Raw genomic sequence first — 144,179 nt, forward strand, 5'->3', positions numbered from 1 at the left:
CAGTACTCAGATTGTAAATTTTGTAGCGTGTTTACTCTCCAACACACAAGCGGCTAGTGCTGTACTAGTAACGCACTAATTGTGATTGTACTCAGTACTCAGATTGTAAATATTGTAATGGGTTTACTCTCCAACACAAGCGGTTAGTGCTGTACTAGTAACGCACTGATTGTGATTGTACTCAGATTGTAAATGTTGTAGTGGGTTTACTCTCCAACACACAAGCGGTTAGTGCTGTACTAGTAACGCACTGATTGTGATTGTACTCAGCACTCAGATTGTAAATGTTGTAGCGGGTTTACTCTCCAACACACAAGCAGTTAGTGCTGTACTAGTAACGCACTGATTGTGATTGTACTCAGTACTCAGATTGTAAATGTTGTAGTGGGTTTACTCTCCAACACACAAGCGGTTAGTGCTGTAATAGTAATGCACTGATTGTGATTGTACTCACTACTCAGATTGTAAATATTGTAGTTGGTTTACTCTCCAACACACAAGCGGTTAGTGCTGTACTAGTAACGCACTGATTGTGATTGTACTCAGTACTCAGATTGTAAATATTGTAGTGGGTTTACTCTCCAACACACAAGCGGTTAGTGCTGTACTAGTAACGCACTGATTGTGATTGTACTCAATACTCAGATTGTAAATGTTGTAGTGGGTTTACTCTCCAACACACAAGCGGTTAGTGCTGTACTAGTAACGCACTGATTGTGATTGTACTCAGTACTCAGATTGTAAATGTTGTAGCGGGTTTACTCTCCAACACACAAGCGGTTAGTGCTGTACTAGTAACGCACTGAATGTGATTGTACTCAGTACTCAGATTGTAAATGTTGTAGTGAGTTTACTCTCCAACACACAAGCGGCTAGTGCTGTACTAGTAACACACTGATTGTGATTGTACTCAGTACTCAGATTGTAAATGTTGTAGTGGGTTTACTCTCCAACACACAGGCGGTTAGTGCTGTACTAGTAACGCACTGATTGTGTTTGTACTCAGCACTCAGATTGTAAATGTTGTAGTGGGTTTACTCTCCAACACACAAGCGGTTAGTGCTGTACTAGTAACACACTGATTGTGATTGTACTCAGTACTCAGAGTAAATGTTGTAGTGGGTTTACTCTCCAACACACAAGCGGTTAGTGCTGTACTAGTAACGCACTGATTGTGATTGTACTGAGCACTCAGATTGTAAATGTTGTAGTGGGTTTACTCTCCAACACACAAGCAGTTAGTGCTGTACTAGTAACGCACTGATTGTGATTGTACTCAGTACTCGGATTGTAAATGTTGTAGTGGGTTTACTCTCCAACACACAAGCGGTTAGTGCTGTACTAGTAATGCACTGATTGTGATTGTACTCACTACTCAGATTGTAAATATTGTAGTTGGTTTACTCTCCAACACACAAGCGGTTAGTGCTGTACTAGTAACGCACTGATTGTGATTGTACTCAGTGCTCAGATTGTAAATATTGTAGTGGGTTTACTCTCCAACACACAAGCGGTTAGTGCTGTACTAGTAACGCACTGAATGTGATTGTACTCAGTACTCAGATTGTAAATGTTGTAGTGGGTTTACTCTCCAACACACAAGCGGCTAGTGCTGTACTAGTAACACACTGATTGTGATTGTACTCAGTACTCAGATTGTAAATGTTGTAGTGGGTTTACTCTCCAACACACAGGCGGTTAGTGCTGTACTAGTAACGCACTGATTGTGTTTGTACTCAGCACTCAGATTGTAAATGTTGTAGTGGGTTTACTCTCCAACACACAAGCGGTTAGTGCTGTACTAGTAACACACTGATTGTGATTGTACTCAGTACTCAGAGTAAATGTTGTAGTGGGTTTACTCTCCAACACACAAGCGGTTAGTGCTGTAGTAGTAACGCACCGATTGTGATTCTATTCAGTACTCAGATTGTAAATGTTGTAGTGGGTTTACTCTCCAACACAAGCGGTTAGTGCTGTACTAGTGACGCACTGATTGTGATTATACTCAGTATTCAGATTGTAAATGTTGTAGTGGGTTTACTCTCCAACACAAGCGGTTAGTGCTGTACTAGTGACGCACTGATTGTGATTGTACTCAGTACTCAGATTGTAAATGTTGTAGCGGGTTTACTCTCCAACACACAAGCGGCTAGTGCTGTACTAGTAACGCACTAATTGTGATTGTACTCAGTACTCAGATTGTAAATATTGTAATGGGTTTACTCTCCAACACAAGCGGTTAGTGCTGTACTAGTAACGCACTGATTGCGATTGTACTCAGTACTCAGATTGTAAATGTTGTAGTGGGTTTACTCTCCAACACACAAGCGGTTAGTGCTGTACTAGTAACTCACTGATTGTGATTGTACTCAGTACTCAGATTGTAAATGTTGTAGTGGGTTTACTCTCCAACACACAAGCGGTTAGTGCTGTAGTAGTAACGCACCGATTGTGATTCTATTGAGTACTCAGATTGTAAATGTTGTAGTGGGTTTACTCTCCAACACAAGCGGTTAGTGCTGTACTAGTGACGCACTGATTGTGATTATACTCAGTACTCAGATTGTAAATGTTGTAGTGGGTTTACTCTCCAACACAAGCGGTTAGTGCTGTACTAGTGACGCACTGATTGTGATTGTACTCAGTACTCAGATTGTAAATGTTGTAGCGGGTTTACTCTCCAACACACAAGCGGCTAGTGCTGTACTAGTAACGCACTAATTGTGATTGTACTCAGTACTCAGATTGTAAATATTGTAATGGGTTTACTCTCCAACACACAAGCGGTTAGTGCTGTACTAGTAACGCACTGATTGTGATTGTACTCAGTACTCAGATTTTAAATGTTGTAGTGGGTTTACTCTCCAACACACAAGCGGTTAGTGCTGTACTAGTAACGCACTGATTGTGATTGTACTCAGTACTCAGATTGTAAATGTTGTAGTGGGTTTACTCTCCAACACACAAGCGGTTAGTGCTGTACTAGTAACGCACTGATTGTGATTGTACTCAGCACTCAGATTGTAAATGTTGTAGTGGGTTTACTCTCCAACACACAAGCAGTTAGTGCTGTACTAGTAACGCACTGATTGTGATTGTACTCAGTACTCAGATTGTAAATGTTGTAGTGGGTTTACTCTCCAACACACAAGCGGTTAGTGCTGTACTAGTAACGCACTGATTGTGATTGTACTCAATATTCAGATTGTAAATGTTGTAGTGGGTTTACTCTCCAACACACAAGCGGTTAGTGCTGTACTAGTAACGCACTGATTGTGATTGTACTCAGTACTCAGATTGTAAATGTTGTAGCGGGTTTACTCTCCAACACACAAGCGGTTAGTGCTGTACTAGTAACGCACTGAATGTGATTGTACTCAGTACTCAGATTGTAAATGTTGTAGTGGGTTTACTCTCCAACACACAAGCGGCTAGTGCTGTACTAGTAACACACTGATTGTGATTGTACTCAGTACTCAGATTGTAAATGTTGTAGTGGGTTTACTCTCCAACACACAGGCGGTTAGTGCTGTACTAGTAATGCACTGATTGTGTTTGTACTCAGCACTCAGATTGTAAATGTTGTAGTGGGTTTACTCTCCAACACACAAGCGGTTAGTGCTGTACTAGTAACACACTGATTGTGATTGTACTCAGTACTCAGATTGTAAATGTTGTAGTGGGTTTACTCTCCAACACAAGTGGTTAGTGCTGTACTAGTGACGCACTGATTGTGATTATACTCAGTACTCAGATTGTAAATGTTGTAGTGGGTTTACTCTCCAACACAAGCGGTTAGTGCTGTACTAGTGACGCACTGATTGTGATTGTACTCAGTACTCAGATTGTAAATGTTGTAGCGGGTTTACTCTCCAACACACAAGCGGCTAGTGCTGTACTAGTAACGCACTAATTGTGATTGTACTCAGTACTCAGATTGTAAATATTGTAATGGGTTTACTCTCCAACACAAGCGGTTAGTGCTGTACTAGTAACGCACTGATTGTGATTGTACTCAGTACTCAGATTGTAAATGTTGTAGTGGGTTTACTCTCCAACACACAAGCGGTTAGTGCTGTACTAGTAACGCACTGATTGTGATTGTACTCAGTACTCAGATTGTAAATGTTGTAGTGGGTTTACTCTCCAACACACAAGCGGTTAGTGCTGTACTAGTAACGCACTGATTGTGATTGTACTCAGTACTCAGATTGTAAATGTTGTAGTGGGTTTACTCTCCAACACACAAGCGGTTAGTGCTGTACTAGTAACGCACTGATTGTGTTTGTACTCAGCACTCAGATTGTAAATGTTGTAGTGGGTTTACTCTCCAACACACAAGCGGTTAGTGCTGTACTAGTAACGCACTGATTGTGATTGTACTCAGTACTCAGATTGTAAATGTTGTAGTGCGTTTACTCTCCAACACACAAGCGGTTAGTGCTGTACTAGTAACGCACTGATTGTGATTGTACTCAGTACTCAGATTGTAAATGTTGTAGTGGGTTTACTCTCCAACACAAGTGGTTAGTGCTGTACTAGTGACGCACTGATTGTGATTATACTCAGTACTCAGATTGTAAATGTTGTAGTGGGTTTACTCTCCAACACAAGCGGTTAGTGCTGTACTAGTGACGCACTGATTGTGATTGTACTCAGTACTCAGATTGTAAATGTTGTAGCGGGTTTACTCTCCAACACACAAGCGGCTAGTGCTGTACTAGTAACGCACTAATTGTGATTGTACTCAGTACTCAGATTGTAAATATTGTAATGGGTTTACTCTCCAACACAAGCGGTTAGTGCTGTACTAGTAACGCACTGATTGTGATTGTACTCAGTACTCAGATTGTAAATGTTGTAGTGGGTTTACTCTCCAACACACAAGCGGTTAGTGCTGTACTAGTAACGCACTGATTGTGATTGTACTCAGTACTCAGATTGTAAATGTTGTAGTGGGTTTACTCTCCAACACACAAGCGGTTAGTGCTGTACTAGTAACGCACTGATTGTGATTGTACTCAGTACTCAGATTGTAAATGTTGTAGTGGGTTTACTCTCCAACACACAAGCGGTTAGTGCTGTACTAGTAACGCACTGATTGTGTTTGTACTCAGCACTCAGATTGTAAATGTTGTAGTGGGTTTACTCTCCAACACACAAGCGGTTAGTGCTGTACTAGTAACGCACTGATTGTGATTGTACTCAGTACTCAGATTGTAAATGTTGTAGTGCGTTTACTCTCCAACACACAAGCGGTTAGTGCTGTACTAGTAACGCACTGATTGTGATTGTACTCAGTACTCAGATTGTAAATGTTGTAGTGGATTTACTCTCCAACACACAAGCGGTTAGTGCTGTCCAACACACCACACCATCGCCCTGCTGCCACTGAAACGTCGGCCACGCGCTGTGACCCCGAGTGGCGGCAGGGGGACGCCACGGAGAGACTTGGAGACTTGGACGAGGCGGCTGGCGGTTCGCGTCAATCGCAAGATGGGTCGACTCTCTCGAAGTGAATGTCTTTAGTTTTATCTTTAAAAAGATTACACAGAAGCCGACTTCTCATTGAACTCTGTTCAACCCTTTAAATCAACAACATTATTTTCCAATTAAAAAAAACGTCATCCGAAAAGCAAACGAGTAGCCTAAAACTGAGACAAGTGAAATGCTTTAAATGCCGGTGTCAAGATAACTTCTTAAATGAACCCTGCGTGTAGTGGTGTATGTGTGTGTTGTCTGTGTGTGTGGGTGTCTGTGTGTGCGTGTCTGTGTGTGTTGTATGTGTGTGTGTGCGTCTGTGTGCGTGTGTGTGCGTGTCTGTCTGTGCGTGTGTGTGCGTGTCTGTGCGTGTGTGTGCGTGTCTGTCTGTGCGTGTGTGTGCGTGTCTGTCTGTGTGTGCGTGTTGTCTGTGTGTGTGCGTTGTCTGTGTGTGTGTTGTCTGTGTGTGTGTTGTCTGTGTTTGTGTGTGTGTCTGTCTGTGTGTGTTGTCTGTGTGTGTCTGTGTTGTGCCGGAGGCCCCGGGGGGCCAGGCGTCTATGACGTCTCCTGGCCAAACCCCAATTGGCGGAGCCAGGAGATTGAATATCCACCCTCGGGGCTTCTCCAGAAACAACGAAAAGCCACTACGGGTGGTCACGTGGAATGTTCGAACGCTCACTGCGGAGGAGAGGCTGCCACTCCTCTGTCGGGAGCTGGACCGGTACCGCCTGGATCTATGCGGCATTCAGGAGGTCCGGTGGATCGGCTCTGGCTCCTGCCACCATGAGGGGTGGACAGTCCTCTACTCGGGGCAGCAGACTGCCAAACAACAGGGTGTGGCTCTTCTCTTGAACAAAAGAATGAAGGGGGCGTGGGAGCGTGGCGGTGAGGTGTGGGAAGCTGTAAGCCCCAGGCTACTTTGGGCTCGCCTTCCCATCAACCGGAGGCGAGGAATGGTGGTCGTGGTTACTTATGCCCCCACCGAAGATGAACATCCGTGGAGGGATGCAGGCAAAGCCGATGAGTCAGATGCCTTCTATGACCTCCTCTCACAGGTGCTGGCTAAAGTGGCCCCTCGGGATAGAGTCATCATGTTGGGTGACTTTAACGCCCGAGTTGGTCATGATACTGGCACCTGGTCTGGAGTGATTGGAGGGCATGGGCCAGATCAGCTCAATAACAACGGTAGGAGGCTGCTAGATTTTTTGTGCAGCCCATGGGCTTGTAATTACCAACACGCTGTTCCGGCATCGGCGCATCCACACAACATCATGGATGCATGCCGGGTCCAAGCAAGAACATCTGCTGGACTACATAGTGACGGACCAGCGGATGCGAGCCCATGTGCTTGACACCAGGACCTACCGTGGAGCTGATCTGCCCACTGACCATCGACTAGTCATCTGTAAGATGCGCCTGCCATTCTTCCACTCCGGTGGTGGGTGTACACCCAGGACCCCATTCCGACCTAAAGTGGCCTGGTCTCAGTTATCTGATGAAAGTTGCAAGCGAGAATTTCATCATCGCTTGCGGCTGGGATTGGCATCGTCCCCGACTCCTCCTGATGTCGAGGGTAAATGGGCGAGGTTTAGGACTGTGACTCATGCAGCTGCAATGGCTGCTCTGGGTACGCGGTCCAGACCTCCCCAGACACCCTGGCTGACAGAGGTGTTCAGGATGGTTGAGAAAAAGCGACAGGCCCACTGTCATCGGCTACAGAATCCCACGTCAGAGAATTAGGAGGCTTACCGCAGCCGTCGCTCGGAGGTTCGGAGAGCCGTGAGGCGCTGCAAGGATGGGTGGTGGTCGCGGGTTGCTGAGAAGATGGAGTCTGCCTCAGTGGCCCGTGATCACAAATCTCTATTTAACTCCATCAAAAAAGTAACCTGCAGCGCCACACCTATTACCATCATTAGGGGAAAAAACGGTGATCCAATCTCCGACCCCCAGGAACAGGTTTGCAGATTTGCTGAGCATTTCTGTGAGGTCCTGGGGGAGGGAAAATCCATCGGCCAGGAAAACATCGTGGCACAAAGTGAGGATGACCCTGCTGAGGCTGCGGTGCCTCAAATATTGGAAGAAGTCACCCCCTGTGAGTGGCTGGCTGAGGTGCCATCTGTTGAGGAAGTACTGAAGGTGATCCGGAGTCTGAGACCAGGAAAGGCAGCGGGCAGAGATGATCTCCCAAGCGAAATGCTGAGGGAGGGTGGCGTTTGTGCACAGACTGCCCTATATGACATCATAACAACGGTCTGGGCCACTGGACGGGTTCCGCAGGATTGGAAGGATGCCCTGGTGGTCCCCCTCTTTAAGAAGGGGGACCGCACAGACTGTAACAACTACAGGGGCATCTCACTCCTCAGTGTGCCGGGAAAGGTCCTGGCAAGGATTATTCAGCATCGCCTTGCCCGGCACGCCGAGGAGAGGCTTGCGGAGCCCCAATGCGGTTTCAGGAAAGGGCGGTCCTGCAGAGATGCCATATTTTCTGTCCGTCTGCTACAGCAGAGGTGTAGGGAATTCCAACAAGACCTACATCTCTGCTTTATTGACCTGGTCAAGGCCTATGATACCATCAGTAGGCCTGGGCTCTGGGTCGTTCTTCGTGCTTTTGGAGTACCTGACCCTCTGCTCACGATCATTAAGGACCTTCATGATGGTGAGCGGGCCCAGGTAAAACTACGTGGCCGGGAGTCAGAGCCATTCCCTGTACACCTTGGGGTGCGACAGGGATGTCCTCTGGCTCCCACATTATTTAACATCTATTTTGACCACGTAGTTCGTGAAGCCTTCAATAGCTGTACCGGGGGAATCTCCATATGGTACAGATATAATGGGAGGCTGATCGATGCCCGGGTGCGGTCAAGGGATGGCTCCCTATTGGTCAACCACGTTATGTATGCTGATGATTTGGTAATAGCTGCTCAGTCAGAGGAGGAGACGCTGCTGCTGAGACTGGAGCGTGCCACTAAGAGGTGGGGCCTTACCATCAGCCCCACCAAAACTAAGCACCTGCCTGGGTATTTTGTACCATCAGACACTCCACCCCCACAACTCCCAATCGGTGATGGGGCAGTTGTGGAGAGAGTGGAGAGTTTCCCATACCTGGGCAGTGTGCTTATGACTGGCTCCAGTTTAACAGCAGAGGTCTCACTCCGAATCAGTTGAGCAGCAATATCTTTTCATCGGTTGAGTAACGCTGTGTGGAAGCTACCTGGTCTGTCGCTCCGCACTAAGCTTCAGGTCTTCTCGGCCACGGTCATTCCCTCCCTTCTCTACGCTTGCGAAACGTGGACCCCCCTAATGGAACATCTTCGCCGGTTAGAAACATTTAGGCTGGCCTGCCTCCGATCCATCCTGGGTTTAACCAGACTGGATTGTGTGAGGAGCTCACAAATCCTTGAAAGATCTGGGCAAGGTCCCATCGGTGAGCTCCTCCGGCGGGCAAGGCTGCGATGGCTGGGTCATGTAGCCCGCATGCCCAGCCAACGCATGCCGAAACAGCTTTTGTTCGGCCGGATTGAGGGGGCTAAGCGGGCGCGGCACGGGCTAGAGAAGAGATGCAGTGATGTGGTACAGGAGGACGTGGAGCTGAGTGGACTTGCCGATGACTGGTACCAGCGGTGTCAAGATCGGCCTCTGTGGAGGAGGCTCTTGAAGGATGCTACTGGGCAGTTGGAGGTAGTCGCCCTCCAACAACAACGGAGGGCGGAGGAGCGACGCTCACAACAACGAGCGGAGCGCCGGGTGGCTAAAGCACAGCAGGTTGGCACAGTAGGGGGCACAGGTGGTGCATCAGCCAGTCATCTCAGTCAGTCGACCCGTGGCACCTGGGTCTGCCCCGTGACCTCCTGCCAGCGGGCGTTCGACACTTCACGTGGCCTCAGGGTGCACATAGCCTGGCACAAGCGTCGAGGTGACGTCACCGCCACTTAGTGGCGAATGGCGGTTGTTGTTGTTGTCTGTGTGTGTGTCTGTGTGTTGTCTGTGTGTGCGTGTTGTGTGTGTGCGTGTCTGTGTGTGTTGTGTGTGTGTGTTGTCTGTGTGTGTGTGCGTGTCTGTGTGTGTGTTGTCTGTGGTGTCTGTGTGTTTGTGTGTGCGTGTCTGTGTGTTTGTGAGTGTGTGCGTGTCTGTGTGTGTGTTGTCTGTGGTGTCTGTGTGTTTGTGTGTGCGTGTCTGTGTGACCCCCCCAGTGTCGGAATGACCCCCCCAGTGTCTGAGTGACCCCCCAGTGTCTGAGTGACCCCCCAGTGTCTGAGTGACCCCTCAGTGTCTGAGTGACCCCCCAGTGTCTGAGTGACCCCCCAGTGTCTGAGTGACCCCCCCAGTGTCTGAGTGACCCCCCCCCAGTGTCTGAGTGACCCCTCAGTGTCTGAGTGACCCCCCAGTGTCTGAGTGACCCCCCCCCCAGTGTCTGAGTGACCCCCCAGTGTCTGAGTGACCCCCCCAGTGTCTGAGTGACCCCCCCCAGTGTCTGAGTGACCCCCCCAGTGTCTGAGTGACCCCCCAGTGTCTGAGTGACCCCCCAGTGTCTGAGTGACCCCCCCAGTGTCTGAGTGACCCCCCCCCCAGTGTCTGAGTGACCCCCCCCCCAGTGTCTGAGTGACCCCCCCAGTGTCTGAGTGACCCCCCCAGTGTCTGAGTGACCCCCCCCCAGTGTCTGATTGACCCCTCAATGTCTGAGAGACCCCCCCAGTGTCTGAGTGACCCCTCAGTGTCTGAGAGACCCCCCCAGTGTCTGAGTGACCCCCCCAGTGTCTGAGAGACCCCCCCAGTGTCTGAGTGACCCCCCCAGTGTCTGAGTGACCCCCCCAGTGTCTGAGTGACCCCCCCAGTGTCTGAGTGACCCCCCCGTGTCTGAGTGACCCCCCCCAGTGTCTGAGTGACCCCCCCAGTGTCTGAGTGACCCCCCCCCAGTGTCTGAGTGACCCCCCCCCAGTGTCTGAGTGACCCCCCCCCCAGTGTCTGAGTGACCCCCCCCCCCCAGTGTCTGAGTGACCCCCCCAGTGTCTGAGTGACCCCTCAGTGTCTGAGTGACCCCCCAGTGTCTGAGTGACCCCCCCAGTGTCTGAGTGACCCCCCCCCAGTGTCTGAGTGACCCCCCCCAGTGTCTGAGTGACCCCCCCAGTGTCTGAGTGACCCCCCCCCAGTGTCTGAGAGACCCCCCCCAGTGTCTGAGTGACCCCCCAGTGTCTGAGTGACCCCCCCCCCAGTGTCTGAGTGACCCCCCCAGTGTCTGAGTGACCCCCCCCCAGTGTCTGAGTGACCCCCCCAGTGTCTGAGTGACCCCCCCCAGTGTCTGAGTGACCCCTCAGTGTCTGAATGACCCCCCCAGTGTCTGAGTGACCCCCCCAGTGTCTGAGTGACCCCCCCCCCAGTGTCTGAGTGACCCCCCAGTGTCTGAGTGACCCCCCCAGTGTCTGAGTGACCCCCCCCCCAGTGTCTGAGTGACCCCCCAGTGTCTGAGTGACCCCCCAGTGTCTGAGTGACCCCCCCCAGTGTCTGAGTGACCCCTCAGTGTCTGAGTGACCCCCCCAGTGTCTGAGTGACCCCCCCCCCAGTGTCTGAGTGACCCCCCCAGTGTCTGAGTGACCCCCCCCCGTGTCTGAGTGACCCCCCCAGTGTCTGAGTGACCCCCCCAGTGTCTGAGTGACCCCCCCAGTGTCTGAGTGACCCCCCTCCCCCAGTGTCTGAGTGACCCCCCAGTGTCTGAGTGACCCCCCCAGTGTCTGAGTGACCCCCCCAGTGTCTGAGTGACCCCCCCCCCCCCAGTGTCTGAGTGACCCCCCCAGTGTCTGAGTGACCCCCCCCCCGTGTCTGAGTGACCCCCCCAGTGTCTGAGTGACCCCCCCAGTGTCTGAGTGACCCCCCCAGTGTCTGAGACCCCCCAGTGTCTGAGTGACCCCCCCAGTGTCTGAGTGACCCCCCCCCCCAGTGTCTGAGTGACCCCCCCCCCCCAGTGTCTGAGTGACCCCCCCAGTGTCTGAGTGACCCCTCAGTGTCTGAGTGACCCCTCAGTGTCTGAGAGACCCCCCCAGTGTCTGAGTGACCCCCCCCCAGTGTCTGAGTGACCCCCCCCCAGTGTCTGAGTGACCCCCCCAGTGTCTGAGTGACCCCCCCCCCCCAGTGTCTGAGTGACCCCCCCAGTGTCTGAGTGACCCCCCCCCCCCAGTGTCTGAGTGACCCCCCCCCGTGTCTGAGTGACCCCCCCAGTGTCTGAGTGACCCCCCCAGTGTCTGAGTGACCCCCCCAGTGTCTGAGTGACCCCCCCCAGTGTCTGAGTGACCCCCCCCCCCAGTGTCTGAGTGACCCCCCCAGTGTCTGAGTGACCTCTCAGTAACGCTCCCCCTCGTCCCCCTCGTCCCCCTCGTCAGCGTCATCGTCAGCGTGGTCTCGCTGCGTGCGTGGGTGGTGCTGAGCCAGCGATGCCCAGCGAGGCCGTGGGGAGCTCTTGGCCAGCGTCACCTCCACCTTGGACGCCGCCATCGCCACCGAGCTGCCCGCAGGGTCGATCACCTGCGCGACCCGCCAACCCCCACACACACACACACACTACGTACACAGTACACACACACACTACACACACACTACATACACACTACACACACTACACACACACACTACACACACTACACAGACACACTACACACACACACTACATACACACACACTACATACACACACACTACATACTAAATACACTACACACATACACTACATACACATTACACACTACATACACACACTACACACACTACATACACTACACCTACACACACTACACACTACATACACTACACACACTACACACACACCACATACACACTACACATGCTACACACTACATACACACTACACGCACACTACACACACTACAACAACAACAAACGCCATTCACCACTAAGTGGCGGTGACGTCACCACGATGCTTGTGCCAGGCTATGTGCACCCTGAGGCCACGGGAAGTGTCGAACGATCGCTGGCAGGAGGTCACGGGGCAGACCCAGGTGCCACGGGTCGACTGAGATGACTGGCTGATGCACCACCTGTGCCCCCTACTGTGCCAACCTGCTGTGCTTTAGCCACCCGGCGCTCCGCTCGTTGTTGTGAGCGTCGCTCCTCCGCCCTCCGTTGTTGTTGGAGGGCGACTACCTCCAACTGCCCTGTAGCGTCCTTCACGAGCCTCCTCCACAGAGGCCGATCTTGACACCGCTGGTACCAGTCATCGGCAAGTCCACTCAGCTCCACGTCCTCCTGTACCACATCACTCCATCTCTTCTCTAGCCCATGCCGCGCCCGTTTAGCCCCCTCAATCCGGCCGAACAAAAGCTGTTTCGGCATGCGGTGGCTGGGCATGCGGGCTACATGACCCAGCCATCGCAGCCTTGCCCGCCGGAGGAGCTCACCGATGGGACCTTGCCCAGATATTTCAAAGATTTGTGAGCTCCTCACACAATCCAGTCTGGTTAAACCCAGGATGGATCGTAGGCAGGCCAGCCTAAATGTTTCTAACCGGCGAAGATGTTCCATTAGGGGAGTCCACGTTTCGCAAGCGTAGAGAAGGGAGGGAATGACCGTGGCCGAGAAGACGTGAAGCGTAGTGCGGAGCGACAGACCAGGTAGCTTCCACACAGCGTTACGCAACCGATGAAAAGATATTGCCGCTCGACTGGTTCGGAGTTAGACCTCTGCTGTTAAACTGGAGCCGGTCATAAGCACACTGCCCAGGTATGGGAAACTCTCCACTCGTTCCACAACTGCCCCATTACCGATTGGGAGTTGTGGGGGTGGAGTGTCCGATGGTACAAAATACCCAGGCAGGTGCTTAGTTTTGGTGGGGCTGATGGTAAGGCCCCACCTCTTAGTGGCACGCTCCAGTCTCAGCAGCAGCGTCTCCAACTCCTCCTCTGAATGAGCAGCTATTACCAAATCATCAGCATACATAACGTGGTTGAGCAATAGGGAGCCATCCCTTGACCGCACCTGGGCATCGATCAGCCTCCCATTATATCTGTACCATATGGAGATTCCCCCGGTACAGCTATTGAAGGCTTCACGAACTACGTGGTCAAAATAGATGTTAAATAATGTGGGAGCCAGAGGACATCCCTGTCGCACCCCAAGGTATACAGGGAATGGCTCTGACTCCCGGCCACGTAGTTTTACCCGGGCCCGCTCACCATCATGAAGGTCCTTAATGATCGTGAGCAGAGGGTCAGGTACTCCAAAAGCAGAAGAACAACCCAGAGCCCAAGCCTACTGATGGTATCATAGGCCTTGACCAGGTCAATAAAGCAGAGATGTAGGTCTTGTTGGAATTCCCTACACCTCTGCTGTAGCAGACGGACAGAAAATATGGCATCTGTGCAGGACGGCCCTTTCCTGAAACCGCATTGGGGCTCCGCAAGCCTCTCCTCAGCATGCCTGGCAAGGTGATGTTGAATAATCCTTGCCAGGACCTTTCCCGGCACACTGAGGAGTGAGATGCCCCTGTAGTTGTTACAGTCTGTGCGGTCCCCCTTCTTAAAAAGGGGGACCACCAGGGCATCCTTCCAATCCTGCAGAACCCGTCCAGTGGTCCAGACTGTTGTTATGATGTCATATAGGGCAGTCTGTGCACAAACGCCACCCTCCCTCAGCATTTCGCTTGGGAGATCATCTCTGCCCGCTGCCTTTCCTGGTCTCAGACTCCAGATCGCCTTCAGTACTTCCTCAACAGATGGCACCTCAGCCAGCCACTCACAGGGGGTGACTTCTTCCAATATTTGAGGCACCGCAGCCTCAGCAGGGTCATCCTCACTTTGTGCCACGATGTTTTCCTGGCCGATGGATTTTCCCTCCCCCAGGACCTCACAGAAATGCTCAGCAAATCTGCAAACCTGTTCCTGGGGGTCGGAGATTGAATCACCGTTTTTTCCCCTAATGATGGTAATAGGTGTGGCGCTGCAGGTTACTTTTTTGATGGAGTTAAATAGAGATTTGTGATCGCGGGCCACTGAGGCAGACTCCATCTCCTCAGCAACCCGCGGCCACCACCCATCCTTGCAGTGCCACACGGCTCTCCGAACCTCCGAGCGAAGGCTGCGGTAAGCCTCCTCATTCTCTGACGTGGGATTCTGTAGCCGATGACAGTGGGCCTGTCGCTTTTTCTCAACCATCCTGAACACCTCCTCTGTCAGCCAGGGTCTCTGGGGAGGTCTGGACCGCGTACCCAAAGCAGCCATTGCAGCTGCATGAGTCACAATCCTAAACCTCGCCCATTTACCCTCGACATCAGGAGGAGTCGGCGACGATGCCAATCCCAGCCGCAAGCGATGATGAAATTCTCGCTTGCAACTTTCATCAGATAACTGAGACCAGGCCACTTTAGGTTGGAATGGGGTCCTGGGTGTACACCCACCACCGGAGTGGAAGAATGGCAGGCGCATCTTACAGATGACTAGTCGATGGTCAGAGGGCAGATCAGCTCCACGGTAGGTCCTGGTGTCAAGGACATGGGCTCGCATCCGCTGGTCCGTCACTATGTAGTCCAGCAGATGTTCTTGCTTGGACCCGGCATGCATCCATGATGTTGTGTGGATGCGCCGATGCCGGAACAGCGTGTTGGTAATTACAAGCCCATGGGCTGCACAAAAATCTAGCAGTCTCCTACCGTTGTTATTGAGCTTATCTGGCCCATGCCCTCCAATCACTCCAGACCAGGTGCCAGCATCATGACCAACTCGGGCATTGAAGTCGCCCAACATGATGACTATCCCGAGGGGCCACTTTAGCCAGCACCTGTGACAGGAGGTCATAGAAGGCATCTGACTCATCGGCTTTGCCTGCATCCCTCCACGGATGTTCATCTTCGGTGGGGGCATAAGTAACCACGACCACCATTCCTCGCCTCCGGTTGATGGGAAGGCGAGCCCAAAGTAGCCTGGGGCTTACAGCTTCCCACACCTCACCGCCACGCTCCCACGCCCCCTTCATTCTTTTGTTCAAAAGAAGAGCCACACCCTGTTGTTTGGCAGTCTGCTGCCCCGAGTAGAAGACTGTCCACCCCTCATGGTGGCAGGAACCAGAACCGGTCCACCGGACCTCCTGAATGCCACATAGATCCAGGCGGTACCGGTCCAGCTCCCGACAGAGGAGTGGCAGCCTCTCCTCCGCAGTGAGCGTTCGAACATTCCACGTGGCCACCCGTAGTGGTTTTTCGTTGTTTCTGGAGGAGCCCCGAGGGTAGATATTCAATCTCCTGGCTCCGCCAATTGGGGTTTGGCCAGGAGACGTCATATACGCCTGTCCCCTCGGGGCCTCCGGCACAAGCTTATTAGTTAAATATTGTATTCATAGTTTAGTGGTAATTAATTGAAGGAGGAGGGGTTACCAGCCCCTCGTACCCGTCCAGAGCCGCCGTTTAGCCACTGTCGTGGACACAGACGCCATGAGGGGAGGAGCCAATCGGAATTGGACCTCCCCCCACAGTAATGTCCACGACAGTGTTGCCCATCCGGCACCGCGAGGAGGTAGGGGGTTGTTTTGCCACACTACATATACACACACACACACTACACACACACTACACACACTACATACACTACACACACACTACACACACTACATACACTACATACACACACTACACACACTACATACACTACATACACACACTACATACACTACATACACACTACACACACACTACACTCACTGTACACACTACACACACTATACCACACACACACTGTACACACTACACACACTACACCACACACACACACTACACTAAACACACTACACACACTACAGTACACGCACACTACACACACTGTACACACACTGTACACACTTCGCTAGGAGCGAGCGTCGTCACACGGTGGTGGGTACAACCTGCTACCTCTGGGAGCTGTGACCTCCTGTGACCTCTGGGAGCTGTGACCTCTGGGAGCTGTGACCTCCTGTGAACTCTGGGAGCTGTGACCTCTATGAATCCTCTGTGACCTGCGGCCTCTGTGAGCTACAATCTCTCCGTGACCTCTGCGACCTCTCTGTGACCTCTCACCCCAAAAAGGTCGACGTCCAGGTTGAACTCCTTGTCTCCCTCAAACTCCACTCTCACGATCAGCTGTGAGACAAACACAGTGAGTACACACACAGTGAGTACACACACAGTGAGTACACACACACAGTGAGTACACACACAGAGTGAGTACACACACACAGTGAGTACACACAGAGAGTGAGTACACACACACAGTGAGTACACACACCCACAGTGAGTGCACACACCCACAGTGAGTACACACAGTGAGTACACACACACAGTGAGTACACACACAGTGAGTACACAGTGAGTACACACACACAGTGAGTACACACACACAGTGAGTACACACACACACAGTGAGTACACACACACACAGTGAGTACACACACACACACAGTGAGTACACACACCCACAGTGAGTACACACAGTGAGTACACACACTGAGCACACACACAGTGAGTACACACACACAGTGAGTACACACACACAGTGAGTACACACACCCACAGTGAGTACACACACCCACAGTGAGTATACACACCCACAGTGAGTACACACAGTGAGTACACACACAGTGAGTACACACACACACACAGTGAGTACACACAGTGAGTACACACACACACACAGTGAGTACACACAGTGAGTACACACACACAGTGAGTACACACACACAGTGAGTACACACACACAGTGAGTGGTGAGCGTGGGGTGAGCTTGTGGTGAGCTTGTGGTGAGTGTGTGGTGAGTGTGTGGTGAGCGTGCGGTGTGTGGTGAGTGTGTGGTGAGCGTGCGGTGTGTGGTGAGCGTGGGGTGAGCTTGTGGTGAGCTTGTGGTGAGTGTATGGTGAGTGTGCGGTGAGCGTGCGGTGAGTGTATGGTGAGCATGCGGTGAGCGTGTGGTGAGCGTGCGGTGAGTGTATTGTGAGCGTGCGGTGAGCGTGCGGTGAGCGTGCGGTGAGCGTGTGGTGAGCTTATGGTGAGTGTGTGGTGAGCGTGTGGGGTGTGGTGAGTGTATGGTGAGTGTGTGGTGAGCGTGTGGTGAGCGTGTGGTGAGCGTGCGGTGAGTGTGCGGTGAGCGTGTGGTGAGCGTGTGGTGAGCGTGTGGTGAGTGTGTGGTCAGTGTGTGGTGACAATGTGGTGAGTGTGCGGTGAGCGTGTGGTGAGCGTGCGGAGAGTGTATGGTGAGTGTGTGGTGAGTGTGTGGTGAGCGTGTGGTGAGTGTGTGGTGAGTGTGTGGTGAGTGTGTGGTGAGCGTGTGGTCAGCGTGTGGTGAGCGTGTGGTGAGCGTATGGTGAGTGTGTGGTGAGTGTGTGGTGAGTGTGTGGTGAGCGTGTGGTGAGCATGTGGTGAGCGTGCCCGTACGTGGGTGCGGTTGGCGAGGACGTGCGTGGCATGGGGGTTGCCGTGCCGTGCGTAGACCGTCACCACCACCTGCGTCGCCGTCTGGTGCCAGTCGTAGCGGCACGGCACGGCCTTGCGGCACTGGGACACACACAGACACACACACAGATACACACACAGACACACACACAGATACACACACACAGACACACACAGACACACACAGACACACACGCACACACAGACACACACACAGACACACACAGACACACACAGACACACACACACACAGACACACACACACAGACACACACACATACACAGACACACACGCACACACACAGACACACACAGACACAGAGACTTAACCGCAGCACCATCACCACTACTACAGACTCCTCTACTCACGAACGAGTTAGGTTCCAGAGGTTCTGTGTTCGTAAGTCCAACTTTACTCCTCTTGTACGACGTGTACACGAATAACGGCGCATGTTTTTAAAAGTTGGATAATCTCCTGCAGATGTAGATGCCACTGGTTCTTCACGTTCTGCAGATGTAGATGCCGCTGGTTCTTCACATTCTGCAGATGTAGATGCCACTGGTTCTTCACGTTCTGCAGATGTAGATACCGCTGGTTCTTCACATTCTGCAGATAAAGATGCCACTGGTTCTTCACGTTCTGCAGATGTAGATGCCACTGGTTCTTCACGTTCTGCAGATGTAGATGCCACTGGTTCTTCACGTTCTGCAGATGTAGATGCCACTGGTTCTTCACGTTCTGCAGATGCCACTGGTTCTTCACATTCTGCAGATGTAGATGCCACTGGTTCTTCACGTTCTGTAGATGTAGATGCCACTGGTTCTTTACGTTCTGCAGATGTAGATGCCGCTGGTTCTTCACGTTCTGTAGATGTAGATGCCACTGGTTCTTCACGTTCTACAGATGTAGATGCCGCTGGTTCTTCATGGTCAGCAGATTTAGATGCCACTGGTTCTTCACGATCTGCAGATGTAGATGCCACTGGTTCTTCACGTTCTACAGATGTAGATGCCACTGGCTCTTCACCTTCTGCAGATTTAGATGTCACTGGTTCTTCACGTTCTGCAGATGTATATGCCGCTGGTTCTTTTAAGTTCTGTAGATGTAGATGCCACTGGTTCTTCACGTTCTGCAGATGTAGATGCCACTGGTTCTTCACGTTCTAAAGACGTAGATGCCACTGGTTCTTCACATTCTACAGATGTAGATGCCACTGATTATTCACATTCTGTAGATGTAGATGCCACTGGTTCTTCACGTTCTGCAGATGTAGATGCCACTGGTTCTTCACGTTCTACAGATGTAGATGCCACTGGTTCTTCACGTTCTACAGATGTAGATGCCACTGGTTCTTCACCTTTTGCAGATTTAGATGCCACTGGCTCCTCACGTTCTGCAGATGTAGATGCCACTGGTTTTTCAGTTCTGCAGATGTAGATGCCACTGGTTCTACACGTTCTGCAGATGTAGATGCCGCTGGTTCTTCACATTCTGCAGATGTAGATGCCACTGGTTCTTCACGTTCTGCAGATGTAGATGCCACTGGTTCTTCACGTTCTGCAGATGTAGATGCCGCTGGTTCTTCATGTTCTGCAGATGTAGACGCCACTGGTTCTACACGTTCTAAAGATGTAGATGCCACTCGTTCTTCACGTTCTGCAGATGTAGATGCCACTAGTTCTTCATGTTCTGCAGATTTATATGCCACTGGTTCTTTTAAGTTCTGCAGATGTAGATGCCACTGGTTATTCACATTCTGCAGATGTAGATGCCACTGGTTCTTCACGTTCTACAGATGTAGATGCCACTGGTTCTTCACGTTCGGCAGATGTAGATGCCACTGGTTCTTCACGTTCTGTAGATGTAGATGCCACTGGTTCGTCGCGTTCTGTAGATGTAGATGCCGCTGGTTCTTCAAGTTCTGTAGATGAAGATGCCACTGGTTCTTCACGTCCTGTAGATGTAGATGCCACCACCACCATCTATTGCGCTGCGGATGAACTTACGACTCGACATACGGACTGGCTTTTATCGTATCGCAAAGTTCGTGAGTCGAACGTTCGTAAGTCGAGGAGTGTCTGTGCTCACTTTGCTCACACACTCCCATGCACTCAACAACAACAACAGCCAGCAAGGCCACCAGCGAGAACGGAACTCGGGTCGACAATTGTGCAGGGCGCGTGGCGCTGGTGCCACCGCTCCTTCCCGCGTGCTCACACAACAACAACAACCGCTACATACCTCCGCCTTGACCCAGACGTGAGTGGCGCGGTGGCAGCCGGGCTGCGACAGGAAGGTGTTGAAGTCACTCGTTTTGCGACGGCAGCACGACCAGAACTTCACCCTGCAAAGGACAGAAAGAGTCTGAACCACCCTCAACCCCCCCTCACCTCTTCCTGTCCTCTTCTTCTTCTTCTTCGTATTTGGTATGGCCAGGAGATGTTAACTACCTCGCCTGGTGTGCAGGAGGTCGTGGGTTCGATCCCAACCCTGACGATGCCTGCTGCTGTATATTTGGAGTCTGCGTCTCTCTCACTCATCATCATCACGGTGGCTAGGAGATGTTAACTACCTCGCCTGGTGTACAGGAGGTCGTGGGTTCGATCCCGACCCTGACGATGCCTGCTGCTGTAGATTTGGAGTCTGTGTCTCTCTCTCACTCTCCCCGAGGTCGCGTGGATTTTTCTCCAGGTCCTCCGGTTTTCCCCTCCACATTTAGAACCAACGTGCTGCGTTTAAAGAATTTGGCGACTGCTGTACATTAAAACCTGATGATGTTGATGATGAAAAGCCACTTTGTTGAGCTATCATTTGTGCAGAGGCGCCTAGCAGCTCAGTGGGGCCTTACACCTGGCAACGTAGTTTAGCTTGACACGTAACAGGCTTTCGCAAACAATATTATTCATATTTTGATTTAAAGCTTTCGTGACTGCAGGGATTCATATTCTTGGTTCTTTCGGTAAAGTCACCACGTAGAAGGGAAATAATAAAATAAAAATATAAACCAATAAAATTCTCACGACGTTTCGACTGCAACACAAGCAATCATCATTAGCTGTGAAAACCACAGCAAGAAGATTTAAAAAAGTGGCGTTTTTTTCTTAATGGTAGCACCATGGACAGCGGACTAAGTGGTTGTTCAGACGGACGAGTCCATCTATGCTCGGAACGGAGGAGGGGGGAGAGGAAGAGAATGGAATGCGGTTTGAAAGTCACCGTAAGCGTGAACAAAATAAATCAAGACCCGAAATGCTTTATCAAATCTTTCCAATTATTGCTAAGCCAGAATCCATCTTCATTCATGAGGCTATCCACAAATACGGAGACAATTTCAACCGAGAAGATGGATTCTGGCTTAGCAATCATTGGAAGGATTGCATAAACCATTTTGTATCTTGATTGTGTTCACGCTTACGGTGACTTTCAGACCGCATTACATTCTCTTCCTCTCCCCCCTTCTCCGTTCCGAGCATAGATGGACTCGTCCGTCTGAACAACCGCCAGTCGCTGTCCGTGGTGCTAACGTTAAGAAAAAAACGCCACTTTTTAAAAATCTTCTTGCTGTGGTTTTCACAGCTGATGACGATTGCTCATGTTGCAGTCGAAACGTCGTGATAATTTTATTGCTTTATATTTTTATTATTTTATTATTTCCCTTCTACGTGGTGACTTTACCGAAAGAACCAAGACTAATATTCCATTGGAAACCTCATTTGCCAGTAACAAAATATGATAATTGGTTTTTTACCTGTTTAAATGGCAACAAAACTGACACCTTTTTTACAAGAAGTCATGTTTACATTGACCACAATACTTGCGGTCGGAACGCAAACAAAAAACAACAACTCTGATAATGTATGCACTGTCCTTGAAATTGATTGGTCCACACCCGAGACAGCTTTCTTTAGAGCCTCGTCTCACATGGTGTTGGACCAGAAGACGCCAAAAGGCGCACAACTCAAAGGCAATGCACCATCAGAGTATGAGAGCTCGGGGTAAGCATTTACACCATTGGAAACCTCATTTTCCAGTAACAAAATATGATAATTGTTTTTTTACTCTTATCTGGCAACAAAACTGACACCTTTTTTACAAGGAGTCATGTTTACATTGACCACAATACCTGCGGTCGGAACGCAAACAAAAAACAACTCTGATAATTTTCGATTTAAAGCTTTCGTGACTGCAGTAATTCATATTCTTAGCGCTTTCGGTAAAGTCACGTTGAAGGGAAACAATAAAATAATAAAATATATAAAACAATAAAAATTTCTCATGACGTTTCGACCATAACACAACGGTCGTCATCAGGTGTGTCGGTTTGCATTAATTTACTTATTTTTAAAGGTGCATCTGGCGATTTATTTATTTATTTTAAAATACGTCAGCGCCACGCGCAGCGATTTGGCAGTTCATTTAGAAGATCCTTCAACAAACTCCGGGATAAGAAGGCTCAGCTGATCGAGTCTCTCACCTTTCTGAAGAGATGCCGCGACTCTGGGGTAATACCAATCGCATTTACACTGACCTCTGCTGCTGTAACTTCTTCTAATGCGAAACGAATTCTTTTCAAAACTAGCTTAGCTCTTTCTCAGAAAAAATCAGACTTATACGCACCGAACTAGATCAGTTAGACAAGACACTCTACAAATCACACTTATCATTGACGGCAACAATGTCCACATCGGATTGGGAACATGTAGACAATATGACTGCCTCTTCAGCTGCTACTATGTCGACCAAATGTAAGGACAACCTGATTTCCAAATTTAACCTCCCCTTCAACAAAAGACCGGACCCACACACCAAAAAGTTAGATGCTAACAAAGTCGTAATTAATCGCAGTAACAGTTCTATTTCTGATGGTCTGAAATCCGTTTTAGCTAAAGGTCTAAACTTTGCAGTCACAACTAAACACATGCCAGTTAATGATATAATTGCCCAAGTAGACGTTGCTCTCAGGGGCCTGGGTCACATCGCTGCAGACGTAGCAAGATCTGATATCGCTGCAACCCTCAAAAATGCTAAGATGCCAGCTAGCAACCTCAGCAAAGATGAGTGTTTTGAATTATATAAATTAAAAAAGAGGGATGACATTGTAGTTCTCTCAGCTGACAAGGGCAATGCTACTGTCATCATGGATAAAATAGAATACAACAACAAAATTAAAGAATTACTCGACGTCACACAAACCAACAAAATAATTTCTGATTCAACCGCATTAATTGATCAATCTAAACAGTTTTCATTGAAACCTGCTGCCAGGCCACCAAGATTATACGGCTTACCAAAAATACATGAAGTAGATACACCCCTTCGTCCCATCGTCTCTACTATCAACTCCCCCACCTACAAACTGGCTCGTTTTTTGTCTGAAATCCTGCATCCTTTCACTGGAAAAACCACCTCTGCGGTACAAAATTCTACTCACCTGGTATCGACAATCAAGGGTATTTCCCTGTCCCCAGACGACCTGCTTGTCAGTTTTGATGTAGTTTCCTTATTCACCAAGGTTCCTGTACCTGACACCATCGCAATCATTCAAGACTTGGTTCATCAAGGACTAAACACTGAGGTACCTCTCCTGGTGAGACACTGTTTAACCAATACATACTTCACTTGGAATGGAACTTTCTACAAACTGAGGGCACCCGAATGGGCTCCCCCCTATCTCCGGTTATAGCTAACATTTTCATGGAGAAATTTGAGACTGACGCCATCCAGACTGCCACTCTGCGCCCAACCTTATGGAAGAGGTACGTGGATGACACTTTTGTCATCTGGCCACATGGCCGGCCTGCTCTAGACCAATTCTTCGACCACATCAATTCCATACACCCAGCCATCAGATTTACCATGGAAGTCGAAAAAGACGGCAAGCTACCTTTTTTGGATGTCCTAGTTAAAAAGAGACCTGATGGTTCAATGAGCCACTCTGTCTACAGGAAAGCTACCCATACGGATGCTTATCTGAAACCGGATTCCCACCACCATCCATCACAGAAGAACTCTCTCATCAAGACTCTGTATCATAGAGCCCAATGCATATCCGACCAGGAACACATAGGCAGTGAACTCAAGCACGTACACCAAGCTCTTAAGGCTAATGGTTACTCCGACTATACAATCCGCAAAGCTATCACTCAAACCATGAAGAAGGACCCTCTTGAGGAGCCTTTCAAAACCATCACTTTACCCTACATTGCGGGGATCACAAAAAAGATCTCCAAAATCTTGAATAAACACAAGATCCAGGTCCGTTTCAACACATTACATAAAATCCGTGATCTGGTTCCGTCTGTAAAAGATGTGATTCCGGACATACAGTAAGTTGCCTCTGGAGTAGTAGTTACATCGGAGAAACCAAACGCCATGTCTTGGACCGCATCCGTGAACACAAAGCAGACCTTAAAACATGGTAGGACCAACACCTCGGCCGTGGCAGATCATTGTTATAATTCAGTAGGCTTACATGACATTGACTTTTCCAAGACAGAGGTTCTTTGTAAGCCATCTGGCTACCATGAGAGATTCGTTCATGAGGCTATCCACATATACAAGCACAGAGACAATTTCAACCGAGAAGATGGATTCTGGCTTAGCAATCATTGGAAAGATTTGATAAACCATTTCAGGTCTTAATTAATTGTTCACGCTTATAGTGGCTTTCAGACAGCATACATTAATTTTTCGTCTCCCCCCTCCTCTTTTCAGAACATAGATGGACTAGTCCTTCTAAATAAATTGCTAAATCGCTGCGCGTGGCGCTGACGTTTTTTTTTTATAAATACACTGTTTAAAAATAAATAAATTTATGCAAACCGACACACCTGATGACGACCGTTTGTGTTATGGTCGAAACGTCGTGAGAATTTTTATTGTTTTATATATATTTTATTATTTTATTGTTTCCCTTCAACGTGACTTTACCGAAAGAGCTAAGAACATAGTGCATACATTATCAGAGTTGTTTTTTGTTTACGTTCCCACCGCAGGTATTGTGGTCAATGTAAACATGACTCCTTGTAAAAAAGGTGTCAGTTTTGTTGCCAGATAAAAGGGTAAAAAAACAATTATCATATTTTGTTACTGGCAAATGAGGTTTCCAATGGTGTAAATGCTTACCCCGAGCTCTCATACTCTGATGGTGCATTGCCTTTGAGTTGTGCGCCTTTTGGCGTCTTCTGGTCCAACACCATGTGAGACGAGGCTCTAAAGAAAGCTGTCTCGGGTGTGGACCAATCAATTTCAAGGACAGTGCGTACATTATCAGAGTTGTTGTTTTTTGTATGCGTTCCGACCGCAGGTATTGTGGTCAATGTAAACATGACTCCTTGTAAAAAAGGTGTCAGTTTTGTGCCAGATAAAAGGGTAAAAAACCAATAATCAAGACTAATATTATTCATAATCAAGGCTTTTTGGGTTAGATCGTTCTAAGTGTCAATGTTGCGTCGTACCACTCCACCACCCGTCACAGCCAGTAAGGTTTGTCACATAAACGAAGCGCCAATTAGTTCACCGTATAATGCTGCATCAGCACTTCTCCCGCTGTGATTGTCTCACCTGATGACGTTTGCTTGTGTTGCGATCAAAGCGTCGTCATCTACTAATAACTTTCTACCTCCGTGACGACTTTAAACGAAGGAACCAAATAGTTTGGTCTAGCGTAGTGAGAAGACGTTTCCCCTTTTTACCTGGCAAAAAAACCACGTGCGTGTACATGTGCACGTGCGTGTGTGTGCGCGTACGTGTGTGTGTGTGCGCGTACGTGTGTGTGTGCGTGTACGCGTATGTGTGCACGTGTATGTGTGTGCACGTGTGTGTGCAAGTGCGTGTGTGTGTGCACGTGTGTGTGTGCGCGTGTGGACGTGTGTGTGTGTGTACATGTGTGTGTGTGCACAAGTCCGGCAAAACAACCCCCTACCTCCTCGCGGTGCCGGACGGGCAACTCTGTCGTGGACAGTGCTGTGGGGGGAGGGCTAATTCCTGGCTCCTCCCCTCATGGCGTCTGTGACCACCACAGGGGCTAAACGGGGGCTCTGGACGGGTGCGAGGGGCTGGTAACCCCTCCACCTTCAAAAATTTACCACTAAACTACGACTAAAATATGTAACTAATAAGCTTGTGCCGGAGTCCCCGGGGGGACAGGCGTCTATGACGTCTTCTGCCCAAACCCCAATTGGCGGACCCAGGAGATTGAATCTATACCCTTGGGGCTCCTCCAGAAACAACAAAAAGCCACTTCGGGTGGCCACGTGGAATGTTCGAACGCTCACTGCGGAGGAGAGGCTGCCACTCCTCTGTCGGGAGCTGGACCGGTACCGCCTGGATCTCTGTGGCATTCAGGAGGTCCGGTGGACCGGTTCTGGCTCCTGCCACCATGACGGGTGGACAGTCCTCTACTCGGGGCAGCAGACTGCCAAACAACAGGGTGTGGCTCTTCTTTTGAACAAAAGAATGAAGGGGGCGTGGGAGCGTGGCGGTGAGGTGTGGGAAGCTGTAAGCCCCAGGCTACTTTGGGCTCGCCTTCCCATCAACCGGAGGCGAGGAGTGGTGGTCGTGGTTACTTAGGCCCCCACCGAAGACGAACATCCGTGGAGGGACGCAGGCAAAGCCAATGAGTCAGATGCCTTCTATGACCTCCTGTCACAGGTGCTGGCTAAAGTGGCCCCTCGGGATAGAGTCATCATGTTGAGTTGGTCATGATGCTGGCACCTAGTCTGGAGTGATTGGAGGGCATGGGCCAGATCAGCTCAATAACAACGGTAGGAGGCTGCTAGATTTTTGTGCAGCCCATGGGCTTGTAATTACTAACACGCTGTTCCGGCATCAGCGCATCCACACAACATCATGGATGCATGCCGGGTCCAAGCAAGAACATCTGCTGGACTACATAGTGACGGACCAGCGGATGCGAGCCCATGTCCTTGACACCAGGACCTATCGTGGAGCTAATCTGCCCACTGATCATCAACTTGTCATCTGTAAGATGCGCCTGCCTTTCTTCCACTCCGGTGGTGGGTGTACACCGAGGACCCCATTCCAACCTAAAGTGGCCTGGTCTCAGTTATCTGATGAAAGTTGCAAGCGAGAATTTCATCATCGCTTGCGCCTGGGGTTGGCATCGTCCCCCACTCCTCCTGATGTCAAGGGTAAATGGGCGAGGTTTAGGACTGTGACTGATGCAGCTGCAATGGCTGCTTTGGGTACGCGGTCCAGACCTCCCCAGAAGCCCTGGCTGACAAAGGAGGTGTTCAGGATGGTTGAAAAAAAGCGACAGGCCCACTGTCATCGGCTACAGAATCCCACGTCAGAGAATGAGGAGGCTTACCGCAGCCTTCGCTCGGAGGTTCGGAGAGCTGAGGCACTGCAAGGATGGGTGGTGGTCGCGGGTTGCTCAGGAGATGGAGTCTGCCTCAGTGGCCCGCGATCACAAATCTCTATTTAACTCCATCAAAAAGGTAACCTGCAGCGCCACACCTATTACCATCATTACAGGAAAAAACGGTGATCCAATCTCCGACCCCCAGGAACAGGTTTGCAGATTTGCTGAGCATTTCTGTGAGGTCCTGGGGGAGGGGAAATCTCTCAGCCAGGAAAACATCGTGGCACAAAGTGGGGATGACCCTGCTGAGGCTGCAGTGCCTCAAATATTGGAAGAAGTCACCCCTTGTGAGTGGCTGGCTGAGGTGCCATCTGTTGAGGAAGTACTGAAGGCGATCCGGAGTCTGAGATCAGGAAAGGCAGCGGGCAGAGATGATCTCCCAAGCGAAATGCTGAGGGTAGCGTTTGTGCACAGTTTGCCCATATATAACATCATAACAACAATCTGGACTACTGGACGGGTTCCGCAGGATTGGAAGGATGTCCTGGTGGTCCCCCTCTTTAAGAAGGGGGACCGCACAGACTGTAACAACTACAGGGGCATCTCACTCCTCAGTGTGCCGGGAAAGGTCCTGGCAAGGATTATTCAACATCGCCTTGCCAGGCACGCTGAGGAGAGGCTTGCGGAGCCCCAATGCGGTTTCAGGAAAGGGCGGTCCTGCACAGATGCCATATTTTCTGTCCGTCTGCTACAGCAGAGGTGTAGGGAATTCCAGCAAGACCTACATCTCTGCTTTATTGACCTGGTCAAGGCCTATGATACCATCAGTAGGCCTGGGCTCTGGGTTGTTCTTCGTGCTTTTGGAGTCCCTGACCCTCTGCTCACGATCATTAAGGACCTTCATGATGGTGAACGGGCCCGGGTAAAACTATGTGGCCGGGAGTCAGAGGCATTCCCTGTACACCTTGGGGTGCGACAGGGATGTCCTCTGGCTCCCACATTATTTAACATCTATTTTGACCACGTAGTTCGTGAAGCCTTCAATAGCTATATTCATATTCTTAGCTCTTTCGGTAAAGTCACGTTGAAGGGAAACAATAAAATAATAAAATACATATAAAACAATAAAAATGCTCACGACGTTTCTGTACCTGACACCATCGCAATCATTCAAGACTTCATCAAGGACTAAACACTGAGGTACCCCCCTGGTGAGACTATGCTTAACCAATACATACTTCACTTGGAATGGAACTTTCTACAAACAAACTGAGGGCACCCCAATGAGCTCCCCCCTATATCCGGTTATAGCTAACATTTTCATGGAGAAATTTGAGACTGACGCCATCCAGACTGCCACTCTGCGCCCAACCTTATGGAAGAGGTACGTGGATGACACTTTTGTCATCTGGCCACATGGCCGGCCTGCTCTAGACCAATTCTTCGACCACATCAATTCCATACACCCAGCCATCAGATTTACCATGGAAGTCGAAAAAGATGGCAAGCTACCTTTTTTGGATGTCCTAATTAAAAAGAGACCTGATGGTTCAATGAGCCACTCTGTCTACAGCAAAGCTACCCATACGGATGCTTATCTGAAACCGGATTCCCACCACCATCCATCACAGAAGAACTCTCTCATCAAGACTCTGTATCATAGAGCCCAATGCATATCCGACTAGGAACACATAGGCAGTGAACTCAAGCATGTACACCAAGCTCTTAAGGCTAATGGTTACTCCGACTATACAATCCGCAAAGCTATCACTCAAACTATGAAGAAGGACCCTCTTGAGGAGCCTTTCAAAACCATCCGTTACCCTACATTGCGGGGATCACAAAAAAGATCTCCAAAATCTTGAATAAACACAAGATCCAGGTCCGTTTCAACACATTACATAAAATCCGTCATCTGGTTCCGTCTGTAAAAGATGTGATTCCGGACATACAGTACCCTGGTGTCTACAAACTAAGTTGCCTCTGTGGTAGTAGTTACATTGGAGAAACCAAACGCCATGTCTCGGACCGCATTCGTGAACACAAAGCAGACCTTAAACACGGTAGGACCAACACCTCGGCCGTGGCAGATCATTGTTATAATTCAGTAGGCTCACATGACATTGACTTTTCCAAGACAGAGGTTCTTTGTAAGCCATCTGGCTACCATGAGAGATTCGTTCATGAGGCTATCCACATATACAAGCACAGAGACAATTTCAACCGAGTAGATGGATTCTGGCTTAGCAATCATTGGAAAGATTTGATTAACCATTTCTGGTCTTAATTGATTGTTCACGCTTACAGTGTTCAGACAACATACATTCATTTTTCGTCTCCCCCCTCCTCTTTTCAGAACAGAGATGGACTTGTCCTTCTAAACAAACTGCCAAATCGCTGCTCGTGGTGCTAACGATTTTTTTTAAATAAATAAAAACACCGTTTAAAAATAAATAAATGCAAACCGCCACTTCTTTCAAATGTTTCTTGCCGTTGCTTTTCACACCTGATGATGACCGTTTATGTTATGGTCGAAACGTCGTGAGAATTTTTATTGTTTTATATATATTTCATTATTTTATTGTTTCCCTTCAATGTGACTTGACCGAAAGAGCTAATAATATGAATTACTGCAGTCACGAAAGCTTTAAATCAAAACCTTCAATAGCCGTACTGGGGGAATCTCCATTTGGTACAGATATAATGGGAGGCTGATCGATGCCCGGGTGCGGTCAAGGGATGGCTCCCTATTGCTCAACCACGTTATGTATGCCGATGATTTGGTAATAGCTACTCATTCAGAGGAGGCGTTGGAGACGCTGCTGCTGAGACTGGAGCGTGCCACTAAGAGATGGGGCCTTACCATCAGCCCCACCAAAACTAAGCACCTGCCTGGGTATTTTGTAGCATCGGACACTCCACCCCCACAACTTCCAATCGGTGATGGGGCAGTTGTGGAGAGAGTGTAGAGTTTTCCATACCTGGGCAGTGTGTTTATGACCGGCTCCAGTTTAGCAGCAGAGGTCTCACTCCGAATCAGTCGAGCGGCAATATCTTTTTATCGGTTGCATAACGCTGTGTGGAAGCTACCTTGTCTGTTGTTCCGCACTAAGCTTCAGGTCTTCTCGGCCACGGTCATTCCCTCCCTTCTCTACGCTTGCAAAACGTGGACCCCCCAAATGGAACATCTTCGCCGGTTAGAAACACTTAGGCTAGCCTGCCTACGATCCATCCTGGGTTTAACCAGGCTGGATTGTGTGAGGAGCTCACAAATCTTTGAAAGATCTGGGCAAGGTCCCATTGGTGAGCTCCTCCGGCAGGCAAGGCTGCGTTGGCGGGGTCATGTAGCCCGCACGCCCAGCCACCGCATGCCGAAACAGCTTTTGTTCGGCCGGATTGAGGGGGCTAAACGGGCGCGGCACGGGCTGGAGAAGAGATGGAGTGATGTGGTACAGGAGGACGTGAAGCTGAGTGGACTTGCCGATGACTGGTACCAGCGGTGTCAAGATTGGCCTCTGAAGGAGGCTCGTGAAGGACGCTACTGGGCAGTTGGAGGCAGTCGCCCTCCAACAACAACGGAGGGCGGAGGAGCGATGCTCACAACAACGAGCGGAGCGCCGGGTGGCTAAAGCACAGCAGGTTGGCACAGTAGGGGGCACAGCTGGTGCATCAGCCAGTCACCTGTCAGTCGACCCGTGGCAACTGGGTCTGCCCCGTGACCTCCTGCCAGCGGGCGTTCGACACTTCACATGGCCTCAAGGTGCACATGGCCTGGTGACGTCACCGCCACTTAGTGGCGAATGGCGGTTGTTGTTGTTGTCTGTGTGTGTCTGTGTGTGTGTCTGTGTGTGTCTGTGTGTGTCTCTGTGTGTGTGTCTGTGTGTGTGTCTGACTGTGTGTGTGTGTCTGTGTGTGTGTCTGTGTGACTGTGTGTGTGTCTGTCTGTGTGTGTGTCTGTCTGTGTGTGTGTCTGTGTGTGTGTAGTCTGTGTGTGTGTCTGTGTGTGTCTGTGTGTGTGTGAAGTCTCTCACCCTTCGTGGAAGACCGGGCCGCCCGTGTGGTAGACGCAATCCTCCCTGTCGCTCTCCGGGCCCTGATATGACTACACAAAGACAAAGGTCCCCCGTGTAGCCTGAATAGAATGTTGGGGCAAGTGCTGTTAGTAGCGAGTAGCAGCCCCAATGATCACACAAAGACAAAGATACCCCCAGTGTAGCCTCAACAGACTGTTGGGGCAAGTGCTCTACGATACAAAGACCACCTTTGTAGCTTTAAGTGACTGTTGGGGCAAGTTCTGTTCGTAGCGAGTAGCACCTACAAAGACAAAGATCCCCCGTGTAGCCTGTGCCAGACTGTTGGGGCAAGTGCTGTTAGTAGCGAATAGCAGCTCCAATGATCACACAAAGACAAAGATCTCCCGTGTAGCCTGAATAGACTGTTGGGGCAAGTGCTGTTCGATACGAAGACAAAGATCCCCCATGTAGCCTGTAAGAGACTGTTGGGGCAAGTACTGTTAGTAGCGAGTAGCAGCACCTATGAAGGCCGGCACGGCACACAAGGGGGTGGGTGGCCAGCACCACGCCCGACCGCCTTTGTCTCCCAATGCAGACGGTGAGAGCCAGGCCCTCGGTTCTGACATTCCCAAGTTAGACACGGCCAGCAATTGAACTTGGGATGCCGGGTTAAAAACAGACGTCTATGTGTCTACGTGTCTATCTGCGTGTCTATCTGTGTGTCTGTGTGCCTATCTGCGTCTGTGTCTTTGTCTACGTGTGCCTATCTGTGTGTCTGTGTGTCTGTGTCTTTGTCTATGTGTGTCTACGTGTGTCTATCTGTGTGTCTGTGTGTCTATCTGTGTGTCTGTGTGTCTATCTGTGTGTCTGTGTGTCTATCTGTGTGTCTGTGTGTCTATCTGTCTATCCAAGTGTCTGTTTCTATGCATCTGTGTGTATCTGTATATATCTGTGTGTCTATATCTGTGTATCTGTGTGTATGTATATGTGTGTCTATATCTGTGTATCTGTATGTATCTCTGTATCTGTGTATCTGTGTATGTATCTGTGTGTCTGTATCTGTGTATCTATATGTATCTGTGCATCTGTGTGTATGTATCTGTGTATCTGTGTATGTATCTGTGTCTGTATCTGTGTATGTATCTGTGCGTCTGTATCTGTGTATCTGTATGTATCTGTGTATCTGTGTGCATGTATCTGTGTGTATGTATCTGTATGTATCTGTGTGTATGTATCTGTGTGTATGTATCTGTGTGTATGTATCTGTGTGTATCTGTGTGTATGTATTTGTGTGTATGTATCTGTGTCTGTATCTGTGTGTATGTATCTGTGTGTATGTATCTGTGTCTGTATCTGTGTGTCTGTATCTGTGTGTATGTATCTGTGTATCTGTGTGTATGTATCTGTGTGTATGTATCTGTGTATCTGTGTGTATCTGTGTGTATCTGTGTGTATGTATCTGTGTGTCTGTATCTATGTGTCTGTATCTGTGTGCATGTATCTGTGTATCTGCATCTGTGTATCTGTGTGTATCTGTGTGTATATGTATGTATCTGTGTGTATGTATCTGTGTGTATGTATCTGTGTGTATGTATCTGTGTGTATGTATCTGTGTGTATGTATCTGTGTGTATGTATCTGAGTGTATCTGTATCTGTGTGTATCTGTGTATCTGTGTTTATGTATCTGTGTGTATGTATGTGTGTATCTGTGTGTATCTGTGTATCTGTGTGTATCTGTGTATCTGTGTGTATCTGTGTGTGTGTATGCATGTGTGTATCGTCCGGCAAAACAACCCCCTACCTCCTTGCGGTGCCGGATGGGCAACTCTGTCGAGGACAGTGCTGTGGGGGGAGGTCCAATTTCGATTGGCTCCTCCCCTCATGGCATCTGTGTCCACCACAGGGGCTAAATGGGGGCTCTGGACGGACGCGAGGGGCTGGTAACCCCTCCACCTTCAATTAATTACCACTAAACCGCGAATTAAGTATATAACTAATACGCTTGTGCCGGAGGCCCCGGGGGGCCAGGTGTCTATGACATCTCCTGGCCAAACCCCAATTGGCGGAGCCAGGAGATTGAATATCTACCCTCAGGGCTCCTCCAGAAACAACGAAAAACCACTACGGGTGGCCACGTGGAATGTTCGAACGCTCACTGCGGAGGAGAGGCTGCCACTCCTCTGTCGGGAGCTGGACCGGTACCGCCTGGATCTATGTGGCATTCAGGAGGTCCGGTGGACCGGTTCTGGCTCCTGCCACCATGAGGAGTGGACAGTCCTCTACTCGGGGCAGCAGACTGCCAAACAACAGGGTGTGGCTCTTCTTTTGAACAAAAGAATGAAGGGGGTGTGGAAGCGTTGCGGTGAGGTGTGGGAAGCTGTGAGCCCCAGGCTACTTTGGGCTCGCCTTCCCATCAACCGGAGGCAAGGAATGGTGGTCGTGGTTACTTATGCCCCCACCGAAGATGAACATCCGTGGAGGGATGCAGGCAAAGCCGATGAGTCAGATGCCTTCTATGACCTCCTGTCACAGGTACTGGCTAAAGTGGCCCTCGGGACAGAGTCATCATGTTGGGTGACTTCAATGCCCGAGTTGGTCATGAAGCCGGCACCTGGTCTGGAGTGATTGGAGGGCATGGGCCAGATCAGCTCAATAACAACGGTAGGAGGCTGCTAGATTTTTGTGCAGCCCATGGGCTTGTAATTACCAACACGCTGTTCCGGCATCGGCGCATCCACACAACATCATGGATGCATGCCGGGTCCAAGCAAGAACATCTGCTGGACTGCATAGTGACGGACCAGTGGATGCGGGCCCATGTCCTTGACACCAGGACCTACCGTGGAGCTGATCTGCCCTCTGACCATCGACTGGTCATCTGTAAGATGCGCCTGCCTTTCTTCCACTCCGGTGGTGGGTGTACACCCAGGACCCCATTCCAACCTAAAGTGGCCTGGTCTCAGTTATCTGATGAAAGTTGCAAGCGAGAATTTCATCATCGCTTGCAGCTGGGATTGGCATCGTCCCCGACTCCTCCTGATGTCGAGGGTAAATGGGCGAGGTTTAGAACTGTGACTCATGCAGCTGCAATGGCTGCTTTGGGTACGCGGTCCAGACCTCCCCAGAGACCCTGGCTGACAGAGGAGGTGTTCAGGATGGTTGAGAAAAAGCGATAGGCCCACTGTTATCGGCTACAGAATGCCACGTCAGAGAATGAGGAGGCTTACCGCAGCCTTCGCTCGGAGGTTCGGAGAGCCGTGAGGCGCTGCAAGGATGGGTGGTGGTCGCGGATTGCTAAGGAGATGGAGTCTGCCTTAGTGGCCCGTGATCACAAATCTCTATTTAACTCCATCAAAAAAGTAACCTGCAGCGCCACACCTATTACCATCATTAGGGGAAAAAACGGTGATCCAATCTCCGACCCCCTGGAACAGGTTTGCAGATTTGCTGAGCATTTCTGTGAGGTCCTGGGGGAGGGAAAATCCCTCAGCCAGGAAAACATTGTGGCACAAAGTGAGGATGACCCTGCTGAGGCTGCGGTGCCTCAAATATTGGAAGAAGTCACCCCCTGTGAGTGGCTGGCTGAGGTGCCATCGGTTGAGGAAGTACTGAAGGCGATCCGGAGTCTGAGACCAGGAAAGGCAGCGGGCAGAGATGATCTCCCAAGCGAAATAATGAGGGAGGGTGGCGTTTGTGCACAGACTGTCCTATATGACATCATAACAACAGTCTGGACCACTGGACGGGTTCCGCAGGATTGGAAGGATGCCCTGGTGGTCCCCTTTTTTAAGAAGGGGGACCGCACAGACTGTAACAACTACAGGGGCATCTCACTCCTCAGTGTGCCGGGAAAGGTCCTGGCAAGGATTATTCAACATCGCCTTGCCAGGCACGCTGAGGAGAGGCTTGCAAGAGCCCCAATGCGGTTTCAGGAAAGGTCGGTCCTGCACAGATGCCATATTTTCTGTCCGTCTGCTACAGCAGAGGTGTAGGGAATTCCAACAAGACCTACATCTCTGCTTTATTGACCTGGTCAAGGCCTATGATACCATCAGTAGGCCTGGGCTCTGGGTTGTTCTTCGTGCTTTTGGAGTACCTGACCAGCTGCTCACGATCATTAAGGACCTTCATGATGGTGAGCGGGCCCGGGTAAAACTACGTGGCCGGGAGTCAGAGCCATTCCCTGTACACCTTGGGGTGCGACAGGGATGTCCTCTGGCTCCCACATTATTTAAGATCTATTTTGACCACGTAGTTCGTGAAGCCTTCAATAGCTGTACCGGGGGAATCTCCATATGGTACAGATATAATGGGAGGCTGATCGACGCCCAGGTGCGGTCAAGGGATGGCTCCCTATTGCTCAACCACGTTTTGTATGGTGATGATTTGGTAATAGCTGCTCATTCAGAGGAGGAGTTGGAGACGCTGCTGCTGAGACTGGAGCGTGCCACTAAGAGGTGGGGCCTTACCATCAGCCCCACCAAAACGAAGCACCTGCCTGGGTATTTTGTACCATCGGACACTCCACCCCCACAACTCCCAATCGGTGATGGGGCAGTTGTGGAGAGAGTGGAGAGTTTCCCATACCTGGGCAGTGTGCTTATGACCGGCTCCAGTTTAACAGCAGAGGTCTCACTCTGAATCAGTCGAGCGGCAATATCTTTTCATCGGTTGCGTAACGCTGTGTGGAAGCTACCTGGTCTGTCGCTCCGCACTAAGCTTCAGGTCTTCTCGGCCATGGTCATTCCCTCCCTTCTCTACGCTTGCGAAACGTGGACCCCCCTAATGGAACATCTTCGCCGGTTAGAAACATTTAGGCTGGCTTGCCTACGATCCATCCTGGGTTTAACCAGACTGGATTGTGTGAGGAGCTCACAAATCCTTGAAAGATCTGGGCAAGGTCCCATCGGTGAGCTCCTCCGGCGGGCAAGGCTGTGATGGCTGGGTCATGTAGCCCGCATGCCCAGCCACCGCATGCCGAAACAGCTTTTGTTCGGCCGGATTGAGGGGGCTAAACGGGCGTGGCACGGGCTAGAGAAGAGATGGAGTGATGTGGTACAGGAGGACGTGGAGCTGAGTGGACTTGCCGATGACTGGTACCAGTGGTGTCAAGATCGGCCTCTGTGGAGGATGCTCGTGAAGGACGCTACTGGGCAGTTGGAGGTAGTCGCCCTCCAACAACAACGGAGGGCGGAGGAGCGACGCTCACAACAACGAGGGGAGCGCCGGGTGGCTGAAGCACAAAGGGTTGGCACAGTAGGGGGCACAGGTGGTGCATCAGCCAGTCATCTCAGTCAGTCGACCCGTGGCACCTGGGTCTGCCCCGTGACCTCCTGCCAGCGGGCGTTCGACACTTCACGTGGCCTCAGGGTGCACATAGCCTGGCACAAGCGTCGTGGTGACGTCACTGCCACTTAGTGGTGAATGGCGGTTGTTGTTGTTGTGTATCTGTGTGTATCTGTGTATCTGTGTGTATCTGTATGCATCTGTGTGTCTGTGTGTATCTGTGTGTATCTGTATGTATCTGTGTGTACGTGTGTATGTGGGGAGCGGTAGTGTAGCGGTTAGCGCGCTGCGCTATGAACCCGGCAACCCGGGTTCGATTCCCGCTCACGGCTAACACCATTGACGATTATCTTAACCGGTCCCGGGCCTCCCCTAGGTCGACTCAGCCTCAAATGAGTACCTGGTGCGGTGTGTAAACATTAACACTAGGGAGACAAAGGCTGTCGGGCGTGGTGCTGGCCACCCACCCCCTCGTGTATCGTTACCGGCCTTCATAGGTGCTTGCTAACAGCACTTGCCCCTACAGTCTGTTAAGGCTATATGGGGGATCTTTGTCTTTGTGTATGTATCTGTGTGTATGTGTAGTGACATAGAATCGGTCACTAAGCAGCACAGTGCTGGCTGCTGGCAGGGAAGGGGATCTGCAGCTTGCAGCAGCCCCGACCGACATCGAGCCACGTGACGGACCGAGGGGTAAAGGTCACGGAAGGGGCACGTCCAGAGTCCTGCTCGTAGGTTCCAGAAGGGGGTGTGGCCAGGGACGGAGCCAGGCCACGCTGACGGGGTAAGAGGGGACCCAGAGTGGGGGATCGGGGCCGTCGTCTGGAGTGGGATCCCCTCCTCCTCCTCGTCGTCATCGCTGTCGTCGTCCACTTGTCTTAGTTCAGCACCGTCAGCGCCCGACGGCCAGCGTCGTGGTGCAGGCTAGCGACCAGCGTAGAGTCGCGTTGACGTTAGACGCTAGTTGGTTGTCTTAGTTCAGCGACGTCAGTGTCAGATGGCCAGCGTTGTGTTGTAGGCTAGAGACCAGCGTAGTCGCGTTGACGCTAGACGCTAGTTGGCTGTCTTAGTTCAGCGACGTCAGTGTCAGATGGCCAAGCGTCGTGGTGTAGGCTAGCGACCAGCGTAGAGTCGCGTTGACGCTAGACGCTAGTTGGCTGTCTTAGTTCAGCACCGTCAGTGTCAGACGGACAGCGTCGTGGTGCAGGCTAGCGACCACGTAGAGTCGCGTTGACGCTGGACGCTAGTTGGCTGTCTTAGTTCAGCACCGTCAGTGTCAGACGGCCAGCGTCGTGGTGTAGGCTAGCGACCAGCGTAGAGTCGCGTTGACGCTAGACGCTAGTTGGCTGTCTTAGTTCAGCGACGTCAGCGTCAGATGGCCAGAGTTGTGTTGTAGGCTAGCGACCAGCGTAGAGTCGCGTTTAAGCGAGAGACAGAGCGTTGTGTGACAGCAGAGAGTGTGTGACAAGTTTGCTCGGTGTTTCATTAAAGAATTGCCTACAAGAAGTTACGTCTTGCCTCCAAGTCAGTCACTACATATATATCCGTGTGTATGTATCCGTGTGTATGGGTCTGTGTATGGGTCGGTGTATGTATCTGTGTGAGTATCTGTGTGTATCTGTGCATGTATCTGTGTGTATGTGTGTATGTATCTGTGTGTGTATCTGTGTCTATGTATGTAAGTACGTGTCGTCATGTATCTATGTGTCTGTGTGTATATATGTGTATGTATCTGTGTGTATCTGTGTATCTGTGTGAATATCTGTGTCTATGTGTGTATACATGTGTGTGTATCTGTGTGTATGTATATGTGTATATGTGTGTGTGTATGTTTGTGTCTGTGTGTGTGTATCTGTGTGTATGTGTGTGCATATGTATGTGTATCTGTGTGTATGTGTGAATGTGTGCATATGTATGTGTGTATGTGTGCGTATGTATGTGTATCTGTGTGTATGTATCTGTGTGTATGTATCTGTGTGTATGTGTGTATGTATCTGTGTGTATGTGTGTCTGTGTGTATGTGTGGCACAAGCGTCGTGGTGACGTCACCGCCACTTAGTGGCGAATGGCGGTTGTTGTTGTATGTGTGTATGTATCTGTGTGTATGTATGTGTCTGTGTGTATGTGTGTATGTTTGTATGTGTCTGTGTGTGTATCTGTGTATATGTGTGTGTGTCTATGTGTATGTGTGTATGTGTATCTGTGTGTATGTGTGTGTGTGTGTCCGTGTTACCTTTGAGCAGCCGCTGTTTTTGCACAGCGTGCCAAGCTGCACCATGCCATCCAGAACTTCTGCAGAAGCAAAAACACAAACACCACAACCGCTCACCACCACCACAACCACTCACCACCACCACCACAACCGCTCATCACCATCACCACCGCTCACCACCACCACCACTCACCACCACCACAACCGCTCACCACCACAACCGCTCACCACCACCACAACCGCTCACCACCACCACCACAACCGCTCACCACAACCGCTCACCACCTGCCTGATGGTGAGCAGTTGGCTGAGTCACTTAGCCCGCATGCCCAGCCACCGCATGCCCAGCCACCGCATGCCCAGCCACCGCATGCCCAAGCGGCTTCTGTTTGGCCGCATAGAGGGGGCTAAACGGGGCACGGCATGGGCTAGAGAAGAGATAGAGTGATGTGGTACAGGAGGACGTGGAGCTGAGTGGACTTGCCGATGAATGGTACCAGCGGTGTCAAGATCGCCCTCTGTGGAGGAGGCTCGTGAAGGACGCTACTGGGCAGTTGGAGGCAGTCGCCCTCCAACAACAACGGAGGGCGGAGGAGCGACGCTCACAACAACGAGCGGAGCGCCGGGTGGCTAAAGCACAGCAGGTTGGCACAGTAGGGGGCACAGGTGGTGCATCAGCCAGTCGTCTCAGTCAGTCGACCCGTGGCACCTGGGTCTGCCCCGTGACCTCCTGCCACTGGGCGTTCGACACTTCACGTGGCCTCAAGGTGCACATGGCCTGGCACAAGCGTCGTGGTGACGTCACCGCCACTTAGTGGCTAATGGCGGTTGTTGTTGTTATGTGTTATTTGTGTGCGCGTCATACCCTCCGCCTTCTGCGTCTCCTTGGCTCCGATCGTCACCTTCTCCAGCGCCTGTCTCAGCGACGTCGCCACGGTAATCGGCAGCTCCACCATCGGCTCGTCCGGGCTGCGTGTCCACGCACAAAGACAAAGGTCCCCCGTGTAGCCTTCGGCTCCTTTCCCATGCCTGTACGTGCGTGTGCATCATCGGAACGGATGTAAATTCATTATCTGCGCACCGAGGCTCCCGCAAGGCTGTACGGGAGGGGGCGTTGCAGCACCGGCTACCGTAGCAGCACCGGCTATCGGCAGCGGTCGTGCCACCACCCACGCGCAACCCACGCGCCAGCCTGTGGCTTTCACAAGATGTATCGGAACAAGTTGCTGTGACCAGCACTGTGGCACACGAGGGGGTGAGTGGCCAGCACCACGCCCGGCCGCCTTTGTGTCTCTCCGGTGGCGATGTTCACAAGCAAACGTACAGCAGGCGTCAGGGTCGGGATGGAACCCACGACCTCCTGCACACCAGACGAGGTAGTGAACATCTCATAGCCACCGTGCCTCTCTTGCTGTCTCTCTCCCCCCCTCTCTCTCCCTTCTCCCCCCCCCCTCTCTCTTTTTTCCTTTTTTTTACGATCAGAGGAAACAAGAAGATGCTCGGTGTAGTCGGCACTTCGCTCTGTTCATCACTTAGTTTTTTTATGTTTTGCTTCATGTAACCCCCCCCCCCCTTTTAAATGAAAGACGAACACAATATTTTTTATTTTTTCTGCTCTCCTTACCCCTTCCCTCTCTCTCTACCCCCCTCTTTGCCCCTCCTCTCTCTCTACCCCCCTCTCTGCCCCCCCTCTCTCTCTGCCCCCTCTCTTCCTATTCCATTTCGCTCTCTCTCGGTCTCCTTTTTTATAACTACGACAAGTGCTGCATCTGCACGCAGCCCTTCCCACAGTCAAACGGCCTCCGACGGGTAGCTGTATCTGCATGCAGAGCTCTCCGTCATCTGCCACCGAGCACACGGCCTCCTCCAGTGCCCACTGCTCCTTGAAGGCCGGCACGGCGTGGGTCAGCCGTGCATGGCGGAACTCCAGCCACACCCTGACTCCGACCAAAGCGCGGAAGATGCCCAGGCTGCTGGCCGGACGTTGCCCCTCCAGGGCTACCTTCCTTGCCCTGTATATGGCGAGTTTGGCGTAGCCGAAAAGCACGTTGACCAGCCCTTGAAGATGTTGGGGTCCGTCGCCCTTCAGGTATCCAAAGATGAGGACCGTCGGGGAGAAGTGGAGGCTGAACCTTAGGAGGATGTTTCTTAGGACCTTGAACAGCGAGACCAGGCTCTTGCGCTCCACGTATCGGTGCGCCACCGTCTCCACTTTACCGCAAAACCGACACTCCGGGGACATGTCGGTGAAGCGCGCCAGGGAGGCATTGGTGGTGACGGTGCCGTGGGCGATGCTCCAGCTGAGGTCGCCGATGGGGTTTTACGTCGGGCTGGAGTAGAGTTGCCTCCAGTGAGGCGTCTCCGGAGAGATGCAGGGCAGGGCTTTCCTCCAGGCATGGTCCTAGTGGCTCCTCAGGGTGTCCTGTTGGTGAAACCGGACCATGTAGGAGTAGAGCACCTTCCTCTTTACATTTGCGAACGCCACCTCCGGCAGGTCTTCCAGCCGGCACAGGTTGTGATCCGCCTTCGTTTGTCGGCATTGGCGATGCAGTGGCACGACTGAAAGCTCCGGTGGAGGGGGACCAAGAGGGGCCTCGTCATCCCCAACGCCGATGGGGGGCGTTCTCCCCGCTGCCGCTGAGAAGGCCCCCATGGCTTCGGCCAGGATCCGGGCAGCCACCCGGAGCGACTGCAGCCCTGTCTTTGCGGCCATGTCTGCTGGTCCGAGCCACCGGCCCCGTGTTTCAGGCTCCACCAGATCTTCCATCCTGGTGAGCCGCGCGTTGGCGAGGCGCCTCTCCATGCCTGGGGTGGCGGTGGTGGATGGCAGCTTTGTCTGTGGGTTCCTGAGGATCGGTTCGAAGACCAGATCCTCGGCTGATCGCGGTTGGTTCAGCCTCCTAATGGCGAGGGAGCTCAATGTCTGCAGGACGCTTCTGTAGAAGGGTGGCAACTGTCCCAGTGGGAGGCCCTGCAGGTCCATGTAGAATAGTTGTTTGGAGCACTGCAGACCCCCCAGCTGTTTCAGGAGGAAGGAGGCCGTGACGCACCAGGCCGGTGCCGGGGCAGCGTGCAGGAACTTTTGCGCGGCCTGCAGTCGGAAGGTGGCCAGCTGACTCCGCACGCACACCGGCCCGTGACCGCCCTCGTCCAGTGGCAGGGCCAGGACCCCAGCTGCGACCCGGTGTCCTCCACCCGACCAGAAGAAGTCGAGGACTCGCTTCTGAAGTGCGTTGAGGAGGCTCATGGGGGGGTGCAGGGAGAAAAGCTGGTGCCACAGCATGGACGTCACCAGCTGGTTCACCGCCAACGCCTTTGTCCTGAAGGTGAGGAACTTGGACAGGCGACTCCAGGTGCCCAGCCGCTCCTTCACCTTCTCCTCCAGCTCGACCCGGTTCCTCTGCGGTGGTTCCTCCTCTGGTCCGAGGAACACCCCCAGGTGGTGCAGCGATGTTGTGCTCCAATTGATGGTTTTTGCCTTCTCGGGACACTCGGTCATGTCCCACGCTCCAACCAGCAGGCCGCTGCACTTTTGCCAGTTCATTTTTGATGAGGAGGCTTTCGAAAATACCTCTTGGTACTCGTGCAGCAGGGCGACATCATACAGGGAGCGCAGGATGAGGAGGAGGACGTCGTCGGCGTATGCCGTCAGGACCAACTTGACGCTTGGTTCCCTGCGCACCAGGCCGCTGAGTCTCCGCCTTATGAGACTCAGGAAAGGCTCTAATCTCAGGGCATAAAGTTGGCCCAACAATGGGCATCCCTGTCTCACTCCTCGCTCGAATTTGACCGGGGCAGTGAGGGCGCCGTTGATCTTGATCATGCACTCCGCCTTGGTGTAGAGTAGGCGGATTGTTCGGACAAAGGCATCCCCAAAACCAAAGGTCTTGAGGGTTCCCAGCAGGTACTTGTGGTCCACTCTGTCAAAAGCCTTTTCCTGGTCAAGAGCCAGAAACGCGATTGGGATGCCCAACCTCTGGGACACCGCGATGAGGTCCCTGACCAAGAAGATGCCGTCGTGGATGGTTCGTCTGGGGATGGTGTAGGACTGGTCCCCGTTTACGACTTGTGCAATCACCCCTTTCAGTTGCAGAGAGAGCGCCTTCGTCAATATTTTGTAGTCGGTGTTCAGGAGGGACACCGGACGCCAGTTTTGTAGGTGCCTCAGGTCTCCGTTCTTGGGAAGCAGTGAGCACCGCCCTCCTCCAAGACTGAGGCATCACCCCGGTGACTGAGGCTTCCTCCAGCACCTCTCTGTAGTCCTCCCGCAGGGATGGCCAAAAAGCGGCGTAAAACTCCCCTGTTAGCCCGTCTAACACTGGGGATTTATTTGGGGCCAGTCCTCTTACAGCTGCGTCAAGGTCAGTCCTGGTGAGCTTTTGCTCTAGCAGCTTTTTCCCGTCTTCCCCCAGGGTGGGTAGACCACTCAATGCCTCCGCCTGGGCCAGTTCCGATGTTTCTTCAGGGGAGAACAGGCTGCCGTAGAAGTCTCTGATGATGTTGGACTTCTGCTGGAGTTCATGCACCAGGACACCGTCACCATCAAAGAGGTACTCCATGGATTTGCGTCTCCCATTCTGCCTCCCGAGGGAGTAGAAAAGCGGGGATCCCGTGTCAAGGTCCGTGATGAGCTTCACCCGGGATCGCACAAACGCTCCCCTTGTCTGCTCCTCCTGTAGCCCTTTGAGATGCTCCCTATTCTCGGAGAAGAGCAGGGTCGCTGTCCTTGGCGAGGCGACCCTCCAAATCGAGGACTCGGGCTTCCATGTCGGTGATGTCTGCGTTCTTCAGTCTGGTGCTCCCCCAGGTGTATTGTTGGCACAACAGCCTGGTGTGCACTTTGCCCATATCCCACCACTGGGCCAGAGAGTCGAACTGCATTTTGGTTTTTCGCCACTCTTCCTAGAAGTCCTCGAACATTTCTAAGAAGGCGCCATCCTCCAGCAGCGAGTTGTTAAAATGCCAGCGGGACGCGCCCTCACGGGCCCTCTCCAGCCTGACATGGAGCACGATGAGGTTGTGGTCCGTGAAGGGTGCCGCCCTGATGCCAGACGTTATGGCGCACGTCACAAAGCTCTTAGAGATGTAAAATCTGTCAAGCCTGGACTGCGTCACCGAGCCATCGCGCCTCGTCCTCGTGTATGTGAACTGGCGTTGGCCCGGGTGATGTCTGCGCCACACATCCACCAAGGCGGCTTCCTCCAGGAGTCCCTGCATTTCCCTCTTCGGCCCAACTCCCCCCGGCTGCCTGCCCCCCCGAACGATTCAGGGCGCCGAGTGTGCAGTTGTGGTCGCCACCCACAATCATGCACTCGTCGTCCGGGATCCCGGCTAGGTGCCTCCTCAGGAGGTGCAGAAACGGGATCTTCTCCTTGTTGGTCACCGGCGCGTACACGTTCAGTAGGTGGGTGGTGACATCGCCCACCCTGACCGTTACCGCGAGCAGCCTTCCCTTCACCACTTCGGTCTGGGTGATGAGCTCGGGATGAAACCCTTTAGCAAACAGGGTCGTGACTCCACAGGAGGTGTTGTCAAGGTGGCTGTAGAAGGAGTCCCCTCCCCACTCCTTCCTCCAGTCATCCTCGTCCTCGACCGTGAGATGCGTCTCCTGAATGAAGAAGACAGAGGCAGCATGTTTCCTCGCAAGAGATATTGCGGAAAACCTCCGCACTGCCTCCCTGCACCCGTTCACATTCAGGGAGCCGATGTACATTGGCGTTGCTTGGTCCTTGCCTCCATGGCCTCCCACCTTGTAATTTGTTTGCGGAAATATCTCAGCTTTTCCCTCTCCGTGCCCCGGGACTCGAGTCCCTGCTTGGCGAGGAGTCTCTCTGCTTGAGTCACAGAGGCCTTTATTGCCTTGCTGTCCTTCCATCGAGCCAAGGCAATGTCCGCTCTGTCCTTCCTCACGTTGGTCTCGTCGAGGAAGTGCCAGAGCTCTTCCGGGGAGACCAGGGGAGTCTGAGGGTCAAGGAGTGTAGACCCCTGGCTGCTCTCGCTCCCCACGCTGAAGCAGTCGTCCCGATCTGAGTCGATTTCCTCGGCGTCCAACTCCGCTGGAAGAGCTGCAGCGGCTGGGCTGGCGCATGGCCCAGCGGCGTCCTCTCCCCCAGTGTCAGGAATGGCCTGGGATGGCTCCTGCTCAGGCTCTTCGGGTGGATGGCCCGGTGTCTCTTCCGCTGGTTTTGGGTCAGCAGTGGGACGGCGACCTTCCTCCTCATTCCCATCCATTTCGTCCTCGCCCTTGGTGAGTGTGCTCGACGTCTCTCCGCCGACTTCTTCCTCTCGGTCAAGGGCGGAGCAAATAGTATTTGTCCTCGCTTCATGTATAGCTGGTGGGGAGTGAGTCTCTATGACCACAGTAGACGGGTCGATTTCCGTGGCGATGTCGCCTTCATCGTCCACGGTCTCCTGCTGTGGAAACCCTTCTCCAGACGCACGCTGCTTCTTCTTCTTCTTGGTGGGTTTCTTCCTCGCCGCCCGTGCGTCACTTGGAGTGGCGTCCGGGAAGGCGGAAACCACGTCTTCGGCGTCTGGCAGCTGTTCTGCTTCCTCCCCTGGTGTGGGGGGTTTCACCACTTCTTCTGTTCGAGGTCTGGGAGGGGTTCCTCCTCTGAATTTGACCCTTGAGATCCTGGTCCTTCTGTATTCTTCCTCTTGCGATTTGTCGCTTGAGGCAGGGAAGTTGGGCCACGACCTCAGGTGTAGGAGGCTGCATAGCTGGCAGGTCCGGTGTGGGCTGTTGGGGGCCTTGATGCAATGGGGGCTCTTGCTGCTTTGCCCCCTTTGCTCTGCCTCCCTCCTCCCCGCTCTTTTCTCCGACCCTCACCGTCGTCGGTTTAGGGCAATCCCTTCGGAAGTGCCTCTCTTCTTTGCAAAGATTGCATCTGATGCAATCCTTGGCATAAAACAGTCTATGGGCAATGCCTGCATAGACAATGGCAAAAGAGCCCTCTTCCTGCTGTCCGGGAGTCAGCAGGACGTGCACCTGCCTCTTGAAAGATAAAATGTGTTTCAGAGCAGGGTTTTTGCACCCCAGTGACAGGGCCCGTACTGGCGCCAAGATGGTACCCAGCTTGGACACGTGCTCCAACACGACCTTGTCGGGGATGTAGGGCGGCACGTTCGAAACGACTATTCGCGCCGCCACTGAAGCGACGGGTTCCAGCTGGACGTGGAGTCCCCCCCACGGTCATCTCCTTCTCGACGGCCGCATCGGCCACCTTTTTCGTCGTCAGGAAGAAGACGGCTTTCCCGCTGGTCTTTGAGGCGTGGGTGATGGTGGCTGGTAGGACGATGGCGGCCAGGGCCTCAAGGGAGCAAAGGATACTACGACCAAAAACCCAGCCACGAAGAATACCAGCTAGGAGACCAGGTGTTGTACCTCAATTATGAGAAAAGAAAGCAGAAGTGCAGGAAATTCCTCCCTTCCTGGACAGGACCACATGAGATTGTTGACAAAATGTCCCCAGTCGTATAACAGCTAAAAATCCTCTCTCTCTCCTCTCTCCCCCCTTCTCCCCTCTCCCTCCCGCTCACCTGGGCCTCTCGACTCTCTCGATGGGTTTGGGAGGGGCCGTGTGAACCATGGTGAACTCGGCTCCTCCCCGCTCCGTCCCAGCGTCGCCAGCCTCTCGCTCCTTGTCGCTGCGAACTTCTGGCTTCACGGCCTCGGGCGGCTTCACGTTGCTGTGACGCCCGCTGGTGCAGCCCTGGGCGCAACGGGAAAGCGGCAACGTGGACAAAGATCCCCCGCGTAGCCTCCGATAGACTGGTGAAGCAAGTGCCGTGTTAGTAGCAGCGGTGGCGGCAGCGCCTGTGCAGGCTGCCGGAACTGTGGCACCACTCAGGGACACACACACACACATACACGTACACACACACACGTACACACACACATACGTACACACACACACACGTACACACACATACACACGTACACACGTACACACACACACATGTACACACACACGTCCACACACGTACACACAAACGTACACACACACACACGTACACAAACACGTACACACACACGTGCACACACATGTACACACAAACATACACGCACACACACACGTACACACACACATGCACACACAAACGTACACGCACACACAAACGTACACACACACACACGTACACGCATACACACGTACACACACGTACACGCACACACACATACACGCACACACACGTACACACACACACGTACACACACACACCACACACACACACACACCACACACACACTCACTTGTACACGTACACACACACACGTACACACGTAAACACACACTCACTTGTACACAGGTCTAAGCCAACCGTGCTCAGAGGACGTGAGGGGAAAGGGACAACACTCTTAGAGGAGCAGCCAGAAGTGTCCAAATGTGAGACGCCAATTCTAACTGCGGAGAAAAAAACCCGGAGACAAATCCACGCGGCCACGGAGGGAGAGAGACGCAGACTCCAAATCTACAGCAGCAGCAGCAGCAAGCGTCGTCAGGGTCGGGATGGAACCCACGACCTCCTGCACACCAGGCGAGGTAGTTAACATCTCCTAGCCACCGTGATGATGATGAGAGAGAGACGCAGACTCCAAATCTACAGCAGCAGCAGCAGGCGTCGTCAGGGTCGGGATGGAACCCACGACCTCCTGCGCACCAGGCGACGTAGTTAACATCTCCTAGCCACCGTGGTGCCCCTCACGCTGGCTGTGGGGGCGCTGCTCACCGGGATGCCGAGGAAGTCGGAGAAGTCGGTCGTTCTCCGCTTACAGCAAGACCAACCCTGTGGAGAGATCGCAGGCGGCATCAGTGCCACACACCATGACGACAACACCACCACCAACACAACCATCAACAACACCATCCACCACTACTACTACACAACCATCACTACCATCAACACCACCACCACTACACAACCATCAACACCACCACCACCACCAACACAACCATCAACAACACCACCAACACAACCACCACTACCATCAACACCACCACCACTACACAACCATCAACACCAACAACACAACCACCACTACCATCAACACCACCACCACCACTACGCAACCATCAACAACACCACCATCACAACCACGACTACCATCAACACCACCACCAACACAACCACCACTACCATCAACACCACCATCACCACTACCATCAACACCACCACCACGACACAACCATTAACAACACCACGAACACAACCACCACTACCATCAACACCACCACCACTACACAACCATCACCACCATCAAGACCACCACCACTACACAACCATCCGCAACACCACCAACACAACCACCACAACCATCAACAACACCACCAACACAACCACCACTAACATCAACACCACCACTACACAACCATCACTACCATCAACACCACCACTGCACAACCATCAACAACACAACCAACACAACCACCACTACCATAAACACCACCACCACTACCATCAACACCACTACCATCAACACCACCACCACTACACAACCATCAACAACACCACCAACACAACCACCACTACCAACAACACTACCACAACTACCATCAACACCACCGCTACCACCACTGCCACCACCACCACCACTGCCACCGCCATCACCACCACCACTACCACCACTACCGAAACCAAAACCACACCTTGCACTGCCAAAGCTCTCCATGGTTGAGCTACGTGAAAAATCCCCAAGATCTGCCCATCCTGACCCACAGACTCGCACAGAGACCCACAGACTCGCACAGAGATCCACAGACTCACAGAGAGACCCAGAGACTCACATAGAGACCCATAGACTCACATAGAGACCCACAGACTCGCACAGAGACCCACAGACTCGCACAGAGACCCACAAACTCGCACAGAGATCCACAGACTCGCACAGAGATCCACAGACTCACAGAGAGACCCAGAGACTCACATAGAGACCCATAGACTCACATAGAGACCCACAGACTCGCACAGAGATCCACAGACTCGCACAGAGATCCACAAACTCGCACAGAGACCCACAAACTCGCACAGAGATCCACAGACTCGCACAGAGACCCACAAACTCGCACAGAGACCCACAGACTCGCACAGAGATCCACAGACTCGCACAGAGACCCAGACTCGCACAGAGATCCACAGACTCGCACAGAGATCCACAGACTCGCACAGAGACCCACAGACTCGCACAGAGACCCACAGACTTGCACAGAGACCCACAGACTCGCACAAAGACCCACAGACTCGCACAGAGACCCACAGACTCGCACAGAGACCCACAGACTCGCACAGAGACCCACAGACTCGCACAGAGATCCACAGACGCACACACGATGATGATGATATTGACGACGACGACGCCGCTACCGCGGCTCACCTTGAGAGCGTCGTGGAACACCGGGACCCCCGGGTGGTGGATGCAGCAACCTGGGGGGGGGGGGCAGAGAGAGGGAGGAGGGGGTGCAGGAGGGCCACAGACACGGTGAGCGCCGCGACAACGCCGTGGATTCACGCCGCTCAACCGGGGCCGTGCCGGGCCCACGGGGCGCCACGGTGCCAGGGAGATGTTAACTACCTCGCCTGGTACGCAGGAGGTCGTGGGTTCAATCCTGACGCTGACGACGCCTGTTGCTGCTGTAGATTTGGAGTCTGCGTCTCTCTCTCTCATCATCATCACGGTGGCTAGGAGATGTTAACTACCTCGCCTGGTACGCAGGAGGTCGTGGGTTCAATCCTGACGCTAACGATGCCTGCTGCTGTAGATTTGGAGTTTGCGTCTCTCTCTCTCATCATCATCACGGTGGCTAGGAGATGTTGACTACCACGCCTGGTACGCAGGAGGTCGTGGGTTCCATCCCGACCCTGACGATGCCTGCTGCTGCTGTAGATTTGGAGTCTGCGTCTATCTCTCATCATCATCACGGTGGCTAGGAGATGTTAACTACCTCGCCTGGTACGCAGGAGGTGTGGGTTCAATCCTGACCCTTACGATGCCTGCTGCTGCTGTAGATTTGTAGTCTACGTCTCTCTTCCTGTGGTCACGTGGATTTGTGTCCGGGTGCTCCGGTTTTTCCCTACAACATTTAGAATCAACGTCACCACGCGCTTAGGAGTATTTGGTTGCTGCTAAACATTTCCACACAATAATGATGATAAGCTACTTGGTTGAGCTATCATTTGTGATAGCCAAGTCGCTTCTGTAAAAGAGCTACACAGCTCAGTGGTACCTTACACTTGGGTGATTGATTGGGTGAGTGGGTGGGTGAGTGGGTGGGTGACTGGGTGAGTGAGTGGGTGAGTGGGTGAATGGGTGAGTGAGTGGGTGGGTGACTGGGTGAGTGAGTGGGTGATTGATTGGGTGATTGATTGGGTGAGTGAGTGGGTGACTGGGTGAGTGAGTGGGTGAGTGAATGGGTGAATGGGTGAGTGAGTGGGTGATTGATTGGGTGAGTGGGTGGTTTAGTGAGTGGTTGAGTGAGTGGGTGAGTGGGTGGGTGAGTGGGTGAGTGGGTGATTGATTAGGTGGGTGGGTGGGTGAGTGGGTGGGCGAGTGGGTAAGTGAGTGGGTGAGTCATTGGGTGATTCATTGGGTGATTGGGTGAGTGGGTGGGTGAGTGGGTGGGTGACTGGGTGAGTGAGTGGGTGAGTGGGTGAGTGGGTGAATGGGTGAGTGAATGGGTGATTGATTGGGTGAGTGGGTGAGTGGGCGAGTAGGTGGGTGATTGAGTGGGTGAGTGAGTGGGTGATTGATTGGGTGAGTGGGTGATTGAGTGGGTGGGTGCGTGAGTGGGTGGGTGAGTGGGTGGGTGAGTGAGTGGGTGGGTGGGTGAGTGGGTGGGTGGGTGAGTGGGTGGGTGGGTGAGTGAGTGGGTGAGTGGGTGGGTGAGTGGGTGAGTGGGTGGGTGGGTGAGTGGGTGGGTGAGTGGGTGATTGATTGAGTGGGTGATTGATTGAGTGGGTGATTGATTGAGTGGGTGATTGATTGAGTGGGTGAGTGAGTGGGTGGGTGAGTGGATGGGTGAGTGAGTGGGTGAGTGGGTGGGTGAGTGGGTGATCTAGTGGGTGGGTGAGTGGGTGATCGAGTGGGTGAGTGGGTGGGTGAGTGAGTGGGTTGGTGGGTGAGTGGGTGGGTGGGTGAGTGAGTGGGTGGGTGAGTGGGTGAGTGAGTGAGTGGGTGATCGAGTGGGTGGGCGGGTGATCGAGTGGGTGGGCGGGTGATCGAGTGGGTGGACGAGTGAGCATTTGGATGGTAGAAATGTCCCCGTGATGATCGGCCACTTGCTTGAGCTGTCATTCGTGCGAGCCAGGGTCTCATCTGTAGCTTAGTGGGCCTTACCTGGTATCAAAATAATATTTAGTTTTAGTCCACGCAAATACGATAATAGAGTCTTTCTTAACCATCCCATCAGCCCCACAGCAATTCTGGGGCTGCGTACTTGAAGCAGCTTTGATTCGGTACAAAGCAAAAACTCTGGATCGGTTTCAACATTCAGAGTCTCACCAGCAGTGCCAGAATCGCTTGAACCAACGCACACGTCATACAGTACACGCGGTACAGTACATATTGTACAGTACACGCCACACAGTACAAACTGTACAGTACACGCCATACAGTACACGCGGCACAGTACATAGTGTACAGTACATGACATACAGTACAAACTGTACAGTACATGTCATACAGTGCATGCGGTGCAGTACCTATTGTACAGTACACGTCGTGCAGCACACGCCGTACAGTACATGTTGTGCAGTACACGCCATACAGTACATGCGATACAGTACATATTGTGCAGTACACGCGATACAGTACGTAGCGTGCAGTACACGTCGTACAGTACATGTCATGCAGTACGCGCGATACAGTACACGCGGTACAGTATAGATTGTACAGTTCACTCGGTACAGTACATCGTGTGCAGTACATTGCGTACAGTACACGTCGTACAGTACACGTCATACAGTACACTCACCATCGTCGTTTGAGTCCGCATCAAATCGTTGCCCGCAGCCTCGATTGTAGCACAGCAGAGACATGGCGAACCAGACTCACCTAGACCCTGACTCACCCTAACCCTGACTCACCCTGACCCAGACTCACCCTGACCCTGCCTCACCTAGACCCAGACTCACCCTGACTCACCTAGACCCAGACTCACCTAGACCCAGACTCACCCAGACTCACCGAGACTCACCTAGACCCAGACTCACCCTGACCCAGACTTACCTAGACCCACTCACCCAGACTCACCTAGACCCAGACTCACCTAGACCCAGACTCACCCTGCCTCACCTAGACTCACCTAGACCCAGACTCACCCTGACCCTGCCTCACCCTGACTCACCCTGCCTCACCTAGACCCAGACTCACCCAGACTCACCTAAACCCAGACTCACCCTGACCCTGCCTCACCTAGACTCACCTAGACCCAGACTCACCCTGACCCAGACTCACCCTGACTCACCCTTTATTCACCTAGACTCACCCAGACTCACCCTCTACTCACCCTTTATTCACCTAGACTCACCCTTTATTCACCTAGACTCACCCTGACTCACCCTTATTCACCTAGACCCACCCCGACTCACCCTGCCTCACCCTCTACTCACACAGACGCCGACCCACCCACTGACCCAGACTAGACCCAGACTAGACCAGACTCCCAGACGAGGTGGATCTTGAGGAAGTGGATCTTGAGGAGGTGGAGGATCTAAATCAGGTGGAGGATCTAGACGAGAAAGAGGTGGGACGAGACGAGGAGGAGGTTGTGGGTCCAGAGGAGGTGGAGGGGGATCTAGAGGAGGAGGTGGAGGGGGGTCTAGAGGAGGAGGTGGTCTAGAGGAGGTGGTGGAGGGGGTCTAGAGGAGGTGGTGGAGGGGGTCTCGAGGAGGAGGTGCAGGGGGGTCTAGAGGAGGTGGTGGAGGGGGGTCTAGAGGAGGAGGTGGATCTAGAGGTGGCTCTCGAAGAGGGGGGTCTAGAGGAGGTGGAGGGGGTCTAGAGGAGGAGGTGGTCTAGAGGAGGAGGGGGGTCTAGAGGAGGTGGAGGGGGTCTAGAGGAGGTGGAGGAGGGGGATCTAGAGGAGGAGGGGGGTCTAGAGGAGGAGGGGGGTCTAGAGGAGGTGGAGGGGGATCTTGAGGAGGTGGATCTCGAGGAGGTGGAGGGGTGTCTAGAGGAGGTGGATCTTGAGAAGGAGGTGGAGGAGGGGGGTCTAGAGGACGAGGTGGAGGTGAGCGGGATCTCGAGGAGGAGGAGGTGGATCTCGAGGAGGAGGTGGAGGGTCTAGAGGAGGAGGAGGTGGATTTCGAGGACGAGGTGGAGGGTCTAGAGGAGGAGGAGGAGGTGGATCTCGAGGACGAGGTGGAGGGTCTAGAGGAGGAGGAGGGGGATCGCGAGGACGAGGTGGAGGGTCTCGCGGCGTCTGGATCAGAACTTTCCAGTCAAGGGGGCGGTCCCGCAACGTGAATGGGCGGCCGGCGAGCCGCGCGGGAGCGGCTAGATGCGAGGCGCGTGTCACTGTACGCAATGCCGGGCAACGCTACTCACTTGACACGACGAGTGGGGTGAGGAGGGCCGTTATGAGCACCCCGGAACATGCATCGGAGGCCCAATCGTTAAGCGGCTAGACGCAACGGTTGAAAATCACAAGCCTGGTCACTCGTGTCGCCTTTGACGGAGGTAATATTATGGACAGAAGGAATTGTTATACTGGGTGGCCCAGAAGTCAGGACACATAGGGGCATTGTTATACAGAGTGGCCCAGAAGTCAGGACACATAGGGGTATTGTTATACAGGGTGGCCCAGAAGTCAGGACAAATAGGGGCATTGTTATACAAGGTGGCCCAGAAGTCAGGACACATAGGGGTATTGTTATACAGGGTGGCCCAGAAGTCAGGACACATAGGGGCATTGTTATACAGAGTGGCCCAGAAGTCAGGACACATAGGGGCATTGTTATACAGAGTGGCCCAGAAGTCAGGACACATGGGGGCATTGTCATACAGGGTGGCCCAGAAGTCAGGACACATAGGGGTTTAATTATACAGGGTGGCCCAGAAGTCAGGACACATAGGGGCATTGTTATACAGGGTGGCCCAGAAGTCAGGACACATAGGGTCATTGTTATACTTGGTGGCCCAGAAGTCAGGACACATGGGGGTATTGTTATACAGGGTGGCCCAGAAGTCAGGACACATAGGGGTATTGTTATACAGGGTGGACCAGAAGTCAGGACACATAGGGGCATTGTTATAGAGGGTGGCCCAGAAGTCAGAAGTCAGGACACATAGGGGTATTGTTATAAACTTCATGACAAATGCTACAGGCCCCGCACGAGCTGCATCTGGCACCGCCGTCTCCCCGCGAGTCCTTGAATCTCCCAGCCGATCAAGCAACTCCGCAAATGGCAAAGCGTGGGGGTTGAAGAAACACGGTCAGAGAGTTCCCATTCATCCAGCAGTGGATTGGCGCCGCCTCGCAGCGAATGCCTTGAACACCACCGACTCCCACGCTGCCCCCAGGGGTGAATTGTAGCCCGCGCGATAAGGGCCGTCCATAAATGACGTCACGCAGCTAGGGGGGGGAGGGGGGTCAGATATTTGTGACGATCATGTGACGAGGGGGGGGGGGGTGAGAAATGTGACGTCACATCAACATGCGCAACTTTAAATAAATACAGACAACACGTTCTACTTAATTAAATAGACTTTTAAATAAATGTTTTCTCCTACAACATCAGAGTGCAGCGCCACATTAAATACGCACTACATCGACAATAGTTTAAAGCGATTTGAAGCGTGTTATATTTTGGGGGGGGGGGGCGGAGCTTTGTGACGTCATATTTGAGGGGGGGTCTGACTTTTTGTGACGCCATGTGACGAGGGGGGAGGTCAAAAATCGTCCAAAATCGCGTGACGTCATTTATGGACGGCCCCATAGCCCCCACGGCAGAAGCCCCATCGCGAAAAAAGGGGCACGTGCAGCACGTGCAGCGGTCACGAGGCGCACGTGCCACGGTCACGTGATTACCAATTCGTAACAATGGCCGGCTGGCGACCAATCAATGATCAGACACCACTTTCACTCCTCCCGTGGCGTGAAATTGTGTTGGTATTGTTTGAGCCTTAACGGTTGGTTAATTTTCACCAACATATTGCATAGAACTCTGACGTTTTTTTAACTGTTGGCTATATATATTACATTATTGGCATAATACAAGTATTACGTGTGTATTAAGTTAATTATGTATTTGTATTGTGTTTAGTTTGTGGTGCCAAAGGAAGTTCAACAAACACGCAGAGACCCACAGGCACCCAGACCCATAGACACCCACAGAGACCCACAGAGACACAGACTCATAGACACACACATAGACCCACAGAGACCCACAGACACTCACAGAGACCCACAGAGACCCACAGAGACACACAAACACTCATAGAGACACACAGAGACCCACAGGCACCCAGACCCATAGACACACACAGAGACCCACAGAGACAGACCAATAGACACCCACAGAGACCCGTAGAGACCCACAGACACTCACAGAGACCCACAGAGACCCACGGAGACACACAAACACTCATAGAAACACACAGAGACCCACAGGCACCCAGACCCATAGACACACACAGATACCCACAGAGACACAGACTCATAGAGACACGCAGAGATCCACAGGCACCCAGACCCATAGACAGCCACAGAGACCCACAGAGACCCACAGACTCATAGACACACACAGAGACCCACAGAGACACAGACTCATAGAGACACGCAGAGACCCACAGACACCCAGACCCATAGACACACACAGTGACCCACAGAGACACAGACTCATAGAGACACGCAGAGACCCACAGACACCCAGACCCATAGACACACACAGAGACCCACAGAGACACAGACTCATAGAGACACGCAGAGACCCACAGGCACCCAGACCCATAGACACCCACAGAGACCCACAGAGACACAGACTCATAGAGACACGCAGAGACCCACAGGCACACAGACCCAGAGACCCACAGAGACACAGATTCATAGACACACACAGAGACCCAACAGGCACCCAGACCCATAGACACCCACAGAGACATAGACACACACAGAGACCTACAGAAACACAGACACTCATAGACACACACAGAGACTCACAGTCACCGAGACCCATAGACACCCACAGAGACATAGACACAAACAGAGACCCACAGAGACACAGACCCATAGACACCCACAGACACACACATAAACCCACAGAGACACAGACACTCATAGACACAGAGACCCACAGAGACACAGACACTCATAGAGACCCATAAAGACCCTCAAAGACAGATACTCATAGAGACCCACAGAGACACACAGACACTCATAGAGACCCACAGAGACCCACAGAGACACAGACACTCATAGAGACCCACAGAGACCCACAGAGATCCACAGACACTCATAGAGACCCACAGAGACCCACAGAGACCCACAGACACTCATAGAGACCCACAGAGACCCACAGATACACAGACACTCATAGAGACCCACAGAGACCCACAGAGACACAGACACCCACAGAGACCCACAGACACTCATAGAGACCCACAGAGACCCACAGACACTCATAGAGACCCACAGATTAGCACGGTTGGCTACGTACGGTGCGAAAGAAGTTCAATATACATACGTACAAAGCCACGCGTGAAATCATTCGCTAAATAAACGGTCATGCAACGATCGCGTGCATCGAACTGTTGACGACATAGCACACTGACCATTTATCAACGCCGTATGACATCGCAGAATATTCCGCACGTTTACGATTAATTAATTACTTTCACACGCCGTGTCTCGTACGTCACCATAGCCGTGCCTCCACAAGAACAAACATCAAAAGCGTTGAGTGTTTTTTTGACACCTTCCATCAGTCGCACGACCTACATTTGCTATTCATCCGCTCAGCGTTGGTTCGACACGCGGTACTGATTTTCCTTTGCATAACAAAAATAACAACGAGGCCCACATCTGACAAACGAGGGTCTTGGCCTATACACATTCGTGCAGTTCACCAGGATTGGTTCAAACAAAGCCTGGCGCTGCTGATGAGACACTGCATGTTGAAACCAATCCTTGCTTACAAACATCCGTACAGTTCACCAGGAGTGGTTCAAACAAAGCCTGGTACTGCTGATGAGACACGACATGTTGAAACCAATCCTTGCTTACAAACATCCGTGCAGTTCACCAGGATTAGTTCAAACAAAGCCTGGCACTGCTGATGAGACACTGACTATAAAAACCGGTCCAGATTTTTCTTTTGTGTTGATAATAAGATGCACTCCCAGAATCGCCACGGATTAAACACTGGACCCTATGGGAGCCTGTGTGTCGCTGTCAGTCTATGTCTCTGTGTGAGTCTACGTGTCGCTGTGAGTCTGAGTGTCTTTATGAGTCAATGTGTCTTTGTGTGATTCATTGGGGACACTATGCGAGTCAGTGTCTTTCTACAAGTGTGTGTCTCTCTGTGTGAATCTGTGTCTCTCTGTGTGAGTCTATGTCTATCTGTATGAGTCTGTGGTGTCTCTCTGTGCGAGTCTGTGGTGTCTCTTTGTGTGAGTCTGTGTCTCTGTGAGAGTCTATGTCTCTCTCTGTGTGAGTTTGTATCTCGCTGTGTCTGTCTCTCTCTGTGTCTCTCTGTGTGTCTGTGTCTCTCTGTGTGAGTCTGGGTCTCTGTGTGTCTGTGTCTCTCTGTATGAGTCTGTCTCTCTCTGTGTCTCTCTGTGTGAGTCTGTGTCTTTGTGAGTCTGCGTCTCTATGTCTGTCTGTGTGAATCTATGTCTGTCTGTGTCTGTCTGTGTCTCTCTGTATGAGTCTGCGTCTCTATGTCTGTGTCTCTCTCTGTGTCTGTGTCTCTCTGTGTGAGTCAGTGTCTCTCTGTATGAGTCTGTCTCTCTGTGTCTCTCTGTGTCTCTCTATGTGAGTCTGTCTCTCTGTGTCTCTGTGTGAGTTTGTGTCTCTCTGTATGAGTCTGCGTCTCTATGTATGTGTCTCTATGTCTGTCTGTATCTGTCTGTGTCTCTCTATATGAGTCCGCGACTCTCTGTGTGAGTCTGTGTCTCTCTGTGTGAGTCTGTGTCTCTCTGTCTCTGTGTTTCTCTGTGTGTGTCTGTGTCTCTCTGTGTATGTGTCTCTCCATGTGAGTCTGTGTCTGTATCTCTCTCTGTGTCTGTGTCTCTGTGTGAGTTTGTCTCTCTCTCTGTGTCTCTCTGTGTCTGTGTCTCTCTGTGTCTGTGGCCCTGTATGTCTGTGTCTCTCTGTGTGAGTCTGTGTCTATCTCTCTGTGTCTGTGTCTCTGTGTGAGTCTGCCTCTCTCTGTGTCTGTGTCTCTGTGTGAGTCTGTCGCTCTGTGTCTGTGTCTCTCTGTGTGAGTCTGTCTCTCTGTGTCTCTGTGTGAGTCTGTCTCTCTGTGTCTGTGTGAGTCTGTGTCTCTCTGTGTCTCTCTGTGTCTGTGTCTCTGTGTGAGTCTGTCTCTCTGTGTCTGTGTCTCTCTGTGTGAGTCTCTCTCTCTGTGTCTCTGTGTGAGTCTGTCTCTCTGTGTCTCTGTGTGAGTCTGTCTCTCTGTGTCTCTGTGTGAGTCTGTCTCTCTCTGTGTCTCTGTGTGAGTCTGTCTCTCTGTGTCTGTGTCTCTCTGTGTGAGTCTGTCTCTCTGTGTCTCTGTGTGAGTCTGTCTCTCTGTGTCTCTGTGTGGGTCTGTGTCTCTCTGTGTCTCTCTGTGTCTGTGTCTCTGTGTGAGTCTGTCTCTCTGTGTCTGTGTCTCTCTGTGTGAGTCTGTCTCTCTGTGTCTCTGTGTGAGTCTGTCTCTCTGTGTCTCTGTGTGAGTCTGTGTCTCTCTGTGTCTCTCTGTGTCTGTGTCTCTGTGTGAGTCTGTCTCTCTGTGTCTGTGTCTCTCTGTGTGAGTCTCTCTCTCTCTGTGTCTCTGTGTGAGTCTGTCTCTCTGTGTCTCTGTGTGAGTCTGTCTCTCTGTGTCTCTGTGTGAGTCTGTCTCTCTCTGTGTCTGTGTCTCTGTGTGAGTCTGTCTTTCTGTGTCTGTGTCTCTCTGTGTGAGTCTGTCTCTCTGTTTCTCTGTGTGAGTCTGTCTCTCTGTGTCTCTGTGTGGGTCTGTGTCTCTCTGTGTCTCTCTGTGTCTGTGTCTCTGTGTGAGTCTGTCTCTCTGTGTCTGTGTCTCTCTGTGTGAGTCTGTCTCTCTGTGTCTCTGTGTGAGTCTGTCTCTCTGTGTCTCTGTGTGAGTCTGTCTCTCTCTGTGTCTGTCTCTCTGTGTGAGTCTGTCTCTCTGTGTCTCTGTGTGAGTCTGTGTCTCTGTCCACGGGTTTCTCCACGAGTCGATGGATCTCCAACCAATCAGAAATGGACGATAAAGAGGCGAATTGCACGTTTAAGATATTCAGAATTGGATTTGATTACCTGCTCATATAAGGACTTCCGCCGGATGTATGGGGGGGAGGGCGGCTGCTGATTGGTTTTCCCGCCTATTAAAGGAACTCTGCCCACACGACGTCTTGTTACTGGTGTTGACCACGTGGGGGAGAGGCACCTGCAGGTGAGGGGCACGCGGGCTGCTGTGGCGTCGATTTGGTGTCCGATATAAGCCGATTCTGGCCGATATTGACGTCCGTGTGACTATTCCCCCCCCCCCCCCCCCCAGAAAAAAATATCTAACTTTGAAAACGAATTTACGAATTTGCTGCCTAAAATATTTTAAAAAATTCGCTAACACAGGATAGACTTTAAATTTTGATTTAAAGCTTTCGTGACTGCAGTAATTCATATTCCTAGTTTTTTCGGTAAAGTCACGCTGAAGAGAAACAACAAAATAACAAAATATATATAAAACAATAAAAAATTCTCACGACGTTTCGACCATAACTCAAACGGTCATCATCAGGTGTGTCGGTTTGCATAAATTTATTTTGAAAACGGCATATTTATTTATATATATAAAAATAACGTTTGCGTCACGCGCAACGATGGCAGTTTGCCAGGACTAGTCCATCTATTTTTTGAAAAGAGGAGGGGGGAGACGAAATTTGTTTTTATGTAAGCTGTCTGAAAGGCACTGTAAGCGTGAACAATCAATCAAGAACTGAAATGATTTATCAAATCTTTCCAATGATTGCTAAGATAGAATCCATCTTCTCGGTTGAAATTGTCTCTGTGTTTGTATATGTGGATAGCCTCATGAACGAATCTCTCATGGAAGCCAGATGGCTTACAAAGAACCTCCGTCTTGGAAAAGTCAATGGCATGTGAGCCTACTGAATTAGAACAATGATCTGCTACGGCCGAGGTGTTGGTCCTACCGTGTTTAAGGTCTGCTTTATGTTCACGAATGCGGTCCGAGATATGGCGTTTGGTTTCTCCAATGTAACTACTACCACAGAGGCAACTTAGTTTGTAGACACCAGGGTATTGTATGTCCGGAATCACATCTTTTACAGACGGAACCAGATCACGGATTTTATGTAATGTGTTGAAACGGACCTGGATCTTGTGTTTATTCAAGATTTTGGAGATCTTTTTTGTGATCCCAGCAATGTAGGGTAAAGTGATGGTTTTGAAAGGCTCCTCAAGAGGGTTCTTCTTCATGGTTTGAGTGATAGCTTTGCGGATTGTATAGTCGGAGTAACCATTAGCCCTAAGAGCTTGGTGTACGTGCTTGAGTTCACTGCTTATGTGTTCCTGGTCGGATATGCATTGGGCTCTATGATACAGAGTCTTGATGAGAGAATTCTTCTGTGATGGATGGTGGTGGGAATCCGGTTTCAGATAAGCATCCGTATGGGTAGCTTTCCTGTAGACAGAGTGGCTCATTGAACCATCAGGTCTCTTTTTAATTAGGACATCCAAAAAAGGTATCTTGCCATCTATTTCGACTTCCATGGTAAATCTGATGGCTGGGTGTATGGAATTGATGTGGTCGAAGAATTTGTCTAGAGCAGGCCGGCCATGTGGCCAGATGACAAAAGTGTCATCCACGTACCTCTTCCATAAGGTTGGGCGCAGAGTGGCAGTCTGGATGGCGTCAGTCTCAAATTTCTCCATGAAAATGTTAGCTATAACTGGAGAAAGGGGGGAGCCCATTGGGGTGCCCTCAGTTTGTTTGTAGAAAGTTGGTTCATCAAGGACTAAACACTGAGGTACCCCCCCTGGTGAGACACTGTTTAACCAATACATACTTCACTTGGAATGGAACTTTCTACAAACAAACTGAGGGCACCCCAATGGGCTCCCCCCTTTCTCCAGTTATAGCTAACATTTTCATGGAGAAATTTGAGACTGACGCCATCCAGACTGCCACTCTGCGCCCAACCTTATGGAAGAGGTACGTGGATGACACTTTTGTCATCTGGCCACATGGCCGGCCTGCTCTAGACAAATTCTTCGACCACATCAATTCCATACACCCAGCCATCAGATTTACCATGGAAGTCGAAATAGATGGCAAGATACCTTTTTTGGATGTCCTAATTAAAAAGAGACCTGATGGTTCAATGAGCCACTCTGTCTACAGGAAAGCTACCCATACGGATGCTTATCTGAAACCGGATTCCCACCACCATCCATCACAGAAGAATTCTCTCATCAAGACTCTGTATCATAGAGCCCAATGCATATCCGACCAGGAACACATAAGCAGTGAACTCAAGCACGTACACCAAGCTCTTAGGGCTAATGGTTACTCCGACTATACAATCCGCAAAGCTATCACTCAAACCATGAAGAAGAACCCTCTTGAGGAGCCTTTCAAAACCATCACTTTACCCTACATTGCTGGGATCACAAAAAAGATCTCCAAAATCTTGAATAAACACAAGATCCAGGTCCGTTTCAACACATTACATAAAATCCGTGATCTGGTTCCGTCTGTAAAAGATGTGATTCCGGACATACAATACCCTGGTGTCTACAAACTAAGTTGCCTCTGTGGTAGTAGTTACATTGGAGAAACCAAACGCCATATCTCGGACCGCATTCGTGAACATAAAGCAGACCTTAAACACGGTAGGACCAACACCTCGGCCGTAGCAGATCATTGTTCTAATTCAGTAGGCTCACATGCCATTGACTTTTCCAAGACGGAGGTTCTTTGTAAGCCATCTGGCTTCCATGAGAGATTCGTTCATGAGGCTATCCACATATACAAACACAGAGACAATTTCAACCGAGAAGATGGATTCTATCTTAGCAATCATTGGAAAGATTTGATAAATCATTTCAGTTCTTGATTGATTGTTCACGCTTACAGTGCCTTTCAGACAGCTTACATAAAAACAAATTTCGTCTCCCCCCTCCTCTTTTCAAAAAATAGATGGACTAGTCCTGGCAAACTGCCATCGTTGCGCGTGACGCAAACGTTATTTTTATATATATAAATAAATATGCCGTTTTCAAAATAAATTTATGCAAACCGACACACCTGATGATGACCGTTTGAGTTATGGTCGAAACGTCGTGAGAATTTTTTATTGTTTTATATATATTTTGTTATTTTGTTGTTTCTCTTCAGCGTGACTTTACCGAAAAAACTAGGAATATACAGGATAGACTTATTCATATTCTTAGTTTTTTCGGTAAAGTCACGTTGAAGAGAAACAACAAAATATATATAAAACAATAAAAAATTCTCACGACGTTTCGACCATAACTCAAACGGTCATCATCAGGTGTGTCGGTTTGCATAAATTTATTTTGAAAACGGCATATTTATTTATTTATATATATATTTTATATATATATATAAAAATAACGTTTGCGTCACGCGCAACGATTGGCAGTTTGCCCAGGACTAGTCCATCTATTTTTTGAAAAGAGGAGGGGGGAGACGAAATTTGTTTTTATGTATGCTGTCTGAAAGCCACTGTAAGCGTGAACAATCAATCAAGAACTGAAATGATTTATCAAATCTTTCCAATGATTGCTAAGATAGAATCCATCTTCTCGGTTGAAATTGTCTCTGTGCTTGTATATGTGGATAGCCTCATGAACGAATCTCTCATGGAAGCCAGATGGCTTACAAAGAACCTCCGTCTTGGAAAAGATTCGTTCATGAGGCTATCCACATATACAAGCACAGAGACAATTTCAACCGAGAAGATGGATTCTATCTTAGCAATCATTGGAAAGATTTGATAAATCATTTCAGTTCTTGATTGATTGTTCACGCTTACAGTGGCTTTCAGACAGCATACATAAAAACAAATTTCGTCTCCCCCCTCCTCTTTTCAAAAAATAGATGGACTAGTCCTGGGCAAACTGCCAATCGTTGCGCGTGACGCAAACGTTATTTTTATATATATAAATAAATAAATAAATATGCCGTTTTCAAAATAAATTTATGCAAACCGACACACCTGATGATGACCGTTTGAGTTATGGTCGAAACGTCGTGAGAATTTTTTATTGTTTTATATATATTTTGTTATTTTGTTGTTTCTCTTCAACGTGACTTTACCGAAAAAACTAAGAATATGAATTACTGCAGTCACGAAAGCTTTAAATCAAAACAGGATAGACTTTTTATTTATTTTTTATAATGTCTAATGGTGTATTGTATTACATTGCTCTTTACTTTTTTACCTTTTCTTGTGTCATTGTATTTGGCAGATTCGAGGTTAATAAAGTACAACCATAACCACAATCATATAAACATAAATCTATTTTATAGCACTATATGGGGGGGCGATGTGTGTGCCCCCCCCCCCCAATGTATATTATAATTACGGCCTTGCTGCTCCTGACGTGGCGACCTCGAGTTTGAATCGCGCGCCACTTGGCCGCGCGCCAGATGGCCGCACGCCAGGTGGCGCTATTTCACGGCTTTGCGGTCATAAGAGGTCGATTCTGCGGCCGTAGTGGCGACTTTACTATCGGCTCTGTGGGTGGTGGGGTCACCCGCAGCAGTGCCGGATGATCCTCGTAGCAGAAGTGGCTGCAAAGGCTCCGGGCCCCGCACTTTCAAGGAGGGTCCCGCGCTAAATGCTTTCAAGCTATCGATTCCGGTTCATTGTTTCTGCGCTTGCTCTATTACTATAGTACTGCACTGCCTTCAATTACGAACTAATTTTTACGAACGACTGGGTGCTTAAGGTTGACGCTTTGTCGTATTATTTGGCTGTATAGAAAGTGAAAATAAATTGCTTTACTGTGGAAGTAAGAAATTCGTTTTAATATTTTTTTTGTATTTAGGGCCCCTTTATAACGACATGCTAATGGCCCTGCACCGAGCTTAATCAGGCACTGACCCCCAGTACTGTGGTATTGTCGGACGCTCTGCTTTAATTATTAGCAACTATCGTGGCGTCTTGCCCTAATCACCTCTTCATCGTCGTTACAGCTCCACGGGCTGCAACATTTAACGCTGTTGGTGGCTCTGTGACCTTTGCAACAACAAAAAAACGCAGCCCACGAACGGCTCCGCAATTGGTAGTTGCCTCCTTTTGCAGTGTACAGCGTGCTTAAAAAAATGTTAACAGTTATATGGGACGTTTTTTATGGAAAAAGAACGAATAATGCACTAAGAGCATGATAACAAATCGGTGACATGCGGTGAGGTCAATGGATGGGGAGGCACTGGCTAGTATCGAAGCCAGATTCACTTAGGGGTGTGCGTTAGACACGTCCCCCTCGGTGAGGCTGATGTGACAACTGCCTCCCCTGGTGCTTTATCATTGCAGTTTCATGACGAGACCAGCGATCCTAAATATCTTTATACACACACGTGAAATAAGTTACCTGGAGTATGGAAGGCGAGGACATGAAATGAAGGGGTCTACAAACATTACATTGATGACATAGAGAGATGGTAACAGGCACGCGCTTATTTCCCGCGCTCCATCCAGTTACTGAGGGGTTGCGCAATCGGAGGGGAGGCTGAGCTCGTCGCTGCCTCACCTCTCGTCTCTTCCTGTATTTGCAGCGAAGCTCCGCAAATTTGGCGATTTGACTAAAAATGATTGGAATCGTACAGAAATGACATTTGTAAACAAATCGATGGAAAAATCGTATCTACTTAACTTTTTGTAACGGCTATTTTCATTGGAGAATGACAGGTGAGGCTCTTCCTACCCCTGCCTCCCCTGACTGCACGTCTCTGTAACACATGTACGTTAATAGCTTCAAAGTCTCCACTTGTTCGCCATAATTGTCAACATGCCTGGAATCTTCTCCAGGTGGTCTCCAGAGCCTGGAGGCGGCACATTTCTCGTGGTATTGTTGCAAATTTTCATAATTCAAAAGCGCCCTGTATAATTGATGCCTTTATCTCCGTGAAATGGCTATCCACAGCCGCTACTGCTGCTCCCTTAATTGTTAATTAAAATATAAAGGTGTTGCATCCATTTTTTTGTACTAAAACTGCGTTAAGTGTTCGCACTTTTGATGCTCAGAAACCTGATTTTCATGGTGGTTATCGGGGGACAATTGGGGGGGGGGGGGAAGGCACCCACCCCACCCATGCTCGCCACCACAACCGGGCTGGTTGACGTGTAATCTAATTCCATTGCAAGCGAGTGACCCGACAGGACGAGAAGGACCCGCGAGAGACCCTTGACCACGATGGCGTTTGGACGCACGCGGCGGGGGCTGGACTGGGACCCGCCGTCTCGCCCCACGCTCCTCGGCAGCCCCAGCGACGAGACGTACTTGCCGCCGCAGCTCGTCCCCTTCATCCGCCCCGATGACCACGGGAAGCTCTTCGTCGAGTGCCAACGACCCAGTGCGTCTCTGTACCGTGCCCTCCCCTCACCGTGGTATTGGCCTTGATGACATATCGCGACGGGAACTTGTAAACCAGGGGTGTCCAAACTGCGGCCCGCGGTCCAGTTTTTATTGGCCCGCAGCAAATCCTGAAAATATAATTGAATATGGCCCGCACAAGAAGCTTGAGCTCAACTCTGTTGCACTTCTCAGTTTCAACACTAGATGGAGCCAGCCACGGAAAACCGTGCTTCTCCACTAAACAAAATTAAGCAGAGAAAAACTTTTACCGTGAGTCACCAGAAATGGCAGCACCGAAGAAACGCAAAATAGCAAGCGAGTGTAGAAGATTTCAAACACGGTGGGAAAATGAATATTTTTTCAAAGAAATCAACGGAAAGTGTCTGTTTTGATTTGCAATGAAGATGTTGCTGTGATGAAAGGGTATAATGTCCGTCGGCACTATGAGACCAAACATCAGAGCTACACATCGTACACCGGTGCTGATCGAACAAAGAAAGTCAAGCAAATGGCGGCTAGCCTGCAAGCTCAACAATTTTTTCGTGCTAACAAAATACATAACGCCACAACAGCAAGCTATGAAGTCGCTAAACTTATTGCCCAGCACGGCAAACCGTTCTCAGACGGTGATTTCATAAAGCAGTGCCTCATCAAAGTCACAGAAATAATGTGCCCGGAAAAAGTGCAGGATTTCAACAGTGTGAGCTTATCCAGAAATACAGTGGTGCGGCGAATCGAGGACTTGTCAGTTAACTTGAAACTTCAGCTGAGAGAAAAGCTTGTGCTTTTGATTTTTACTCGATAGCATGCGACGAGAGCACAGATGCCACAGACACCGCGCAGCTGTTAATTTTTTTGCAGGGAGTAGATAATTTTTGCTGTACGGAGGAACTGCTTGATATGATGAGCCTAAAAGGCATAACGACGGGTAGAGATATTTTTGAAGCTGTCGGAGGCAGTTGAAAAGATTGGGCTTAAATGGGACAAGCTCTGTGGAGTAACAACGGATGGAGCTCCGGCCATGATGGGCGAACGCAAAGGAATTGCATCGATGGTGTGCGCCAAGATAAAAGAGAGCGGAGGTGAGGCTGTTAGGATGCACTGTATAATCCACCAAGAGCACTGTGTGCCAAGACTGTCCAGCTGGGCGATGTGATGAACACCGTTGTAAAAACTGTCAACATAATTCGAGCTAGAGGACTGTACCACAGAATTTCAAGCTTTCCTATCTGATGTGGATGCTGAATACGGGGATGTACTCTACCACTCTGATGTGCGCTGGCTCAGCCGCGGCTCTGTACTGCAGCGGTTTTATTCGCTGAGATCAGAAATCGACCAGTTTTTGAAAGAGAAGGGCCGACCTCTTCATGAACTGAGTGACTCTCTGTGGCTGGCAGACCTGGCATTTTTAGTTGATCTTGCTCATCTGAATACACTGAACAAGAACCTACAAGGCAAATAACAGCTGGTGCCACACCTGTATGCGCACATGAAAACCTTCTGTGTAAAGCTCCGCCTGTTTGAGACACAACTACGAAGCTTTAATGCTGCACACTTCCCTGCGCTGTCGGAAATCAAGTCTGCTTTTCCAAAGACCGACCTTTCTGCTAAAAAGGAGAAATGTGTCTGTGATTGTATCTCTCGTGACAGAATTCAACCAGCGTTTCCAAGATTTTTCTGTCATTGAAAAACAAATTAAGCTGTTCTCGACCCCCTTCCTGGTGGATGCAGAAGAAGTAGAAGAGTGTGCAGTTAGAACTGATTGAAATGCAATGTGGTGATTCTCTGAAGAGTCAACATCAGCTTCTCTCCCTCCCTGACTTCCATCAGAGTTTGGATAATGCCAAGTTTCCTCTGAGACGCCACGCACAAAGAATTGGCCTGTTCGGCTCAACATACATATGTGAACAAACATTCTCTTAAATCAGAACAAAAGCAGACAGAACCAGAATGACTGATAGCCATATCTGTGAAGTCCTTCGTGTCTCGACCACCAAACTTTCTCCTGACATGTCAGCCATCCTTCAATCCAAAGGACAGCATCACTGCTCCCACTGAGTGCAATGTTCTTCACATTATAGGTGAGTTAGCAATACACAGTATTCATCACGTGTCAATATGTCACCTCTAGTGTGTGGCCCGGCCTTTTTATTTTTCTGTATTTGACCCTCACTAAAAAAAACTGGACACCCCTGTTGTAAGAGATCTCGTCCTGCTCCACAACCTTCCTCTTCAGCACCCACGCTCCCAGCGGCTGGTCCTAGTACACACAACACGCGTGTACTCGCACCCGCACATGTACTCACTCGACAAGGCACACGTGTGGAAGTTGCAACGATGGTGAGTGCAGTGTTAGTCGTGATTGTACTAATTACAATAATGGTCAATTATTAGAAAGGGTTTTGGTTATTGTGATAGCAGCTATTTATTATGGTTAAAGCGAGTGCTTTTTATTACGATGAGTGACCGCTGTTAATATTTTTGTGACGATGGTGAGTGATGGCAGCAAGTGGCGAGTGATTTGTTGGGAACGAGTGCTGTATTAACGATGAAGGCGAGTGCTCATTAACAAGACGATGGTGGCGAGCGTCAAGAGTGAATTTCATTTTTTTATTTTCATAAATTTTCACAACCGACATGTACAACAGCATGATGCGTCCACTTTTGAAAATTTATTTTTCCTGAATCAGAATTGTATTTGCATGATGCATGCTAATATTACCTTAAGGCTTAAGCAAAAAAAAAACAGCCCACATGAGACGGCAAAAAATTGAACGAAAACCAGAAAAACACGATTGTAAACTAATCGGTTCTTAAATTGTGACCCTGAATAGATGGCAATAGAATGGTGATGGTGAGATAGGGGAAAGGGTTGCACGCCTGCGTGTGCACCCGTGTGGAGTGTAAACATCGCCACATGGGTGACGCGGGTGGGCATAATGCTAGCCACCGACCCCTGTGCCTTGCCGGCCTTCATAGGTGCAACTCGTTAACAGCACTTGCCGCAAGGCTATATGGGAGGTCTTTGTTGTGCGTCTGTGCAGATGGAAGGAGTCCTTGCCTCCACCAAGAAGCAGCTGGCTGAGGAGACCCTGCAGCGTGTGAACTTGGAGAACCGTGCACAGAGCCTCGAGGAGGAGCTGGACTTCCGCAAGAGCGCCTTTGAGGAGGTGCGCTCCCTCGGCGTGTGCTCCAACTCTCCCTGTGCCCCCCCCCCCCCTCTTATGCTCATGCTGTTTCGTGCAAGTCAACAAAATTGTTAAGGCAGAAACGAGTACGTAGATTATGATCCTGCCAAGATTTTTTTTTTTTATCGGCGAATTAAGTTTAGTTAAATAGAATGCTGCTTTACTTGTTTCAGTTGTGATTGATGAAACATCGTCATTTTGCATGTTTGTTCTTGGAAGGTGGACCCATATCAAAATGTAAAAATAGATGAGCAAGATGAGAGAGCATGTTGTGCGGGTGCTTTTGGAAAAGTAATTTGATAATCGACAGGATAATAATTAATAATAATCTGAAGAAGAGAGTTTTCGGTCGTTGCATATCGGCAGCGTGTTGGTGGAGTTCCCCTCCTTGCCCCCGTACCGCTCGTGGCGCGCCTCCGTGCCGCCGCAGGAGGTGCGCGAGACACGGAAGCAGCACGAGACGCGCATGGTGGAGGGTGACTCGGGGCGTAAGTGGAAGTATGAGAGCGAGCTGGGACAGGCGCTGCTGGAATTGAGGCAGGCGCACGACGATCAAGTGAACGCTTTCAAGCAAGAGCTGGAGACCAACTTCCGTGCCAAGGTGCGAGGGGCTGTGGGCAGCGGCGTCATTTGTGTTTCACGGCCTGACCTGCATGGTCTCATTATGGTGCATGGCCTCACCTGTGAGCGGTAGAGTGATGCCATTAGAGTAGTGTCTCATAGCTGCAATATATCTATAATATAGTCAACGTAAGTAAAAAAAAATGTCAGGGATTTTTTTTACTAATTATTGGTGCCAAGTTTGAGATCATCAAACGACACTTGTTGGAGTTTGTTGTCCTTCCCTGCACCTCCTGGTTGTGTGCTCATCCTGTGAAGTCTTGTAAATGGTCTCGCTGTCTGTGTGCAGACTGACAATGCACGCTTGGCATCCGAGAAGAATAGCTCCAGTGCCAACAGGGCACGTGAGGAGCTCTCGGAGATGACCCTCCGCGTGGAGACTCTCACGAACCAGCTCAATAACGCACAGAAACAGGTGCTCACACACACAAAATATACTCTTTTATATACACACACGCACTGAAAGATCCCCCGTGTAATCTACACAGGCTTTTGGGGAAAGTGCCCATGAAGGGCGGAACGGTGTACGAGGGGATAGTATGACCGCCACCACACCTGACCACCTTTATCGCCTCGGTTCTGATGTTTATACACTGCACCAGGTACTTGTTTAGTCTGAGGTGACCTAGGTGAGACTCGGGACCGGTTCGGATAAAAATCGGTGATATTGTCCACGAGCTGAAATCAAATTCAGGTCCCTGGGTACATAATGCAATGCGCTAACGACTTTGCACCTAATATGCACACAGGCCGATAGACAAAGGGTCGATTCTAATTACAGATATAGCAGCATTGGTAGCTGAAATTACGACATTGCAATTCATTACAAATCGCATGATGCCAATTATAATTGACCCCCAAGTCTACCGCTAGCGCCATGCCTCGCAAGGTAAAGCGAGTGAGTGGGCATGGTAACCAAGGCGTGTGCGTGCTAATCAATGCTCTGCGTGTGTGCCACCGCAATGCAGACCTCTGTGCTGGAGTCGCGCGTGCGGGATCTGGAGGACAGCCTGGCGCACGAACGTGACTCCCACCGGCGAGCCGTCGGAGCTTCGGGAGCAGATGCAGGCGCAGCTCAACGAGTACGAGGAGCTGTTAGACGTGAAGCTGGCGCTCGACATGGAGATCTCCGCCTACCGCAAGCTGCTGGAGATCGAGGAGGAGAGGTGTGGCTTCTTGCCCCCCCCCCCCCCCCCCCCCGTCTAATAATCGAAAATTAACATTTTACAACCCACACACACACCGAGACAGGGGAATCGCTCACACCAGGGTTACAGTTCAATTATAATTTTGACAAGCTTTTACAACCAAAATTATCCATTTTTTTTGGTTACATCGCATAAATATAAATGTGTCGTTAAACCCGCCACCACCCGACACAGCCAATTAGTAAGGTTGCGCATCTTCCCAAAATTCGTTTAATTTTTAATATTTTCATAAACATTTTCACAACCGACATGTACAACACCCGACACCGTGGCCACGGGCCCCGGGGCGCGTGCGTGCTGGCTCGAGCTGCTCGTCTCGCGCTCCTTCACCTCCACGCGCTTCCCCCCTCCCCGTGCTCGCCCTGCTCGCCTCGCGCTCCTCCACCTGTTTCTGTGCGTTATTGAGCTGGCTCGTGAGAGTCCACACGGAGTGTCATCTCCCAGAGCTCCTCGCGTGCCCTGTTGGCACTGGAGCTATTCTTCTTGGATGCCAAGCGTGCATTGTGAATCGGGGTTTTATTCGCCATGAAAGTTCACAGACATGGAATTTACTTTGGCAGGATTGTGCATACATTCAACACATAGGAATCTAAAATCTTAAATAAGTGGTAAACAAATAAGGGTTCAAAGTATAACTAACACCAAGGGGCTAAAGTATATAAAATTGAATAAATATCGAATATCAAATGGCTATAAGATACAATCTAAAAATAAAAAAAATACAAATAGGGTAACATAGTTAATATTGGCAAGGTGTCATTTTGTAGATAAAATGTTAAAGTCAGTGTAAGCCCTTGGCCTTGTTTAAAAGGCCAGCAGCGGCTGGGAAGAAACTGTTTTTGTGGCGTGAGGTTTTGGTCCTGATGGCCCGCAGCCTTCTTCCGGAGGGGAGTAGCTGAAACAGTGTCCAGGGTGGGAGGAATCGGCCATAATCTTCCTCGCTCGCCTCATGGTCCTTGTCGTGTGCAGGTCCTCGGGGGTTCGTAGATTGCAGGCAATCACCTTCTCAGCAGTGTGGATGATACGCTGCAGTCTGCTCTTGTCTTTGGCAGTGGCAGCAGCGTACCAGTCGGTTATGGAGGAGGTGAGGATGGATTCAATGATTGCTGTATAGAATTGCACCATCATTGTGTTTAGCAGGTTGAATTTCTTCAACTGCCGTAGGAAGTACATCCTCTGAGCTCTCTTGGTGAGGGAGCTGATGTTCAGTTCCCACTTGAGGTCCCGGGAGAGAATAGTGCTCAGGAAGCGGAAGAACTCTACAATTTTGACTGCACACAGACAGTGAGACCATTTACAAGAATTCACAGGACAAGCACACAACCAGGAGGTGCAGGGAAGGACGTTGACTATATATTATAGATATATTGCAGCTATGAGACACTATTCTAATGACATCACTCTACAGCTCACAGGTGAGGCCATGCACCATAATGAGACCATGCAGGTCAGGCCGTGAAACACAAATGATGCCGCTGCCCACAGCCCCTCGCACCTTGGCACGGAAGTTGGTCTCCAGCTCTTGCTTGAAAGCGTTAACTTGATCGTCGTGCGCCTGCCTCAATTCCAGCAGCGCCTGTTCCAGCTCGCTCTCATACTTCCACTTACGCCCCGAGTCACTCTCCACCATGCGCGTCTCGTGCTGCTTCCGTGTCTCGCGCACCTCCTGCGGCGGCACGGAGGCAAGGAGGGGAACTCCAACACGCTGCCGATATGCAACGACCGAAAACTCTCTTCTTAAGATTATTAGTTATTATTATCCTATCGATTATCAAATTACTTTTCCAAAAGCACCCGCACAAAATGCTCTCTTGCTCATCTATTTTTACATTTTGATATGGGTCCATCTTCCAAGAACAAACATGCAAAATGACGATGTTTCATCAATTACAACTGAAACAAGTAAAGCAGCATTCTTTTTAACTAAACTTGATTCACTATAATAATAGGGTTTGCCCCTTTCTGGCAACAAAACTGAAACCTTTTTATGAGGATTCATGTCTGCATTAACCACAATACCTGCAGTCAAAATGCAAACAAAAAACATTATGATAATATATGCATTGTCCTTGAAACTGATTGGTCCACACCAAGGGACGGCTTTCTTTTGAGCCTCGACGCAATTGGTGCTCGACCAGATGATGCCAAAAGGCGAACTTGATTCGCCGATAAAAAAAATCTTGGCAGGATAATAATCTACGTACTCGTTTTTGCCTTAACAATTTTGTTGACTTTCACGAAACAGCATGAGCATAAGAGGGGGCACAGGGAGAGTTGGAGCACATGCTGAGGGAGCGCACCTCCTCAAAGGCGCTCTTGCGGAAGTCCAGCTCCTCCTCGATTCTCTGTGCGCAGTTCTCCAAGTTCACACGCTGCAGAGTCTCCTCAGCCAGGAGGCAAGGACTTTTTCCATCTGCACAGACGCACAACAAAGACCCCCCCCCCCCCCCCCCCCCCATATAGCCTTGCGGCAAGTGCTGTTAACGAGTTTCACCTATGAAGGCCGGCAAGGCACAGGAGGGGGTCGGTGGCCAGCATGCCCGCCCGCGGCACCCATGTGGCGATGTTTACACACCACACAGGTGCACACACGCAGGCGTGCAACCCTTTCCCCTATCTCGTCATCACCATTCTATTGCCATCTATTCAGGGTCACAATTTACAACCTCGTTTTTGTTGTTTTAGTTCTCAATTTTTTTGCTGTCTCATTTGTGCTGTTTTTTTTGCTTGCATAAGCCTTAATGTAATATTAGCATGCATCATGCAAATGCAATTCTGATTCGGGGAAAAACATTTTCAAAAGTGCATGCATGCACACAAGGAATTAATTTCAATCTTTAAATCAACGTGGTGTAACATGCTTATTGTTTGGCTATTACCCAGTGCTGTATGTCGGTTATGAAAATTGATGAAAATAATAAAAATTTAATGAAATTTGTAATTTTGCGTAATTATCCGAAATTATGTTAATCGATGTGACCATGCGCATAAAGTGTGTTAATTCGTGAGCTAATCGTATTAGCATAATCACACCCATGCGAATTGATGTGATTATGCTAATGCAGCCGTTATGATAATTAGGCCCCACCTCGCTGACGAGGGTCGGATCATCATTTGGGATCATACAATTGTATGAAGTTATGCCAGTGTGATACAAGCATGCCAGAGTAACTCGCTTCGTTGTATGGGTTCGTATTAACGCTCGGTATAGTACAATTATTCTCGCTTTAACATTTACCGAGTGTATTAGTGTGTTTATGTCAGGTCTCCAAATTCAGATCTCAACGCAGAATACAGTTCTTATAAATAAGATTATTATGCATGAAATTCGGGAAAGAAACACGCAACCACTTCTGCGTTAATCAATTTTATTTCCTAATGAAACCTTAATGCTAGAAGATGCAACTCTCGGCTTGGGATTATCAATACAGTACCATCGGAAATCCCTCGGGTCGTAGTACATTTAACCATCACTTGATGGCGTTGTTTCACTTTGGCAACAGTACATGATTAATTCCACCGCAACGCGAGCTCAGTTGGTGAGAAGGAGAGTCGTTAAAACATGCATGCACGCTATTCTACACAAACCTTAACACTATATGCAAATTTGTATACTTGAAATTGGCCACACAGTACTGCCCTCATTAATTGATCTATATGCAACCATCAATGCAATTGTCACGTTAACAGGGTAGCAGAACAATTGATTATTATGCAGAGTAACCCGAGCCGGTACGGCAATTAGGAGCGAAAAGTCCTTAATATTATGCAATGATATTCCTACAAAAGGCAATCAAACAATTATTATTTCCAAAGGCACAAATATACGTCAGTGGATTCATCGGCAAGATTATATAATTAAAGAAATGGCTTGGAGTAAGGTGTGCGGTGGGACGTGCTGTCTCACGGGACATTAATTAATTCGTGGACAAGATTGTATGATAAGGAAACCAGGTTAACACGATATTCTCCCCGTGAGCATAGCTCCGTGGCGAAGGTGTTAAGGATTAATTCTTATTGATGAATCTATTGGTAATTTATGCGATTAGAAGTACAACCCAAAACAAAAGAATTAAGAAAATTTTATTAATAGTTAATGGACTTGTAAATGACGGATTGTTATAACTGTCTGCCGCGATGCCTTCACGGCCACTGATTGTTCACGTACTTGAGGATTAGGCTTCTTGTTAATGATTCGTGTGTTTTGAGTGATATGGATTGGGTTCAGTAGGCCAGTGTTCGGAATCAATTCTTTGCGTTGAGCAGACACCAGGTGATGTGGTGGCAGTGTGGGGCAGAGTGCGTATCATATGAACAGCGGGGTTTTCCTATTTCACGCGGTCGGCTGGAGTTCGGCTGATGCAGGTTGACGAGTTGGCACGGTGCTGTAGACGCGATGATCCATCGGTAGATGGCGCACGCAGCTCGTCTGCGGCTGTTGACGAAGGTGCTCGCCGTTGGCGCGCTTCGTCGGTAGATGGCGCTGTAGTTTGTCTGCGGCTGTTGAAGGTGCTCGCCGTTGGCGCTCGCTCTGGCGATGAGCGCTCTCTAGTGGCTGATGCTGGGATTCTCGTTGGCTTAATTATCACTGCAGTGACCCTTGACAGTTGAGGTTGAGCTGCGTGCTTTTGAACGATACTTCTGATGGTGCTGAATTCGCACAGCGTAGCATATCGCCATTCTGGCGAGTTGTAGACTTCTACGTCGGTGGTGGCTGATCTTCTGATGGTCGCCGTCTTTTTCCGCTGGCCGATGCTGAGCTGGTCCGCTGGTCGATGAGCTGATTTCAATGCACGCGTGCCTCCCCCCCCCCCCCACCGCCCCGCCCCCCCCAGCGCCGCCACTGCTTTGGCTTGCTGATCCCGGTGCAGCCGGACCGACTGCCCGACTCTGAGCGCCTGGGCGAGAGCCAGGTGGAGAACGCGCCCGCGGGGTGCGCCAGGGAGCCCGTGGGATCCATCCCGACCCTGACGATGCTGCTGTATATTTGGAGTCTGCGTCTTGTGATGCCACGACAGCGAAGCCGCTCCGCCGAGACCGGGGCCGTCGCTGTGCTGCTGCAGCCGGGGAGCCACCCGGCTCCCGTCACAGTGCTCCCCCCACCACCCCCCCACATAAGCACACACACGCACTCACGTAGGGCCTCGTGGAGAGGTCACCTGCCCCTGAGTTTTCACCCGAGGGCCCCCGACGTGGGGGTGCTCCACGGTTTCTCAGGGCCAGGGAATTGGCAGGCCCCCCCCCCCCCCCAGGCCGAATGGCACTGCGGCGCCGTGGATTGACTTAGAATCGCATGACCACGACGGGCTCAATGATAACCGCATTGAAGAAACGCCAAAGGCAATCGCGAAGCAGCAGCAGGTCGAGGCCCTTTACCATGCCCAAGGTACACACGCCACGGCAGGCGGGGGGTGGGGCAACCCCAGTTGACCTTAGGGTGCATACACATACACGACATTCGTGGGGACCTCGCCGTGGCACAATGTGTCGGAGCGGTAGCCCAGGAGGACGTCCTCGAGGACCTCTACAACTTGCACACATCAGTTAAACCATGGGGGGGAGGGGCGTCGGAGAGGGGGGGGGGGGATAAGCCGATTGGCCAGGGGCCAGCGGATTAGCGGCGCTTGGGCTGAAAGTTGGGGCATCAAAGGGAGTGAGATTGGGAAGCAATAGGTCTTTTGCGCTGGGGGTCAACTGGAGAGAGGAATCGAGGGGTCGTCATCTCCCTGCTACTCGAGCGTCCGTGAGACGGGTCGGAGAGCAGCCAGATTCAGTTCCCAGCGAACGCCACGTGCAGCATCATCTATCCGTGGCCTCCAACACCACGAGGTCGGACCGTAAGTACGAAGAGGAGAGGTAAGGCAAGGGGAGAAATTCTGAGAGAATAGAGAGGACGGGCCACTTGAGTATCAGACCGTAGAGAGATAGGTTAGATCTGTCCTGCTGGTCCACACTGACACAGGTAGATTAACTGTAACTAAATAGAGAATAAACCACCAGTAGACACTAACCCGTGTCGTATCGTCTCTGAGTACGGGGAGGGAGGGGAGTACGTGGTGTGGTGAGCCTGTGCGTTGTGTGGTGTCTTGGGCCTGCGCACGAGCGCATATTTTGCCCACGCGTGCGCGTTCGCCGTGCACGGTAACTGTGAGCCTGTGCATTGTGGTGCACCGTGTTGTTCTGTACGTGGGGGCACTCTCGCCGTTGCGCAGCTCGTGGTTGGCGTGTACGAGAAGGGCACCGCGGTATATCTGCGAGTTGGTTAGTGCAGCTATTTAAATAATGCTTCTGCGAGGAGCAGCAGCGATGGGGGGGGGGGAGGAGCAGAGGAGAGTGGGGGGCCACAGAAGAACGGGGAGTCGAGGGGCAGCAGCCCTAACAATTTGGCGTCAGAAGTGACATGAACCCGCAGCGCGTTACCCCACGCAAAAATAAGGCATATATTCTCCGGCCAGGGGATTCCTTCGTGGAAAGCATTTCTCCCCAACGTCACAGGGGCTAAAAAAAATTAATGATTGGACAGACGCGCAGGCGTTAGAGCAACTCACAATACACTTAGATGGACGGGTGGCTGACTTCGCAGAAGCTCTCCCCACGGGCGCACAAACCCAGCTTGCAGAATTAATGCACCAACTTGACCTGCGTTTAGGCACGAGTAATGAGGAGGAGGCAAAGGCGGCCTTAGAGGCACGCCTGCACCAAACCGGCGAGGACTTGCGTGACTACGCCGAGGATGTGCGCTCGCTAACGCAGATCGCACGCCCGGGGTACACGGCAGAGGCAATTGAGGACCCCGCCGCCGAAAAGATCCAGCGATACTTGGCTCGCACCACGTGGTAGCACGCCGATTTAAGCAGTACACGGCTCCCCTTTAACGCACTGGTCGAGCGCGCGCGTGAATGCGAAAGACTTGATAGTGAGCGCACGCAGCTTCGAGGGCTGGGACGAGAGCGCGCCATCGCGAGCTTGCTCCCAGAGGAGGAGGAAGAGGGGCGCGCCAATACGGGAAGGGGTCGGGCAAGGGAACTTCCGGGAGACGACCCCGGGATGGGTAGAGAGTCTAGTGAGAAAGATTAAACACGTTAAAGACGCACTACAACAGAATGGCTACAATAATGCTCAAATTAAGAGCACTGAATGCCAAATCACGATCGCAAAGCAATACTGCTGAAAGCGACCAGATTGTTAAAACAATAAAAATTCCATATCTCAGGAGTAACTGACAAATTAGCCCATGTTTTGCAAAAGCAAAACATTACAGTAAGATTTGGTACAGTACACAAAATTCAAAAACTAGTATCTTGCACTAAAGACGCATTACCTAAATTATCAACAGAAGGTGTATATCGGATTAATTGTTCATGTGGCAGCTGTTACATTGGGCAGACGGGACGTAACATCAGCGTAAGACTAAAAGAACATCAGAGAAATATTGAATTATCTCAAACACAACTGTCGGCAGTGGCAGAACATGCTTGTCAACAAGGACACTCAATTGATTTTGACAATGTTGCAGTGGTGTGTAAAACTGATTAGTACTGGCAAAGACTAATTAGAGAATCCATTGAAATTGAGAGGAACAAGAATAACTTTAATAGCTCTGACAGCTACAGGCTTAGTGCGGCCTGGAAGCGTATTATTAAATAATACACATTACATTTTGATTTAAAGAATTACTAATCTACAACTCATTACTAATCATAACCAATGACTGATTACTAATCGATTATATAATTACAATACCCCCCCCCCTCCGCCTCTAATCACTGCACCTGATATGAGTTAAGTGATGATGTCACCCTGCTGCTCTATATAAAACCGGGAGCAAGCGAGGGCTTTACCATTCTGGCGAATTGCTTGATGTATTTACCAGCGAAACGTCGTACTCAAACTGTAAATGTGGATTCACTCTTCAACAAACCGGTGGGCTAAAGTAGTGAATTATGTCTTTTGTCAACGTGACACTTTTTTTTGCTGATTGGCCGTGTCGGGTGGTGGAGGGTTACGACGCATTTATAAATAAACGCGATCTAACCCAAAAACCTTTATTATGAATAATATTGGTCGCGAAAGCCTACGTGTTAAAAAGGGACATGATCAATCTGCAGTCTACAGTTGAGACCATTCAATCCGAAATGGGAGAGCTGCACTCCACGGTAGGGGGGCTAACTGGAAGAGTGTTCCGATTGGAGGCAGAGCTTGGACGGACACGTATGGGGGAGAGAAGAAGGGATGGGCAGGGGGCCTCCTATGGGGCTGCCCCCCAGGCATGTTACCTGTGCGACCGTCGAGGGCATCTCATGAGGGACTGCCCTCAGATCGCCCGTGCTAGAAACGCGCCAGGGTTAAATGCCAACGCCCCCTAGAGAGTGAACCACCTAGGGGTGCAATCGACGTGGTCCCAACACAAAATTACGACAATGGTGAGCGAGTGACCTCCACACAGATTCTGACCACAACACCCAGGGACATGGTGAGCACGGGCGACTGGCTGCAGGAGCTGGTGGCGGGAATCACGGGGGCCACGTCCCTGGTAAAAGGGGCAGGCGAACGGATGGCGCACCCGAATTTTACTGGACACGGGGGCGGTGGCCTCACTCATGAGCGCCACACACTGCAGTGTGCTCGGGGTTGACGTGAGCCGCCTGCAGGCCCCGGATCGCGCGCTGCACACGGCGAGTGGAGCCGGGATGGGGTTGCTGGGAAGGATCTCCCTCGAGGTACGTCTCGGAAACAGGTGTGCACACAGGAATTCTATGTCTCGAGTGTGTTGTGCCATGAGTGTATTGCAGGTACGGACCTCCTGGAGAAACTGGGGCTCAACGTGCAGCCCCGCCAGCGATGCGCCACCGTGGAAAGCAGCGGGGAGCGGATTCCGTTCCTGGGACAAGAGCCAAATCGCCCTCGCTTCACACCCGTGGCTGCTACCCTGGTGTCGGCCGTCACCATCGGCCCGTTCGCCGAGATGCTCGTGCCCGTGGCAACACCCTCCACCGACCCTACACACTGACCGTCGGGCGAGGTAATGCTGACTCCTCACCCGGAGTTGGCGGTGCGGTACGGGGTCGTGGGATCAGCCACGCGGGTATTTAACCCACACAGTACCCCAGCAATGCTACGACGACACACCCCAGTAGCAACCATACACCCCCTGCACGCGCGCCATTCTAACGACTCGGTATTTGCACTCTGGGCTGAGGACCCCGGTCGCCCCGAGGACAACCAGGACCTGGCCTGGCGAGTCGGCCCGACTCCCCGAGCCGAGGCCGTTACCCTGCTTGACGCATTACATGTACCCTGGGCAGAGTTACCTGAGAGGGAGGCCGATCAGCTGCGCGGGTTACTGCGGGAGTACGCCGACGTGTTCAGTGAACACGACTCGGACGTGGGACGGACAGACCTTGCGAAGCACCAGATTGACACCAGTGCCGCCCGACCCATTAAAATCCCCGCATACCGAGTGGGCGCACCTGAACGGGGCCAGATTAAAGAGGCAGTCGTGGATATGCTCCGCTATAACATAATCCAGCCCTCAGCAAGCCCCTGGTCTGCCCCGGTGGTACTAGTGACGAAAAAGGATGGGTCGACCCGATTCTGCGTTGATTACCGAAATTTGAACGCAGTCACCCTTGGCGACGCCTTCCCCATCCCACGCATCGATGACACCTTTGCAGTCTCGCAGGAGCGCGGTAATTATTCACCCTCGATCTGGCGTCCGTCCGGGTACTGGCAGGTGGAGATGGCGGAGGAGGATCGGCCAGAAACCGCATTTACCACCCCGATGGGACTGTTCGAGTTTGGGTGCTTCCGTTCGGACTCGCTAACGCACCCGCGACGTTCCAGCGTTTGATGGAGTTGGTGATGCGGGGCTTGCAGTGGGAACAGTAACTAATTTACCTGGATGACGTGATAGTGTTCAGTAGATCTGTGTGAACACTGGTCCAGGCTGCGGGAGGGATTACAGCGACTGCGAGCTGCCCATCTCAAGCTCAAACCGCGTAAGTGTTACATTGCACAGCGCGAGGTGGGGTACCTCGGACACCGACTCAGCGAGGCGGGGGTGCACACCGATCCGGAGAAGGTACGCGCCATAGTAGATTGGCGACGGCCAAGGAACCTGACAGAGATCAGGTCATTCTTGGGGCTTGCCACCTATTATTGTCGATTTGCAAAGGGATTCAGTGAGATTGCACGCCCCCTCACCCAACTCACATCCCCTAAGAGCCCCTATAAGTGGACGGAGGCCTGCCAGACGGCCTTCACCACCCTCAAAGACCACCTCACCCACACCCCCACCCTGGCTTTCCCCGATTTCACCACTGATTTTATTTTGGACACCGACGCCTGCAGCAGTGGGCTGGGCGCGGTGCTGTCACAGGTGCAGGGTGGGACAGAGCGGGTCATCGCATACGCCAGTCGGACCCTAAGCGGGGCTGACCGTGACCCGTTAAGAACTGTATGCTGTGATCTTCGCGTGTAAACAGTTCCGGCCGTATTTGTGTTGTATATGTAGGTTATGAAAATAATAAAAATTAAATGAAATTTTGAAATTTGCATAATTATCCGAAAATGTGTTAATTTGTGTAATTATGCGTATAATTTATGCTAATTCGAGAGATAATCGTATTAATTTATGCGAGTGTGTGTGATTATGATAATGCAAGTCGTTATGATAATTAGGGTCATATCCAATTGGGATGAAACAATCGTATGCAGGTGGCGGTGCGAGCATGCCAGGGCCAACTTGGCTTCGTTGTTTAACTCCGTATTATCAATAAGTGTACGATTATTCTCGCTTTAACATTTACTGAGTGTGTGTGAGTATTCCGGTCACCAAGTTCAGATCTCAACGCAGAACAATTGTTATGCGGAATTTCAGACAGAACCACAGTCACTTCTGCATTAATCAATTTTATTTTCTAACTAACTTTAACTTTAGAAAATGCACTCTCAATCTTGGAATTTCAACACCGTATCAACACAGTATCATCACTTCTGCGTTATTTCACTCTGGCCAAGGCACATATTGTTAACCCCACCGCGTAACGCGACCTCGGTTGGTGAGAGAGAGGGAGAGTCGTAAAAAAAACATGGAAATGCTACTCTAAGCAAAACCTTACCACAATATAATATGCAAATTCGTATACTTGAAAATTGCTCACAGTACCACAGGCGATGTTCATTCATTGATCCATAAGCAACCCTTATCACGTTGTTTCACTTTGGGTATTGGAACAGTTGAGTATTCTGTAGAGTACGCGAGTACGTGCGGCGATCAGTAACGAAAGGTACTTAAAGATTATATGACATTATTCATACGAAAATATCGTATAATTAAAGAGATGGCTTTGAGTAGGGTGTGCTGCGGGACGTGCTATCTCACGGGAGATTAATTAATTCGTGAACAAGATTGTATGATAAGGAAACAGGCTTAACATGATTTGTGAGCGTAGCTCCGTGGCGAAGGTGTCACTAATTAACCGTATTGATGAATCTATGGGCATTTATGCGATTAGAAGGACACTCACAAAATGAGGGAAAATAATTTGAGAGAAAAAAAATGCATTCATGTACTTATAAACGACGGATTGCTCCTCGGTCTGCCGCGATGCTCTCACGGTCATTGATGGTTTACGGACTTGAGGATTAGGCTTTTGTTCATGACCCGTGTATGTTTGAGTGATATGAATTTTTGAGTAGTCAGTGTTCGGAATTGATTCTTTGCGTCAAGCAGACGCCTGGTTTGCCGTGTAGTGGGGGGGGCAACGTGCATCATACGAATGGTAGATATCTTCTTCCACGGTGGTTGGTTCGGTTCGGCCCACTCTGGTCGATGTAGGTTGACAAGTTGACACGTTGTTGTAGTTGCGATGCCGCGTCGGTAAATGGCGCGGTTGTTGGCGAAGTTGCTTGGCGGCTGGCCCACGTTTCGCTCTTAGCGGGCACGGTGGTATGATCGGTAGATGGCGCTCGTCTGCTGGTCGCTGGCACGGTGTGTCACTGAGTGTTGACCACCGGTTGCGCTATCGGGCGCTGGCGATACACGTTCGTTGCGATGCGACTTTTGATGGTGCAACTCGCACCGCGTAGCCCCGTCGCTAAACAGCGAATATCGCCATTCTGGCGGGCTGTAGAGACCTCTTCTGCGTTGGTGGTGGTTGATCTTCTTTTGCAGGAATGAGTTGAGTTGGTCCGCTGGTCTTGGCCGCTGGCTGATGAGTTGAATTCAATGCTGGGGCGTCTCATTTTTATGTCAAAATTTCTCCCCTTAGCTCCTCCTTACAAGGCGGAGCTACCTTTGATCTAGCTGTGTGTCGGTGGTGGGGTTTGTGTGTCAGTGTGTATGTTTGTGTGTGTGTCCTTCATAACATGGTTCTGTTGGTCTTCCTCAAGCCATAAACCATCAAAAGAAACAGACGCTTCAATTCGCCTCGAAGGCGTCTCTCTGTCTACGTTATCCATCTGGAGGGATGGGCGAGTTTCTCCTTCGTATGACATTTCCCGACGCACAAAGGAATGGTTTTTAAAGTTCATAGCTTTTGGTACCGTACCACTCGCAGTTGGGACTCTGTCTGTGACTCCAGGTATCTGCTTTTTATTTTCACGAGGATGTGATGCTCTCTTGAGAGTATGCATATTCTCATCACGTGCTGCGGGAAGACAAAGACGGCCGGGAGGCTCTCTTTCTCTCTCTGGCTAGCCCTTAGTTTAAAGTTGCTCAAAATATCATTTGGTTTAATGGTCAGCAAGGTTTATGATTCACCCCGTTATCCTGGCCCTTACTCAGTTTTTATTCATTTTCGTCATTATGCGGGAGTTATCCTTGTTTATTCCGCCGTCTTGAGTTTAAGGTGTAAGTTCTTGACTGTTGGAATTCATCTCTTGGTGCTTACAAGGTTATGTAACGCCTAGATATACTGTAATTTAAGATGAATCACGTTAGCATTAAGGTTTGTGTGACAACATGTATGGTAAATTTTCTTTAATTAAAACTATGTTCACGGATGGCAGTTTCTAAAGATTTCTTACCGCCTGCGTAGTGGGGTGGGTTTTTTTTGTGTTTCTCCTTAAGCCCAGCGCATATGCTGTACATGGGCCAGATAAGGGTAATTACTTGCTCTGGGGTTAACTCCTGCTCTCTCGCGCTGTAGGAGACAAAGGTGGCCGGGAGGCTTTGGAACACAGTTTTATCCTGGTTTCGTAAGCTTGACCCGTTTTCTCATCCCTTCTGGATAGCCCGGGATTTTAACACTATGTCCTTATCATTTTGTTATGCTCTCTCAAGATTTGTGCTTTAACATTGCAGAAGTAAAATAACATTTAGTATCGAATTAAGAAATGGGTAATGATTCACTGATGTAGATTGTGCCTGGGTTTTTAATTATAGTAAGCATAAGGATCGATAATGTTAGCTGATTCTTGTCGAATTTTAATATTGTAACCGTTGTTTCAATAGCAAATAAGAGGGAGGTGTTTTTTTAAGCCTGTTTGTGTGCTCGGCGCCAGTTTGCTTAGGTTTCCAAGATGGAGTCCTGGAATTCCATTGGCGTAATTCCCCCCCCCCCCCCCCCCCCCCCGTCTTCCTTTGATTGGGTGTATTACTGTTTATTGCTCATCTCCTGGTGATCTGTTTTTACCCTGGATTTTCTGGTTTAATGGCCCTGTTACGATCGACATCTGGTTTTTGCTGGCTCTGGTTTACGTGTTTTTCATTATTTTTTCTTTATAAAAAATAATAATATATCGGCAAATATTCTTATGGATATTATTTGTGGAAAAAGGGCTGTATACAACATTTGCATGGCAGGAAATGTCGGGTACGCACCGACCATTATGCTCTGCAGTTCCTCCTTATGTTCAAGGAACCGCGGGGGCAGATGGCCCGATGGTTGGCGCAGTTGCAGGAGGTACAACCTGCAGATCGAGTACTGAGCGGGGCGGACGCACGCAAACGCGGACGCCTTGTCAAGGCGGCCCGTGGTGTGCGCCGAGACGAGGGCGGAAGAAGCCTGCCCGTGCTTCACGGGGGGACGTTGCCGACAGGCAACCCCCTCCCCTGAGAGTATGGTATGTGCCACAGAGACCCCTGCAGAAGGAGCTGGGGAACCGACGGACCACTCCACCCTGATCCAAGGGGACGTCGGCTTCCCGGGCCTGGACGAAGAGCAGCTGAGACAGACCCAGCAGCCGGACCTGGCGGTGGTGGCAGCGGCCCTAAGAGAGAAGAAGAGCGCCCCACCGGGACCCTGGAGTGGTTTTTATACCCGGTTGTGCGTGCAGAACGGGGTGGTGCGGGAGCTAACCGAAGATGGCCAGCCGGGGTGCATCTGTGTTCCCGCCCAGGTGTGACCCCAGCTGCTGAGACTGGTGCACGACCACCCGCTCGGGGGTCATGACGGGGACCGGCGCACTCGGGAGACCCTGCGTCACCAGTATCTCTGGCCCAAATTAGCACAAGACGTGGCTGCCTGGGTACAGGGCTGCCACGCGTGTCAGCAATGTGGATCGAAACCGGCGCGATATCAGGTACCACTGAGACCGTTCCACGTCAGTCGAACAAACCAGCTGGTTGGGATCGACCTGCAAGGGCCATTCCCGCAATCCCACCGGGGCAACCGATATATTCTTGTAGCAATAGAGTACTTCACACGCTATCCCGTATCGGTGGCCATCCCCGATAAGACGACCCTCATGGTAGTCCGAGCGTTCGTGGAACACTACGTACTGAAGCACGGGATCCCCGAAAAGGGTCATTACCGACCAAGGTAGTGAGTTCGAGGTTGAGCTGGTCTAGGCGCTGTGCCACGAGTTCGGAATCCAGAAGGACCGAACCACGCCATACCACCCCCAGGCGAACGGCATGGTGGAGCGGATGAACCAGACTCTAGCCGGGAAGCTTAAACGCATGGCGGCCGCAAATCAACAGGACTGGGACAAACACCTCCCCTACGCCCTGTTCACGTTCGCCACCACAGTACACATGTCCACGGGTCAGACCCCGTTCCTAATGATGTTTGGTCGCGAGTCTCGTCTACCCGCAGATCTGCTGTTCATTGTCCCCCCGCCGCAACGGGAGGAGGGGAGCCGCCCGGTGGAACACCTGATGGAGACTCTGCAAGGGGACCGGGCCTACCCGCAAGGAGAGGCCGCGCACCAGCGGCAAGAGCAGAGCGCCCGACCCCGTATGGAGCCCCCCTTCTACTCGGCGGGCTCACTCCTCGCGTCGGGGCCGGGCAGGTAGGGAAACTGACCACCTACTGGTGGGGACCCTGGACCGTGGGGCAACAGATCTCCCCCTGGACGGTGCTGATCCAGGGAGGAGAGAAGGGCTGGGAGATGGTGGTCAACGTCTGCCGACTAAAACCATGGAGAGCAGCTCCAGCGGGGGGGGGGGGGGGACCCCACCGTTCGAGTACCCCGAAATCCCGGGGTCCCCACGCCCCCCATACTCGGGGGCCTCGCACGGTATATGGGCCCCACGGGGCCCCGGGCCCCGAGGGGCCCCGGCCCAGGCCGGGGGGGGACGGGGACGACGGCCCTTAAACCATACCGCCTCTGAGTTCGTTCCCCAGCCCGCAGGTGCCGAGGACCGAGGAGGACCGTTGGAGTGGAGGAGACCACCGCCGGAACCCCGGGAGACAGAGCCACCACCCCCGAGGCCGGCCACAAGGATTGGACGAGTCCCGCGGACCCCGCAACGCTACCTCGTGGGGGCAACCCAGGCGAGGTGCTCCAGTCAACCCGGGACAGGGACTGGCACCTCGGGAGGCTATGTGATGCCACGACAGCGAAGCCGCTCCGCTGAGGCTGGGGCCGTCACTGTGCTGCTGCAGCAGAGAAGCCACCCGGCTTCCGTCACGGCGCTTTCCCCACCACCTCCCACATAAACACATACACACGCACCCACGTAGGGCCTCGTGGGGGTGGTCGCCTGCCTCTGAGTTTTTACCCGAGAGACCCCCTCGTGGGGGTGCTCCACGCTTTCTCAGGGCCAGGGAATTGGCAGAACCCCGCCCAGGCCGAATGGCACTGCGGCACCGTGGATTGACTTAAAATTACACGGCCACGGCGGACTATTGAGAACCACAGTGAGGAAACAGCCAAAAAGCACACACGGATCAGCAGGCAGGTGGGGGGTTCGGGCGGTACAGGAGGATGAGGACCTCTCAGCCGTGTACTCGGTTAAACAATGGGGGGGAGGGCGGGGCGTCAGAGGGGAGTCTGCCGATTGGATGAGGGGCCAGCGGGTCGGCGGCACGTAGGCTTTGAAGTTGAAGCATAAAAAGGGATGGAATTGGGAAGCTCGGTCTCTTTTTGCGTTCGGGGTGAACTGGACTGAGGGATCGGAGTAGTCATCTCCCTGCTACTCGAACGTCCGTGAGACGGGTCGTAGAGCAGCCGAGTCCAGTTTCCCAGCCAAAGCCACGTGCAGCCTCGCCTTTCCGCGGCTTCCTACACTTCGAGATCGGAGAGTGAGTACAGAGGGGAGAGGTAAGTCCGAGGAGAAAATCCCGTAGAGAGGTGAGTAGGGAGAGACTAGGCAAATTGAGCCCTAAATAGCCAGCGGATAGGACAGACCTGCCCTGCTGACCTGCACTAACACGAGTAGATTCATTCTAGTTAGACAGAGAATAAACCACCAGTAGACATTAAACCGTGTCGTGTTATCTCTGAGTACGGGGAGGGAGGGGAGTGCATGGTGTGGTGAGCCTGTGCGTTGTGTGGTGTCTGGTGTTTGCGCACGAGCGTATATTTTGCCCGCGCATGCATGTTCACCGTGCACGTTAACTTGGGAGCCTGTGCGTTGTGGTGCCCCGCGTGTTCTGCCTGCGTGGGCACTCTCGCCATTGCGCAGCTCGTGGTTGGCGTGTACGAGAAGGGCACCGCGGCATATTTGCGAGGTGGTTAGTGCAACTATTTAAATCATGCCCCGAGGAGCAGTAGCGAGGGGGGGAGAAGAGGAGAGCGGGGGGACACAGGAGAATGGGGAGACGGGGGGCAGCCACCCTAACAACTACACTGTCCACTACACTGTCCACTGCACACTACACTGCGCACTACACTGCGCACTACACTGTGCACTACACTGTGCACTACACTGCACACTACACGGCACACTACACCGCACACTACTATACACTACACTATAAACTACCAGGGGTCGGCAACCTATGGCTCGTGAGCCAGATGTGGCTCTTTTGATGACTGCATCTGGCTCCCAAATAAATCTTAGCTGACATTTCTTAACATGATAAGTAATGAATAATTCCGCTGACATTAAAGTAAAACAGTAGAGAATTCGGTGTTAAAATAACGTTTAAAATATAAAACATTCTCATGCATTTTAATCCATCCATCCATTTTCTACCGCTCCTGCTCAGGGTTGCAGGTGACTCAGCCAATCCCAGCTGTCCGACACCAAAACTCTATTTTTATTGGATAATGTGGTAGCCTACGGGTCGTTGTGAGGTCAAGAAGTAAACTTCCGTCCTTTTAACCAAATAGTCAGCTAGCTAATTTATGCAGAGCAAACCTTTTGATGAAGAAGATGGCGAAAATAAAAAAAGATGAGTACCGCACATTTCAGCACGAATGGACAGAAGAATTCGCCTTTGTGGAGAGAGTAGGTTCTGTGGTGTCTAATATGCAATGATAAAATTTCATCGATGAAACGGTCACATATAAAGCTGCACTTCGACACGCCATGGTACATTTGCATCGAAATATCCAGCGGGGGACAGCAGAAAGAAGGCATGCCAAGAGCTACTGTCCAGAGTGCAAGCTAGTCAGCAGCAACTCCGTGTATGGACCAGACAAGGTGACGGGAATTCGGATAGCTTTGCTGGTCCTTTAGCAATTGTGAGGAACGGAAAGCCATTCACAGATGGCGAGTATGCCTAAACATTCATGCTTGAGGTAGCGTTGCGGACCCCGCAACGCTACCTCGTGGGGGCAACCCAGGCGAGGTGCTCCAGTCAACCCGGGACAGGGACTGGCACCTCGGGAGGCTATGTGATGCCACGACAGCGAAGCCGCTCCGCTGAGGCTGGGGCCGTCACTGTGCTGCTGCAGCAGAGAAGCCACCCGGCTTCCGTCACGGCGCTTTCCCCACCACCTCCCACATAAACACATACACACGCACCCACGTAGGGCCTCGTGGGGGTGGTCGCCTGCCTCTGAGTTTTTACCCGAGAGACCCCCTCGTGGGGGTGCTCCACGCTTTCTCAGGGCCAGGGAATTGGCAGAACCCCGCCCAGGCCGAATGGCACTGCGGCACCGTGGATTGACTTAAAATTACACGGCCACGGCGGACTATTGAGAACCACAGTGAGGAAACAGCCAAAAAGCACACACGGATCAGCAGGCAGGTGGGGGGTTCGGGCGGTACAGGAGGATGAGGACCTCTCAGCCGTGTACTCGGTTAAACAATGGGGGGGAGGGCGGGGCGTCAGAGGGGAGTCTGCCGATTGGATGAGGGGCCAGCGGGTCGGCGGCACGTAGGCTTTGAAGTTGAAGCATAAAAAGGGATGGAATTGGGAAGCTCGGTCTCTTTTTGCGTTCGGGGTGAACTGGACTGAGGGATCGGAGTAGTCATCTCCCTGCTACTCGAACGTCCGTGAGACGGGTCGTAGAGCAGCCGAGTCCAGTTTCCCAGCCAAAGCCACGTGCAGCCTCGCCTTTCCGCGGCTTCCTACACTTCGAGATCGGAGAGTGAGTACAGAGGGGAGAGGTAAGTCCGAGGAGAAAATCCCGTAGAGAGGTGAGTAGGGAGAGACTAGGCAAATTGAGCCCTAAATAGCCAGCGGATAGGACAGACCTGCCCTGCTGACCTGCACTAACACGAGTAGATTCATTCTAGTTAGACAGAGAATAAACCACCAGTAGACATTAAACCGTGTCGTGTTATCTCTGAGTACGGGGAGGGAGGGGAGTGCATGGTGTGGTGAGCCTGTGCGTTGTGTGGTGTCTGGTGTTTGCGCACGAGCGTATATTTTGCCCGCGCATGCATGTTCACCGTGCACGTTAACTTGGGAGCCTGTGCGTTGTGGTGCCCCGCGTGTTCTGCCTGCGTGGGCACTCTCGCCATTGCGCAGCTCGTGGTTGGCGTGTACGAGAAGGGCACCGCGGCATATTTGCGAGGTGGTTAGTGCAACTATTTAAATCATGCCCCGAGGAGCAGTAGCGAGGGGGGGAGAAGAGGAGAGCGGGGGGACACAGGAGAATGGGGAGACGGGGGGCAGCCACCCTAACAACTACACTGTCCACTACACTGTCCACTGCACACTACACTGCGCACTACACTGCGCACTACACTGTGCACTACACTGTGCACTACACTGCACACTACACGGCACACTACACCGCACACTACTATACACTACACTATAAACTACCAGGGGTCGGCAACCTATGGCTCGTGAGCCAGATGTGGCTCTTTTGATGACTGCATCTGGCTCCCAAATAAATCTTAGCTGACATTTCTTAACATGATAAGTAATGAATAATTCCGCTGACATTAAAGTAAAACAGTAGAGAATTCGGTGTTAAAATAACGTTTAAAATATAAAACATTCTCATGCATTTTAATCCATCCATCCATTTTCTACCGCTCCTGCTCAGGGTTGCAGGTGACTCAGCCAATCCCAGCTGTCCGACACCAAAACTCTATTTTTATTGGATAATGTGGTAGCCTACGGGTCGTTGTGAGGTCAAGAAGTAAACTTCCGTCCTTTTAACCAAATAGTCAGCTAGCTAATTTATGCAGAGCAAACCTTTTGATGAAGAAGATGGCGAAAATAAAAAAAGATGAGTACCGCACATTTCAGCACGAATGGACAGAAGAATTCGCCTTTGTGGAGAGAGTAGGTTCTGTGGTGTCTAATATGCAATGATAAAATTTCATCGATGAAACGGTCACATATAAAGCTGCACTTCGACACGCCATGGTACATTTGCATCGAAATATCCAGCGGGGGACAGCAGAAAGAAGGCATGCCAAGAGCTACTGTCCAGAGTGCAAGCTAGTCAGCAGCAACTCCGTGTATGGACCAGACAAGGTGACGGGAATTCGGATAGCTTTGCTGGTCCTTTAGCAATTGTGAGGAACGGAAAGCCATTCACAGATGGCGAGTATGCCTAAACATTCATGCTTGATGTGGCCAACGAACTTTTTGACGACTTTTCGGATAAAGACAAGATAATAAAACGAATAAAGACATGCCTCTGTCAGCAAAAACTGTTCACGATCGTACCATAATGATGGCAAATCAAGTGGAGGAAACACAAGTGAAGGACATAAATGCAGCGCCATACTTTTCCCTCGCTTTGGATGAGTCAACAGACGCAAGTCATTTATTCCAGTTCAGTGTGATTGCAAGGTATGCTGCCGGTGACACACTGCGTGAGGAAAGTCTTGCTGTTTTGCCAAAGAAAGGGTCAACAAGAGGGGAGGATTTATTCAAGCCTTTCAATGAGTTCGCTAAAGAAAAAAATCTACCGATGGATAAGCTTATTTTGGTGTGTATTGATGGTGTTCCGTGTATGGTGGGGAAAAACAGGATTTGTAGCGCTTCGTCAACATGAAAAAAGACCAATCCTAAGTCTTCACTGCATTCTACATCAGGAGGCGCTTTGTGCTCAAATGTGTGGCGAGCAGCTTGGTGAGGTGATGTCACTGGTCATTCGGGTGGTCTACTTTATTGTTGCCCGAGCTTTAAATGATCGCCAGTTTTAAAACACTGATGGATGAAGTTGGGATTCATTATCCCGGTCTGCTTTTGCACAGCAATGTGCGTTGGTTGTCAAGAGGGAAGGTGCTCAGCCGTTTTGCGGCTTGCCTGAGCGAAATCCGGACTTTTCTTGAAATTAAAGATGTCGAGCATCCTGAGCTAGCTAACACTGAGTGGCTCCTGAAGTTTTACTATATTGTGGACATGACTGGACATCTGAACCAGCTCGATGTGAAAATGCAAGGCATTGGAAGTAGTCTTATCCCTTCAACAAGCAGTGTTTGCATTTGAAAACAAGCCGGAACTCTTCATCGCGGATATTGATACAGGTCGTTTACTGCACTTTGAAAAACTGAGAGAATTTAAAGATGCGTGCACAGCAAGTAACCCCGTTCAACATTTTGATCTCCAGCAGCTAGCTGGCTTCACATCTGATCTCCAGCAGTCATTCAAAGCAGTAGTGACTACACTTTACACTACTATACACTACACTATACCACTATACACTACACACTACACTACACACTACACTATACACTATACTATACACTACACTATACACTACACTCTACAATACACGCTACAATACACGCTACAATACACTATACACTACACGCTACAATACACACTACACTATCCACTACACTATACACTACACTATACACTACACTATACACTACACTATACACTACACTATACACTACACTATACACTATACTATACACTATACTATACACTACTATACACTACACTACTATACACTACAATATACACTACAATATACACTATTATACACTACACACTACACTACTATACACAACAATATACACTACAATATACATTACACTATTTTACACTACACTATACACTACACTATACATTACACTACTATACACTACATAACACTATACACACACTATTATACACAACACTATCCACTATTATACACTACACTATACACTACACTATACACTACACTATAATATACACTACACTTTTATACACTACAATATACACTACACTATTATACACTACACTATACACTACACTATTATACACTCCACTATACACTACACTTATACACTACACTACTATACACTTCAATATACACTACACGATACACTACACTATACACTACATAACACTATACACTACACTACACACTACACTATTATGTACTACACTGTACACTATACTACTATTACACACAATACTATACACTACACTATTATACACTCCACTATACACAACACTATACACTACACTATTATACACTACACTACTATACACTACACTATAGACTACACCATACACTACATAACACTATACACTACACTATTACACACAACACTGTACACTACACTATTATACACTCCACCACGACACTACATTTAAAACTAGTTTCGTTTGATTCGGTGTTTGTGTTTAGTTTGTTGTCCTTTCCGCGCACCTCCGATTAGCACGGTTGGCTACGTACGGTACCAAAGAAGTTCAACATACACACAGATTGTGGATTACGCGCAAAGTAGCTGCTGAGTCAGAGACAATTCCTTCAATGCTCACAAAATATTTACTACTACTAAATTACAAACATACTGCTGGCACATTGCATTGTGGGTAACCCTGTTGTAGTGACGTCAATGCCGGAGCCATCTATTGGAACCGTTCGTGGGCCTCCCCTAGGTCGACTCGGCCTCTAAACGAGTACCCGGCGAGGTGCGTAAACAGCGCCACTTAGGGAGACAAAGGCGGCCGGGTGTGGTTGTTGGCCACCGACCCCATCGCGTGCCACAGTGCCGGTGACCTCCGTAGGTGCTGCTCACTCGCAGCAGTTCCCTTTTAAATCAGCCTGTCAAGCCCCATGGCTCTCTCCCAGTGCCCGATTACCCTCGGAGAAAAAGTAGCAACAAAGCCTCCGGGCCCCGCACTTTCAAGGGCCCTGCGCTAAACGCTTTCAAGCTATCAATTCCGGTTCGGTGATTCTGCACTTGCTCTATTACTATAGTACTGTACCGCCTTCGACTTTTACGAACGGCCGGGTGTTTAAGGTTCGCGATGTGTCGTATTATCTGGGCTGTGTAGCAAATAAAAAAATACAATTACTTTACTGTGCAAGTTAAAAATTGTGTGTTTTAATATAACAAAAAAATATATTCAGGGTCCATAATAAAGGTTTTTGGGTGAGATTGCGTTATCTTTAAATGCGTCGTAACCCTCCACCACCCGACACGGCCAATCAGCAAAAAAGTGTCACGTTGATAGTTCACTACTTTAGCCCACCGGTGTGTTGAAGAGTGAATCCACAACATTTACAGTTTGAGTACTGTGAAGTTTCGCTGGTAATTACATCCAGCATCATCGGGCAATTCGCCAGAATGGGAAAGCCCTCACTTGCTCTCGGTCTTAAATAGAGCAGCAGGGTGACGTCATCATTTAACTCATTCAGGGTCCCTTTATAACAGATGCTACAGGCCCCGCACGAGCTTCATCCGGCACCGTAGTCTCCCCGCGAGTCCTTGAATCTCCCAGCCGATCAAGCAACCCCGCAAATGGCAACGCGTGGGGGTTGAAGAAACACGGTCAGAGAGTTCCCATTCATCCAGCAGTGGATTGGCGCCGCCTCGCAGCGAATGCCTCGAACACCACCGACTCCCACGCTGCCCCCAGGGGTGAATTGTAGCCCGCGCGATAGGGGCCGTCCATAAATGACGTCACGCACCTGGGGGGGGGAGGGGGGTCAGACATTTGTGACGATGTGTGACGAGGGGGGGGGGGTGAGAAATGTGACGTCACATCAACATGCGCAACTTTAAATAAATACAGACAACACGTTCTACTTAATTAAATAGACTCTTTAATAAATCTTTTCTCCTCCAACATCAGAGTGCAGCGCCATATTAAATACGCACTACATCGACAATAGTTTAAAGCGATTTGAAGCATGATTTATTTTGGGGGGGGGGGGCAGAGCTTTGTGACGTCATATTTGAGGGGGGGTTCTGACTTTTTGTGACGCCGTGTGACGAGGGGGGGGGGGGTCAGAAATCGTCCAAAATCGCGTGACATAATTTATGGACGGCCCCATAGCCCCCACGGCCGAGTCCCCATTGCGAATTAAATCACGAGGGGCACGTGCAGCGGTCACGAGGCGCACGTGCCACGGTCACGTGATTACCAATTCGTAACAATGGCCGGCTGGCGACCAATCAATGATCAGACACCACTTTCACTCCTCCCGTGGCGTGAAATTGTCTTGGTATTGGTTGAGCCTTAACGGTTGGTTTAATTTTCACCAATATATTGCATAGAACTCTGACGTTTGTTTAACTGTTGGCTATATATATTACATTATTGGCATAATACATAAGTATTATGTGTGTATTAAGTAATTATGTATTTAGTTTGTGGTGCCAAAGGAAGTTCAACAAACACAAAGAGACCCACAGGCACCCAGACCCATAGACACACACAGAGACCCACAGAGACACAGACACAGACACAGACAAAGACAAAGACAAAGATCCCTATATAGCCTTAACAGACTGTAGGGGCAAGTGCTGTTAACGAGCACCTATGAAGGCCGGAACGGTACACGAAGGGGTGGGTGGCCAACACCACGCCCGACCGCCTTTGTCTCCCTAGTGGCAATGTTTACACACCGCACCAGGTACTCATTTGAGGCTGAGTCGACCTAGGGGAGGCCCGGAACCGGTTCAGATAATCGTCACTGGTGTTGGCTGTGAGCGGGAATCGAACCTGGGTCGCCAGGTTCATAGCGCAGCGCGCTAACCGCTACACTATCGCTCCCCACTCATAGAGACACACAGAGACCCACAGGCACCCAGACCCATAGACACACACAGAGACCCACAGAGACACAGCCACTCATAGAGACACACAGAGACCCACAGGCACCCAGACCCACAGACACCCACAGAGACCCACAGAGACACAGACACTCATAAAGACCCACAGAGACCCAGACACTCATAGAGACCCACAGAGACCCACAGAGACCCAGACACTCATAGAGACCCACATAGACCCACAGAGACCCAGACACTCATAGAGACCCACAGAGACCCAGACACTCATAGAGACCCACTTAGACCCAGACACTCATAGAGACCCACATAGACCCACAGAGACACAGACACTCATAGAAACCCACAGAGACCAACAGAGACCCAGACACTCATAGAGACCCACATAGACCCACAGAGACACAGCCACTCATAGAGACACGCAGAGACCCAACAGGCACCCAGACCCATAGACACCCACAGAGACACAGACTCATAGACACACACAGAGACCAACAGGCACCCAGACCCATACACACACACAGGGACCCACAGGCACCCAGACTCATAGACACCCACAGAGACCCACAGAGACACAGACACTCATAGAGACCCACAGAGACCCACAGAGACACAGACACTCATAGACACACACAGAGACCCAACAGGCACCCAGACCCATAGACACCCACAGAGACCCACAGTCACCAGGAGTGGTTCAAACAAAGCCTGACTGCTGATGAGACACTGCATGTTGAAACCAATCCTTGCTTACAAACATCCGTGCAGCTCACCAGGGTTGGTTCAAACAAAGCCTGTCGCTGCTGATGAGACACGACATGTTGAAACCAATCCTTGCTTACAAACATCCGTGCAGTTCACCAGGATTGGTTCAAACAAAGCCTAACTGCTGATGAGACACGACATGTTGAAACCAATCATTGCTTACAAACATCCGTGCAGCTCACCAGGATTAGTTCAAACAAAGCCTGGCAGGTTTTTTCTTTGTGTTGATATTAAGATGCACTCCCAGAATCGCCACGGATTAAACACTGGACCCTATGGGAGCCTGTGTGTCGCTGTGAGTCTACGTCTCTGTGTGAGTCTACGTGTCGCTGTGAGTCTGAGTGTCTTTATGAGTCATAAAGACACACTAATTCATTGGGGACACTATGCGAGTCAGTGTCTTTCTACAAGTCTGTGTCTCTCTGTGTGAGTGTGTGGTGTCACTCTGTGTGAGTCTTTGGTGTCTCTCTGTGTGAGTTTGTATCTCGCTGTGTGTCTGTCTCTCTGCGTCTCTCTGTGTGAGTCTGTGCCTCTCTGTGTGAATCTGTGTCTCTCTGTGTGAGTCTGTGTCTCTCTGTGCGAGTCTGTGTCTCTCTGTGTGAGTGTGTGTCTGCCCGTGTGAGTTTGTGTCTCTTTGTATGAGTCTGTGTCTACCTGTGTGAGTCTGTGTCTCTCTGTGTGAGTCTGTGTCTCTCTGTGTGAGTCTGTGTCTCTCTGTGTGTCTGTGTCTCTCTGTGTGAGTCTGTGTCTCTCTGTGTGCGTCTGTGTCTTTCTCTGTGTCATTCTGTCTGTCTGTCTCTCTCTGTATGAGTTTGTATCTCGCTGTGTGTCTGTCTCTCTCTGTGTCTCTCTGTGTGAGTCTGTGTCTCTGTGAGTCTGCGTCTCTATGTCTGTGTCTCTTTGTGTGCGTCTGTGTCTCTCTGTGTGAGTCTGTGTCTCTCTGTGTGAGTCTGTGTCTCTCTGTGCGAGTCTGTGTCTCTTTGTATGAGTCTGTGTCTCCCTGTGTGAGTCTGTGTCACTCTGTGTGAGTCTGTGTCTCTCTGTGTCCGTCTGTGTCTCTCTCTGTGTCATTCTGTGTGTCTGTGTCTCTCTGTATGAGTTTGTATCTTGCTGTGTGTCTGTCTCTCTTTGTGTCTCTCTGTGTGAGTCTGTGTCTCTGTGAGTCTGCGTCTCCATGTGTGTGTCTCTCTGTGTGAGTCTGTGTCTCTCTGTGTGTCTGCGTCTCTCTGTGTGTCTGTGTCTCTCTGTGTGTCTGTGTCTCTCTGTGTGAGTCTATGTCTCTATGTCTGTGTCTCGCTGTGTGTCTGTCTTTCTCTGTGTCTCTCTGTGTGAGTCTGTGTCTCTCTGTGAGTCTGTGTCCCTCTGTATGAGTCTGCGTCTGTGTCTCTCTCTGTGTCTGTGTCTCTGTGTGAGTCTGTCTCTCTCTGTGTCTCTCTGTGTCTGTGTCTCTCTCTGTGTCTGTGTTTCTTTGTGTCTGTGTCTCTCTGTGTCTCTCTGTGTCTGTGTCTCTCCGTGTGAGTCTGTGTATTTGTGTGTCTGTGTCTCTCTGTGTGAGTCTGTCTCTCTGTGTGAGTCTTTCTCTCTGTGTCTCTGTGTGTCTGTGCCTCTCTGTGTGAGTCTGTCTCTCTGTGTCTGTGTCTCTGTGTGAGTCTGTCTCTCTGTGTCTCTGTGTGAGTCTGTCTCTCTCTGTATCTGTGTCTCTCTGTGTGAGTCTGTCTCTCTGTGTCTGTGTCTCTGTGTGAGTCTGTGTCTCTGTCCACGGATTTCTCCACGAGTCGATGGATCTCCAACCAATCAGAAATGAACGATAAAGAGGCGAATTGCACGCTTAAGATATTCAGAATTGGATTTGATTACCTGCTCATATAGGGACTTCCGCCGGATGTATATGGGGGGGGGAGGGCCGCTGCTGATTGGTTTGCCCGCCTATTAATAGAACTCCGCCCACGCGGCGAGCTTGTTAGCGGTGTTGACCACGTGGGGGAGAGGCATCTGCAGGTGAGCGGCACCCGGGCTGCCGTGGCGTCGATTTGGTGTCCGATATAAGCCGATTCTGGGCGATGTTGACGTCCGTGTGAATATCGGTCCGTGTAGCTCGGGGTGTGAGTGTCGTGTAGCGGGTTGGTGCTGCTACCCAAGGCCGTAGCCGTGGAGGGGGTCTGGGGGTTCTTCCCCCCCACCCCCCCCACCAGAAAAAAAAAATCAAAATTTGAAAATGAATTTGCTGCTTTAAATATTTAAAAATCACTAACACATAGGATGGACTTTTTATATATTTTTTACAATGTCTAAAATAGTGTATTGTATTACATTGCTCTGTTTTTTACTTTTTTACCCTTGTGTCATTGTATGAGATGGCAGAGATTCGGGTTTGATAAAGTACAACCATAACCAAAATCGTATAAATAGAAATCTATTTTATAGCAGTATATGGGGGGGTGGGGGGGGAGAGGGGGGATGTGTCGTCCCCCCCCCCCCCCCCCTATACATTTAGTGCTGTAGGTGGCTCTCCGATCTTTGCAACAACAAAAAAACCGCAGCCCACGACCGGCTCTGCAGTTGGTAGTTGCCTCCTTTTGCAATGTACAGCGTCTTAAAAAAATGTTAACAGGTATATGGGACTTTTTTGTGGAAAAAGAACGAATAATACAGTACGAGCATGATAACAAATCGGTGACGTGCGGCCAATAGATGGGGAGGCACTGGCTAGTGTCGGAGCCAGATTCACTCACTTAGGGGTGTGTGCGGCCTCGCTTAGGGGTGTGAGGCAGATGTGATAGCTGCCTCTCCTGGTGTTTTTTCATTGCAGTTTCATGACGAGACCAGCGAGCCTCAATATATTTATACACATACGTGAAATAAGTTACCTGGAGTATGTAAGGCAAGGACATGAAATGAAGGGGTCTACAAACATTACATTGGTGACATAGAGAGACGGTAACAGGCACGCGCTTATTTCCCGCGCTCCATCCAGTTACTGAGGGATTGCGCAATCAGAGGGGAGGCTGAGCTCGTTGCTGCCTCACCTCTCGTCTCTTCCTGTATTTGCAGCGGAGCTCTGCATATTTGGCGATTTGACTAAAAATGATTGGAATCGTACAGAAATGACATTTGTAAACAAATCGATGGAAAAATCGTATCTACTTAACTTTTTGTAACGGCTATTTTCATTGGAGAATGACAGGTGAGGCTCTTCCTACCCCTGCCTCCCCTGACTGCACATCCCTGTAATAATGTACGTTAATAGCTTCAAAGTCTCCGCTTGTTCGCCATCATTGTCAACACGCCTGGAATCTTCTCCAGGTGGTCTCCAGAGCCTGGAGGCGGCACATTTCTCGTGCTATTGTTGCAAATTTTCAGAAGTGTTCACTTTTTTAAGCACCCTGTATAATTGATGCCTTTATCTCCGTGAAATGGCTATCCACAGCCGCTACTGCTGCTCCCTTAATTGTTACCAAAACTGCGTTAAGTGTTTGTTGTACTTGTGATGCTCAGAAACCTGATTTTTTTTTCATGGTGGTTATTGGGGGGGGGGGGGGGGGCAAGGCATCCACCCCACCCATGCTCGCCACCACAACCGGGCTGGTTGACGTGTAATCTAATTCCATTGCAAGCGAGTGACCCAACAGGACGAGAAGGACCCGCGAGAGACCCTTGTCCACGATGGCGTTTGGACGCACGCGGCGGGGGCTGAACTGGGACCCGCCGTCTCGCCCCACGCTCCTCGGCAGCCCCAGCGACGAGACGTACTTGCCGCCGCAGCTCGTCCCCTTCATCCGCCCCGACGACCACGGGAAGCTCTTCGTCTGCCCGGAGGCGTCCCGCCTGCTCGCTGACGTCACGGCCCCCATCGTGGTGTGCGCCGTGGGGGGCAGCTACCGGGGCGGCAAGGACTTCCTCGTCAACCTCTTCGCGGGTGTCAAGGACCCAGGTGCGTGTTGGGGGGGGGGGTAGAGGGAGTGCCCACCTGCCTTAGTCTGGCGCTATGAGCAGAGAAATGCCCCGGTGATTGACGCTGGACCCCTATGGGAGTGTAGGTCGTGAACGCTGTATTTGCAGTTTGCATGCGTTTCCCCGTAGTCGCGTGACTTTTTTCCCCGGCTCCTGTTCCCCTGCACGCTTTAGAATCCATATCGTGCGTTTGGCGTATTTGGCAGCTGTTTTAAATTTCAATACGATAAGCCACCTTGGTTGAGCAACGATCTTTTGCGATGGCCAGGCGGCTTCTAAAAAATGAGCCGTGTGGCGGCTGTATGGGGCCTTGCCGGGTGACGTAAATGTCCGTTCAGTTTAAATCCAGGTTGGAGGCTGCAATGCAGAGGTCTCAATGTCTGTGGCCTCTGCTGTAGATAAGAGCCGTTGCCTGCAACGCCGCACAATTATAGCGTAGACTCTCGATTATTATCGGCATGCGGATTAACTGCCGTGCACTTTCGATTTTGAACGTAATGTAATCGTTTGTGGATTTTACCGAAAGCTCAAATGGATCATCTAAAATCAGTTGCGCACCATTGTTCTTAGAAGTGTTTATTGCAGGTTACACGGTGCTTAAACCATGTAATTATTTCTCCAGTCTGAAATCTGCGTGATTGCCACGACAGTACAGTAGTTGCCATTTAATAATCAATCGAAAGCGTCAGTTGTGAATCAATGTAAGGTTTTTTTGTGCTCATTTTAAGTTTATGAAACGGGCAGATAAACTTTGCTCCTAATACTGGTAGGAACGAAGTTGTAAACTGAGTGTACCAGCCTGCAATAGATTAATGTGTCCGTCCGTCCATCCCCTTTCAATACTTTAACGAAGTGAAAAATTCCAATGTTCCTACCAGCCCACCCTGCAGGGACCTGTTATGTTTTTAGCATAGATCCGCGGACAATGAATAGTTTAGACTTTTCCGTGGCTGTACTCGCCATGGATTAGCGTGGATAATAAATTTCTACTGCGTTCGTTTTAAGACCGCTGCGTTATTGGCGAAGGCGCAAGCCCTTTTGCTACAGTGTAGCTCTCTAAATCCCTTCGTCTCTAGAGAGCAACGTGGAGCTGACGTTTGGCTCCCATTGGATCCGTCGCCCCCTAGATGCTGCTGAGGTTTCCCAATAGTGAAACTTTTTTTGCAGGCTTCGCGATTGGGCCTGCGTCTCTGCACGACACCAAAGGGATCTGGATCTGGGTGAAGCCCCTTCCCGTGCCGTCTGACGGAGCGATTTTGGTGATGGATGTCGAGAGGCTGGACGGTCTGAACAAGGTGAGGGAGCATGGATGGTTTGTCGGGTCTCTCGCTAATCTACGTGCTTGGCTACCGACTGGGTCGGTTGCTCGCTCATGCACTGTTGGTCACTCGTTCCACAGCCACTGGCTCGGTCACTTGCACCACAGCCATCGACTCGGTCGGTCATTCAGTCGCTCGCAGCCACCGAATCACCCGGGTTGGGTTTCTGTCGTCGCTCGCTCTGTTAGATGCCACTCTTGCTCACCACTGGGGGGTGCAAGTGGGTATCTTGTTCTCCTTAAAGGCATTTAAATAGCGCCTTTTTAAATAAGGCTTTTTGTACAGAATTTAACAACGGTACAACTTACGGATGTTAATGGTGGTGAATTTGTGAAGTGACTTTCGTGGCGAAATTGAGTCAATGATGATTGGATTGAAATGAATGGGGTTAGTGAGTGATAGCCATATAATAAATTATTCTTATTCTGACGGTCCGTGATGACGAGTGGATTCAATGAGTGCTCTGTGAGAAAATGAAGGGCGGCCTTTACCCAGTTCCGTTCTGCTCTAATGACGCCAATTGGCCAACGGGATGCAACGCGATCGAGCGAACGGCAGTGACGTGGCAGCGCCGGGTAGTAGTCGGTGGCGGTTGACTGCATAGCGTCATCGTCGTCATAATGGCATTGGGCGTTGGGGTGCTGCTGGATGCGTCTAGACCAGTGTTTCTTAACCTGGGGGTGCATGATGTGGTGGATATGAAGGCGGGGTGGGGGGAGTAGTGGGTTGACAAGTGAGTTTCGAGGCGAGGAGCGTGAAGGCGACTGCTTAATGTGGAGGGTGAAGTTTGTTCTGGTGATGGGGGCTGAGGATGAAGACGGCATGGATTGAGAGCACAGAGGGCGAAGGCGACACCGTAGAGACATGAAGCGAGGCACGGTGGTGGGGGCAAGACCCACAAAGGGATTTTGCAGAGACCAGGGTGAGGAATGATTTTCGGCGCTTTCTCGAACTGTCATCGTCAAGGGCACTTGATGAATGCTAATTGTGAATTACGATTACTTTGAACGGGCAACTGTAGTAACAACACCCAGGGAGGAGGGTGCATTTGCGCTGGCTGCCCCCACCCCCGCCCGCATATCATGCCAGGTTGTTGTTGCCAGGAGGAGCCCGAGCTGGACAACTACCTGATGCTTATCGCGATGCTGCTGTGCGCCGAGTTCGTTTGGAGCACCGCAAATTCGCCGAGCAAGGACTCCATGGAGCACCTGCGGTATCCTCCCGGTGTGGCCGCCACGGACGCTTGCACAAAGACCAAGATCCCCCGTATAAGCCATAATAGACTAATCTTGATTTGAAGCTTTCGTGACTGCAGGAATCCATACTCTTTGGTTATTTCGGTAAGGTATAAAATGAATCGCGACGTTTCGGGCACAACACAACAACAAGCGTCCGCCATCAGGTGGGAAAACCTCATGACGGACGCTTGTGTTGCGCCCGAAATGTCGATTTATTTTATTCCACAATAGACTTTTGGGGCAAGTGCTATTGGCGAGTAGCACCTACGAAGGCCAGAACGGCACACGAAGGGGTGGGTGGCCAACAACCACGCCCGGCCGCCTTTGTCTCTCCTCAGTGGTTATGGTTTTTTTTACGTACCGGGTACTCGTGTGATGCCGAGTCGACCTAGGGGAGGCCCAGAACCGGTTCAGATAATCGTCACTGGTGTCGGCCGTGAGCGGGAATCGAACCCCCGGGTCGCCGGGTTCGTAGAGCTGACCGCTACACACGCGCGTTGATCTGCCCATGTTGTAGCTTTCCACGCCCGGGGCAAAGTGCTGTTGGCGAGCGCCTCGTGATTTAAAAATTGTAAAAAAAATAAAAATTTTTTGCCAGGTAAGGCCCCACTGAGCTGCTATGCCCCCTTATGCAATCGTTGCAATCTGTCCCCCCTCCGTGCATTCCTTACAATCTTTGCGCCTCGGCTCCTTGCAATGGCTGCCCTCATGCTGCTTGCACTCCTTGACCCTCCTGTCCGCGCCCGAGGTTCCTGGACGAGCTGCCACGCTTTGTGGTGCTGCCCGACTACTCGCCGCCCCCCCCCGTCTTCGTGGACCGCTTCGGCGAGGGCAGCCCCCTGCCGGGCTTCTCGGTGGCCCTCTGGGACTTCCGCCCACAGCCAAACTCCTCCAACGATGTTCTGGATCGGGGCCTGCGGACGCGCAGGGAGGGCACCGAGGACTTCACCCGCGACTTCAACCGCAGGCGCGAGCTCTTCTCTGCTCACTTCCCTGTGGGGGTGAGTGGCGTGTGTGTGTGGGGCCGAGCTGTGTGTGGGGAGTGGGTAGTGTTTAGCGCTGCGCTATGAACCTGGCGGCTCGCGTTCGAATCCCCGCTTGCGGCCATCGCCACCAGTGACTATTATCTAAACTGGTCCTGGGCCTCTCCTAGGTCGACTCGGTCTCAAATGAGTACCCGGTGTGGTGTGGAAACATCGCCACTGGGGAGACAAAGGCGGTCGGGCGTGGTGCTGGCCACCCACGCCCTCGTGTGCCGTTCCGGCCTTCGTAGGTGCTCTCTTAACGGCACTTTCCCTGACACCCCCCCCCTCCCAGCGCCGCCACTGCTTTGGCTTGCCAATCCCGGTGCAGCCGGACCGACTTCCCGACTCTGAGCGCCTGGCCGAGAGCCAGGTGGAGGTGGCTCTGCACTACGCCGTCTCCTCGCTGGCTCATCACGTGCTGCAGGCCAACACCACCAAGCGCGTGCAGGGGGCAGCCCTCTCGGGCTCGCGTGAGTGACGCCAGGCGGGAACGCACCTGCGGGGTGCGCCAGGGAGTCCGTGGGTTCCATCCCGACCCTGACGACGCTGCTGCTGCTGCTGTATTATTTGGAGTCTGTGTCTCTCCTTTCCATGGTCGCGTGGATTTTCTCCCGGGTCCCCTCCCACATTTTTAAAATCGACATTGCCACGTGTTTTGTGGTGTTTGGCTGCTGCCATAAATTTCCATGATGATGCTAAGCCACCACCTCGTTGAGCGGTAATCATTTGTGATGGCCAGGTCGCTTCTTAAAAATGCAACTTGTTGGACTTTGCCTGATAACAGTTTAATGCTGTGGTGCTGTGGCTCGCCCTGACATGTGGCTCTTCCCCCCCCCACCGACCGCAGTTTTCACGATGTTGGCCGAGCAGCTGTGCGAGTTCCAGCGCGCTGGCTCCCCGCTCTGCATCGAGTCCGCGACGGCAGTCGTCTGCGACGTCCACAACAGCGCCGTGTGCCTCGAGGCGGTGGAGCTCTACCGCCGCCGCATGGCTACGGCGATGCGCCGGCTACCGCTGCTCATCACGCAGGTGGACGAGCGCCACGCCAAGGCGGTGGGCGAGGCCCTGGAAGCCTTCGCCTCGCGCAGAGTCCTCGACAAGGACGGGGTGCATGCCATGAGACTCGTGGTGAGCGGGGGTGTGGTGACTTGTTGGGGCGAGTGGACTCGCTAAAGTGTGTACTCTTGAACGTGTGGCTACCAGAGTTCAACTCCTGCTTGGTTTGTCGCTGGCTGTGAATGCAGCTTCGCCCATTTTGTCCTACTCAAAAGTTCTCTGCTGCGCCGTTTGAGGTTGGCGCTCCGCATGCGGCGGCTGTGCACTTGGACGTGGTGCAAGCGACGTGTCCTGTGCACGCCGCGTGACGACAAGCGGCAGTCTCCTGCGGGTTCCACTTTGTGTGCCGCCTTTGGAGGCTGTTGCCGCCTTTTGGAGGCTGTTGCCGACTACAACGTTTCCCTGCCACTTGCGCGGCAGACCGGTTTGTCCGTGAGCTGCAACCAACCCGGTCTGCTGCGGCGTAGGAGGCGTTCTCATTTCGCTCGCAGATTTGAAATGACGGCAAGTAACGTTGTTGTTGCTCGTCAATGATCTTCAACGATTTCTGTGCCACCGCCTCCACCCAGGATCTCATAGCGGTAGCTCGACGTGAGATCGTGCAGGAGGCTGACGAGGCGTCCGGAAAGAGGTGCCGCCAGCGCCTGGTGGAGCTGTACGCCGGCGTGAAGCGCAAGAACGAGCAGGAGGCGTTCAGCACGCCGGGAGGCCACGCCGTCTACCAGAGCCTCATGGACGACCTGGTGCTCCAGTACTGCGAGACGCCAGGGCTGGGCGACGAGGTGACTTTGGAGGTCGCGTGACGAAGATGAGAACGCGGTGGCAGCTTTGGTTGTGCGTCGTACCTGATGTCTAAAATTCGGTAGCGGTTGGTGCTACGAAGCCAGCAACCTCGGGTTCGATTCCCGCTTGCGGCCAACACCGGTGACGATTAATTAATCTGTACCACTCCTGGGCCTCCCCTAGGTCAACTCGGCCCCAAATGAGTGCCTGGGGGAGACGAAGGCAGTCAGGCGTAGTGCTGGCGATCCCCACCCCTTGGTGTACCGTTCCAGCCTTCATAGGTGCTCGCTAAGAGCACTTGCCTCAACCAATGCTAGAGGCTACACGGGGGGTCTTTGTCTTTGCCCTGCGATTTGTGCCACAAATGAATACCCTGGGTGTAATGCATGTAAAAAAAAAAATCGCCACTGGGGAAGACAAAGGCGGCCGGGCGTGGGGCTGATCACCCACCCCCTCGTGTGTGCTGTTCTGGCCCTCATAGGTGCTGCTACTCGCTAACGGCACTTGCCCCAAGTCTAAGGCTGTACAGGGGATCTTTGGCTATAGTACGCGGTTCCATGAGCACCGCGTGGTAGGTTGAGAGAATAGCAGTATGGAGTGGCCTATAAAGTGGTGTTTTTATTATGGCGAGATACCGTGCAAAGTCGTTCTGGGGGGATGAGAAAATAAAAGGTTTTTACCCTTGCTGGCAATAAAACGGTAGTTGCGTAGAGATGTTCAAATCAACGGATACTGTACTGCATTAACCATGTGCGATACATGTGGCGAACATGCTCTAATGATAAATAATGTCAGCGTTGAAACGGGATTGGCATACACCCAGAGCTGCGGCGTTCTGTATGGAGTAGTCTCGCCGCCATTGCTAGACCAGATTGCCCAAAATACAAATGCAATGCGCGTATTTTGGCGTGAGCAACCCGAGCTACAAGTGAGCCCTCATGTGAGCTGGTCCATGAGTACGGCTGACTGAGGTGGGACTGCCTGCAATTTTGTTTTTGAAATTCCTAATGCCGATCTTGGTGCCGGGTAATCGCCGTGTTTTAATACTGGCCAAAGGCCCCGCTAAGCGGTACCGTGTACTAGAACCACTGCTTGGTCTAGTACGGAGTTCCGTGTGGGTACCAGAGCATTGCTAATCATGTAGTCGCTGTGTCGCCATGGTACCGTGAGTAACCGTATCCCCCCCCCCTCCCCGATGCCTCTTCGTGCAACTTGGTCGGGAGGTGGGGGGGGGGAGTAGTGGGTTAAGCAAAGCACTTGCTGGAGCTTCACCTATTGCCACGTGACCCTGGAGTTGGTTGACGCGCAAAGTCGGTTGAGACCATTACATTTATGACCCCAATGAAGCTTGACCTGTTAAAGAAAAGCACTGAGTTTTGAACCTTTGTCAGCCGCGACATCGCATCGTGTTCTTGTACGAACTTTCGCTCGTACGCAGACAACCGTGCTAATCGATTCCGTGGGTCGTCCCTTTCGCAGCGTGCGTTCCCGAAGTGCTGACGCACCCTCCATGTGTGTGCAAGATTGATTATTTGCCTGGCTTGTGCTGTGTGTGTGAACTCTGCACAGATGGATAGAATCCTGTCCCTATTCCTGAACGAGAAGGCGGAGGATGGCCGGGTGATTTTCATTGTGGACAAGATCGTTACTGCCATGGAAGAGGAGAAACGAAGTGAGGGGGGGGGGGGGAGCACACGGCACTCTGACACCACTAACGCATAAAGACAAAGCTCCTCCCCACTACCCCCGTGTAGCCTGTAACAGACTGTTGGGCAAGTGCTGTTGACGAGGTAGCACCCCAGTGAAGGCCAGCGCTGACAGTACTCGTAAAGGACGCTGCTGCTAGTCATGTTGGAGGCAGTCGCCCTCCAGCAACAACGGAGGGGGCAGACGAGCGCCGCTCGCAACAACGAGCAACTTGCCTGGCAGATAAAACGCAGTTTTGCACTGTAGGGGGTGCTGGTGGTGCATCGGCCGGTCATCTCGGTCAGTCGAGCAGTGGCACCTGCTGGGTCTGTCCCGGGACCTCCTGCCGGCATCTGTGAGAATTTGACACTTCACGTGACCTCCAGGTGCACCAGGCCTGGCACGGGCGCTGTGGTGACGTTACCACCACGTGATGGTGAATGGCGGCTGTTGTTGGAGCGCTTTGTGTGCATTTACTTCGCACGAAAAACCAAACGCAAAGTAGTTGTAAAAATAAATCGGCTTGTCAATCCTAGTTTTAAAAAATGCACGGACCACCTTTGTCTCTCCAGAGTTCATGTTTTTACACTGCACCCCAGGTACTAAATTTAAGGCCGAGCCGACCTAGGTGCGGCCCCTGGGTATTGCGGTTCGGTTAATGGTCTCCGGTGGGGGTTGGTGGTGGTGTTGACCGAGAGCCGTAATGGAGATCTCGCGGCAACTCTCACGGGTGGAGGCTCGTGCCGACGGTGGAGCCAGCGGATCCGAATCTCTTAGACTCCGGAGAAGTCCTGAGCTTGTGAAGAATTCTTTTAAACTTCCAGATCCCCCCCCCCCCCCCAGGTAAGTAGGCGGCCTGCAGGGCAGCGCATTTTTAGCTTCTTCCCCCCCACCATCTCCCCCCGCAGAAAAGGCGGTGGAGGAGAGGGAGATGGCTGAGCGGCAGCGGCGTCTGGAGGAGAAAAGTCGGGAGCAGGAGCTGCACATCTCCAACCTGAGACACAAGCTGGAGGTGAGGGGGTGAATGGGAGGGGGAGGGGGTGGAGGATGAGTGGGGGGGGGGTAGGGAGAGTTTGGAACAGGAGCTGAACATCTCCAACCTGAGACAAGCTGGAGGTGAGGGGGGAAGAGGTGGAAAGGGTTAGAGTGGGATGTGGGGTAAAGATGCAGGGCAAAGTGGCTGTTGAAATCGTTGCCAACCGACAGCAACTTGCACACCCTCCTCCAGCCAGCCCGTGGCGGCTACCTGGGAGACCTCCTCCGTCTCGTCTGCTCGCTCTCTCTTGCAGAGCCTGGAGAGCTACGCGCTGGAGTGTGGCTGGACCTACTCCAGGGAGCCCAAGAGGGGCAGGGATCGTGAAGTCTGCTCCATCCTGTGACCTCCCTCCTGTGACCATCCTCCCTCTTACCTGTGACATGGGAATAGTTGGGATTGGGTAGGACTCCGTTCTAAGTGATCTGGGTCTGATAGGTCTACCTCCCTTTGTGTGAGACTGTAGTAACTTTTATCATTTTTCTCTAGGTTGGATAAGTGAACCATTTAAAGATTAGTCCCCTTTTTAAAATAAATAAACTTTGATGCTTTTACCGCGTGGATACGCCACCGTTGTCCAGAAGCCTCTCCGAGGTATAGGATGGGCAAGTGAACGTGTATCGAGACGCTTTTAAAATGATTATATGAACCCCGCTTACCCGCTACACCCCCTCGTTACCTGGGGTGTAGGTGTGGATAAAGTGAACCGGGCTCCTTAAATAATAAGACATGAACGTCTCCTGAGTAATGTGTTTTTTATCTTGCTATGCGTACGCGATACCGTTCCCCCTTTAATCCTGTTCAGTTACAGGGCGGGTAAGTGAACTGGGTCGTGTTAGTCAACACGGGGATGGTTAAACGTGTTTTGCGTACGCACCTAAAGCTGTGACGTTTTAAGACTTTTCAATAAACTTGTACTTTGTGTACTTTATCTATATCGAGAGAAATGGTGTGGGTGCGTGGCAAGATGGTCACTTCCTCGCCTGGTACACAGGATGTCGTGGGTTAGATTCCCTGATGATGCCTGCTGCTGTATTATGGAATTTGTCTTCCCCGACCAACTTCTCCTTTCTCCATCCACCCCACACGATCTCTTCCAGATTTGTGTGCACACTGCACAGTCCGTTAAGTCGTTTCCGTCATTTCACTCAATGTTAAAATTTACCATTTGTAGCCTCTCGCCTGAGCTATAAATAATCCTGAGTGCATTGTCCCTTGTACTGTTCGCCTTTTGGGATTCTCTGGTTTGACACTGACTAGGCCCTACAGAGGAATGCCGTCTGGTGCAGGCTAATCTGTTTCAAAGACAATTCCATATAAAATAATAATAATGAGCATGCTCTGATAATTATGAGAGCGTGTTTGTATTAGCCACACGGTAAACCTGTGGTGAAGATGCAGTAACTTGACTCATTGCAAAAGGTTTGTTTGGCGTTTGAACGTCTTAACACAACTGCTGACTTATTGCCAGGAAAGCGTAAATCCGATTCTTAACTCGCCACGAGGTACGGTGCCATTTTTTGATTTCCTGCGAAAAAGCGACAACTCGTATAATACAACTCCTAAGTGAACGTTTCGCACCTGCTGTAGCAATCAGATGCCCTCCATTGCAACACCACAGCCGAATTCTTCTGCTTAATGGCATTTAAGTGCCAGTGTTGTCCATTTATTTTTAGACAAGTGATTTAAATAATGAAATCAACTTTAATATCAAAGTCTTGTGCAATATTTTCATTTCCACCAATAACTCGATAGTCTCTTAACATGACCGAGTTCCTGTTGGTCGATTGACGTAAAATTTATATGAATTTTAAGTTGTATATTGCCAGAAAGGGTACATGTTGTTGGAGTTCATTTAACATGCAACTTACCGGTCCAGAAGATGGCCCCGAATTTATATTTGGGGCGTGCCTCATACTCCACGTAGGGGCTCTGGGTCCAATCCCTGATCACCATCGCCCGATCATCATAATAATGAAATGCACGTGACTCTGTATAGCGATTCGCAGAGTGCACGTGATTTGTCGCAGGTAAGCTCACGCCGGATACGTTCACCCTCCAGAATCGTACTAATTGTAGCACTCCCATCCCAAAAAAAATTCTGGAAAGTGGTTATCGGTCGTTTCAAAGAAATCGCCACAACTTTCCACTAAAACACCGGAATGAGACGACCCAGCATCTAGACCTCGAAGTATACCTTAAGACTGCGTCCAGATGCTACAGTGCACAACATTATACTAGTATAGTGGTTAATCGCAGGTGCGCTCACTGGCTACAACTGTGAACATTGGCCATGATTTATCCACTGCTGGAATGTATGACTTCTTTGGCCTACCGTACGTTGCCCACTGTTAATCTGTGGGTGTCTTGGTCCTCACGGCTCTGGGTGTCTGTGGGTTTCTGTAATGTGTACGTACGTGTTTCAGGGACGTGCGGTCAGGGGAGGCAGCCTCGCCTGTCATACTCCAAAGAAAATAGCTGTTACGAAAAAAAGGAATTGCATAAAAAAACATTAAGATTGTTCCACTGATCTGTTATAAATGTAATTTCTGTACGATTCCAATCAATTTTAGTCAATCGCCAAATTTGCAGAGCTTCGCTGCAAATACAGGAAGCGATGAGCTCAGCCTCCCCGCTGATTGCGCAACCCCTCGGTAATTGGATGGAGCGCGGGCAATAAGCGTGTGCCTGTTACTATCTGTTTCACCAATGTAATGTTTGTAGACCCCTTCATTTAATGTCCTCGCCTTCCATACTTCAGGCAACTTATTTCACGTATGTGTGGAGGTGATCGCCAAATCGGCATTCAATAACCTGCAGTACCACTGGGTGTCGACAGGGTGCAGCAGCGTTACCTCACTGGGGATATACCCGGGGTCAAATAGAGGTGAGGGCGGATCCAAACGACGGATCCTGAGGGGATGTCACCTCCCAGGGTAAACCAGAAGCTTCCAGAAAGGGGGCGTGGCTTGGGCGGAGCAGGCCACGAACTGGTATAAAAGCCAGAACGCCGAGAGCTCTGGCTCGGTTATCTCAACACGAAGACTGAAGCCTGGGCTGAAGATAGGACCCTGGACCCCAAGCTCTACAGTCCTAACGGCTGGAGCTCTTTGAGGTCAGGGGGAGAATAGGTCCCGGATAGATAGGACCCTGGACCCAAGCTCTATAGCCTTTATAAGGGCTGGGGCTCAGTGAAGACAGTGGTCCAGACCCACAGACCGAGTGGTTGGGTCAGTCAGCCTCCCCTAGGTCCCAACTGGAGGACGTTAGGCTAGCGGGTCACCAGTGATGGGTCCCGCCAAGTCCAGAGGCCATACCTCCCCAGGTATCGGGTAAGGGGACCGTCATACGCCTTGTGTGTTGGGGACCGTGTCGCAAAGAAATACAAATAGTGTGCTTCATAAAGACGGTTTATTCGTCAATGGTTGAATACTGTGTATAAACATATTTAGGCTCGCTGGTCTCGTCATGAAACTGCAATGAAAAAGCACCAGGGGGGCAGCTATCACATCTGCCTCACGGTGAGGACATGCCCCCTCGGTGAGAACACGCCCCCTAAGTGAGGCCATGCCCCCTCAGTGTGTGAATCTGGCTCTGACCCTAGCCAGTGCCTCCCAGCCATTGACCTCGCCCCACGTCACCGACTTGTTTGGCACTGTATTTGGCCAACCGTGATAATCTGAAGCGCCGGGAAAGGGCAACAAATTAAACAAAGTTCTAAATTAAGTCGAACTCTATGAGGATTGCAAAGTGCATGGCTCCAATGACTTCCTAAAAACGGAAGGGCAGAGCGTTACAGACGGCCGCAGAAGCGCTTCTGAAAGCGCGCATACAGCCAACATCGGTGACAAACCTGAATCGGTCCTGGGCCTCCCCTAGATGGACTCAGCCCTCGGCACTTCTGTTTTGTAGACTTTCAGTGGTAACTCTCAGATGTTACTGCACCATGTTAACTACCTCCACTGATTTCACGCGGTGCTTCGTCCAGCCGCTGGACAGATGTCGTTACTGCTGACACGGTCACTACTTAATCTGTGCCACAGTTCAATGGGAGCGGGCTTTGTGCTGCAGATGAGCAGATTTAATTTGTAATGATTGAGGACTGTCCTAGAACACGCTGGCGGGACTTTGTTACTCGGCTGGCCTGGGAACGCCTGTGAATTCAACAGTCTGTGTAATACTGTATACAGTGAGGGGAAAAAAAGTATTTGGTCCCCTGATGATTTCATACGTTTGCCCACTGACAAAGAAATGATCAGTCTATTATTTTAATGGTAGGTTTATTTGAACAGTGAGAGACGATAACAACAAGAAAATCCAGAAAAACGCATGTCAAAAATGTTATAAATTGACTTGCATTTTAATGAGGCAAATAAGTATTTGACCCCCTTTCAATCAAAGATTTCTGGCTCCCAGATATTTTTTATACAGGTAACGAGCTGAGAGTAGGAACACACTCTTAAAGGGAGTGCTCCTAATCTCAGCTTGTTACCTATATAAAAGACACCTGTCCACAGAAGCAATAAATCAATCAGATTCCAAACTCTCCACCATGGCCAAGACCAAAGAGCTCACAGGGATGTCAGGGACAAGATTGTAGACTTACACAAGGCTGGAATGGGCTACAAGACCATTGCCAAGCAGCTTGGTGAGAAGGTGACAACAGTTGGTGCGATTATTCGCAAATGGAAGAAACACAATATAACTGTAAATCTCCCTCGGCCTGGGGCTCCATGCAAGATCTCACCTCGTGGAGTTGCAATGATCATGAGAACGGTGAGGAATCAGCCCAGAACTACACGGGAGGATCTTGTCAATGATCTCAAGGCAGCTGGGACCATAGTCACCAAGAAAACAATTGGTAACATACGATGCCATGGACTGAAATCCTGCAGCGCCCGCAAGGTCCCCCTGCTCAAGAAAGCACATATACATGCCCGTCTGAAGTTTGCCAATGAACATCTGAATGATTCAGAGGACAACTGGGTGAAAGTGTTGTGGTCAGATGAGACCAAAATGGAGCTCTTTGGCATCAACTCAACTCGCCGTGTTTGGAGGAGGAGGAATGCTGCCTATGACCCCAAGAACACCATCCCCACCGTCAAACATGGAGGTGGAAACATTGTGCTTTGGGGGTGTTTTTCTGCTAAGGGGACAGGACAACTTCAATGCATCAAAGGGACGATGGACGGGGCCTTGTTCCGTCAAATCTTGGGTGAGAACCTCCTTCCCTCAGCCAGGGCATTAAAAATGGGTCGTGGATGGGTATTCCAGCATGACAATGACCCAAAACACACGGCCAAGTCAACAAAGGAGTGGCTCAAGAAGACGCACATTAAGGTCCTCGAGTGGCCTAGCCAGTCTCCAGACCTTAATCCCAAAGAAAATCTGTGGAGGGAGCTGAAGGTTCGAGTTGCCAAACGTCAGCCTCGAAACCTTAATGACTTGGAGAAGATCTGCAAAGAAGAGTGGGACAAAACCCCTCCTGCGATGTGTGCAAACCTGGTGTCCAACTACAAGAAACGTCTGACCTCTGTGATTGCCAACAAGGGTTTTGCCACCAAGTACTAAGTCATGTTTTGCAGAAGGGTCAAGTACTTATTTCCCTCATTAAAATGCAAATCAATTCATAACATTTTCGACATGCGTTTTTCTGGATTTTGTTGTTATTCTGTCTCTCACTGTTCAAATAAACCTACCATTAAAATTATAAACTGATAATTTCTTTGTAAGTGGGCAAACGTACAAAATCAGCAGGGGATCAAATACTTTTTTCCCTCGCTGTACTGTCTGACCAGCTAGTTGTGCCTCAGGCTTGTTCCATCTGGCCAGGCCCTCTAGCTGCTACCGTAGGTGCACACCAGGGTCAACATCCCTGGTGAGTCGGTACAGTCAGCAGCTGTCAACGCCCAACGCCGGGCGGCGGTTAACTAACCCGGAAAACTCGGCTTGTCTGAGCCTGGGCATGTGGAACCCCTGGTGGAGGAAATTCCACCACAAGGGTCTTTGGACCTTCCACTGCAACCAAGGACCATCTCCAGTCGTCTTGACTACGTCTTGCCACTGGGTACAGATGGAGCGGGTCGAGAGAATGAGGTTGATGCCACGCAAATCACCTTCACTTAAATCCAAGTTTTCTGTGCAAATCATGGCACTTTTTACCATCGTCATTATCCAAGTCTTGTGGCGATGGTTGAGCGACGAAGCAGCAGGCACGGATCTCCTGGAAGACGTAGCCGCAAACCTGCATGCAGGCGGTTCAGGATATTGGCCGTTCCCTCACTGGACCGAAGCGGCAGTGAAGTCCGGCAGCACCCTGAGTGACTGAGCAGCCCTATTCAGGATCACACTGCTCACCTCCGTAGTGAGGAAAGGGTTAGAAAAGGTACCCTAAACAATGCCTGCTTCAAAACATCCTGACCAGCCAACCGCAACTGGCGGAGTCCCATACTTGCGGTCGAAAAAGACAAAGAAAAACAAATAAAATGAAAAAGACCGAAGTGATACCACTCACTGTTGGCGCCTGGAATGTGCGCACTTTGATGGACACATTCAGGACAAAAATACCTGAGAGACGCACTGCTCTCGTGGGCAGACAGCTCGCCAGATACAATGTGGATGTTGCTGCCCTTAGTCAGACCCGACTCGCCAATACTGGACAGGTGACCGAAGTGGGTGCAGGTTACACATTCTTCTGGACGAGGCCAGGAGGAGAGATGTGATGCTGGTGTTGGTTTTGCAGTATAAAGCCACCTGGTCAACCAACTGGCAAGCCAACCTAAGGGTATAAACGACCGTTTAATGACCTTAAAGTTCCACCTATTGGGTGAAAAGGAGGCCACCATCATCAGTGCCTATGCCCCTACCATGACCAACTCTGACAAGATCAAAACCAAGTTTTATAATGACTTGGAAGTCATTATTGCTGCCACAGCCAGCTCTGACAAACTTCTGATACTTGGTGACTTCCAGAGTTGGACGTGACCATCAATCATGGAATGGAGTCAAAGGTGCTCACGGCATTGGAAATGTAACAGCAACGTTCTTCTTCTGCTGAAAACATGCTCTGATTTTGACCTGCTCATCACCAACACGATATTCTAACTGCCAAAGCGGAAGAAAACTTCACGGATGCCTTCACGTTCACACCACTGGCGCTTGATTGACTACGTCATCATGAGGAGGAGCGACCGGCACGATGGCAGTGTGACCAAGGCAATGTGTGGTGCTGAATGTTGGACTGATCATCGTCTCATCATCTCAAAACTTAACATCCGGATTCAGCCTCCCAGGCGCCCACAAGGAAAAAGACGTGTCAAGCATCTTAACCACTCACCTACAACAGGAACACACCAGAGTGGCCTTTCTTGAGGCTCTAGACCAGGGGTCACCAAACTTTTTTCACAGTGGGCCGGATAACTGAAAGAATGCCGAGCGCGGGCCGCACAACAAATGAATGAATGAATAAATAAATAAATATTACTGGAGCGTGGAACCTGTGTTGACAGCTGGAAAATCTTGGGGCGGGAAAGATGCGTGTTTGTGTGTGTTGCCATGGAAACAATGGTAACATGTTGCCATGACGTTCCCATGGAAACCATGGTAACGTCAGAGCGTAGGCGGAGCTACCATGAGCCGGGGAAGGACTTGGGATGGCGCGAAATAAGCAAACATTACAATAAACAAGAACATCTAGATACAATAATTTAAAATAAAAAATAGTAAATGTAAGGCACATAGCAGTCAGGAGGTCTCCGCACGCGTGAAGAGCTCCTAGTATTCTAAACATAATATTTAAATTGTATCACAACGTCTCGTGTTCCATACGTTTCATCAACCAAATTCAAGTACCGTCGGCGGGCCTGATGGACTGACGTCGCGGGCCGGATTCGGCCCGCGGGCCGTAGTTTGGTAACCCCTGCTCTAGACCATCACCTTGAGGCAGACTGGACTGCCCTCAAGACCGTCTTGCATTCTACAGCCCTTAAATCAATTGGTGTTCCCATACGTACACATCAAGATTGGTTTGATGAGAACGATGCAGAAATCCGAGCACTCCTTGACGAAAAACATCACCTGCATAAAGCATATCTGAATGACAGCAGGTCAAGCTTAAATAAAACTGCCTTTGAAGGGTTGTCCAGCGGAGACTCAGAGTCATGCGAGATACCTGTATGTGCGCAAAAGCTGAGGAGTTTCAGTCCTACGCTGGCCGTAACACCACCAAGTGTCTCTATGATGCACCCAAGCAGGTCTATGGTCCGCAACACTCAGGAACTTCACCTCTCCTGAATGCGGACGGAACAACACTCCTCACAGTGAAGGACGAAATACTTGCAAGGTGGGCTGAATACTTCAGCACAGTCCTCAATCAGCCATCGTGCATAAATGAGGAGGCAATTTGCGAGACTGCCTCAAGTTGAAATAAACCAGTCCTTTGCTGTTCTACCATCCATTGAGGAAACCAGCAGAGCCATAAGTCTCCTCTCATCAGGCAAAGCTCCTGGGTCCGATGCCATTCCAGCAGAAATCTACAAGGCTGGAGGGCCTCGCTTAGTCGAGAAACTATCAATCGCTGACAAAATATTTGCAGGAATCCTTCTGAGCCGCCTAATTGTCCACCTAGACCAGGGTCTGCTACCTGAGAGTCAGTGTGGTTTCAGAAAAGACCGCGGAACCACTGATTTGGTATTTACTGCCCGGCAGTTACAGGAGGAATAATGTCAAGAACAAAATGTTGATCTATATAATGGCTTTCGTTGATCTAACAAAAGCATTCGACATAGTCAGCTGGGAGGGCCTTTGGAAGCTCATTAGGACATCCAAAAAAGGTAGCTTGCCATACACCCAGCCATTAGATTTACCATGGAAGTCGAAAAAGATGGCAAGCTAGACACAGTGCCTACTGTAACTTATTGGATAATACCACCCTGGTGGCTGGGTGAGTGGATAGCTGGGTGAGTGGGTGGCTGGGTGAGTGCGTGGCTGGGTGAGTGGGTGGCTGGGTGAGTGGGTGGCTGGGTGAGTGGGGGAGTGAGAGGGTGGGTGGGTGAGTAGGTGGCTGGGTGAGTGGGTGGCTGGGTAAGTGGGTGGCTGGGTGAGTGGGTGGCTGGGTGAGTGGGTGGCTGGGTGAGTGGGTGGCTGGGTGAGTGGGTGGCTGGGTGAGTGAGTGGGTGGCTGGGTGAGTGAGTGGGTGGCTGGGTGAGAGAGTGGGTGGCTGGGTGAGTGAGTGGGTGGCTGTGTGAGTGAGTGGGTGGCTGGGTGAGTGAGTGGGTGGCTGGGTGAGTGAGTGGGTGGCTGGGTGAGTGAGTGGGTGGCTGGGTGACTGAGTGGGTTGCTGGGTGAGTGAGTGGGTGGCTGGGTGAGTGAGTGGGTGGCTGGGTTTGTGAGTGGGTGGCTGGGTGCGTGAGTGGGTGGCTGGGTGAGTGAGTGAGTGGGTGGCTGGGTGAGTGAGTGAGTGAGTGGGTGGCTGGGTGAGTGAGTGGGTGGCTGGGTGAGTGAGTGAGTGGGTGGCTGGGTGAGTGAGTGGGTGGCTGGGTGAGTGAGTGGGTGGCTGGGTGAGTGAGTGAGTGGGTGGCTGGGTGAGTGAGTGGGTGGCTGGGTGAATGAGTGGGTGGCTGGGTGAGTGAGTGGGTGGCTGGGTGCGTGAGTGGGTGGCTGGGTGAGTGAGTGGGTGGCTGGGTGAGTGGGTGGCTGGGTGAGTGAGTGGGTGTCTGGGTGAGTGAGTGGGTGGCTGGGTGAGTGAGTGGGTGGCTGGGTGAGTGAGTAGGTCCTGGTCACACTGCCTAATGTGGCTTATTGTATAATACGGCCCTTCGTTGATGCTTAAATGTGGGAGGCGCGAAAAACCGGAGGACCCGGAGAAAAAAATTCCACGCGACCACGGGGAGAGAGAGAAAGACGCAGACTCCAAATATACAGCAGCAGCAGCAGGCGTTATCTGGGTCTCTATCGAACCCAAGATCTCCAGGCCACCTCAGAGGTCACCGCTCTCTATGCGAGAGCGGTGACCCCGTTCAAGGGGACAGCAGTTGACGCCCTGCCGCTACGCGTGCATTCCCCACGTAACCTCAGAAGAGGAACTAGAAAATCCGACGTGGGGGGGTGGGCGTCCCAACCGCCAAGAATGATGCCGGCTGTTATTTAAGAGCCGGCGCCAACGGGAAGTGATCCATTGCAACCCCTCTTGGTGACTCGCCATCAACATCAGCAGCATCAGTAGCATCAGTGGTCGCATCAGCATCGTCACGATCACCACCACCACCACCACCATGGCAGAACAGAGACAGCAGCCCGGCATGGTTCATCACCTCACACAATTTTTGGAGAAAATAGAGAAGAGCATTCCTCTGAGCAATGGCGTGGCCGCTTTGCTCATGACCGGACTTCAGGAGATCTTCAACAACATCACCGACTGCCCCTGCAACTTTAGCGTGGAGTTCGGCTGGGCCACGCTCCTGGGTCCCATCGTCATCTTGTTCCTGCTCCTCGCCATCATCGCCTGTGACAAGTGCAGACATTGCTGTGGCCACGGCAAGTGTAAGCGTCTTGCGCGCTACTTTCTGCTCACGATCGTGGCCTCCGTGGCGTGGGCGTCCGTGGCGCTGCTCAACTCGGAGGCGGTCTGCTGCATCCAAGGCGGCTACCCCAGCAACTCGCCATGCCTCGTGGCGAGAAACGCAACGACCAACGCGGTGCAATACGAGGATTGTACCTCAAACTCACGGGTACAGTGATCCCCAACGCACCGCCTCCGTTCCGATCATCAACCTCCCCTTCCCCCCGGGCTCCTCCAACTGAGATATCACTGCTGTGACTGTGTGTATCACCTGTGACTGTGTGTATCACCTGTGACTCTGTGTATCACCTGTGACTGTGTGCATCACTGTGTCTGTCTGTCGGAGTTGTCTGGGCACAACGAAGGAAGGGCAGAAGTGAATTTGCGGTTTGTGATCCCGGTCCTTTTGTTCCACAGATCGCTGGAGTGCGCCTTCTGATGTATGGTGGCAGCATCTTCTTATTCATCTTGGCGATCTTCTGCATCAACAGGGGAATTAAATGGTTAGTTAAAAAGTAAAATGTCCCTAATCAGTCAGAGGGTCCATAGAGGAATCAGGGACCATCACAATGACTACCGAGGGGTTGTCAGATCGACCCCTAAACATCGCTAAATCTTCCTTCGAAAAAGTTATTATCCTGAAGCGGAACATTGGTGCAGGATACAACCGCATTTGCAAAATGTGATTTTTATCTCTTTGATCCTTATTGGCGTAATATCGAGAGTGTCATGTTCTTGTTCTATTGCATTGAGGGACTACTACTCTGTGTTGTTGTCTTGGTGTGGTCTGGGACTGTTGTTGTTGTTGTTGTCTTGGTGTGATCTGGGACTGTTGTTGTTGTCTTGGTGTGGTCTGGGACTGTTGTTATTGTCTGCTGGTACCTACTGTGTGTGTTTGTGGTGTACAGGTAGCTCTGTGTATAATGTGGCTCTCTTGAAATATTTTGGCCACAACAAAATGTTTCTTCACCTTGTGAAAGGATAAAAAAGGATTCTGATTCTGGTTGAATGGGTGGGTAGGTGGGTGGGTAAGGAGAGGGCGCTGTGGTGGCTGGGAGATGTTTACTCTCTCGCCTGGTACGCGGGAGGTCCTGGGCTAGACCCCGACCCTGACGACGCCCCTACTGTGTTTTTGGAGTTGACGTCTCTCTCTCTCCCTGTGGTTGCGTCGATTTGTCTCCGGGTCCTCATGTTGTTACCTCCACATTTAGAATCAAAGTCATGCGTTTAGAGTATTGGGCTGACATGAATGTCCACGTGATGATGATGATAATGATAAGCGACTTCGTTGAGCTATCATTTGTGGCGAGGTCGCTTCTGAAAAAGAGCTACATAGCTCGGTGAGCCTTAACTGGTAAAATAAAAATGTATTATAGTGTTGGGTAGGTAGCTGGGTGTGTCTATGTAGGTGGGTGGGTGAGTGAGTAGGTAGGTGGGTTAGTAGATAGATATGTGAGTAGGTAGTTGGATGGGTGAGTAGATAGATGGGTGAGTAGGTAGGGGGAGAAGGTGGGTGGGTGAGTGGGGGGAGCGGGTAGGAGCGGGGATCCAGCCTAGGACTCTACCCTCACCAATACTGCCAGCTGAAGCTTCTGTGCTGACCTCACAGCTGAAGTTCAGTGCAGCAGATCTGCTGTGCAGACAACGCCTCTGTGGACTGGTTGTGTAGAGCCATCGGCGTGAGTAAAGGTCTCATTTTACACCACCTGCCTATGGCTGTTATGCAGGCTGCTTCAAAATAATGTTAACACGTCCGAGAATTTGCAACAATGCCCACAAGAAATTCGACTACGAGTTCTGGAGGCCACCTGAAGAAGATTCCAGGCACGTGTTGTTGACAATGATGGCGAACAAGTGGAGACTCTGACTTTTTGAAGCTATTAACATTATATTTGTTATCACCTTAGGGTGTATCATTGTCCGTTCTTTTTCCATTAAATACGATAGTCCCATATAAGCGTTAACATGTTTTTGAAGCACGCTGGATTTCTCAGGGGTGGGGTTACACGCTTTGAGGTGCTGCTCACATCTCCCTTGTCGTGTGCTCGTCGCTCTTTGCTTGGGCAGTGGCTCGTCGTGATCCGCTGACCAAATAAAAAATAAGTGCGCCGACTCTGTTTATGTTTCCAGAAATTAGCTTAACCTCGGATGTCCACGTGGTTCATCACCTGCAGGATCAAGGTGAAGACGGAGTAGGACATCGCAACAATGTAAACTGATTTAAAGCTTTCGTGACTGCAGGGATTCATATTCTTGGTTCTTTCCGTAAAGTCACGTAGAAGGGACACAATGAAAATTTGTTTTTACATAAAACAATAAAATTATCAGCAATAAAATAAAAAAAATCTTGCTGTGGTTTTCACACCTGATGATGATTGCTTGTGTTGCAGTCGAAACGTCGTGAGAATTTTATTGTTTTATATTTTTATTTATTTATTATTTTATTGTTTCTCTTCTACGTGACTTTACCGAAAGAACCAAGAATGTAATGTAAACTGAATCGCGGCTATGATAAAAATCGGACATTGGCATGACATTGATATATAAGTATAGAAAATAAATTGGGTTAAAAACTAGTGGAAAATCAATTATATTGACTGCAGAAATTAATCAAAATTGATGTGCTGAATAAAAGTGGGTTAATTGCATAAAGTAAACATCGAAAGGAAGCCAGCCAATTTATTCAGCACATCAAATTGTATTAATTTCTGGGGTGAAAATAATTGATCTTCCACTTTAGAGTGCAAATAAAAGTGTGTGTATTCAAGGACTTGATCTTTTTACCTAATTTATTTTAACCGTAAAAACTATTTTTTAATGCCTGATTTCTTAATCTGGTAAGGCCCACTACAGCTATGTAGCGCTTTTTCAGAAGCAACCTGGCCACAAATGAGGCCAATGAAGTGGCTTATCACATGGAAATGTATTGCAGCCAAAGACTCTAAACAACCATGTTTCTAAATGTGGAGGGAAAAACCGGAGGACCCGGAGAAAAATCACCACAATCACGAGAAGAACACGCAAACTCCAAATATGCAGGCTTGAGGGTCAGCATCGAACCCACAACCTCCTGTATACAAGGCGACGTAGTTAACATCTCATCACCACGAGATATTAACTGTTTAGAACAGCTTCACAATGACCTTCAACGCCTATGAACAAATGACCGGGACTTGGAATGCGCCCGATCTGGTCGTTCAAGCCAAGGCAGATGTGACCTTTGAGAGTGCCTGGATGGGTGCTGACCATGCACAAACTGGTTGTCATAGGACTGCAGGGGCTCGTTGTGGTTATATCCAGTTGTACTGTAGGTCTATGCTACCCACCTTTACCAACCCGCACTGACCAGCAAGGCATGTGGAGGTCCTCGCCCGGCAGTGCGGCGCTCATCAAATTCCACTGGTGGAAATTCCACATTCCCATGGCTGGGTGCATCTTTAACAACCATTGATGATTTCGTACAAAGAGGTACATATTGCACGGCCCTGTAGAGATGACAACTATGGCTTCGCCTTTGTCAACCCTAGACCCTACAATGAAGGAAAGAATGCGAATTGCAACACAACAGCAGTCTACGTAGCGAAAGGTTGATGGCACGCAGCACGGCTATTTGGAATAAAATAACGATCGCCTCCCGATTGCGAAGTCGTGAAATGACATTTAGAAAAATACGATACGTTTAAGTCGTTTAATTGTCGTATTTGCGATCATTACGTACTGTACTGTATAGATTGCAACGTTAAAATCTGCGCATATGCACAATTGTGCATATTGCGACACGGTATTCGAAGTGCACAGATTTAGCGACTTAATTTAAAGCATTTACATCAACAATCACAATGAGAACGTTTTTCCAATGATAACAGGGGACGACATTTGGACATTTAATTGTGAATCACAGCCACGGTTCTAAGCCGCCCGCTCAACTTCAGCAGAACCGTGCTGAGCTCAGCGCGTTGGGACGGACGTGACAGAGCAAACGATGGTACTATTCATTGCGATTACAACTACGTAATTATTTTATCGACGGTAGTAATAATTGTTGTTGTTATTCATGGTCTCGCGCTAAGGAAGGAGGGAACACAGCGGCCGCTCCGGCGCCATGACAAGCGGCGGTGTTTGGTAACCTCCCATTGGCCAGGGGCTTCCCCAACAACAGCGGCTCTGATTGGACGAGACGTTCTCCCCTCGTGGCTGGGCGCGACTATTCAAGATTTAAAATAGGGGACAACATTTGGGTAATGACAATAGAGCCTACATGCGGTGTGAGGGGACTAGTGGCCACGGGAGGTAATGACAGGGGTATGAGTTGTGAGTGTGAAGGGACTGGTGGCCACGTGAGGTAATGACAGGGGTATCAGTTGTAGTGTGAAGGGACTGGTGGCCACGTGAGGTAATGACAGGGGTATCAGTTGTGAGTGTGAAGGGACTGGTGGCCACAGGAGGTAATGACAGGGGTATCAGTTGTTAGTGTGAAGGGACTGGTGGCTACGGGAGGTAATGACAGGGGTGTCAGTTGTGAGTGTGAAGGGACTGGTGGCCACGGGAGGTAATAACAGGGGTATCAGTTGTGAGTGTGAAGGGACTGGTGGCCACGGGATTTAATGACAGGGGTATCAGTTGTGAGTGTGAAGGGACTGGTGGCCACGTGAGGTAATGACAGGGGTATCAGTTGTGAGTGTGAAGGGACTGGTGGCCACGTGAGGTAATAACAGGGGTATCAGTTGTGAGTGTGAAGAGACTGGTGGCCACGTGAGGTAATGACATGGGAGTCATTGAGAAAGGGGGCGTGGCCTCGTGTTGGTATAAAAGGGAGATGCGCGGGAGACTCGGGGCTTTTGCGGTGGGGTCTCCGCCTGATGTCAAGTGAACGCATCTTCAATAAAGTGCCATTTCAATAGAAGTGTGTCAAGTCGTCATTACATTCGTATTGATTGGTATTGATTAGTCAAATTAAGATTCCCAAAAATACAAATGGGGGACGGCTCAATAAAAAAATAGTACCCCGGAAAATGTTCGGCTTTGGATCGATTCCCGGCTGTGGAGTCCTCTGGGTAGGGTGAATCGATGGCTGTGTGGACTAACAGTCCCAACCCCCGTGTAGCCTGTAACAGACTGTAGGGGCAAGTTTTGGTAGCGAGTAGCACCTACAAAGACAAAGGTCCCCTGTGTAGCCTGTAACATGTTGAAGGGGCAAGTGCTGTTAGTGAGTAGCACCTACACAGACAGAGGTCCCCCGTGTAGCCTGTAACAGACTGTAGGGGCAAGTTTTGGTAGCGAGTAGCACCTACAAAGGCAACGGTCCCCTGTGTAGCCTGTAACAGGTTGAAGGGGCAAGTACTGTTAGTGAGTAGCACATACAAAGGCAACGGTCCCCCGTGTAGCCTTAACGTGGCCGTCCATAAATGACGTCACGCACCTAGGGGGAGGGTCAGACATTTGTGACGATGTGTGACGAGGGAGGGAGGGGTTTGAGAAATGTGACGTCACACCAAAATGCGCAACTTTAAATAAATATAGACAACACGTTCAACTTAATTAAATTGACTTTTTAATAAATGTTTTCTACTACAACATCAGAGTGCAGTGCCACAATAAATACGCACTACAATGGCAATAGTTTAAAGCGATTTGAAGCATGTTTTATTTTGGGGGGGGGGGGGGGGGTGCAGAGCTTTGTGACGTCATATTTGACTGTTGGGGCAGGCGCTCTTCGTAGTGAGTAGGAGCCGAATGAAGGCCGGCGCTAACAGTACTCTGCTGCTGCTGGTCAGGTTGGAGGCAGTCGCCCTCCAGCAACAACGGAGGGGGCAGAAGAGCGGTGCTCACAACGACGAGAGGAGCGCCGGGTGGATAAAACGCAGCGATTTGGCACTGTAGTGGGCGCTGCTCGTGCATCGGCCACTCATCTCCGTCAGTCGACCCGTGGCACCTGCTGGGTCTGTCCCGTGACCTCCTGCCGGCATGTGTGAGACTTTGACACTTCACGTGGCCTCCAAGTGCACTGGGCCTGGCATGGGCGCCGTGGTGACGTGACCACCACGTGATGGTGAATGGCGGCTGTTGTTTGAGTGCATTTACTACGCACAAAAAACTAAACGCAAATTAGTTGTAAAAAGAAATCGGCTTGTCAATCCTAGATTTTAAAAATGCATGGACCACCTTTGTCTCTCCAGAGTTCATGTTTTTACACTGCACCCCAGGTACTAAATTTAAGGCCTAGCCGACCTAGGTGCGGCCCTGGGTATTTTGATTCGGTTAATGGTTGGGGTGGTGTTGACCGAGAGCCGTAATGGAGATCTCGTGGCAACTTTCACGGGTGGAGGCTCGTGCCGACGGTGGAGCCAGCGAATCCGAATCTCTTAGACTCCGGAGAAGTCCTGAGCTTGTGAAGAATTCTTTTAAACTTCCAGATCCCCCCCCCTCCAGGTAAGTAGGCGGCCTGCAGGGCAGCGCATTTTTAGCTTCTTCCCCCCCACCATCTCCCCCCGCAGAAAAGGCGGTGGAGGAGAGGGAGATGGGGGAGCGGCAGCGGCGTCTGGAGGAGAAAAGTCGGTAACAGGAGCTGCACATCTCCAACCTGAGAAACAAGCTGGAGGTGAGGGGGGGGTGAATGGGAGGGGGAGGGGATGGAGGAAGAGTGGGGGGGGGGAGAGTTGGGAGCAAGAGCTGAACATCTACAACCTGAAACACAAGCTGGGGGTGAGGGGGGAAGAGGTGGAAGGGTTCGAGGGGGATGTGGGGTAAAGATGCAGGGCAAAGTGGCTGCTGAAATCGTTGCTAACCGACAGCAACTTGCACACCCTCCTCCAGCCAGCCCGTGGCGGCTACCTGGGAGACCTCCTCCGTCTCGTCCATAGTTCCATAGTTCCATTTATTTGGTATAGCCCTGTGAGCCATTCGGCTCTTGAATCGGGTGCAACCGCAACAAACAAAAAAACAAAAACATGAACAAGAAAACATCTTAAAGTGACTTTGTGACTGTGCAAACAGAAAATCCAGGAAAAAAACATCAAAATATTCCTGAAATAGCACCGTACACCAACGCTGTGTGCAAAAATCCCAATGGGATGCAAGTCAAACAACAACAACAACCACAAGACAACTTTAGATTAAGGCCATCAGTCTAACTCCGTACAAAAACATGGCCAAACCAAAAAACTTTTCGAAATCACCAAAATAAATCCATAAATGCAATGTAACAGTGATCATAGAGATTGTGACCGAATTTTTAACAATAAAGTACATAATTAACATGTAACACCAAAACTTAGAGCCAGAGCTGGCAGCATGAGTCACTCCACAAACAACAGGAGCATCAGTCGGAGTATCACATTTTTCAATGCACCTTTAAGATCAGCACACTAAATCAAAATACACATAATACTTTGCAGCGGTCATCCGGAGCGAAACATTTTGTTTTATTTTACGCCACTGAATAGCAGTGGCAGCTAGGGGTGTACAACTCCTCTAGAGCAGTTTTGAGTGAAGATCTCATAGGTAGTGATTCAAGTTGCAGTTTATTGGCAATAGCATTCCAGACCCTGAGGGCATCAATAGCAAAGGCCCTTCCTCCAGTTTTTGTACGGCAATAGGGAATGTGAAGCTGGTAAATAAGTGAAGACCTGAGGTCAAATTTGTTCTTTGAAACGGAGAGGAGATTCGGCAGGTAGTCTGCGGATTTTTTTGTAAGTACATCGTTTGCTCGCTCTCTCTTGCAGAGCCTGGAGAGCTACGTGCTGGAGTGTGGCTGGACCTACTCCAGGGAGCCCAAGAGGGGCAGGGATCGTGAAGTCTGCTCCATCCTGTGACCTCCCTCCTGTGACCATCCTCCCTCCTACCTGTGAAATAGGAATAGTTGGGATTGGGTAGGGCTCCGTTCTAAGTGATCTGGGTCTGATAGGTCTACCTCACTTTGTGATGTGTGAGACCGTAGTAGTGTCACTTATCATTTTTTTCCTAGGTTGGATAAGTGAACCACTTAAAGATTAGTCCCCTTTTTAAAATAAATACACTTTGATGCTTTTACCGCGTGGATACTCCACCGTTGTCCAGAAGCCTCCCCGAGGAATAGGATGGGCAAGTGAACGCGTATCGAGACGCTTTTAAAACGATTACACGAACCCTGCTTACCCCCTACACCCCCTCGTTACCTGGGGTGCAGGTGTGGATAAAGTGAACCGGGCTCCTTAAATAATAAGACATGAACGTCTCCTGAGTATTTTTTTTTAATCTTGCTATGCGTATGCGATACCGTTCCCCCTTTAATCCTGTTTAGTTACAGGGCGGGTAAGTGAACCGGGTCGTGTTAGTCAACATGGGGATGGTTAAACCCGTTATGCGTATGCACCTAAAGCTGTGTGACGTTTTAAGACTTTTCAATAAACATGTACTTTGTGTACTTTATCTATCTCGAGTGAAATGGGGTGGGGGCGTGGCTAGATGTTCACTCCCTTGCCTGGTACACAAGATGTCGTGGGTTAGATTCCCAGCCCCTGACGATGCCTGCTGCTGCTGTGTATTATGGAATTTGCGTCTTCCCCGACCAACTTCTCCTTTCTCCATCCACCCCACACGATCTCTTCCAGATTTGTTTGCACACCGCACAGTCCGTTAAGTCGTTTCCGTCATTCCACTCAATGCTAAAATTTACCATTTGTAGCTTCTCGTCTGAGCTATAAATAATCCTGAGTGCATTGTCCCTTGTACTGTTCGCCTTTTGGGATTCTCTGGTCTGACACTGACTAGGCCCTACAGAGGAATGCCGTCTGGTGCAGGCTAATCTGTTTCAAAGACAATTCCATATAAAATATAATGAACATGCTCTGATAATTATGAGAGCATGTTTGTATTAACCACACAGGGTAAACTTGTGATGAAGATGCAGTAACTTGATTCCTTGCAAAAGGTTTCTGTTTGGCATTTCAACATCTTAACACAACTCCTGACTTATTGCCAGGAAAGAGTAAATCCGATTCGTGACTCGCCACGAGGTACGGCGCCATTTTTATATTTCCTGCGAAAAAGCAACAACTCGTATAATGCAACTCCTAAGTGAACGTCTCGCACCTGCTGTAGCGATCAGAAATGCCCTCCATCGCAACACCACAGCCGAATTCTTCTGCTTAATGGCATTTAAGTGCCAGTGTTGTCCATTATTTTTTATGTAAGTAATTTAAATAATGAAATCAACTTTAATATCAAAGTCTTGTGCAATATTTTCATTTCCACCAATAACTCGATTTTCTCTTAACATGGCCGAGTTCCTGTTGGTCGATTGACATTAAATTTATATGAATTTTAAGTTGTATATTGCCAGAAAGGGTACGTGTTGTTGGAGTTCATTTAACATGCAGCTTACTGGTCCGGAAGATGGCCCCGAATTTATATTTGGGGCGTGCCTCATACTCCACGTAGGGGCTCTGGGTCCAATCCCTGATCACCATCGCCCGATTATCATAATAATGAAATGCACGTGGCTCTGTATAGCGATTCGCAGAGTGCACGTGATTCGTCTCAGGTAAGCTCACGCCGGATACGTTCACCCTCCAGAATCGTACTAATTGTAGCACTCCCATCCCAAAAAAACATTCTGGAAAGTGGTTATCGGTCGTTTCAAAGAAATCGCCACAACTTTCCACTAGAACATCGGAATGAGACGACCCAGCATCTAGACCTCGAAGTATACCTTAAGACTGCGTCCAGATGCTACAGTGCACAACATTATACTAGTATAGTGGTTAATCGCAGGTGCGCTCACTGGCTGCATCTGTGAAAATTGGCCATGATTTATCCACTGCTGGAATGTATGACTTCTTTGGCCTACCGTACGTTGCCCACTGTTAATCTGTGGGTGTCTTGGTCCTCACGGCTCTGGGTGTCTGTGGGTTTCTGTAATGTGAACGTACGCAGCCTCGCCTGTCATACTCCAAAGAAAATAGCTGTAACGAAAAAAAGGAATTGCATAAAAAACATTAAGATTGTTCCACTGATCTGTTATAAATGTAATTTCTGTACGATTTCAATCAATTTTAGTCAATCGCCAAATTTGCAGAGCTTCGCTGCAAATACAGGAAGCGATGAGCTCAGCCTCCCCGCTGATTGCGCAACCCCTCGGTAACTGGATGGAGCGCGGGCAATAAGCGTTGTGCCTGTTACTATCTGTTTCACCAATGTAATGTTTGTAGACCCCTTCATTTAATGTCCTCGCCTTCCATACTTCAGGCAACTTATTTCACGTATGTGTAGAGGTGATCGCCAAATCGGCATTCAATAACCTGCAGTACCACTGGGTGTCGACAGGGTGCAGCAGCGTTACCTCACTGGGGATATACCCGGGGTCAAATAGAGGTGAGGGCGGAACCAAACGACGGATCCTGAGGGGATGTCACCTCCCAGGGTAAACCAGAAGCTTCCAGAAAGGGGGCGTGGCTTGGGCGGAGCAGGCCACGAACTGGTATAAAAGCCAGAACGCCGAGAGCTCTGGCTCGGTTATCTCAACACGAAGACTGAAGCCTGGGCTGAAGATAGGACCCTGGACCCCAAGCTCTACAGTCCTAACGGCTGGAGCTCTTTGAGGTCAGGGGGAGAATAGGTCCCGGATAGATAGGACCCTGGACCCAAGCTCTATAGCCCTTATAAGGGCTGGGGCTCAGTGAAGACAGTGGTCCAGACCCACAGACCGAGTGGTTGGGTCAGTCAGCCTCCCCTAGGTCCCAACTGGAGGACGTTAGGCTAGCGGGTCACCAGCGATGGGTCCCGCCAAGTCCAGAGGCCATACCTCCCCAGGTATCGGGTAAGGGGACCGTCATACCCCTTATGTGTTGGGGACCGTGTCGCAAAGAAATACAAATAGTGTGCCTCATAAAGAAGGGTTATTCGTCAATGGTTGAATACTATGTATAAACATATTTAGGCTCGCTGGTCTCGTCATGAAACTGCAATGAAAAAGCACCAGGGGGGCAGCTATCACATCTGCCTCACGGTGAGGACACGCCCCCTCGGTGAGAACACGCCCCCTAAGTGAGGCCACGCCCCCTAAGTGAGGCCATGCCCCCTCAGTGTGTGAATCTGGCTCTGACACTAGCCAGTGCCTCCCAGCCATTGACCTCGCCCCACGTCACTGACTTGTTTGGCACTATTTGGCCAACCGTGATAATCTGAAGCGCCGGGAAAGGGCAACAAATTAAACAAAGTTCTAAATTAAGTCGAACTCTATGAGGATTGCAAAGTGCATGGCTCCAATGACTTCCTAACAACGGAAGGGCAGAGCGATCCAGACGGCCACAGAAGCGCTTCTGAAAGCGCGCACACAGCCAACATCGGTGACAAACCTGAATCGGTCCTGGGCCTCCCCTAGATGGACTCAGCCCTCGGCACTTCTGTTTCGTAGACTTTCAGTGGTAACTCTCAGATGTTACTGCCCCATGTTAACTACCTCCACTGATTTCACGCGGTGCTTCGTCCAGCCGCTGGACAGATGTCGTTACTGCTGACACGGTCACTACTTAGTCTGTGCCACAGTTCAATGGGAGCGGGCTGTGTGCTGCAGATGAGTAGATTTAATTTGAAATGATTGAGGATTGTCCTAGAACACGCTGGCGGGACTTTGTTACTTGGCTGGCCTGGGAACGCCTGCGAATTCAATAGTCTGTGTAATACTGTATACAGTGAGGGAAAAAAGTATTTGGTCCTCTGCTGATTTCATACGTTTGCCCAGTGACAAAGAAATTATCAGTCTATTATTTTAATGGTAGGTTTATTTGAACAGTGAGAGACGATAACAACAAGAAAATACAGAAAAACGCATGTCCAAAATGTTATAAATTGACTTGCATTTTAATGAGGCAAATAAGTATTTGACCCCCTTTCAATCAGAAAGATTTCTGGCTCCCAGATATTTTTTAGACAGGTAACGAGCTGAGATTAGGAGCACACTCTTAAAGGGAGTGCTCCTAATTTCAGCTTGTGACCTATATAAAAGACACCTGTCCACAGAAGCAATCAATCAATCAGATTCCAAACTCTACACCACGGCCAAGACCAAAGAGCTCACAAGGATGTCAGGGACAAGATTGTAGACTTACACAAGGCTGGAATGGGCTACAAGACCATTGCCAAGCAGCTTGGTGAGAAGGTGACAACAGTTGGTGCGATTATTCGCAAATGGAATAAACACAATATAACTGTAAATCTCCCTCGGCCTGGGGCTCCATGCAAGATCTCACCTCGTGGAGTTGCAATGATCATGAGAACGGTGAGGAATCAGCCCAGAACTACACGGGAGGATCTTGTCAATGATCTCAAGGCAGCTGGGACCATAGTCATCAAGAAAACAATTGGTAACATACGATGCCATGAAGGACTGAAATCCTGCAGCGCCCGCAAGGTCCCCCTGCTCAAGAAAGCACATACATGCCCGTCTGAAGTTTGCCAATGAACATCTGAATGATTCGGAGGACAGCTGGGTGAAATTGTTGTGGTCAGATGAGACTAAAATGGAGCTCTTTGGCATCAACTCAACTCGCCGTGTTTGGAGGAGGAGGAATGCTGCCTATGACCTTAAGAACACCATCCCCACCGTCAAACATGGAGGTGGAAACATTATGCTTTGGGGGTGTTTTTCTTGCTAAGGGGACAGGACAACTTCACCGCATCAAAGGGACGATGGACGGGGCCTTGTTCCGTCAAATCTTGGGTGAGAACCTCCTTCCCTCAGCCAGGGCATTAAAAATGGGTCGTGGATGGGTATTCCAGCATGACAATGACCCAAAACACACGGCCAAGTCAACAAAGGAGTGGCTCAAGAAGACGCACATTAAGGTCCTCGAGTGGCCTAGCCAGTCTCCAGACCTTAATCCCAAAGAAAATCTGTGGAGGGAGCTGAAGGTTCGAGTTGCCAAACGTCAGCCTCGAAACTTTAATGACTTGGAGAAGATCTGCAAAGAGGAGTGGGACAAAACCCCTCCTGCGATGTGTGCAAACCTGGTGGCCAACTACAAGAAACGTCTGACCTCTGTGATTGCCAACAAGGGTTTTGCCACCAAGTACTAAGTCATGTTTTGCAGAAGGGTCAAATACTTATTTCCCTCATTAAAATGCAAATCAATTTATAACATTTTTGACATGCGTTTTTCTGGATTTTGTTGTTGTTATTCTGTCTCTCACTGTTCAAATAAACCTACCATTAAAATTATAGACTGATCATTTCTTTGTAAGTGGGCAAACGTACAAAATCAGCAGGGGATCAAATACTTTTTTCCCTCGCTGTACTGTCTGACCAGCTAGTTGTGCCTCAAGCTTGTTCCATCTGGCCAGGCCCTCTAGCTGCTACCGTAGGTGCACACCAGGGTCAACATCCCTGGTGCGTCGGTACAGTCAGCAGCTGTCAACGCCCAACCCCGGGTGGCGGTTTACTAACCCGGAAAACTCGGCTTGTCTGAGCCTGGGCATGTGGAACCCCTGGTGGAGGAAAATCCACCACAAGGGTCTTTGGACCTTCCACTGCAACCAAGGACCATCTCCAGTCGTCTTGACTACGTCTTGCCACTGGGTACAGATGGAGCGAGTCGAGAGAATGAGGTTGATGCCACGCAAATCACCTTCACTTAAATCCAAGTTTTCTGTGCAAGTCATGGCACTTTTTACCATCGTCATTATCCAAGTCTTGTGGCGATGGTTGAGCGACGAAGCAGCAGGCACGGATCTGCTGGAAGACGTAGCCACAAACCTGCATGCAGGCGGTTCAGGATATTTGCCGTTCCCTCACTGGACCGAAGCGGCAGTGAAGTCCGGCAGCACCCTGAGTGACTGAGCAGCCCTATTCAGGATCACACTGCTCACCTCCGTAGTGAGGAAAGGGTTAGAAAAGGTACCCTAAACAATGCCTGCTTCAAAACATCCTGGCCAGCCAACCGCAACTGGCGGAGTCCCATACTTGCGGTCGAAAAAGACAAAGAAAAACAAATAAAATGAAAAAGACCGAAGTGATACCACTCACTGTTGGCGCCTGGAATGTGCGCACTTTGATGGACACATTCAGGACAAAAATACCTGAGAGACGCACTGCTCTCGTGGGCAGACAGCTCGCCAGATACAATGTGGATGTTGCTGCCCTTAGTCAAACCCGACTCACCAATACTGGACAGGTGACCGAAGTGGGTGCAGGTTACACATTCTTCTGGACGAGGCCAGGAGGAGAGATGTGATGCTAGTGTTGGTTTTGCAGTAAAAAACCACCTGGTCAACCAACTGGCAAGCCAACCCAAGGGTATAAACGACCGTTTAATGACCTTAAAGCTCCACCTATTGGGTGAAAAGGAGGCCACCATCATCAGTGCCTATGCCCCTACCATGACCAACTCTGACAAGATCAAAACCAAGTTTTATAATGACTTGGAAGTCATTATTGCTGCCACAGCCAGCTCTGACAAACTTCTGATACTTGGTGACTTCAATGCCAGAGTTGGAAGTGACCATCAATCATGGAATGGAGTCAAAGGTGCTCACGGCATTGGAAATGCAACAGCAACGTTCTTCTTCTGCTGAAAACATGCTCTGATTTTGACCTGCTCATCACCAACACGATATTCTAACTACCAAAGTGCAAGAAAACTTCACGGATGCCTCCACGTTCACACCACTGGCGCTTGATTGACTACGTCATCATGAGGAGGAGCGACCGGCACGATGTCAGGTGATCAAGGCAATATGTGGTGCTGAATGTTGGACTGACCATCGTCTCATCATCTCCAAACTTAACATCCGGATTCAGCCTCCCAGACGCCCACAAGGAAAAAGACGTGTCAAGCATCTTAACGACTCACCTACAACAGGAACACACCAGGCAGGCCTTTCTTGAGGCTCTAGACCAGGGGTCACCAAACTTTTTTCACAGTGGGCCGGATAACTGAAAGAATGACGAGCGCGGGCCGCACAATAAATAAATAAATACATATTTATATTTCTGGAGCGTGGGACCTGTGTTGACAGCTGAAAAATCTTGGGGCAGGAAAGTTGCGTGTTTGTGTGTGTTGCCATGGAAACAATGGTAACATGTTGCCATGACGTTGCCATGGAAACCATGGTAACGTCAGAGCGTAGGCGGAGCTACCACGAGCCGGGGAAGGACTTGGGATGGCTCGAAATAAGCAAACATTACAATAAACAACAACATCTAGATACAATAATTTCAAATTTAAAATAGTAAATGTAAGGCACATAGCAGTCAGGAGGTCTCCGCACGCGTGAAGATCTCCTAGTATTCTAAACATAATATTTAAATTATATCACAACGTTTCGTGTTCCATACGTTTTATCAACCAAATTCAAGTACCGTCGGCGGGCCTGATGGACTGACGTCGCGGCCGGATTCGGCCCGCGGCCCGTAGTTTGGTGACCCCTGCTCTAGACCATCACCTTGAGGCAGACTGGACTGCACTCAAGACCGTCTTGCATTCTACAGCCCTTGAATCAATTGGTGTTCCCATACGTACACATCAAGATTGGTTTGATGAGAAAGATGCAGAAATCCGAGCACTCCTTGACGAAAAACATCACCTGCATGAAGCATATCTGAATGACAGCAGGTCAAGCTTAAATAAAACTGCCTTCGCAGGGTTGTCCAGCGGAGACTCAGAGTCATGCGAGATACCTGGCTGTGCGCAAAAGCTGAGGAGTTTCAGTCCTACGCTGGCCGTAACACCACCAAGTGTCTCTATGATGCACTCAAGCAGGTCTATGGTCCGCAACACTCAGGAACTTCACCTCTCCTGAATGCGGACGGAACAACACTCCTCACAGTGAAGGAAGAAATACTTGCAAGGTGGGCTGAATACTTCAGCACAGTCCTCAATCAGCCATCGTGCATAAATGAGGAGGCAATTTGCGAGACTGCCTCAAGTTGAAATAAACCAGTACTTTGCTGTTCTACCATCCATTGAGGAAACCAGCCGAGCCATAAGTATCCTCTCATCAGGCAAAGTTTGAGGGTCCGATGCCATTCCAGCAGAAATCTACAAGGCTGGAGGGCCTCGCTTAGTCGAGAAACTATCAATCGCTGACAAAATATTTGCAGGAATCCTTCTGAGCCGCCTAATTGTCCACCTAGACCAGGGTCTGCTACCTGAGAGTCAGTGTGGTTTCAGAAAAGACCACGGAACCACTGATTTGGTATTTACTGCCCGGCAGTTACAGGAGGAATAATGTCAAGACCAAAATGTTGATCTATATAATGGCTTTCGTTGATCTAACAAAAGCATTCGACATAGTCAGCTGGGAGGGCCTTTGGAAGATCATTAGGACATCCAAAAAAGGTAGCTTGCCATACACCCAGCCATTAGATTTACCATGGAAGTCGAAAAAGATGGCAAGCTAGACACAGTGCCTACTGTAACTTATTGGATAATACCACCCTGGTGGCTGGGTGAGTGGATAGCTGGGTGAGTGGGTGGCTGGGTGAGTGAGTGGGTGGCTGGGTGAGTGAGTGGGTGGCTGGGTGAGTGAGTGGGTGGCTGGGTGAGTGAGTGGGTGGCTGGGTGAGTGAGTGGGTGGCTGGGTGAGTGAGTGGGTGGCTGGGTGAGTGAGTGGGTGGCTGGGTGAGTGAGTGGGTGGCTGGGTGCGTGAGTGGGTGGCTGGGTGAGTGAGTGGGTGGCTGGGTGAGTGAGTGGGTGGCTGGGTGAGTGGGTGGCTGGGTGAGTGAGTGGGTGGCTGGGTGCGTGAGTGGGTGGCTCGGTGAGTGAGTAGGCCCTGGTCACACTGCCTACTGTGGCTTATTGTATAATACGGCCCTTCGTTGATGCTTAAATGTGGGAAGGGGGAAAAACCGGAGGACCCGGAGAAAAAAATTCTACGCGACCACGGGGAGAGAGAGATAGACGCAGACTCCAAGTATACAGCAGCAGCAGCAGGTGTCATCTGGGTCGCTATCGAACCCACGATCTCCAGGCCACCTCAGAGGTCACCGCTCTCCATGCGAGAGCGGTGACCCCGTTCAAAGGGGACAGCAGTTGACGCCCCGCCGCTACGCGTGCATTCCCCACGTAACCTCAGAAGAGGAACTAGAAAATCCGACGAGGGGGTGGGCGTCCCAACCACCACGAATGATGCCGGCTGTTATTTAAGAGCCGGCGTCAACGGGAAGTGATCCATTGCAACCCCTCTTGGTGACTCGCCATCACCAGCAGCATCAGAAGCATCAGTAGTTGCATCAGCATCGTCACGATCACCACTACCACCATGGCAGAAGAGAGTCGGCAGCCCGTCATGGTTGTGCACCTCATGAAATATTGGGAGAAAATAAAGAAGAGCATTCCTCTGAGCAACGGCGTGGCCGCTTTGCTCATGACCGGACTTCAGGAGATTTTCAACAACATCACCGACTGCCCCTGCAACTTTAGCGTGGAGTTCGGCTGGGCCACGCTCCTGGGTCCCATCGTCATCTGCTTCCTGCTCCTCACCGTCATCGCCTGCGATGCGTGCAGACATTGCTGTGGCCACGGCAAGTGTAAGCGTCTTGCGCGCTACTTTCTGCTCACGATCGTGGCCTCCTTGGCGTGGGGGTCCGTGGCGCTGCTCAACTCGGAGGCGGTCTGCTGCATCCAAGGCGGCTACCCCAGCGACTCGATGTGCCTCGTGGCGAGAAACGCAACGACCAACGCGGTGCAATACGAGGATTGTACCTCAAACTCACGGGTACAGTGATCCCCAACGCACCGCCTCCATTCCGATCATCAACCTCCCCTCCCCCCCGGGCTCCTCCAACTGAGATATCACTGATGTGACTGTGTGTATCACCTGTGACTGTGTGTATCACCTGTGACTGTGTGTATCACCTGTGACTCTGTGTATCACCTGTGACTGTGTGCATCACTCTGTCTTTCTGTCGGAGTTGTCTGGGCACAACGAGGGAAGGGCAGAAGTGAATTTGCGGTTTGTGATCCCGGTCCTTTTGTTCCACAGATCGCTGGAGTGCGCCTTCTGATGTATGGTGGCAGCATCTTCTTATTCATCTTGGCGATCTTCTGCATCAACAGGGGAATTAAATGGTTAGTTAAAAAGTAAAATGTCCCTAATCAGTCAGAGGGTCCATAGAGGAATCAGGGACCATCACAATGACTACCGAGGGGTTGTCAGATCGACCCCTAAACAGCGCTAAATCTTCCTTCGAAAAAGTTATTATCCTGAAGCGGAACATTGGTGCAGGATACAACCGCATTTGCAAAATGTGATTTTTAACTCTTTGATCCTTATTGGCGTAATATCGAGAGTGTCATGTTCTTGTTCTATTGCATTGAGGGACTACTAGTCTGTGTTGTTGTCCTGGTGTGGTCTGGGACTGTTGTTGTTGTTGTCTTGGTGTGGTCTGGGACTGTTGTTGTTGTCTTGGTGTGGTCTGGGACCGTTGTTGTTGTCTGCCGTTACCTGCTGTGTGTGTTTGTGGTGTACAGGTAGCTCTGTGTATAATGTGGCTCTCTCGAAATATTTTGGTCACAACAAAATGTCTCTTCACCTTTTGAAATGATGAAAAAAGGATTCTGATTCTGGTTGAATGAGTGGGTAGGTGGGTGGGTGAGGAGAGGGCGCTGTGGTGGCTGGGATATGTTTACTCTCGCCTGGTACGCAGGAGGTCCTGGGCTCGATCCCGACCCTGACGACGCCCCTACTGTGTATTTGGAGTGGACATCTCTCTCTCTCCCTGTGGTTGCGTCGATTTTTTCTCTGGGTCCTCCTGTTTTTACCTCCACTTAGTATCAACGTCACACATTTTGAGTATTGGGCTGGCATAAATGTCCACGTGATGATGATAAGCGACTTCGTTGAGCTCTCATTTGTGGCCACGTCGCTTCTGAAAAAAAAGCTACATAGCTCGGTGGGCCTTACCTGGTAAAATAAAAATATATTATAGTGTTGGGTAGGTAGCTGAGTGTGTGTATGTAGGTGGGTTTGTGAGTGAGTAGGTGGGTTAGTAGATAGATGGGTCAGTAGGTAGTTGGATGGGTGAGTAGGTAGATGGGTGAGTAGGTATGGGTGAGAAGGTGGGCGGGTGATTGGGGGGAGCGGGTAGGAGCGGGGATCCAGTCCAGGCCTCTACCCTCACCAAGACTGCCAGCTGAAGCGTCTGTGCTGACCTCCCTGCTGAAGTTCAGTGCAGCTGATCTGCTGTGCAGACAACGCCTCTCTGGACTGGTTGTGTAGAGCCATCGGCGTGAGTCAAGTTCTTATTTTACACCACCTGTCTATGGCTGTTATGCACGGTGCTTCAAACAAATGTTAACACGTCTGAGAATTTGCAACAATGCCCACAAGAAATTCGCCTAAGGGTTCTGGAGGTCACCTGAAGAAGATTCCAGGCACGTGTTGTTGACAATGATGGCGAACAAGTGGAGACTCTGACTTTTTGAAGCTATTAACATGACATTTGTTATCACGTTACGGTGTATCATTGTCCGTTCTTTTTCCATTAAAAACGATAGTCCCATATAAGCGTTAACCTTTATTTGAAGCACCCTGTATTTCTCAGGGGGGGGGGGGGGGGGGTTACATTCTTTGAGGTGCTGCTCTCATCTCCCTTGTCGTGTGCTCGTCGCTCTTTGCTTGGGCAGTGGCTCGTCGTGATCCGCTGACCAAATAAAAAATAAGTGCGCCGACTCTGTTTATGTTTCCAGAAATTAGCTTAACCTCGGATGTCCACGTGGTTCATCACCTGCAGGGTCAAGGTGAAGACGGAGTAGGACACCGCAACATGTAAACTGATTTAAAGCTTTCGTGACTGCAGGGATTCATTTTCTTGGTTCTTTCGGTAAAGTCACGTAGAAGGGACGCACTAAAAAATTTGTTTTTACATAAAACAATAAAATTATCAGCAAGAAAATTTAAAAATAAAATCTTGCTGTGGTTTTCACACCTGATGATGATTGCTTGTGTTGCAGTCGAAACGTCGTGAGAATTTATAGTTTTATATTTTTATTTATTTATTATTTTCTTGTTTCCCTTCTACGTGACTTTACCGAAAGAACCAAAAATATAATGTAAACTGAATCGCGGCTATGATAAAAATCGAACATTGGCATAACATTGATGTATAAATATAGAACACAAATTGGGTTAAAAACTAGTGTAAAATCAATTATTATATTGACTGCAGAAATTAATCAAATTTGATGTGCTGAATAAAAGTGGGTTAATTGCATAAAGTAAACATCGAAAGGAAGCCAGCCAATTTATTCAGCACATCAAATTGTATTAATTTCTGGGGTGAAAATAATTTATCTTCCACGTTAGAGTGCAAATAAAAGGGCGTGTATTCAAGGACTTGATCTTTTGACCTAATTTAATTTAACCGCAAAAACTATTTTTTAATGTCTAACTGATTTCTTAATCTGGTAAGGCCCACTACAGCTATGTAGCGCTTTTTCAGAAGCGACCTGGCCACAAATGAGGCCAATGAAGTGGCTTTTCATATGGAAATGAATAGCAGCCAAAGACTCTAAACAACCATGTTTCTAAATGTGGAGGGAAAAACTGGAGGACCCGGAGAAAAATCACCACAATCACGAGAAGAACACGCAAACTACAAATATGCAGGCTTGAGGGTCAGCATCGAACCCACAACCTCCTGTATACAAGGCGAGGTAGTTAACATCTCACCACCGCGAGATATTAACTGTTTAGAACAGCTTGACAATGACCTTCAACGCCTATGAACAAATGACCGGGACTTGGAATGCGCCCGATCTGGTCGTTCAAGCCAAGGCAGATGTGACCTTTGAGAGTGCCTGGATGGGTGCTGACTATGCACAAACTGGTTGTCATAGGACTGCAGGGGCTCGTTGTGGTTATATCCAGTTGTACTGTAGGTCTATGCTACCCGCCTTTACCAATCCGCACTGACCAGCAGGACGTGTGGAGGCCCTTGTCCGGCAGTGCGGCGCTCATCAAATTCCACTGCTGGAAATTCCACATTCCCATGGCTGGGAGCATCTGTACCAACCATTGATGATTTCGTACAAAGAGGTACATATTGTACGGCCCTGTAGAGATGACAACAATGGCTTCGCCTTTGTCAACCCTAGACCCTACAATGAATGAAAGAATGCGAATTGCAACACAACAGCATTCTTAGTAGCGAAAGGTTGATGGCACGCAGCACGGCTATTGGGAATAGAATAACGATCGCCCCCCGATTGCGAAGTCGTGAAATGACATTTAGAACAACACGACACATCCAAGCGGACGTTGCGAGAGCTGAAATAGCCACTATTATTAAGAATGCTAAGAAACCCATTAGCAACATTAGCAAAAATGAAAGCCTCTGAACTCGCGAATTTTAAAAAGAGAGATGATATAGTCATCCTCTCAGCTGACAAAGGCAATGTTGCTGTAATTATCGATAAAAAATCATACAACAACAAAATCCAGGACCTACTCAATGATGGGAGTTTCTCAAAAATTAAAAATGACCCTACTAACAGCCTAACGATAAAAACCAACAAGATCATCACTAGTTCAACTTCCCTAATTGAACCAACCAAACGTCCCTCCCTAAAACCCTCCGCTGTAAGACCTCCCAGATTCTATGGTCTTCCCAATATTCATAAAGAAGTTACCCCACTACGACCCATCGTGTCCACTATCAACTCACCTACATGCAAGCTGGCCCGTTTTCTGTCAGATACTCTGCTTCCCTTCACTGGCAAGACCAGCTCAGCAGTACTTAACTCAACCCAATTGGTCTCTATGGTTACGGACATTGTACTGTCTCCTGACGATATCCTCATCAGCTTTGATGTGGTCTCTTTGTTCACCAAGGTCCCAGTACCTGAAACCATCACAATAATCGAAGATTTGGTCCAACATGGACTTGACCCCGATGTACCGGCGTTGGTTAAGCACTGCCTCACCAACACCTACTTTACTTGGAATGGCACCTTCTATAAACAAAATGAGGGTACCCCCATGGGTTCCCCCTTATCACCAGTGATAGCCAATTTTTTCATGGAGAAATTTGAATCAGACGCCATCCAGACATCCACCCTCAGCCCTTCCCTGTGGAAGAGATATGTGGATGACACTTTCGTCATTTGGCCACATGGCCTCCCAGCTTTGAACCTTTTCCTAGACCACATCAATTCCAGACACCCTTCCATCAAATTCACCATGGAAGTGGAGAAAGATGGCAAGCTACCATTCTTGGATGTCCTGTTTGAGAGAAGGTCTGATGGCTCTTTGGGACATTCTGTTTACAGGAAGCCCACCCACACAGACTCCTACTTGAAACCTGATTCCCACCACCACCCGACTCAGAAGAATTCTCTCATCAAAACGTTAATCCATAGGGCTCATTGCATTTCTGACAAACACCACCTGACCAGTGAATTAAAACATGTACATCTGGCCCTCAAGATGAACGGTTATTCTGACCGTACCATCCACCAAGCTGTTTCTCCCACCATACAGAAACAACCACTTGACACTCTGATCAAAATCATCACGTTACTATACATAGCAGGCGTTACTAAAAAGATTTCCAAAATTCTAAACAAACACAAGATCCAGGTCCGGTTCAACACAGTGCACAAAATCCGTGATCTGATCCCGTCAGTAAAGGATGTTATTCCTGACTTACAATACCCCGGTGTTTACAAATTGAGTTGTACCTGCGGGGACTGCTATATCGGGGAGACGAAGCGACATATCTCTGACCGAATTCGCGAGCACAAATCAGATTTGAAACACGGCAGGACGAATTCTTCTGCCGTGGCTGATCATTGTTACAACGCTGTGGGTGATCATGATATTGTTTTCTCCGAAACCAAGGTGCTCTGCAAACCTACCGGTTATTATCAGAGATTTGTCCACGAGGTCATCCAGATTTACAAACACAGACACAACTTCAACCGAGAGGATGGTTTCAAATTGAGCAATCACTGGAAAGATGTTATAAATCAAGTCAAACGTTAGCTGCCTTTCAAAAAAAAATTTGTACAGCCATTTCCTTTTCTCAGTAGTTGTATATCAAACTTTAACTACCTTATATTTGAACAACCGTTTGCCGCTTTTTTCAAAAAGTGGAGCTGTACACATGAACCAGGTCTCTTCCTCCCCTCGACCCCGCACGCAGCATAATAAAAGGTGGGTTTTACCCACTCTCGTGCAGTGCGAAGTGGTTGTTGCCCGCAGTCTATCAAAAGGCTGCTTAACCCAGCCCGCCCACCCACCGCCCCTTACTGACTCCTCCCCCCCCCCCCTTAACCTGTATATAATCCCGGTCGTCTCTGAACTGTGCTCCTGACACAGCTATTCTGCGTTGACTATTCCACCTGAAGACGGAAGCTTGTTTTGCCTCCGAAACGTCGTGATTTTATTGTTTTCTTATATTTTGTTTTATTTTATCTACGTGACTTTACCGAATAAAACCAAAGAGTAGAGAATCAAAATGTTGTTTTGTGCATACAAACATTATTATTGTAATATCTGCCAACGTATTTGTTTAATAATAGTAAACAATAATACTACAATAATGCTATCTAAGTGCTGTAATAATTTGAATATTTACGGACTTTATAGCAGTAACTGCACGCATCATGTTGGGCCGGGGCGGGGGGGGCGAAGAGGAAATCACACTGTGAAGAAATAGTCGCAGCATTATGTGTATATTTATACTGGTAGGAAATGTAGTGGACTGGAAGCCCAACCGGGATTAATTCACAGGAGGCAGGGGATTAATTGTGTATGTCTGTGGATATCTGTCCACGTGTATCCGGACACAAGGATATCAAGCTGGCGAGGCTGACGCCGCTCACCACATTCAGGCCCAACGTGTTGGTGATCTTTCGTTTCATCTTTCGTTTCAAAAGATGGCGGCCGCCGCCGAAACGCAATTGTCTGGCGCTGGTGACGCTGAGCCCGCTTATCGCATCGATGCGAAACGTGATGGTGGTAGTGTTTTCCACGAGCAGATATTGTCTGATGCTGCTGGCGACGCTGATGCCGCTCGTCGCATCGATGCTCAGCATAGTGCTCAACGTCCTTGTTATGAGCGGGCAAGAGCCACCGGCAAGCCATCGAGCAATGCACACGACTTTTTTTGCGGGAGAAACGTAGTAGTCGGCCAACAAGTTTGGCTTAAATATCCGTACATAATTACTTCAAAATTTCCTACCAGCCCCCCCCCCCCCACAGGAATGTGTTTGCATGTTCAACGCGTAAAAGAAAATGTCCCCCGTGAGCTCGACCGAACCCGCATCACTTGGCAGGGTCCGCCCCCCCCCAATCCCCCCCACGCAATTTAACTTATTTAAAGGTGACGGACGTGAAAAAAGGAATAGCCCATTAGGGCGTGCCGGTTGGCAATTTTTTTTCGACAAAAACCCCACCGTCAGAGAGCCAAATCCCACGCAAGAGTGCGCGCGGAGACTTTTACAGATAAGAAAGAAGAAAAAATGTAGAAAGAAATGAAGATTAGGCTCGCTGGTCTCGTCATGAAACTGCAATGAAAAAGCACCAGGGGAGGCGACTATCACATCTGCCTCACTGAGGGGGACGTGTCTAACACGCCTCCCTCAGTGAGGACACGCCCTCAAAGTGAGACCACGCCCCTTCAGTGAGACCACGCCCCCTCCTGAGGCCACGCCCCCCAGTGAGGCCACGCCCCCCCAGTGTGTGAATCTAGCTCTGACACTAGCCAGTGCCTCCCCAGCCATTGACCTCACCGCACGTCACCGACTTGTTTGGCACTGTATTTGGCCAACCGCGATAATCTGAAGCGCCGGGAAAGGGCAACAAATTAAACAAAGTTCTAAAGTGAGTCGAACTCTATGAGAATTTCAAAGTGGACGACTCCAGTGGCTTCCTAACATCAGAAGGGAAGTGCGTTCCAGACGGCCGCAGAAGCGCATCTGTGAATGCACGCGCAAAGCCAACATCGGTGACAAACCTGAATCGGTCCTGGGCCTCCCCTAGATCGTCTCAGCCTTCGGCACTTCTGTTTCGTAGACTTTCAGTGGTCACTCTCAGATGTTACTGCCCCATGTTAACTACCTCCACTGATTTCACACGGCGCTTCGTCCAGCCGCTAGACAGACGTCGTTACTGCTGACACGGTCACTATTTAGTCTGTGCCCCAATTCGATGGGAGCGCGCTGTGTGCCACAGATTTAATTTGAAATTATTGAGAAAAAACGAGACCCCCAGGACTGGCCTAGGACACGCTGCTGGCGGGACTTTGTTACTCGGCTGGCCTGGGAACGCCTGGGAATTCCCTAGGGAGAGCAACAGTCTGTGTGTAGTGTATAGTCGTATAGTAGTGTATAGTGAAGAGAAAGCCTACGTGTTAAACTGTAGTCGTGTATAGTGTAGTAGTGTATAGTCGTATTGTAGTGTGGTAGTGTATAGTAGTGTAGTAGTGTATAGTAATGTAGTAGTGTGTAGTAGTGTATAGTGGTGTGGTAGTCGTGTATAGTGTTGTAGTGTATAGTAGTGCGGTAGTGTATAGTAGTGTGGTAGTGTATAGTAGTGTGGTAGTGTATAGTCAGGGGCGGAGCCAGGAGGGGTGACAGGGGTGACATTCTGCGTGTAAGTGTACGACACTCGATCTGGCGGACTCCGTGCAACTGCATTGTTAGAGTGTGTCGCCAACTGATGACGTCTAGTTCAACAGCCTGACTCTCTAATCATTCTTGAAATTAAAATTTGTTGAATCT

The 144,179-nt window shown here is 50.3% G+C and overlaps 2 protein-coding genes and 1 long non-coding RNA gene across 4 annotated transcripts; 1 reads left to right on the top strand and 2 right to left on the bottom strand.

Annotated features, from left to right (window-relative positions):
- Positions 1-5,519: 5,519 nt before the first annotated feature.
- LOC142906554 (uncharacterized) lies at positions 5,520-9,785 on the bottom strand. Its single transcript, XR_012930363.1, has 2 exons — positions 9,408-9,785; positions 5,520-9,288 (listed from the first exon to the last, which is right to left on the bottom strand). It is a non-coding gene; the product is annotated as an uncharacterized LOC142906554 (long non-coding RNA).
- Positions 9,786-11,786: 2,001 nt separating this feature from the next.
- On the bottom strand, positions 11,787-53,213 carry CHORDC1 (cysteine and histidine rich domain containing 1). Its single transcript, XM_076054657.1, has 11 exons — positions 51,702-53,213; positions 49,106-49,155; positions 47,464-47,520; positions 46,273-46,445; positions 39,599-39,702; positions 38,755-38,813; positions 31,253-31,323; positions 20,138-20,240; positions 17,878-17,997; positions 16,528-16,590; positions 11,787-11,997 (listed from the first exon to the last, which is right to left on the bottom strand). The coding sequence occupies exons 1-11, from the start codon at positions 51,763-51,765 to the stop codon at positions 11,815-11,817; spliced, it is 1,047 nt and encodes a 348-aa protein (XP_075910772.1). The 5' UTR covers positions 51,766-53,213; the 3' UTR covers positions 11,787-11,814.
- Positions 53,214-59,285: 6,072 nt separating this feature from the next.
- LOC116956669 (guanylate-binding protein 6-like) lies at positions 59,286-108,847 on the top strand. Of its 2 annotated transcripts, none has more exons than XM_076054652.1 (11): positions 59,286-59,319; positions 99,445-99,761; positions 100,949-101,076; positions 102,204-102,313; positions 103,087-103,339; positions 103,656-103,833; positions 104,211-104,491; positions 104,989-105,201; positions 106,772-106,874; positions 107,797-107,900; positions 108,178-108,847. In XM_076054652.1, exons 2-11 carry the CDS (start codon positions 99,494-99,496, stop codon positions 108,265-108,267), a joined length of 1,728 nt encoding a protein of 575 aa, XP_075910767.1. In that variant the 5' UTR covers positions 59,286-59,319; positions 99,445-99,493; the 3' UTR covers positions 108,268-108,847. The 2 variants fall into 2 exon arrangements, with proteins under 2 accessions (XP_075910767.1, XP_032834337.1); XM_032978446.2 differs by lacking the exon at positions 59,286-59,319 and adding an exon at positions 97,726-97,828.
- Positions 108,848-144,179: the final 35,332 nt, after the last annotated feature.

The sequence above is a fragment of the Petromyzon marinus genome, chromosome 66, assembly GCF_048934315.1.
Source record: "Petromyzon marinus isolate PM22_M1 ecotype Great Lakes invasive population chromosome 66, UKy_Petmar_22M1.pri1.0, whole genome shotgun sequence".
Taxonomy (NCBI): Eukaryota; Metazoa; Chordata; class Hyperoartia; order Petromyzontiformes; family Petromyzontidae; genus Petromyzon; species Petromyzon marinus.

Excerpts from the sequence above, each read along its gene's own strand:
- LOC116956669 (XM_076054652.1), top strand. The coding sequence starts at position 99,494 with ATGGCGTTTGGACGCACGCGGCGGGGGCTGAACTGGGACCCGCCGTCT. Across the intron at positions 102,314-103,086 it reads GACTCCATGGAGCACCTGCG|GTTCCTGGACGAGCTGCCAC; the intron begins GTATCCTCCCGG and ends TCCGCGCCCGAG. Across the intron at positions 105,202-106,771 it reads CGCCAGGGCTGGGCGACGAG|ATGGATAGAATCCTGTCCCT; the intron begins GTGACTTTGGAG and ends AACTCTGCACAG.
- CHORDC1 (XM_076054657.1), bottom strand. The coding sequence starts at position 51,765 with ATGTCTCTGCTGTGCTACAATCGAGGCTGCGGGCAACGATTTGATGCG. Across the intron at positions 39,703-46,272 it reads GAGAGAGTCGAGAGGCCCAG|CCCGGACGAGCCGATGGTGG; the intron begins GTGAGCGGGAGG and ends GTGGACACGCAG. Across the intron at positions 17,998-20,137 it reads ACGTCTGGGTCAAGGCGGAG|TGCCGCAAGGCCGTGCCGTG; the intron begins GTATGTAGCGGT and ends TGTGTGTCCCAG.